At 51.5% G+C, this 142044-nt stretch overlaps 3 protein-coding genes across 3 annotated transcripts in view; 2 read left to right on the forward strand and 1 right to left on the reverse strand.

Annotated features, from left to right (window-relative positions):
• Positions 1-16658: 16658 nt before the first annotated feature.
• Positions 16659-19540, forward strand: EGR4 (early growth response 4). Its single transcript, XM_034772250.1, has 2 exons — positions 16659-16955; positions 17376-19540. The coding sequence occupies exons 1-2, from the start codon at positions 16799-16801 to the stop codon at positions 18710-18712; spliced, it is 1494 nt and encodes a 497-aa protein (XP_034628141.1). The 5' UTR covers positions 16659-16798; the 3' UTR covers positions 18713-19540.
• A 41819-nt stretch (positions 19541-61359) lies between these two features.
• On the forward strand, positions 61360-98991 carry FBXO41 (F-box protein 41). Its single transcript, XM_034772894.1, has 12 exons — positions 61360-62156; positions 70127-70337; positions 71212-71291; positions 73998-74353; positions 76881-77122; positions 77948-78063; positions 79420-79572; positions 90586-90681; positions 91699-91817; positions 92428-92586; positions 93849-93964; positions 95364-98991. The coding sequence occupies exons 1-12, from the start codon at positions 61426-61428 to the stop codon at positions 95424-95426; spliced, it is 2442 nt and encodes an 813-aa protein (XP_034628785.1). The 5' UTR covers positions 61360-61425; the 3' UTR covers positions 95427-98991.
• Positions 98992-126003: 27012 nt separating this feature from the next.
• CCT7 (chaperonin containing TCP1 subunit 7) overlaps positions 126004-142044 on the reverse strand; it is an 18137-nt gene continuing 2096 nt past the window's right edge. Inside the window, exons 2-12 of the mRNA XM_034771162.1 lie at positions 141184-141337; positions 138239-138345; positions 137815-137940; positions 136780-136832; positions 135580-135751; positions 133356-133520; positions 131429-131617; positions 130311-130408; positions 129123-129255; positions 127546-127752; positions 126004-126621 (exon numbers count right to left, since the gene is read on the reverse strand). Of these exons, the coding sequence (XP_034627053.1) occupies positions 126397-126621; positions 127546-127752; positions 129123-129255; positions 130311-130408; positions 131429-131617; positions 133356-133520; positions 135580-135751; positions 136780-136832; positions 137815-137940; positions 138239-138345; positions 141184-141337 (1629 nt within the window). The 3' untranslated portion in view covers positions 126004-126396. The remainder of the gene's footprint in view (positions 126622-127545; positions 127753-129122; positions 129256-130310; positions 130409-131428; positions 131618-133355; positions 133521-135579; positions 135752-136779; positions 136833-137814; positions 137941-138238; positions 138346-141183; positions 141338-142044) is intronic.

The following is a 142044-nucleotide window of genomic DNA, read 5'->3' on the forward strand; positions in this document are numbered from 1 at the left end:
GCTAGAGAACCTCTCAGAGGGCCCTTCAAGCCCTACATGTCTATGGTTTCTGCACATTGGCACTCAGTGGGCCAGCTAGATATGCACTAACCGATGTGTGCACGCCAATCCCCAGTTTACATGCAGATTGCCAGACAGGAGCCTATCTAGCCACGTATGCATGCAGATTAGCTGCACATCTGCAAGCAAACAGCCATTACTGCCTCTTGCAATGTATGCTTTTGCCTGCTGCAAATGACTATTATTAAGAAGACAGAGGCTAAGAGTCAGGGAACTTGGTTCTCTTCATGACTCTGTGGGCTCTTGGGCCTGTAATTATGCCTGTAAGTCCTACCTTTGGAAAGCACTTTGAGATCTTTGGATGAAAAGTGCTATGTAAATGCAAAGTGGGATGATGATCAGGTCTTCAGGTGTCTACTGTCCACACTCACTTCTTCATGTAGCATTCCCAGTGCTGCCTATTGAGACATTTATGGACATGTCCCAATTGACCTGTCATTCCAGTGATTGCACTGTGCGGTAAACATAACCCGCACACTGAAAAATAAAGTACGGAAGCTGACGTTCTGAGACGAGGAATCAAAATGCCCAGAAGAAACAAGAACTACTCAGCACGGATGATCAAGAACTGCATTCCCTACTGTATCTAGTTTTTCTCCAATTAAAAGTGAGTTTGAATCACAGAAGTGTCTTCTGAATATTTAGGCCTGGCAGATCAGAGTAGATGTAGCCACTTTCTTGCATGTGAGAGGGGCTCCTGGAAGATTTTCGCACTCCCGGCAGGGAGTCCTTTCTGAAGAATTTCCCATCACTGGCTGTCTCTTGTGGGAAGGTTTTGATCACCAAGACAGAAGAACGTCTTAGGACGGAATAATCCCATGCACCACTACAGGCTGGGGACCGACTGGCAAAGCAGCAGTTCTGCAGAAAAGGACCTGGAGATTACAGTGGACGAGAAGCTAAATATGAGTCAGCAGTGTGCCCTTGTTGCCAAGAAGGCTAACGGCATATTGGGCTGCATTAGTAGGAGCATTGCCAGCAGATCGAGGGAAGTGATTATTCCCCTCTATTCGGCACTGGTGAGGCCACATCTGGATACTGCCTCCACCTTTGGGGCCCCCCACTACAGAAGGGATGTGGACAAATTGGAGAGATTCCAGTGGAGGGCAACAAAAATGATTAGGGGGCTGGAGCACATGACTTACGAGCAGGGCCGGCTTTAGGCCAATTCCACCAATTCCCCCGAATCGGGCCCCACGCCTAAGAGGGCCCCGCGCCCAGTGGCAGGGCTGCCGGGGGCGGGGAGGGGAGAAAGAAGTGGCCGAGAATCCCTTCCCTGGCTAGAGGCTCCTTTTTAATTTTTACTCACCTGGTGGCGCTCCGGGTCTTCGGCGGCACTTCGGCAGCGGGTCCTTCACTCGCTCCGGGTCTTCGGCAGCAGGTCCTTCAGTGCCGCCGAAGACCCGGAGCGAGTGAAAGACCCACTACCGAAGACTAGGAGCGCCGACTGGTGAGTACAAGCCCCACGTGTTTTTTTACGTGGTTTTTTTTTTAGTCATCCCTGCCGGGGCCCCATCGAAACTGTTCGAATCGGGCCCCGCACTTCCTAAAGCCGGCCCTGCTTACGAGGAGAGGCTGAGGGAACTGGGCTTGTTTAGTCTGCAGAAGAGAAGAGTAAGGGGGGGATTTGATAGCTGCTTTCAACTACCTGAAGGGGGGTTCCAAAAAGAGGATGGAGCTCGGCTGTTCTCAGTGCTGGCTGTTCTCAGTGCTGGCAGATGACAGAACAAGAAGCAATGGTCTCAAATTGCAGTGGGGGAGGTCTAGGTTGGATATTAGGAAACACTATTTCACTAGGAGGGTGGTGAAGCACTGGAATGGGTTAGCTAGGGAGGTGGTGGAATCTCCATCCTTAGAGGTTTTTAAGGCCCAGTTTGACAAAGCCCTGGCTGGGATGATTTAGTTGGTGTTGGTCCTGCTTTGAGCAGGGAGTTGGACTAGATGACCTCCTGAGCTTGGAGGCTCTTGTTAAATTGGAAACTTGGATACAGCAGAGAAGATACAGTTGTGAAGGCAAGTGTGGGTGAAAGTGCTTGCCGGTGTGGAAGTAGAGCAAGGCTTTTTTTTCCTCTGACACCGGGTTTCTTAACAAAACATCTCAGAAGGGATTGGAATTTGGCCTTAGGAGACTGGTTCTAGTCCAGGCTCTGATATGCCTAGCAGCCCTAGTGTGACAATCAGGGTCCAGAACCCCAAGGGGGAAACAAGGGGGCTGAACCCCACAGAATAAGCAATTCAATCAACTGGTTGTACACAATGTGATTATGTATGTAAAAATGTCAATTAAGGTCTTCTATGAAAGCTGGCAATATTATGAATGTGGTGGTCATTAGGAGATACATATACAGGCTGATTAGGAATGTAGGCTTGTATACGTGTGCAAAAAAGTGTAACTGCAGTGTAACTTCAGCATCACAACTTCAGCATCACTTCACAACAGGGCGGTGAGCAGCCAGGTAGGAGGGGCTGCCTCCCCACCCAGATGATACTACCACCAAGTGTGATGGGTTCGGTCACAGAGACCTCCTTGGGACTGTCACCTGATGTGCTGAAATTAGCTCTGAGCCCGTTTTCCCTGCCAGCTTGGGACTCCAGAACCCTGCCTTGTTGAGCCAGGCACACTAGCCTGCTGCAACACAGACCCAGGGTCTGATCCACGCCCCCAAAGCTGCAGATTTAACTGAAAACAGCTTAGCAAGTACTCCTGTCTCCAGCACCCAGACACCCAGCTCCCAATGGGATCCAAACCCCAAATGAAGCCGTTTTACTCTGTACAAAGCTTATAAAGGATAAATTCATAAATTGTCCGTCCTCTATAACACTGATAGAGAGTCCCCAAAACTGTTGGAATGTGGTCTCTAAGGTACCCTGTTCCCAGACAACTGAGGAAGTTCAGCAGACTAGAGACGAAAGGATTATGCCCAAGGTTCAGTATTTATAGCTCTCTAGCAGACTGACAAGCCTCCTCACAGAAATTGTCACAGCAGAGCTTTCCTCTGAGGAAGAATAGACAAGGCAACTAGTTTGTGGACCTTTGCTTTGAAGTTAAACTTTTATTTCCTATGCATACACACAGGGCCGGCTCCAGCTTTTCTGCTGCCCCAAGCGACAAAAAAAAAAAAAAAGGCGGCAGCTCAAAGAGGAAGAGAGGGAATGAGGGACTCGCCGCCGAATTGCCACCGAAAACCCAGTCGTGCCGCCCCTTTAAATTGGTCACAACAAGCACCTGCTTCCTACGCTGGTGCCTGGAGCCGACCCTGCGTATACAGGTAAACTGGAACAGGAGTACTTGTGGCACCTTAGAGACTAACAAATTTATTTCACGAAAGCTTATGCTCAAATACATTTGTTAGTCTCTAAGGTGCCACAAGGAGTCCTGTTCTTTTTGTGGATACAGACTAACACGGCTGCTACTCTGAAACAGGTAAACGAGTTACACTCATTTACATAAAGCAATTAGCTGGTCCTCCATTATAAACAGAGAGAGTGAAGCTGAAGACAATGTAGGTAACTCTATTAGTTTCCTGCAGTGTCTCAAATCTTTGATCTTAAGGGAGCCCAGTCACATACATAATATAAGGCAATTAAGACATAAAAAGGATTTAGCATCTAAAAGCTAATTTGGTTACACTGCTAAAACTTCTAACAGGAGATAGGTAAACATGAACAAATACACTTAGCATTTACCCTTGATTTCTATTACTACAAATGGATGGGTTAATGATTGCTGGTATAGTACAATGCTTCTCAACCAGGGGTACATGTACGCATGTTCCCTGGGGGTACTCAGAGCTCTTCCAGGGGGTTCATCTTATCTAGATATTTGCCTAGTTTTACAACAGGCTACAGAAAAAGCACTAGTGAAGTCAGTACAAACTACAATTTCATAAAATGACTTCTTTTATTCTGCTCTGTATATACTATATGCTGAAATACAAGTACAATATTTATATTCCAATCATTTTATTTGATAACTATATGGTAAAAATGAGAAAGTCAGCAATTGTTCAGTACTAGTGTGCTGGGACACTTTTGTATTTTTATGTCTGATTTTGTAAGCAAGTCGTTTTTAAGTGAGGTGAGACTTGGGATACGCAAGACAAATCAGACTCCTGAAAGGGGTACAGTCGTCTGGAAAGGTTGACAGCCACTGGTCTAGTACATCTCTTTGAAATTCACATGCACGTGAATTGTCCTGATACAATTGTAATGCCTCTTGTTAAGTTGTTATGAGTCAGACCCAGGTTGGCTGGGTTGCCAGTGTCACACCGGGAAATTGGTCAGAGGCAATAGGTAACAGGCATCCGAAAAAGGAATTAAAGCCTGAGGTTGCATCTGTCTGTTTGTTTTCTGTGTAACTTGTCTGTGTTTGCTCTCTCTCACTATTTCATCTCTGAATCTGTGATTTTCCTATTAAATAAACGTTGTATTTATTTTTACCCCAAGTAGTCTCTGGTGCACAAAGTGTGTGTGCCAAAGTGAACTAAGGAGGGGGCTGTTTTCACACCTTCTGGGAGCTAGAGGGGGAAAGTCCGAGTGTCTGGTATTTAAGAACTCGAGGTAGAGGGAATTGGGGAGATGGGACCAGAAGGGCTACTGGGGTCACCCTGCCAGGAGTAACTGGGCTGGTGGAAGCCAAGGTGAGACCTTTATGCTTGTAGGCTGGCTACTGGTGTCAGAGTTCAGAGCCATCACAGTGTAGCTTTAAGTCATCCAAAATTACAAGGCAGGTGGTGACAGAACCTCTTAGTGGACTGGGTGATCCCCAAAACGTCACACCCGGACATGGACCGGGATCCTATTGGGCCAGATGCTGTACAAACACAGAACAAAACAACAGGAGGCACAGTCTGGTCAGCTGTGTGGCCTTGGGCAAATCACTTCCCCGCTCTGTGCCTCAGTTTCTCCATCTGAGAAACAAGGATAACGATACTGGCTTTCTCTTATGAAGTCCTTTGGGATCCACAGGTGAAACTATAACAGAGTATAGTTATGGGTATTGTTATTATTTAGCTCCTATGTCTCTTTTCATATCCCTAAGAGCTTCAGAGCTAAATCATGCCGAGTTAGTGTCTCTCTTTAAGAGGCACAATACTGCAAGGGTGTAGTAATATCCCACTGCTCCATTGCTGGGTGTGGAGAGAAGCCTTCCTGCCCCCCAATCCTCAGACAGTGAAGAGGTTTGTGGGGCCTGGCAATCACTCCTGTCCAGTGACTTGTGCTGCAAGGAGAGGCTAAAAACAGCTGTTTATAGCGGGGCCTACACGGCCAGTAACTGGGCATCACACTGGCTGGGCTAATTTCTTAAATGGCTGTTAGGATTTTGGATGATTGTTTTAAGCAGTGAGGAAGGATGGTCTTGGGGGTCAGGACCTGGGACTCAGGAGGGGTGAAGTTAGCAGTACGGCCTACCCTCAAAGTTCAAAAACCACGAGGCAGACCCCGAACAATCACGATTGGCCCCAAAGCCAGGAGATGTCTTTTTACAATAATTGTACTTGTGGCACCTTAAAGACTAACAAATTTATTTGAGCGTAAGCTTTCGTGGGCTACAGCCCACTTCTTCGGATGCATGTAGTGGAAAATACAGTCAGAAGATATATATATATACACAGAACATGAAACAATGGGTGTTACCATACACACTATAAGGAAAGTGATCAGTTAAGGTGAGCTATTATCAGCAGGAGAGAAAAAGAACCATTTGTAGTGGTAATGAAAATGGCCCATTTCCAGCAATTGACAAGGAGATGTGAGGAACCGTAGGGGGAGCGGAAAATAAGCATGGGGAAATAGTTTTACTTTGTGTAATGGCCCATCCACTCCCAGTCTTTATTCAAGCCTAATTTAATGGTGTCCAATTTGCAAATCAATTCCAATTCAGCAGTCTCTCGTTGGAGTCTGTTTTTGAAGTTTTGTTGTTGTAATATTGCGACTTTTAGGTCTGTAATTGAGTGACCAGGGAGATTCAAGTGTTTTCCAACTGGTTTTTGAATGTTATAATTCTTGACGTCTGATTTGTGTCCATTTATTCTTTTACGTAGCGACTGTCCAGTCTGGCCAATGTACATGGCAGAGGGGCATTGCTGGCACATGATGGCATCTATCACATTGGTAGATGTGCAGGTGAACGAGTCCTTGCTTACAGACAGCCCCCAAACCTGAAGCAAATACTCACCAGCCACCACACACCACACAACAAAAACACTAATCCGGGAACCAATCCTTGCAACAAAGCCTGTTGCCAACTCTGTCCACATATCTATTCAGGGGACACCATCATAGGACCTAATCACATCAGCCGCACCATAAGGGGCTCGTTCACCTGCACATCTACCAATGTGAGATACTGATGCACGGCTTAGGTGAGTGAAGACACACCTGAACCTTTAGGGCATGTACCTAAAAGGCTCTCTATGCACTTAAGCAGTGCCTCCACTGCAACACTGTTTTTAGCAGTGCAGTGTCCTGCTGACAGTGTCTTTCCCTGCCACAGGGAAAGGCTCCAGCAGTGGGAAAAGGCCCCAGCAGCTCCCCGTTCCCAGGGCCTTTCCCCACGGCAGGCTGCTGCCAGAGCCTTTCCACACTGCCTCTCCCGGCCAGAGCCTTTCACTGCTACATACAGCTACACCCCACAGTGTGGTGGTCACAGCCTGGTTTTCACCACGTGTAGCTACACCTACCCTATGCACCACCGCCAGCAGTGGGCAATATAATCATAGCCTAAGTGGGTGAGTCACCTGTCTGTTTCCTAGACTCAGGAGGTCAGACTAAGTGATCACAAAGATCATTTCCGACGTCAACGTCTATGAAATCCCAGGTGCTCACTAGTTTGCAGGATCAGGGCCTGGCACATTAGAAATGCCTAGAGTTTTCCAGGCCATCTCTTAATGTAGATATATTTCCATATTTGGACTTTAAAGGTGACAGACAGTGATACCTGCAGCGTTCTAAAGAGAGTACAAAAAACCCAGGGCAAAATCCTGGGGTTTCATGGTCTAACAGAGGGCAGAATCCAGCCCTGAGTGCAAGTTTCTCTCTTATTTTTTAGGACCTGTTTCTCCCTGGGAAGGATCTCCTAGGCATTAGTAAGCCAAGTGCCCTTGGTGAGAACCTGGGCATGTGTCACTGAGCTGCAGCAGAGCCTGGCTGTGATCAACAGGAAACCTCCTGGCCACATTTTCTTCTGATTACCTCACACACGTTGTTTTAGCCATTGGTAGCAAGGTGACCCACAGGAACCAGAACCCATCCTTTGTCCATGCTCCTGGTAAAGCAGGGGCAACTGTAACAGGGTGGCTATCACCCAAACACCCCCTCAGGGCCGGGGGAGGAATGTTGCAGCACCCCACCCCTATTTTCCCCTTCTTCAGGGCTCCTTACTCAAACCCCACGGCCTTCCTCCTTCAATCACAGCCCTTCTTGGCATCGGCTTGTCTTCATTTACAAAGTTCCAAAGAAGGAACTTCCCCCATCGCTCACCGAGTCCCCAGAAATCAGTCCCAGGGCCCGACTCGTACCTCAGATCCTGGGAAGCAGAAAAAGGTCCCTTCACAGAGCCTCTCTTGGCAGCTTGCAGGTGCCTTCCCCCAAGCTAACTCCCTTACAGCTTCCCAGAACCAGCCCCTTCCCCACCCCCTGGAACTACTTCCGCTCTCTTAGAAGGAACCAGCACCTTTAGGCTCCTTCCCCACATCAGGTGTCTCTGGCTGGCTCATTTAGCAAGTCTGTTCCAGGCTTCCTGTCTGCTGGAGGCTGCTTCCTCCCTCTCACTCCCTTTGCCCTCCCGCAGCAAGCTGTGACAGAGATATCTAGCCAGGCTGGGAGTTCATTGTGTTAATCTGTGCCCAGTCCCTATGACAAGGAAGGGGTCATGATTTCTAAACTGAAACAAGCACAGACCCCCTTATCTGGGTGACTCTCTCATTCAGCCACTGAATAGTCTCTATTCTAAGGCTGTGAAATTAATAACGCTATGGAAACACTGCAAGTGGGTTTGAAAGTGGCAGATTCACAGCATACCTCCTCCTAGGACTTTGTCTGCATGGGAAGGTTTGTCTCCACTCATAAGGTAACTCCCTTCTCTTCATGTGCCAATATATATTTATGCCTGTATCTGTAATTTTCACTCCATGCGTCTGAAGAAGTGGGGTTTTTACCCACGAAAGCTTATGCCCAAATAAATCTGTTAGTCTTTAAGGTGCCACCGGACTCCTCCTTGTTTTTGTGGATACAGACTAACATGGCTGCCCCTCTGATATAGGAAAGTTGTTTCAGTAGAACTTAAGGTGTGAATTTAAAGCAGTCTAGTTACACTAGTATAGTCTTCTGTGTGGGCACTCTTATTCTGGCATAAGAGGGCCTTGCTATAATTTAGGTTGCTTGGGAAGTGGTCCACATGGGAAGGCTATACTGGTATGACTACACCTGTGTAACTATACCTGTATGTCTGGTAAAATTTTCCACGCAGTTAAGGCCTACCTAAAGGCTGGGCTACGCTGAAAAGTTACAGCACCATAGCTATATCTCTCTGGGGTGTGAAAAATCCACACCTCTGAGAGATGTAGTTAAGCCAAACTAACCCCCGGCACCATGTAGACAGTGCTAGCACCATGGAAGAATTCTTCCGTCAACTTAGCTACTGCCTCTCGGGGAGGTGGATTATCTACAGCAACGGGAGAACTCCTCCCTTCACTGAGCAACTCCTCCCTTCACAGCTTTGCCACTGTAATGTTTTAAGTGTAGACATAGCCTCCGTTATGTGTTAGCGTTTCTGCTCCATGACTGGATCACTGATATTTTTAAAACAGGAAAATAGAGGGAGAAAGGAATGCAGCTGTTCAGACTCCAGTCTCTTTGTTTGCATTAGACTATGGGTTATCAGTGGTCTGAATCCAAATCCCACTGAAAATATTTGAAATGTTCCAACTGACTTTTGGAATAGAGCTGTGCAAATAACCAATCTTTCAGTTCACTGGCAGTTCAGGAAAAAAAAACAGACAAAAAATTGTTTGAAGTCAATCTGAAGTGAATTTTTTTGGAATTTTTGGCAAATCAAGAAAGTTGCTACAATGATAAATACCCCTCACAACACACCTTTCAAGATCCATGGGTCCTACACATGCTTATCACACCATGTGATGTACCTCATCAAATGCCCCAATAACAACAAAGTGGGTAAACCAGTTAGTCACTACGATCTTGAATGTCTTAGGGTTAAACTACTCAGTTTCCTCCTAGAACAGTGGTTCTCAAAATAGGGTCTACTGACACCCAGGACGTCCATGCTATTGGTCCACAAGATGATCAAAGATTAGAGAGAGAACACCATAAAGAGATGGGGTGAATGCACAGGGAGGAGATTATTGCAAAGGTTGTATCCTCGCACAGACTCCACAGGCTGGAAAGGTTGGAAGACTTCGGTTTTAGAGGGAAGACACCAAATTTCCCTTATCACAGCTGGGTTTTAGAATGTTCAAGGTTTGGCCCTTAGTTTCTCCAGCCTCCTCCATCCTGAAGGATCCACAAACATTATGCAGATAGAGGTAAGAAACCGTTTTCAGTCTCTCTGCACAGATACTATGGCGGAGAATGGTTTAGATGAGTCATCTGAGGGAAGGGATCAGAAGGAGACCCCATTGACCGGAACGCATGGGATGCCTTGTCCTAGGGATGGGGGTTCCACGAACCCCACTCCCAAGAGGAGGAGACGGGGGGTGGTGGTCGGGGACTCCCTCCTAAGGGGGACGGAGTCATCCATCTGTCGTCCACACTGGGAAACTTGAGAAGTGTGCTGCTTGCCTGGAGCTAGAATCCAGGATGTGCTGGAGTGTCTGCAGAGACTGATCAATCTCTCGGACCGCTACCCCTTCTTACTTCTTCATGTGGGCACCAATGATACTGCCAAGAATGACCTTGAGCGGATCACTGAAGACTATGTGGCTCTGGGAAGAAGGATAAAGGAGTTTGAGGCGCAAGTTGTGTTCTCATCCATCCTCCCTGTTGAAGGGAAAGGCCCAGGGAGACCATCAAATTGTGGAGGTAAATACGTGGTTGCACAGGTGGTGTCAGAGAGAGGGCTTTGGATTCTTCGACCATGGGATGTTGTTCCAGGAAGAAGGATCACTAGGAAGAGATGGGATCCATCTAATGAAGAGAGGGAGGAGTATCTTCGCAGGCAGGCTTGCTAACCTAGTGAGGAGGGCTTTAAACTAGGTTTGCCAGGGGATAGAGACCTAAGCCCTGAAGCACGTGGGGAAGTGGGATACTGGGAGGAAATGCAAGGAGGAGGGTGCAACAGGGGAGGCTTTCTGATTCATACTGAGAAAGTAGGGCAATTGGCTAGTTATCTTAGGTGCCTGTACATGAATGCAAGAAGCCTGGGAAACAAGCAGGAAGAATTGGAAGTCCTGGCACAGTCAAAGAACTATGATGTGATTGGAATAACAGAGACTCGGTGGGGTAACTCACATGACTGGAGCGCTGTCATGGATGGTATAAACTGTTTAGGAAGAACAGGCAGGGGAGAAAAGGTGGAGGAGTTGAACTGTATGTAAGAGAGCAGTATGATCGCTCAGAGCTCCAGTATGAAACTGGAGAAAAGCCAGTTGAGAGTCTTTGGGTTAAGTTTAGACGCGAGAGCAACAGGTGATGTCGTGGTGGGTGTCTGCTATGGACCACCAGACTAGGAGGATGAGGTGGACAAGGCTTTCTTCGGACAACTAACAGAAGTTTCCAGATCACAGGCCCTGATTCTCATGGGGGACTTCAATCACCCTGACATCTACTGGGAGAGCAATACAGCAGTGCACAGACAATCCAGGAAGTTTTGGGGAACAACTTCCTTGTGCAAGTACTGGAGAAACCAACTAGGGGGCGTACTCCTCTTGACCTGCGGCTCACAAACAGGGAAGAATTGGTAGAGGAAGTAAAAGTGGGTGGCAACCTGTACAGCAGTGACCATGAGATGGTCAAGTTCAGGATCTTGACAAAAGGAAGAAAGGAGAGCAGCAGAATAGGGACCCTGGACTTCGGGAAAGCAGACTTCGACTCCCTTAGGGCTCTGATGGGAAGGATCCCCTGGGAAGCTAATCTGAGGGGGAAAGGAGGCCAGGAGAGTTGGCTGTATTTTAAAGAAACCTTATTGAGGGCGCAGGAACAAACCATCCTGATGTGCAGAAAAAATAGCAAATATGGCAGGCGACCAGCTTGGCTTAACAGAGAGATCGTCAGTGAGCTTAAACACAAAAAGGAAGCTTACAAGAAGTGGAAACTTGGACAGATGACTAGGGAGGAGTATAAAAATATTGCTCAAGCATGCAGGAGTGTAATCAAGAAGACCAAAGTACAGTTGGAGTTGCAGCTAGCAAGGGTTGTTAAGAGTAACAAAGAAGGGTTTCTACAGGTAGGTTAGAAGAAAAAGAAGGTCAGGGAAAGTCTGGGCCCCTTACTGAATGGGGGAGGCAACCTAGTAACAGAGGATGTGGAAAAAGCTGAAGTACTCAATGCTTTTTTTTGTCTTGGTCTTCACAGACAAGGTCAGCTCCCAAACTGCTGCACTGGGCAGCACAGTATGGGGAGGAGGTGAGCAGCCCTCAGTGGTGAAAGAACAGGTTAAGGACTATTTAGAAATGCTGGACATACACAAGTTCATGGGGCCGGATGCAATGCATCCGAGGGTGAGGAGGGAGTTGGCTGATGTGATTTCAGAGCCATTGGCCATTACCTTTGAAAACTTGTGGCAATCGGGGAAGGTCCCGGATGATTGGAAAACAGCAAATATAGTGCCGATCTTTAAAAAAAGGGAAGGAGGAGAATCTGGGAAACTACAGGCCAGTCAGCCTCATCTCAGTCCTCAGAAAAATCGTGGAGCAGGTCCTCAAGGAATCAATTTTGAAGCACTTGGACGAGAGGAAGGTGATCAGGAACAGTCAGCATGGATTCACCAAGGGCAAGTCATGCCTGACCAACTGGATTGCCTTCTATGATGCGATAACTGGCTCTGTGGATATGGGGAAAGTGGTGGACGTGATATACCTTGACTTTAGCAAAGCTTTTGATACGGTCTCCCACAGTATTCTTGCCAGCAAGTTAAAGATGTATGGGCTGGATGAATGGACTGTACGGTGGATAGAAAGCTGGCTAGATTGTCGGGCTCAACGGGTAGTGATCAATGGCTCCATGTCTAGTTGGCAGCTGGTATCAAGCAGAGTGCTCCAAGGGTCGGTCCTGGGGCTGGTTTTGTTCAACATCTTCATTAATGATCTGGAGGATGGGATGGATTGCACCCTCAGCAAGTTCGTGGATGATACTGAGCTGTGGGGAGAGGTAGATATGCTGGAGGGTCGGGATAGGGTCCAGAGTGACCTAGACAAAATAAATCTGATGAGGTTCAACAAGGACAAGTGCAGAGTCCTGCACTTAGGCTGGAAGAATCCCAGGCACGGCTACAGACTAGGGACCGACTGGCTAAGCGACAGTTCTGCAGAGAAGGACCTGGGGATTACAGTGGATAAGTGTATGAGTCAGCAGTGTGCCCTTGTGGCCAAGAAGGCCAACGGTATTTTGGGCTCCATTAGTAGGAGCATTGCCACAGATCGAGGGAAGTGATTATTCCCCTCTATTCAGCACGGATGAGGGCACATCTGGAGTATTGTGTCAATTTTTGGGCCCCCAACTACAAGAAGGATGTGGATAAATTGGAGAGAGTCCAGTGGAGGGCAACAAAAATGATTAGGGGGCTGGGGCACATGACTTACGAGGAGAGGCTGAGGGAACTGGGGTTATTTAGTCTGCAGAAGAGAAGAGTGAGGGGGGATTTGATAGCAGCCTTCAACTACCTGAAGGGGGGTTCCAAAGAGGATGGAGCTCAGCTGTTCTCAGTGGTGGCAGATGACAGAACAAGGAGCAATGGTCTCAAGTTGCAGTGGGGGAGGTCTAGGTTGGATATTAGGAAACACTATTTCATTAGAAGGATGGTGAAGCACTGGAATGGGTTACCTAGGGAGGTGGAGGAATCTCCATCCTTAGAGGTTTTTAAGGCCCGGCTTGCCAAAGCCCTGGCTGGGATGATTTAGTTTGGCTTGGTCCTGCTTTGAGCAGGGGGTTGGACTAGATGACCTCCTGAGGACTCTTCCAACCCTGATCTTCTATGATTCTATAGCTTTTGCAGAGCAAGAAGAAATCACTGAACTCACCACCTCTAGGGTGGAAAATGGCAGCTGTCTAACAGTGTGATGTAACACTGATCGGCAGTTTGGTAGAGGAAGTGATGAAGAACGCCATGCCCAGCTGTAAATGCAGTGGGCACAATTAAGAATGCAGAATATTGGCCGCGCCTCTGCAGCTGACAGCCTTACATGTGTGAATAGAAATGGCCACGAGTGGTTGGGACTTTGCTATTACATCTCATTTAAACTATGTTACCTCCTCCAGCATCTCACCCTCTAACACCGGGCTGGAGAACTGATCCAGAACTAGGCCCCAGTGCCTGCTGAATGACCACTCGAACGTCACACTTCTTTGCACTTTTATCGCCGCTTTCAGCCAAAGAGCTCGATGCGCTTTACAAATGTGAACATTGCCAACCTCCCTGCAACGTGGGTAAGCGCGATCAGACACATTTCAAAGTACTCGCCCAAAGGTAACACTGTGAGTCACTGGAAGAGCCAGGAATAGTTTCCAATCGCCCATTCCACAACACTGCTTCACTCTGCAGCTAACGTCAGTGCATACAGTGCATTGCACCAGATATGGCCCAGTCTGAAATGCTGGTTATGGCACGTGCTGCAGACATCAAGCACCGGGAGGGACTTCCTCTCCCGGAGAACGTGCTCTGACATTGGCTTGTCAGGTGTATTCACCTCACCGCTCTGTGCCTCAGTTTTCTCATTTATCAAATGGGGATAACAATACGCACTTTTTTTTTCAAGTGCTTTGAGCTCCACTGATGAAAAGCCAGGGATTATTATGATTGTCATTATGCTATATAAAGATAAATCATTATGCGTTATCATTATGGGGCACCCGGCATTGGCTGCTGTCGGAAGACAGGATACTGGGCTAGATGGACCTTTGGTCTGACCCAGTATGGCCGTTCTTATCTTCTTCTTTTAAAATTTGATCTCTTAAAAAATTCCACTGACATTTTTTTGACCCACTTAGTATGTGGCACATGTGACCAAATGCCCCCACTGCACTGCCCCGTGCGTCTGGCACATCTGCCTGGGAAGTGCACAACAAAACACCAGAACTTGGTGAGAGAATCTCAGCCCTGGCCAGAACCCTGCTGTCACACAACATCTGTGATGGGTGTGAGCAGGGAAGAGGTAGACTTAGGGCTGGATTCTGCACACAACATCTCAGAGGCGCTGGACTTGATCCTGTGCTGGGCAGACGCAGAGCAATGCCAGGTATATGAGCAGGATAGGAAATACAAGGGACCTCCACGTTACTGGCTGCCTAACTCCAAGCAGAATCCTCTCTCACACCCGGTCCCATTTACCTTGGGAGTGAAGGAGACAGCAGGCAGGGAGCCTGTCATATACTAAAGATCAATGCCAGGGATTTAAACCTAATATTTCACCTGATTTGTACCCAGCTGTGCCTATCGTCCAGACTGCCACTGGAGGGCAAAAACCTTGCTCAACCTGCTGCATGCACAAGGATTTGCAGGATCAAGAGGAAAGTAAGTGTTGAGTATTATTATTATGGGTATTATTACTGTATGGGCTCCTTAAATAATCTAACACCACTGTCGGAATAAAACCCCACACCCTGTCTTCTTCTTTCCCTTCTGGTGGAAAACTCATCAGGGTTAGTGGGGATAGTGTTCTGAAGGGAGGACTGATCACTCAGTGGTTACAGGCTTAGGGCATCTGCCCAAGCTGTATTAGCCCTTAGTCCAAGTCCCTGCTCTGCTCTAGGCTGTAGGACCTTGGGCTAGTTGCTCTACTTCCCCATCTGTAAAATGGAGCTAAAGCATTTCCCTGTGTTATGAGGTTAAGGATTGCGAACAGCTCAGGAGGGCCCTACAAGTACCCCAGAGAAGCAGTCGTGCTCTGAGCTGTGCATTGTCTGTGGCTGAGAGGAAGCCAGAGGTGATGGAAATGCGATCAGGCTCTTTGAGTCACTACTAACCCCAGTGATTCAAATTTTAAACTATCCTCCTTCCATTGTATATTCTGACTGTGCATCTGGAGCCAAACCCTCCCTGACCCAAATACACACATACTTCAAACCAGGCAGCGGGGAAGCAATGAACTCTTTGCTGGGCTGGGGAATGTAAGCAAATTAGGGGAAATGAGTGAGATGTTTTTGTTCATTGGGAATCTGCTTGTTAGATGTTAATCACATGACAATACAACCGGCACAATCCCTCCTCCACTAAATCAAAACCAATGCAGAATGCCAGCAGGGGCGTAGCTTAATGAAAAAATCTCCCTCAGGAAGGGCGGAAGGGGATAGCAAACCCAACATCTTTCATGCTTCTAGAAGGAACAAGAGCAACAAAATACATACACACGGCAGGGGGGAAAGAGCATAAGGTGAATAGGAGCCTGGATCTGGAATAACAGCTCCCCACATTGGGAGCAAAGCCAAGGCCTTTAAGGAATTGCATAATGATGCAGTGGAAAGTCTATTCCGTCAGGGCCTGATCCCGAGAGGTGCTGAGCCCTTTACTCAGTGGGCGTTGAGCATCAAACCGTAAGCATGGCACCCCCTTTGTGTGCCTGTAACACTGGGAACACACGTGTTTATGAATGCAGGGCCAGTGTGTACATGGAAGAGGTGGCTGGTTCCATGTGCACGTGTGTCTGAAAGACGCCATTGGAGGTGTGGCAATGATTTAGTTGGGGATTGGTTTGAGCAGGGGGTTGGACTAGATGACCTCCTGAGGTCCCTGCCCACCCTGAGAGTCTATGAAAGCTCCAAGTGTGTGTGTGTGTGTGTGTGTAAATATACAAATACCGCTCTTCCATTAACTGGAGCCATAAATACACCCACTTGGCGGAGCCATGATTCACAGCTGTCGCTGCCTAGCCCACATTTCTCCCTCCCTCCAGCTGAGGGAGCCGAAAGCCAAGCTGGGATCCCCCAGCAGCCTTTGGCGCCGCCTCCATCAGGGAACCCCTGCTCCAGATGTGCCAGCTGGGGAAGAATTCGCCCTGCGCCTCCTGCCACTCACGTGCCCGTCCTCCGGGGGCCTGGGGGAGGCTGCCTCCAGCGTGGGGGGGGTCTCACTTTTCCTGTCCTGGGGGGCGGCATGCCCAGCTCGGCTGAGCAGATTCACAGCCTTTGGGGCGGTTGGCACTCCCGGGCGGCTGCTGGATCACGGTATTGTTATTATGGAAAGGCAGGAAAGGAAAAAACGGGGAGGGGGGGGGAGAAGAGCTGGCAAAACGTCACAAGGAGAGATTTCCTTATTGGGACTCCCTAGCCTACATCCTGAGTCCATCTATGGGCATTTACGTCACAGCCCGCCTCACTGGGGGCTCCAGAAAAGGAAGCGGCGCGGCGCGGCGGAAGATCAGAGGCAGCCCGGCTGCAGGTATAAAAGGCGCCGCGGCGCTGGGAGCCGGGAGTCCCCGCCAAGCCCTGAGCGCACCCGGGCACCGGCCTGGGCAGGAGACCGCCGCGGCGCGCAGGGGCTGGAGCCGCGATCGGGAGCGGGGCCGAGCTGGGGACTTTCCCGGCAGTCCCACCCCCCCCTTCCTCTCCGAGCCTGGGCTCGCCGGAGATGTTGAGCGTGATGGATTTCTCCTGCCAGGACTCGCTGTATTCCAAGTACCAGGAGAGCTGCGAGCTCAAAGCCGGGGAGCACCCGGGATCGGGCCCGCAGGAGCAGCAACTTGGGGCGGGGCAGCAGAGGGAGGCGGCGGCCGATTTCCTCGGAGGTAAGAGACCCCCCCGCTCCCCTTCAACTTGTAGCCAAGCAGGATTGGGGGGGATCCGGCTTCCGAGCAGCTGAGTCCGCAAGTGACCCTGCGGCGTTGAAAGAGGACCAGGGCTCTTGCTTAGCGAGAGTGGCCCTTGGTCATGACCCAAAGCTGAGTAATGCCTGGGTAGGGCCTGCCCCAGAGATCCCGGGCGGGTGGGGATGGGGCCGGGGGCACGCTGCTCTCCTGCGGCTGTGGCACGGTTTGAAAGCCATGCCGCGTGCGTGAGACACCGCGATGCGTTATATAACACGGCTGGGCTGGGAGTTTCTGCATGGACCGCTCTCGCCTCGCTATTTCTACAGCCCGGTCTGTATGCCCCGCCCCCTAGCCAAGCAGTGTCTCTAACCAGCTTTTGTTTCCCCTTTTAATTCCCAGGTGAATTCATGGGGTCCACAATCAACGGGGAAACGGCCGATTACTTCTTCCTAGGCAGCCAGCCAGCCCCCTCGCTCAGCTACACGGGCAGCTTTTTCATCAAGGCGATGCCGGAGCAACCCCAGGACCAGGAATCCCTCTTCAACTTGATGTCGGGCATCCTGGGCCTCTCTCCTTTCCCTGGCTCCGAAGGCCACCAGAGACCACTGGACTCTCTCTACTCGGTTCCAGACGCCCTTCAGAACCACTTGGACCTTTACTCCAGCTGCCAGCCGGAACTGAATCTCTCTGTCCAGCCCCCCTTCGCCGAGCAGGGCTACCCCGCCTTCCCCACCCTGGAGAACGCGCCCCGAGTCCAAACCTCCCCGACCGTAGGAAGCTCCGCGCAGTGTCTCTTTGAGGCAAAACTGTTGGAAAACAAGCAGGACATTAAGATTCCCCCCATGGCTCCAGCCCTGGACAAATTTAAGGTTTCCTGCTCCCAATGGGAGCCCCTCGCTCAACCTCAGAACTACTTGCCAGATGGCTACCAGTCCCCTGAGTCCTTCCAGCCCCCGGAAAGTAGCCAAGCCATGTTCCACCCCCTCGGATCCAAAATCGAAAACGTGTTGTCCGTCAGCTGCCGGTCCGAGCTCAACAGCCTGTCTGAAGCCTCGGGGACCTACAGCAACAGCTTGGGTTTCAGTTGCGAACCGGACAGTTTTCAGAATCTCAACAGCCAGGGGCAGATCCCCGGCGACTTCGGGGAGGCCAAGAGCCATCCCCTCGCACCGCAGTTACTGCAGGACTTCGACTCTTCCTTGGCCCCACCCGAGGTCGTTCCAAGCTTAATGAACCCAACCGAGCTCCTCCACCGCCACCAGTCCCCGTCAGTCCCTACCGCAGACTTCCTGGCCCAACCCTCCACCTCCTCAGCCAACGCTTTCATCTCCACCCACCCCACCCTCCTAAGCGAGCCCAAGAAGAGAACCCGCAGGAACAAATGCTTCTGCCCCAAGCCGCACGAGAAATCCTTCACCTGCCCCGTGGAGAACTGCATCCGGAGTTTCGCCAGGTCGGACGAGCTCAACCGGCACCTCCGGATCCACACGGGCCACAAACCTTTCCAGTGCCGCATCTGCCTGCGGAACTTCAGCCGCAGCGACCACCTCACCACCCACATCCGGACGCACACCGGGGAGAAGCCCTTCTCCTGTGACATCTGTGGCCGCCGGTTTGCCAGGAGCGACGAGAAGAAGCGACACAGCAAGGTCCATTTGAAGCAGAAAGCGAGGACCGAGGAGAAGCTCCGAGGCCTCGGCTTCTATGCGGTGGGGCTGTCCTTTGGCACACTCTAAAGCCCAACTGGGAGCCCTGATGGATGTCGTTTTCTGGGGTGAGCCCGGGCACCTCTTGCTGAAGGGATCAGGCTGGAGAGTCCACCTCCAAATGGCTCCTTCGTGGCAGTGGCAAAGATCACGACAATTGGTGGTGGGCAGGGATCGCTCCATCTAGCGATGCCTTCTGCCCAGGAGAGAAGGCGCTTTAGATGTACATAAGTGAAAGGCACCACACCGGCTCCGATGGGCTCCAGGGGCGATGCACAATCGTCTGTGCCGTGTCACTGCTGGAGTAAGCCAAGAGGTCTCGGAAGTGAAGGAGAGAGAGGAATAATCCGTGCTACAAGCAATCACGCTGTTTCAGCACCACGAGGAGTGGACAGCTCCCGCTAGCGGCGTTGCTGCGCGGGGCAAAGGACCTTTTGCAAACTGCAGTTTTAACTTCAGTTTCAAGAAAGAGAAACGTGCATAAAGAAACCCGCCCGCGTTTTAGACGAAGAACAAGATGCATTTGTTCTGGCTGCATTTGTACTAAACTGAATCCGATTTACCTTGCCAAGCACTTTACACGAACTCCCTGAACAATCCAGTGTAAGAAAGGTTCTCCTGGCGAAACTGCACCAGAAGTGACGGCTGGGGGGCGCGGGGGAGCAAAATGGATGCAATCAACATGACGAACGGACGTGTTAATTATTGAAGACAGGTGTTATTTGACCAACTTTGGTTTATAATGTTTTGTACAGAAGTATGGGTGAGGGGTCCCCCCCTGTAAATATTTCTCTTTGTAAAAAAACAGAACCGAACAGGAATATTACAAAGCTGTGTTTATTTTTGCAATTAAAAAGTTTGTTCTACTCTAGAAATCGTTTTTTGCATTTTTTTTCTTTTGAAACCCTATACTGTTGCGTGTCAATCCTTTTGATCTGTAGATCTCCCATGACCTTACAAAGATGGCTCGATATCCTACAGAGATAGGAACTGAATCCCACAGAGACCGGTTCTGAGAACTGTGCTTCACCAACTCCTCAAATTGGCCCATTGAAATCAGTGAGGACTAAAGTACTAATTAGCATGCTGAAGGCAGCAGTATCTACCCCAGGGGAGTTAAGAACTTGCCCATGGTCACACATCCCATCAGTGGCAGAGTCAGGAATAGAACAGTTTCCCTAGCTCAGAGTTATGCTCTGTCTCCTGTACCTGAAGCAACCTCTAAACAAAATCCTTGTTTTAAAAGGAGACTTGTGTTCTTCCCCTTGGGATTATCTAGAAGGGAATATGAAATGAGCCGTCTGTCAGCTAGTACTGAATACAAAGGGCATGTGTGTACCAGGATCACTCAGCAAGCTGTGGGCATCATTAAAGGTCTGCTTCTGATGGCCACAACGGGCATGCCTCTGCTCCCTGCCAGAGTGGGAGCCAAAGCCCAGTGAAGTCCCTGAGTAGCTTCCCGTAGCGTTTCGTGGGCTTCGGCTCATACCCCCAAAGGAGCCCAGATCTTTGCCAAGTCCCCCCGATAACAGACTTGTTGCTGCATGTAGTGAGGGGGCATGGCCTTCTCCTGAGACTGACTAGGAGGAAGCCCGATCCACCCCCTGGTGGGTGGAGCTGGGCAACCAATGTGTCTGCCCCACCCAAAAGCAGAGAGGCGGGAGAAGAAACTTAAAAGGTGGGCCCTGCAGCTCAACGGGAGGGGAGGTGGTGAAGGAGACAGACATGCCCCGGCCGTTGCTGAGTCCCATGCCTGAGGACAAGCCCAGCACCCCAGAGGACCCTGAAGGACTGCCAGGTCAACCAGACGATGGGAGCAGGAGACGGAGGATGCCTAGTGAGCTGAGATACACGGCAGCGGGGTTGTAGGGAGTAGCCCACAGACACCAGAGGATAGTCCAGATGTGTGGCCAGAACACTGATCAGTGTGTTGTGGTGGGATCCTAGCTGACCCAGTGGGGGAGCCCTCTGCCACTGTCAGGGCCCTGGGCTGGGACCCAGTGGAGTAGGGTGGGCCTGGGTCCCCCTCCTCCCTGTGGCCACCCTGCCCCTAGGGTGGCTGCCTGTCCACCTTAGGCCAAGAGGCCTGCATTTGTCCTCTGAGTGCCTTAGACTGCTTATAGCTGTGCCTTGCCAGAGGCATTGGAGCCCTATAGATGGCTTATAGCTCTACCCTACCAGAGGGGACAGAGCCCTATAGACTGTTGCTCCACCCTGCCTGAGGGTCTGAGCTCTCTAGACTGCTTACTGCCCGGCCCTTTCCAGAGGGCCAGAAACTCAGTCTGCTGGCGGCTTGGCCCTGCCTACAGGCCAAAACCTCATAGCCCGCTTGTTGCTCCACCTCACCTGGGTGGGAGGGAGCAGAGCCCGAAGAGCGCTAATTCCCCTTTAAGCTTTCCTGGACAGCCATGCGCTAGCGTGGGGGTGTGGCCCCTGCTGAGACTGATGGGGTGGGATGACCACTAACCATTTCACCGCAGCAAGGCCACTGGGGGGGGGGTTCTGTTTAGAACACCCCCCTCCCCAGATAACACAGCTTGTTCTGCTTCCAGCCTCTCCAGTTGCTGATCAGAGTGGCCCCAGCATTAGCTAGGATCTGCCTGGCTCCGTTCCTCTTGTTGCCAAGGAGGAACTGGAGCAAATAAGCTGGGAGGGGCTGGTGAGAAATGTCAGGAACTTACGCAATTGACTAAACCCCTATTTACTCATTTAACATGGGGCATTGGTGCCTGCTTTGGTCAGCCCCAGGGTCATCAGTACGGATTTAAAATCACCCCAAGGGAGGAAGGACATGTGACCACTCGCCCTGCCCAGGCCTACTGCAAAGTCCTCAGTGAGCTCCTGCCTGTTGGTGTAAACTGGCATTCTTTGTCTCTAGACCTTCAATGGGGGGAAAACCTGGCAATCTACCCTGGCACCAAAGGCTTTCAATTCTCCAAAGCCAAAGGGGAAGTCCCACCCAGGGCACTGGCATGGTGGTACAGGGCCTTTCCCCTCTGGGCTGGTCGCTCTTTATATAGCACCTGTTACCACTGTAGTTGAGCATCTCCCCAGGAGGGCGGGGCTGTTATCCCCGGCTGGGGAACTGAGGCACTGCCCAAGGTCCCACAGGGAATCAAACTCAGGTCACCTAAACCAAGGCTAGTGGTCTAGCCCCCTGTAGTGGGGCAGTTGCCCCACTTTGGCAGAGGAGGGCTTAAAGCAGGCTGGAGGGAGCCTGTGCAGAACCTGGCCAATCAGAGAAGGGCAGAAAGGCAGCCCATCAGGGCCAGACTGGGCCCTATATAAAGGCCGGAAAGCAGAGGAGATGTCAGTCTCTTCCTGACAAGCGAGGGAGAAGGACTGGCTCCCTGTAGACAAAGCACCTAGGCTAGAGCGGTGCTGAGCAGGCTCAGAGGAGCAGAGAGAGCTCCGGCCTGTTACCTGCCAGGCGGTGGCCCCTGACAAAAAGGGCAAGAAGGTGCACAGGCCAAGGGGAAGTGGCCCAGGGTACACAGGGAGAAGAGGGGATTGAAGGAGGGCAGTGGGAGGCTGCTGCTAGAGGGTCCCTGGGTCGGGACCCAGAGTAGCGGGCGGGCCTGGGTCCTCCCCTCCCCCCCTTACACCACACCTTACTATGGAGGACCATGGCTGATGGACTGTGCCTTGTCCCTGAGGCAAGGGACTAGACTTTGGGGTGGCAGATGGCCACAAAGGCAGGTGTAGACTGAGGACTGCTGCTACCTCCGGAAGGGGGGAGAATAGAGTAGGGGCACACCTGGAGGGCTGTGTCCAGAAGAGGACGCCACAAGCCAGGGAGCAATGCGGAGCCCAGACAACACAGCTGAGCAGGTAACGGATGGGACACCACCCACAGAGGGCGCTCCATGGCTAGAACGGAGCTAATTCCCAGAGTGACCAGCAGGCGACGCCACGGTGGTGAGTCTGTGCTCCGTTACACCCCTCTAAGCCATCTTTCTTCCATCAACCATGTCTTAGCCCAGCACCAGGTGTCGACATCAGACAACCACTACAACTGGCCCTGGCTCAGTGCACAAGGGGTCGAATTCAGCCCCTCCTCCTAGGCAGCAGAACTGGTGTGATTGTACAGCAGAAGGGGAGGGGGGTGCTGGGTAGGGATGGAGCATTGCCTGGGCAGCATAGAGCCCTATGCCCCATCAGCTCCCTCCAGAGATGGAACTGTCCATCCCTAATGGACCGATTAAAGGTGATTACCTTGAACCTGGCCCAACAAAGGGAACTAGCAACAAAGTCCCTGACTCAAAGGTTTACTAGTATTAAGAATTTCCCTGTGCCATTACATTTGTTTTTTGTCTGCTGCTGTCGCTTCGCATGCAGATCTCCAAGCTCAGGGCTATTCTCACTCATCCTAGGAGCCCTCCTTACGAGAAGTTTGTTGGATTTAACATTCTGTTTTATTTCATTCTTGGCGGTATTGAGGGATTATCTTTCCAGGAACAATGCACTGGGCTAGGTCACTGTAGATCTGGGATCAATGCCCTGCTAGTGCCAGTGTGCTTGAGTGAAACAAGGCTGGTCACCCTTCCCCTTTCTCCCCCTGTGGTCTTGCCTTCACGGCTAAACCAGGTATGTTTTTTACCTCAGGGTAACTAACGGTCGTGAGGTATCTGGCGGTAAAAACACAGCTGAGAAAAGATACTTGAGTTTTACCATGAGTAGCTAGACAAGGTCAGTGCTGACCCCGCCCGGGGTTGGCCTCAGGGAATTTACCTTGCGTTAAAACTGACGTGTCTTGTTGTCGATGTTTTCACCTCGCTCAGCGTTGCTCACGTGGGTTAGTTCCTGGTCTTTGTCTGTTTCGATTGCTCCTTGGGGCAGGGACTGAATACTGCTCTATGTTTGTACAGCACCATGCGCGCTCCAGCAGGGCTAGGGACTCTAGGAGCTACTGCAATACGCATAATAAGGACGTCAATGCCATGACTCATCCAAAAGGCAGCACCCATTGGCATTCAACTGGCAGTACCGGCTCACCACACTGGACTGCCCACAGAATCACCGGCACCACGTTGGCTTTCCTTGACGGTGGGCCATAAGGCCAGTGTTGCTTATCTTACGAGATCCACCAAGCTCCCAGCCCCAGGTACAGAGGGTACAGAGGTGCCCAGGCATTGGAGAAGGTAGCTACGTCTCCGATTGAAAATCTGAGCCAGTTGTTCCTTCAAAGAGGTAGCACACAGGTGTCACGGACTCACAGATCGTGCCCACTCTTGGCCCCGTGTGGTCCATGGGGTGGGTGCCCCTTTCAGTGAGACAGCCCTTTTCCCAGGGGTCCACTCTCTCTCGGGGTTAGGCCCCTCCACCTCCAGCCCCAAGCCCCGCCTCTGTTCATTGTCTTCTCTCCAGGTAAACAGGGTCGTAAACTGGGTCGCCTGGGCCTCCTCTCCTCTCTTCTGTCCTCTGGCCCCCTCTGGCTGGAACGGGCTGGTTAGGTTACCGGGGCCCTCTCTTTACAGCCCATTGTCCTCCCACTGGCCAGAACTGGCTGCAACTCCTGAGCTGGGCCTCTGGGTCACCAGGTCATCAGGACATCAGTTGCTGAGGTATCCGTCCTCCAGGCCATTGGCTGTGGTCCCAAGTTCCCTCTCCGGTCCTCTGTAACAAACTCCCTCTCCCCTCACCTCGTTAAACCAGTAACACCTAGGGAAACGGAGTCCCACCCCCTCTGCATGCAAACCATTGGAAAAACAAGGGAAAAATAAGAAAATTCCCCACTGCATCACAACAGGGCAAAAAATATTTAGTGTCTACAGCTCATTTTATTTCCTTCTCTCTAATTTCTCTTCCAATTTTCTTCTTAGCCGATGCAGGGTGAATAGAAATGAGCTCTCTCTTCTCGAATTTCAAATATCCAGCATCAATCCCACTCAATTCATTCATGTCCATGGAGAATAGGAAGGGATGCGGCAGACTTTCTGTGCACACTCAGCCTTCCTTTGAAAGCATCCAAGACGTTATAGAAGCTCTAGCAGTATCCAGGCAGTGGGCCTTGGTTAGAAGCCTCTTCTGAGACACTTTCCAATAGATGCAAAGGAGGTTTCAGATACATTAGGGAAGGATTCCACAACGTGAGTGGGGTTTTAATTTTGCACATGTCAGGCTCACTCCTTTCCACAGAGAACCTCCAATGCCAGGTGCTGCACAGGGAACGAACAGAACAGGCAATCACCAAGTGATCCCCTGTTGCCCATTCCCAGCAAACAGAGCCTAGGAACACCATCCCTGCCCATCCTGGCTAATAGCCATTGATAGATTTATCCTCCATGAACTTACCTAGTTCTTTTTTGAACCCTGTTACAGTCTTGGCCTTCACAACATCCTCTGGCAAGGAGTTCCACAGGTTGACTGTGAGTTGTGTGAAGAAATAGTTCCTTTTTGTTTGTTTTAAACCTGCTGCCCATTAATTTCATTTGGTGACCCCTAGTTCTTGTGTTCTGAGAAGGAGTAAATAACACTTCCTTATTTACTTTCTCCAAACCAGTCATGATTTTATAGACCTCTATCATATCCCCCCACTTAGCCGTCTCTTTTTGAAGCTGAAAAGTCCCAGTCTTATTAAGCTCCCCTCATAGGGAAGCTGTTCCACGCCCCTCATCGTTTTTCTGAACCAACGTGGCCGATACAGGCTGGTGGTGGAACTGAGCCCCAAAGACTCTCACCTCCCCGGAGGCCCAAAACAAATGACCCAAGAAACAGATGCACGTGTAGAACTCAGTCATTCCCGCTGCGCCCCACTAGCTGTTTCTACTAGAGCATAAGTGCACGGGACCCCTGACTGGTCTTACATCCCAGAATGGAGCACTTGAGAGCGGGGAACAAAGGATCGCCTGCCTGGCAAGGGGCTCTGGCTGAGGCATGAATTTATAGGCGAGATTAGGTGAATTCAGCGTCTTTAGCCCCCAAAGGGAAGAAGAGCCAGGAAGTCCCCAAATAGCTTTGCTATTGCCACCCTAACGTGAAAGGCACTCAGCTACTCCAAGGATGGGTGGCAGTACCAAATAAGGTGACCAGATGTCCCAATTTTATAGGAACAGTCCCAATTTTGGGGGTCTGTTTCTTATATAGGCTCCTATTACACCCCGCCCCTGTCCTGATTTTTCACACTTGCTGTCTGGTCATCCTAGTACCAAACCATAGACAGAAGATAGTTTACCAGGCCAGACCCCCTGTCAGTTCTTCACCATTAATGGTATTGTGCATCTGAGGCACATTAGCAACTCGAAAATACAGAAGAAAGTAGATCCGACATCAGGACATATGCAGAGGCTGAGTATTTGGGGCAGAGTCGTGTGGGAGGGACGGTATCTGAAAGGGTTAACTGAAAGTCCCTGTCACAGGTATGGTCGCGCTCCCCCTGCTGGACATTTTCCAGACTGCTGTGAGGGATCCAAACAATGAATCCCACGTGCCCTCAGCTTGCCGGGGCTGGGTGGAGTTGGGCCCTGTCGCTGGCTCTAGGCCCGCACTGGTGTCTGACATCACTCTTGGCCGTGGGGATGCCCATGATCCAATTGCCCAGGCCCTGAAACTGGTACGGGTCTCCCCCAGGCCACCCAGCAGCTCTTGCACGTTCCCCAACATCCCACCGACAGGAGGAGCCTCCTGGCTCACAGCTTGTCTCTTGGGGGCGTGAGAGAACAAAAGCCAGCCAGGGACAGACTTGCCCTAGGATGCCAAAGACCACTGGTCTTTACACAGTAGCACGAGGAATACGCAGATCTATACAAAATCACAAACATGCACGCAAACACAAACACACCTACATGTGTCTCCCTGCCTCCGGTTCCTCACCACTCTGGAGAGTCCTCTGGGCTTGGGCAGAGTCCTCGGAGGTGGCCAGGGTCCTTCCCCTGCAGCTCAGGACTTATCTTCCACATCAGAGTCTTTCCAGCCCAGCTAGCTTTCTCTGACATAGGCTGGTCAGCACTTAAACCAGATCCCCCTACTACGAGAGCAGGCCCAGCTCTTCTCCTGGCCTGCCCCTCTCCCCTTGTATGACGGCTGCTGGAATCCTGCATCCAGTTCTGGTGTCACATTTCAAGAAGGATGTTAATAAATTGGAGAGGGTTCAAAGAAGCGCCACAAGAATGATGAAAGGCTTAGAAAACCTGCCTTATAGTGATACACTCAAGGAGCTCAATCCGTTTAATTTAACCAAGAGAACGTTAAGGGGTGACTTGATCACAGTCCGTAAGCATCTACTTGGGGAACAAATATTTAATAATGGGCTCTTCAATCTAGCAGAGAGAGGTACGACACCTTCCAATGGCTAGAAGTCAAAAGCTAGACAAATTCAGACGGGAAATAAAGCGTACATTTTTAACAGTGAGGGTAATTAACCAAGGATCACGGTGGATTCTCCATCACTGACCATTTTTGAATCAGGATTGGAGGTTTTTCTAAAAGACCTGCTCTAGGAATTATTTTGGTGATGTCCTATAGCCGGTGTTATACAGACTAGATGATCACAAGGGTCCCTTCTGGCCTTGGAAACGATGAATCTTGTTGCTACGGTGAGCTCACATCTGACCAGGGCGGCTCCCTGCAGCAAACGCTCTCCCGCTTGGAGCACACCTGAGTTGTTGGGTCTGTGGGGAGAGGAGGCTGTGCAGTCCCAGATCCGCCCCACGGGACAAAACGGTGAGTCACAGGCAGAGAACAGGAAGGACGGAGGTGCCCCCACTGCCAGAGGCCCCTGCAAAGGTCGGGTGACTGATCAGCCCTGATGATCCCATCAGGCAAGCCATGCCCCATGCTGCAGAAAAAGGCAAAAACCTCCAAGGAGAGCAAACAAAAAAAACCCCTCCAAAATCCATGTGACCAATTATGCATCGGGAGGAAGAAATTCTTTCCTGATGCCAAAGGCGACTGGCTGAAGCCTGAAGCGTGGTGGGTTGGGGCTGGGAGTCAGATGAGCTGGCTTCGGTGCCTGGCCCTGCCCTTGGCTTCCTGGGTGAGTCAGTCCAAGTGTTAGATTTTCCCTCTCAGTGAAATGACACTGACCCAGCCTGGGAAAGTGCTTTGTGATTCCCAGCTGATGTGCTAAGTATTATTATTGTTGTATTATTAAAGCTGTTAACTACAAGATCTCCTCCACCCCCCGCCCCCCATGTGCCCTGCTTGTTTTCTTTTTACATTTTTAGAGCTGTAGTTCCCATAACAACCGAACGTGGCTCATTGTGTGCCGCACACATTCACACAAACCCCAGACATAAAAATAACTTTCAGGAAGAGACTCACACTCAGGAAAGCAGGGAACTTCTGCCAGCTTGGTCCTGGCTTAAATGATCAGCCTAAAGCAGGCTCAGAGCACCTTCCATGCAAGGATCCCAAAAGGGGGAGCTATGATAAAAACCATTTGGGCAAACTGCGGCGGCGAAGTTAATGGACTTGCCCAAGGTCACAGCATCAGTGGCAGAGCTAGAGAGAGAACCCAGATCTGGTGACTCAATTTCTAACCACCGCATCACGTTGTCTCCTATGACTTTTCATCATTCCTCTAAGGACAGGGCATTCCGTAATTGTCTGTTACAAAATTTCTTGGGCCTCCCCCTGAAGCATCTTCATTCACAGTCATGCTGGAAGGGCATAATGAGTGGGGTCCCACAGAGATCGGTTCTGTTCAATATCTTCATCAATGATTTAGATAATGGCATACAGAGTACACTTATAAGTTTGCGGACAATACCAAGCTGGGAGGGGTTGCAAGTGCTTTGGAGAATAGGATTAAAATTTAAAATGAGATGGACAAACTGGAGAAATGGTCTGAAGTAAATAGGATGAAATTTCAATAAGAACAAATGCAAAGTCCTCCACTTAGGAAGGAACAATCAGTTGGACACATACAAAATGGGAAATGACTGCCTAGCAAGGAGTACTGCGGAAAGTGATCTGGGGGTCATAGTGGATCACAAGCTAAATATGAGTCAACAGTGTAACGCAGTAAAAAAAAAAAAAAAAAAAGCAAAAATCATTCTGGGGTGTATTAGCAGGAGTGTTGTAAGCAAGACATGAGAAGTAATTCTTCTGCTCTACTCCATGCTGATTAGGCCTCAAATGGACTATTGTATCCAGTTCTGGGTGCCACATTTCAGGAAAGATGTGGACAAATTGGAGAAAGTCCAAAGAAGAGCAACAAAAATGATTAAAGGTCTAGAAAACATGACCTATGAGGGAAGATTGAACAAATTGGGTTTGTTTAGTCTGGAGAAGAGAAGACTGAGAGGGGACATGACAACAATTTTCAAGTACATAAAAGGTTGTTACAAGGTGGGTAGCGATCGATCTATCGGGGATTGATTTATCGCGTGTAGTGTAGACACGATAAATCGATCCCTGATCGCTCTCCCGTCGACTGCTGAACTCCAGCAGTGCGAAAGACGGAAGCAAAGTCGACGGGGGAGCCGTGGCCGTCGATCCTACGCTGCGAGGGCGCGAAGTAAGTGATTTTAATTCGATCTAAGATACGTCGACGTCAGCTACGCTATTCTCGTAGCTGAAGTTGCGTATCTTAGATCGATCCCCTCCCCCCAGTGTAGACCAGGCGAAGGAGGAGGGAGAAAAATTGTTCTTCTTAACCTCTGAGGATAGGACCAGAAGCAATGGGCTTAAATTGCAGCAAGGGCAGTTTAGGTTGGACATTAGGAAAAACTTCCTAACTGTCAGGGTGGTTAAGCACTGGACTAAATTGCCTAGGGAGGTGGTAGAATCTCCATCATTGGAGATTTTTAAGAGCAGGTTGGACAAACACCTGTCAGGGATGGTCCAATCATACTTAGTCCTGCCCTGAGTCCAGGGGACTGGACTAGATGACCTCTTGAAGTCTCTTCTAGTTCTAGGATTTGCCCCAGACAGGCTGAAGTCACTGGCACTAGAGGTTATGTAGAGCAAGAACCTCTAATGGCTCTGCCCTGAGGAACTTCCAGGGAAGCCTGCATCACAGTGATCAATTGTTCTCTATGTCCACTGGAGGTAAAACAAGAAGCAACGGGCTCCATCTGCAGCAAAAGAGATTTAGGTTAGATACTGCTGAACTCCTGCCAATCCTCAGAAGGGGAGAGCGGTCTGCTTAGTCATCTGGTGGTTGGAGCCACAATGCACAGGTCCTCTGACTCTGAACTCGCTGCCTGCATAGAGCTCCCCCTGCAGGCTGTTCTGTTAAGAAGTCACCTGAGCATGGATCCATTCAGAATAGTCTATATCAAATGTCCTATGTCTGTCATTCTGGCTGATGGGAAGCCGCCGCGACCAAAGAAAAGACCAATCTTTGCGCACGTTTAAGAAGAGCAGTCACCCACCCAGACCCTCCATGCATGACACAACACCAGCCTTAAAAACGAGGGATCAAAACAACACACAGGTACCAGAAGACGGTTAGTGATGTGGTATTAATCCCTTCAACATCATTCTTTACTATGAACACGCTCTAATCCCAGAATTATTCAAATGCTGCTTTGTATCGTATAAGCCCATCAATGCTCCTTGACCCATACATGGAAACTCCACTGTAAAACTCCTTTGCGTAAAAGCAGGATCAAAATCACAGTTCCCCTGCAATAAACTATGCATCCAATCCTGTGCCCAGTGGAGACAGGACACAATGCCATCCCAGTTTATTTCCTTTGCAGGTGCCCTTTAAGAACAGCCAAGTGAACGAACACACCTTAACACATTTGTATGTAATAGGTAAAATCCTGGCCCTATGCAAGCCAACAGCACAATTCCCACTGATTTCAGTTTGCTAGGATTTCACCCAATATTTTTAGGATCCAACCCTGCTAAAAATCTAGGTACTCGCTTTATCCACATGCATAAGTTTTTGTAATATTGGGCCCACATTTATCTGCACAAAGATATTGGACAGATACTTTGCAGTAAGTCTCTAGATAAACAAAATAAAGGAAATTTACAAAATGTACCATGCGAAGCACAAGTGTGTCTTATAATAACAGCCAAGTATCAGCGGGGTAGCCATGTTAGTCTGTATCCACAAACACAATCTGAAGAAGTGGAGTTTTTACCCACGAAAGCTTATGCCCAAATAAATCTGTTAGTCTTTAATGAGAGAGATCACTTATGTTCTTAATGTGCCACCGGACTCCTCGTTGTTTTTATAAACAGCAGCCATTGCTTTGACAAGTTGTAAAATTGCATAATTCCATTAGCGATCTTGTGAAGCGTGAGGTGTTCTACAACGCAAACAAACGGGAAGTCATTCGCCTTTTTGTACTTTTAATTTTTTTAAATTAAACACCAACAATCACAATAGCAATTAATTTTAAACAGTGGAAAATCAAATTAGGAAAAAATTAGACTTTAAAAAAAAAAAAAAAAAAGCAGGGGCAGACGTAGGCAATTTTTGCCTTTGTTCTCTATCCCCTCATCCCATTATTTTGCTATATGTACATGAAATGTGTTCAGATTGTTGGTAAAATTGCTAACTTAATGATCACTGTTTAATTCCATAATATTCAAAATGATTCTTCCCCCCCATCTCCCCCAGTTTGATGGATGAATAATGGTTTGGACTGCTACTTAGCAACATTAAATATACATTAATGATTTTTAATTACCTTTAAATACCAGTTGACTTGTCTGTATATATCTTTAATTGTTGGCTAACTTGTGAGCATATAGTTAAATGCTGGTTTCATATCTTTACACATTAGTTCCCTTGACAGGGATCCATTTAATAACCATGGTTATTTTTGTTTCTCTTTAACTCAGTAGCTTTACAAAGTGACACATGGGCCAGTTGGGGCATTTGAAAGGGAATGGTGCACTGAAAAAAATCAGATGCCAAGAATAAAAAAAAAAGTATGCCCCAGTGCCTCATTAAACTGCTAATTTTTGATGAATCAATGTGAAAGCCAAGCATCCTAGAGTTATGAAATGTGCTGGAAAAATCCTTCCCTGCCCTACATTATGCACCAAAACCTTCTAATAAATCCCATGCTCAGATCAAAAGTCAGGCCCTGATCTTGCAATCTCTGTTCTTGAAAACCTTCAGTTTTGGGGACTCCACAACCTCCCTTGATAACCTATTCCAGTGCTTAATCATAGAAGATTAGGGTTGGAAGAGACCTCAGGAGGTCATCTAGTCCAACCCCCTGCTCAAAGCAGGACCAACCCCAACTAAATCATCCCAGCCAGGGCTTTGCCAAGCCGGGCCTTAAAAACCTCTAAGGAAGGAGATTCCACCACTTCCCTAGGGAACCCATTCCAGTGCTTCACCACCCTCCTAGTGAAATAGTGTTTCCTAATATCCAACCTAAACCTCCCCTCTGCAACTTGAGACCATTGATCCTTGTTCTGTCATCTGCCACCACTGAGAACAGCTTAGCTCCATCCTCTTTGGAACCCCCCTTCAGGTACTTGAAGACTGCTATCAAATCCCCCCTCATTCTTCTCTTCTGGAGACTAAACAATCCCANCACTCTTCTTTTCTGCAGACTAAATAACCCCAGTTCCCTCAGCCTCTCCTCGTAAGTCATGTGCCCCAGCCCCCTAATCATTTTTGTTGCCCTCTGCTGGGCTCTCTCCAATTTGTCCACATCCCTTCTGTAGTCGGGGGACCAAAACTGGATGCAATACAACAGGTGGACGCAATTCACCAGTGCCAAATACTTGTAGTTAAAGATTTTCCTACTATCTAACCAAAGTCTCCCCTGCTGCAAACTAAGCCAATTCCTTCTTGTCCTATCTTTAATGGACATGGAGAACAAGAGAAAGTTATTCTCTTTGTAACAGCCCTTAATATAGTTGAAGGCTGTTATCAGGCTCCACTAATCTTCTCTTCTCAAGACTAAACATGCTCATTTTTAATTAACCTTTTCTTATAGGTCAGGATTTCTGAACCTTTTATCATTTTTGTTGCTCTTCTCTGGACTCTCTCCAATTTGTCCACATCTTTCTTAAAGTGCAATGCCCCAAATCAGACCATACTCCAACTGAGACCACACCTGGGCCAAGTGAAGTGAGGCAGTTATCTCCTTGCCTAGGTGCCGGAGGGGGAACATGCTGCTGCTTCCGGGAGCTGCTTGAGATAAGCGCCACCTGGAGCCTGCACCCCTGAGTCCCTCTTGCGCCCCAACCCCCTGCCCCAGCCCGGAGCCCCCCCCCCCCCCCCGTGACCCCCTCGCCCCCTGCCGGCCTCACCCCCCCTCCCCACACCCCTCAATCCTTGCTCCACCCCAGAGCCTGCACCTCCAGCCGGAGCCCTCACCCCCTCACACACACACACCCCTCAATCCTTGCTCCACCCCAGAGCCCCCTCCCATACCCTGAACTCCTCATTTCTGGCCCCACCCTAGAGCCCACACCCCCAGCCAGAGCACTCACCCCCTCCTGCACCCCAACCCCAATTCTGTGAGCATTCATGGCCCTCCATACAATTTCCATACCCAGATGTGGCCCCGGGTCAAAAAGTTTGCCCACCCCGCTCTAGGTGCTTACAACTGGATAGTGTAATCATTTCTTCCAGTATCTTTCCACATATCAAAGTTAGGCTGTGTGATCTGTAATTCCCCAGGTCCTCTTTGTTCCCCTTTTTAAAGACAGGGAGTATGTTTGCACTTTGCCAGTCCTCTGGGATCTCACCTGTCCTCCAGGAGTTCTCAAAGAAAATCGCTAATGGTTCCAAGATTGTTTCAGCTAGTTCCTTAAGTACCCTAAGATGATTTTCATCGGGCCCTGATGAATTTAATACACCTAACTTTATTTAAATAATCTTTAGCCTCTATCGTCCCTATTCCAGCCTGCATTCCTTTCCCTTTGTTTTTAGTATTAATTGTCCTACGCATCTGGTCACAATTAACCTTTTCAGTGAAGACTACAAAATGGGCATTAATTACCTCAGCCTTCTGGATGCGATCCGTTATTAGCGCTCCCCTGCTGAGTAGAGGGCCTACACTTTCCTTTGTCTTTCTCTTGCTCCTAATGTATTAAAAGGCAATAAGAAGAGGTTCTTTAATGTCTCTTACTTGGTGTAACTCGTTGCAGGACTCAGCCTTTCTGATTTTGTCCCTACATGCTTGTGCTAGGCTTTTGCACTCATCCTTAGCCATTTGTCCATATTTCCACGGCTTGTAGGATTCCTTTCTGAGTTTCACATCATTAAAGAGCTGCTGATGCAGCACTGCTGGCCTCGTTCTAGTCTTCCCGTCTTTTCTTCACGAAACCGCCAACTCTCCTGAACTCATTTGTCCTCCTTAGATTTTCTTCCCATGGAACCTAACCAATCAGATCTGAGTTTAATGGTCTTTATTCTGCTGCTCTCACTTCTTCCTTTCCTTAGGATCATGAAACCTATCATTTCATGATCTTTTTCACGCAAGTGGCCTTCCACCGGTGTGTGGTTTGAGGATCAAGGCTTCAAACGGGAAGTCAAAGAGGCTTAAATTAGAGCTTCCAAGGTAAGCTTAACTATGGAGTCACTACCGTGCCTCCAAAATCTGTTTCTCTTCTATACAATGCAACACCGATGAATCTCTTTCATTGCAAACTCTTTCCCCAACATCAGTCATGCTTTCTAGTGGAAATAAATGAAGAGCTGGAGGAGAAAAGAGTTACTTTCAAATGAGATGGAAGCTCAACAAGAGAGATATTGGGAGGGTGTCCCAGGAACCAAGAGCTGAAGAAAAGGCTATTGCACCAAAAGCCAGGAAAATGTTGTAATGGGTGAAGGAGGCCGGCGCAGAAAAAGAGAGAGAGCATGGAGGGGGGCAGTCAGGGACAAGTGCCAGGAGATAAAATGGAGTAAATGAATTCAGGGATTTACAAAAAAACAAAGAAGAACAATTTTGAGCTGAATCCTGAGCTATACGGGGAGCCAGTGGAGGTGACGGAGATTGGGAGTGATGTCTCCACTCAAGGCAATAACTCAGCCTGCTCTGGGGTGAAAGGTAGCAGCTGGTTAGTACTACACAGCAGTCCCGAACAACGGTTTCGGATGGAAAACGCAGAAGAATGTTGTATCCAGCTGAAATTGCGGGGGGAATTTAAAGAAGCAAAATATAGTTTCCCAGTTTAGCCCATTCACTCTCCTTCAACATGCCCAGGGCCTGTCCCTCCAAGCCCTGAGCTCTTAGTGATAAGTCAGTTACTGCATGGCTGGTACCCTCAGCTGGGATTTCACACCCCGCTATGGATATTTGTGTACGCAAAGTGGCAGGAGCCCTCCATTGCATCTACAGCCTTAACTCATCTGCACTGTTTTCGGGGCTTATATCACTCTGTGAATTAATCATGATCCCAAAAGCTGTCCCAGTGCCAGTGCGGCTAATGAGATTGCCCAGATGCCAATGGTTTATACCTGCTATATGTAGCATCCAAGTAGATGGGATACATCATCATTCTTTCATGCTCAATAGAGTAGCATTTAAGCATTAAAAAGAGATTAGCACTTAAAACAATCACTATGCATCTCTTATTTAATAAGGATACTTCTGTAATGCCCAGAAGCTTGGGTCTAGGACCCCTTTGTGCTGGGTGTTGTACAAGTCACAATCCCCGCCTAGATCAATTTATTACACACACAAAAAACTACATTAAAAGAAGATTAAGGTGGCCAAGTCAAACACCCAAAAGTTAGGAAAAGCCAGAATTAAGGTTGCAACCTTAATTAGCCCCCCCTTGTGGGTCTACGATATGATGCAGTCGCTAATTACATGATCACACACTCCCCACCCCCACTCCCCGGACCTCGGCCTCATTCAGCACACAGGACGAACCCTGAATGAGCTCGCTAGATCTGTTCAAAGAAAAGTTCATCGGAGTTTAACAGGGGCAAGCCATATTTTCCATAGCCTCCTTCTCAGAAATGGCTTAACCGTTTTGGGCAAAGTTTTCCAACAAAGTTTAGCCTGAGGCAGACACACCAGCGTGGAAGATTTCAGCCCAAACAGTTAAAGTTTGGCAAAGTTACAAGCAACTGAAAACGGGGTCTCATAACAGCCAATGTCAGGCAACCTTAATAATAGGCAGTTCTACCAGCCCCGCCTAGAATAACCAAGATGACAAGTGACATACAAAGTGTGAGGGCAGGAGGATATAACCAGATACAACTTTGATTGCCATAGGACAGTTCGTGTTAGGAAGCAACTTTTATATTATGAACTGACCTTTGGATTTCAGCTAATGGGGAGAAAGAGGAGCATGTAGAAGCTAAAGGCTGTCAAGAATTTAGCAGTAAGGTCATACTGCATGGTTATTAACCTTTAACCCTCGTACAGGGCTTGGGCTTTGCAAACAATAACTAAGCAATACTAATGACACCCTGTGATATGTGCAAGTATTATTGGGGGGAAACTGAGGCACGGGATAAACTGACTTATCCACAGCCACACAGGTAACAGACCCTGGGCTAGAACGGAGGAGCTTTTAGATCCCAGTACCATGCATCTGTGGAGGTGGGCCTAAAACTCTGGTCTTTCAACTCCAACTCCTTCCCCCCCCCCCAAAAAAAACGTACTAGTGCTAAAGGAAACCTCTCTTAGCCAACGGCAATAGATGCTGTAGGAGCCCTTAGAAGATGTCAGACACACAAAGCGTAGGCTTGGAAGGATTTTTATTGGTCAATGTTGATTTCACTGTACACACACGAATGGAGGCAAAAAACCATCTCCACTGATGATAATCCAAATGCACAGAGAGGGCAAGTCAGAAACATGGTGCTTGAGAACTTAGACTTTGATTTAAGGCTAGTTACTTTGCATATTTTGACATGTGAGCGTGACCGTTTGTGTTTTAATGGGTTCACTTTTTTAATCTCAACACCTACAGTCATTAAAGGATGACTGCCTGGCCTCCCCACACGCTGATCCCATCATTTCCTGCAACTGTGAAAATAAAAATAGAAAAAAATGCTTAAAAACAAACATGAATATTATCAGTCAAAATGATAAAGCAATCAAAGTCGAATTCTCCCAAGTCTATCCATGTCACGGATCTGGCTGAGTTCTGCCATTGGACACTCATCAGATTGCTGTGTCTGTGTGCTCTGAGCCTCTGGCATCGGAAGAGAGCCCAGACGCTGCCCTTGGCTTGGGATCTCTGGGTGCCCTCTCGGGGTGCGGCTCCTCTGTCTAGCACCCCCTTCTGAGAGCTGAGACTCCACAGTCCAAATGCCTAGCCCCTGGGACCAGCGCTGCCCCTTTAGGGTCCCCATAGCTTACCCACACCTTCTCCCGGCACTCCAGCCACGTGCGGGCTCTGGGCTCACAACGGAACTCTTCCACGTGATGGTGACAGCCAACGGCCACGCACAGAGACGAGGCACCATTGCTGTTTACTTCACAGCTCGAGAGAGACACAGCTCTATACAAAGAACAAACGCACCTACCTGCATTTCCCTGCCTCAGGTTCCTCACCACTCTGGAGAGCCCTCTGGGATGGGCAGGGTCCTTGCCCTGGAGCTCATAACTTCTCTTGCAAACCGTGGAGACTTTCCAGCCCGGCTAGCTTTCCTCTGACAAAGGCGGGTCTGCAGTTAAACCAGACCCCCTGCTTCCACTCGCCTGCCCAAAACTTCCTTTTCCCATCTGGAACAGGGTGCCGGCCAGCAGGTCCTGAGCCAACCCTCTGTTAGCCCTGCTCCAATTAAGAAGCATTAATTGGGGCTGGCTGAGTATGCCACGCCTAATTGATAGAAGGGAAGCACCTGCGGGCCTCATTAGCCAGGTGGCTATATAGGGCTGGCAGGAAGGCAGTGAAAGGGAGGCGCGAAGGGCTGTGCATTCCTGCGTGCTGGAGAAGCTCGCTGTCTCCTACGTTGCTAGTTTGGAGTGATCTGCAAATAGAAGGCGGTGGGAGCTGACACTGGTGATTGCACCCAGAGGAAGTCTCTGGCTGATTTTGTGGGCGCAGGGGTCCCATAGTGCGAGGGCCAAGCAAAGGCCTCGTTACATCATCTTCCCAGTTTATATGTTCCCTCTACCAGCACCTGGTTCCTTTGTTCTGCTGCTGCTGTTTTTCCTCTCTCTACTTCACCATCTCCCTGCAGACAAGCTGAAGGAAGGAGCTTCTTGAGCTCCAGCCAACCTCCTTAGCATACCCGTTGTTTGGTCTAAAGCACAATCATTAACACTAACGACTCTCCATTGACCCTCACTGTTCCGTACATGCTTCAGCCCATGTCAGCAATTGGTGGATTCCATATTCACATAGAGCCATTCCCTGATACAGCAATTTTCATAACAACTTCATCCCCAGACGCTGTCATTGTGTACAGACCGATTTCCCAAATCATTACAACGCGCAAAGCAAATTAGGTTGAAATCTGAGTCCAGCTTGGAAATCTCTGATTTTTCTAGTGGGTTTGAAGTTACGCTGAGCCAGTTGGATTGTCACCCTCTTCACACACACAAGTTTCTCCCTAGACCACAACTAAATTATTTGCATCCCTGTAAACATTTCCACCCCAGGAGGCTGGCCTTCCCTTTGTGGTTGCATTTGCAAGGCCTGTGAGGGGGAATGCAGGGGATGTGCTGGTAGCTTAGTCAAGGAAGGACAGAGCAAAATGGATCCCATTTGTTTAACTGTTTTAAAAACTGACTGTAGTGCCCCCGGCAGCCCTAGAGCCTGTGTTCTTCTGGCTACACACAAAACAGGAACAGCAGCCACGTGCCAATCCTGGTGCTGGAGAGCCCCGTAAAGGAGATAGATCTGGAGCACCCACTTCTGGGGATTGTGACAGTAACCTCTGGAGACTCTGGATAGGCCCAGTCACATGACAGGGGTCAGTAATCGGGGGCGTGGCCTTGGCATGGCGCTCCGGCTAACAACTAAAAGGTCAGTCTCTTCCTGGCCCTCTTGTGCGACATGGGTGTATTACAGCGGCAGATGGACGTGCAAGCAAACGGAACGATGAAAGCCCCCTGAGGCCGTGTCTAGAAGGGAGCCTGGCGGAGAGACTCCAGTGCTTCCTCTTCTCCCTGGAGCCACGTGGTGTTGCAGAAGCATGGAAGAGGGTGAAATCCTCCCCCGCCACAGGGCCCCGAGGTGCTGGGGATCCACCGTCCTTTCCAAAGGGAGCCTGAAGGGGACTGCAAAAAAGCCGTTCTGTCCATGCAAGAATGCCACAATTCAGGCAAGAGAGCCGTTTGCGACGGGCTGTCATGCCCGGGTCGTGGCATTCTTGCCACTGGCAGAACGATGCGTTTTTTGGCAAGGAAATAGCTGCTGGGGAGAGCATTGGCCTTTACAGCCTAAAGCCAAGTCATCTGAATGCGATCAGGTCCCGGATGAATTCATTAGAGGTCACCAGTCTCCTAGAGAGACACATTCATGTATCTCACGTGCACACCCTCTTCCGTTTATTCCAAACCCTATTATCCGAGCGTCGGCATTATCCCAATGCCTTCCCCGGCATAAGAGCGATGCTGCAGAGGGCGCGACTCTTACGTATCTCATGCTGTGGGACAAGGAACGGATGTGGATAATAGAGCCAAGATGCCCGACCAGGACTGCGAGGAGCTCGTGAACAGCTTGGCACAGCTATTCCTGGGCACACTGGTGCCCCAAATGCATCAGGTGACCCATGTACATGGGGGATTTCCCAGTGACACGGGAGCTGGAAAAGCTTCTGTGTATTGCACCTGGTGCATACCAGTGCAGGCCCCGCGCAAGCTTCCCCTGCAGCTGTGCCCAGGCCCCTGGGTCCAGCACCGGGCTCTGTTGTAATCCTCGGACCTGTAAACTGACCCTGATTGGGAGCTCACCTGTGAGGATGGTGAAGTGTCACATTAGCCCGTAACCATCAACGCTGATGGAAAAAGCTGCCAAAGGGAGACAGACGGACAGACTGTCCAGCGATTCTCAAACTGTGGGTCGGGATCCCATTTTAATGGGGTCCCAGGGCTGCCTTAGACTTGCTGGGGCCTGAGGCCAAAGCCGAAGCCCCACCACCCGGGACCGAAGCCTAAGGGTTTCAGCCCTGGGCAGTGGGGCTCAGGCTACAAGCCCCCTGCCTGGGGCTAAAGCCCTTGGGCTTGGGCTTCGGCTTTGGCCCTGCCCCCCATGTCAGCGGGGCTCGGGCGGGCTCAGGCTTCGGTCCCCCGTCGGTCCCCCCCGGGGTCATGTAGTAATATTTGTGGTCAGAAGGGGGTCCAAACAAAGAGGCCTCCTGACAGAACTCAAAGGCTGGGTTAAGATCACGTCTGGTAAACACGAGACATGTGGGACTGGAAATCAACGGACCAAACCTAGTGTCAGAAATGAGGCCTAATTGGTGTACAAAATAACGAGGGGATGGGCTGTTCTGCCCGTCGCTCCCTTTAGGAGTCCTTAAAAGAAAAGGTCTTTGGGGGAGGAGGGAGAAGAAATCAAGAAGAGGAGAAGCTGTCTGCCAACAACGCTGCCCCAGGCTTTACCATCATGGCTGGGATTTACCATGGGCCTTGGACATCCTGATCCTGAGTGACGTCCTGACCAGACCGGGCCAAGAGCGGGACCCGGGTGACATCACCACCCTTATGGGCTAAATCCCAATCACCTGGGATGTGAGACTGTCACACACATCCCTCCCCCAGGCCCCACGTGTCCTTTTCTTTTCCCACTTTAGCTCTTCCCTTTCCCCTCTCTCTCCTTTTGCCTTGTTTAAGAGTTTGCTTAGCCAGCCAAGACTGTCTATTTGACAACACCCCTGTAAGCCCCTGACCAGAGAAGCAGCTAAAAACAATGCCCTGAACAGCCCGACACTGGTACAAGTTTGCCAGGTCCCGGAGTGCCAGGCCTGTTTTTCCAGCAGCGAGGTGGCAAGTGAAAGTCAGCGCCAGAGATGAAAGCGGTGTTTTCTCTCTGCTGTTCGGTTCTTTGCCCTTTAGTGTGGGTTCGTCTTCTAGGAAACAGGATTGGACTAGAACAGCAGCAGCTCCAGCCTCTCTCAACCAGCTTCTTCTCTTTTCTCCCCGAAGTACACTTACTACCATCTTTAATACCACCTCAGAACCGGTCCAGCAGGGGTTAGAAGGGAAAAGGGAAGGGCCCACAGGTTGCTGGTAAAATGAAAGCCTTACTTGGTATTTTACAGTCCAAAGACTTTAACTGTTCACCCTTCTTTAGCTTTATCTTTAATAAAAGATTCTAAAGGACGTTTAACGGTGTGTTTGCCATGTTGCTCAGCAGGCTGGGGTCTCTGTATCCCAACCCCTCAACTTTGTTTAACACGGCTTAATGTTGGACAGTGACAGGGTCACGTTAACACCTTTGACTCGTAAGGCACCTTTAGTCCATCAAAATACATACAACAGCTCCCCCACCACTCTGCCAGGACCCCTCAGTCCTGACTTGCAGCCCCCCTACTATTCTTGTGCTGGGCACCCCCCCAGCTCTGCCAGGACCCCTCAGTCCTGACTTGCAGCCCCCCTACTATTCTTGTGCTGGGCACCCCCCCAGCTCTGCCAGGACCCCTCAGTGCTGACTTGCGGCTGCAGTCCCCCCCTGCTATTCCTGTGCTGGGTACCTCCCTGCCACGACCCTTCAGTGCTGACCTGCAGCCCCCACTGCTGTGCAACATCTTCACATGTGTCCCAGTCACCCCTGGAACCGTCCCCTCAACCCCAGCGCGGTGTGTGAGCTTTACACAATTCTTCTCCTACGGACCACGGGCCCAGCCCGTCCCCTCTCCAGACACAGGGACGTGCCTGACGAAGGCCCAGCCCACCTGCCAAAGGCCCTCCCTGCACCATGCTCGGATACCAAGGGGAGCATAAAACCCAGAACAGAAGAGAACCAACCCCCTTCCCTTGACAAACCTCACGAAGCTGCCTCAGTTTCCCCTCCTATATGCTGGTCACCCTCCAGCCACAGGTTAAACCCAGGAGTGAAGAATCCTGCATCCTGTTCAACCAGCCGGGGGAATGGAGGCGGTGGAACGGAATTCAGCCAGGACCCCAGTGAACCCCTCTGGTCTTGCAGAAAGAGCCATGGCACCAGTGGTCAGGATCTTAGTTGTAATATCTCACCTGCAAGGTGTGCCTCCAGCAGCACAGCGCCCCCTAGCATCACAGGGGGGAAGTACTTCAGCACTGACAAGGAGAAGAGCGCCACCTGCTCGGTCACTCGCGGCAGCAGCTGGTTTTTCTTTCCCGGTCTCCCATTCAGGTGCAGATCGGGCCCATCCGTGCTTAACATAAGTGAGGTGACAAGATCCCAGCCGCAGGTGAGACAGGTCTGGCTGCGCTGTTAACACCACCACCACCCTGGCAGAATACAGGCCGCCCGTCTCTTTCATAGCAGTAAACAATCATCACTCTTTCCCTGCGAAGTTTGTCATGCATGATGCATGAGCCCTTATTAATACCCCTCAGGAAACCCATCCATTATTGATGCCAAACCTGAAAAGCTCTGCAAAACCACCAACCCGTCGTACAGCGCGTGACGCGTCTCTGTATCACACAGGAGCATTGCATGCCCCTCTCCCATCCAAGCATCCTCTGTCCCCTGTTAGCTGCCCCCTCTGTGCCAAGAATGCTGCCTTCCTCTCTTTGTCCATTGGCCAGAAACTTCACGTTGCAATGCGACATCATGATAATTGCCAATCGCCCCCTCTATTTCTACAGCGCTTTTCACTGGGGCTGGCCAGGTGTAACTGAAGGTAGAATTTGGTTCTGTGTCATTGCGTGTGCAGGGAACACCTCAAGCACTGCTGAAATGCACCCACTTCTGGGGTGGGATGCGGCAGCTACTTAACAGTGGCACAGCACGATTTTGAGGCGTTGGTAGCAAGGCCACCCTGCCTGAGGTATCCTCACGTAGCAGGCTGCAGCACGACTGGTTCTTCTGCCTCGGTTTCCCTCCTTCAGAGTCCCCAGTTACACAACATAAGCTTTGTTGTCTCAGCCCTACCCATCCTGGGGGCCGATGTATTGCAACATGGCCCAAGTAGTCCATAGCCGAAGTTCCAAAGCACAGCCCATCTAGCACGCCAGCACATGTAGTCCTTGAAGTCCTACGCTAGCTAGTCAGTCAACATGGCACATACCATGCTCTGGTGTCTTCCAGGCGCTTCTTCAGTCCTTTCCTGGTAGGACAGCCATCCCCCAGCCCTTCCAACTGGGGTACCACCCTGCGCTTCCCAGCAGAAACCCCCACAGCCTCCTTGCTGGGGGATCAGCCTCACCGGGGGAGCGTCTCTCGCTCCCCCAGGCCCTCTCACGGTTCTTCTGGGAGCAGGTCTCCAGCATGGAGAAGTCAGCAGCTGAGCCCCTCTCTCTGTTACACTGCTTCTCCAACTTCAGCCTTGGCTCTCCAGCTTGGAGGTCAGCCAGCAAACCCTTCTCCAGCCTCTGGCAGGTCTCCCCTTTCCCTGACAGGGGCCAGTTCTGATTTACCAAGTCTCCCTCCCCACTGTGGCCCAGGTGCCCCCTGTTAAACCTAATTGGTTGATGCTGATCAGTCATATTTACACTGGACCTTGTTCCCTCTTAAAGGGCCAGTGTCACCCTGTGACGGGGGGGGGGGGGGGGGGAAGGGTAGTGAATTATAAGTTCTCCAGACTAAGACCAGAGTGGGACTTCTTGCAGGTGGAATGCCATTACCGCGGCTGGAAATGCTGCAAAACTCGCCAGAGGTCTTTTAACAACCACAATTGATCAGAGCCTTGGTTTTCATTAAAATCTCTACCTAAAAACTCCCTCCTACTGTTTCAAATGGAGGAGTTCTCCTTCACAGCCCCCCCTAAACAATCAACTTCTTGTGCAGTGCTGCTGGCTCAGAATAACCACCCCAGAAGTGGCTGCATTGGGACAACTTGATCCATCCCCACAGCAGAGCATTTTGGGATAGTGCCTTGTGTGATAGGAGGCACTATAGAGATGTAAGATAATTATTACCCTTCCTGGACACATGACATCTCTTCATTTCCACTGGGCAGTTAGGTAAAGCATCACGCACCACTTCCTGGACGGTTAGACTCGGCAGGAGGTACCGCCTGAAAAGGCCAGAGTGACAGACACCTGCAGCTGCCCGATTGGTCCACACCAATTATTTAAACCAGGAAGTTGGCCCCAGAGAATTGGTTGAGTGACAGTGCAGGTTCTGGCTTGCTACTCCTACAGAGGTAGTCTGTCGCCTCACCTTGCTCCTGGTGCCTGGCTGGGTGCCCCTCTCCTGCCTGGGATCCTGGCCCAGCAGACCACACTGGCTTGGCCACCATCATGAGGTGGGCTCCTGATACCAGGCCACATCTCCTAGCCCTACATCAGGCTGCACTCTAATGCCTTAGCAAAGGCTGTAGGAATGGGGCTGATATCCCTTAGAAGATTTGGAGAGGTGTCGGGGCTTCACACATGCCCGTTACTGGCATGTTGCACCATCCCGAACTGGTGGTGACAGACTAACAAGGAAATCGATTCTGCTTCATCCCTCCGGGGAGCAGGAGAGAAGAAATCCGTCACTGGATTAGAAAGAACATAGACCCCGACTGCCGAGTCAGACACAGCTGGGTCACTAGTGGTTTGTGCTGCTGGGGGCGGGATTGAGATTGTGCTTTGATTTAAGGGGGAACAAGACAGGCCGGGCATCCTTTGGACCCCAAGACCATGCTCCTTTGCGGATATGTTGGCATAAGTTGGGGCAAGGGGGAGGCAGAGAGGCCACACACACACACACACCCCACCCAGTGTGTGGGTTCACACAGGTTTGGCCTGGCCAAAAAGCGGTTGGGCCAGGGCCCAGGTAAACCCGCCTCACCTCCAGCTTTGCACCTTATGATGGGCAGCCCTGGAAGCCAAAGGCCACTGTTTATGCCCAGAACAGGCACAACACGGCCCTGGCCGTGCAAGCTTCCCACAATGCACCCTGCTTCTGCCTTGAACCGTAGGGGCCGTGTCTAGGGATGAGGAGGGTTCTGTGCAGGTCTCTCTCCAGGGCTGGCTGCTGGGTCTGTCTTTGGCCTCACTGTGAAAGCTATCCACAATATGCTGCATGAAGCCAGCAGTCAGGGCAGCTGGAAAATATTGAAGCCAGTAGGAGCTTGGCCACCGCTTCTGTTGGGAACCCTGAGGCCGGGCAGTGATTTGGTCTGACGCTCTTGCAAAGAGGGAGAGGGCTTCACATTGAGAAAGAGAGGTGGGGTGGGGGTTTTCCCCCATTCAAATGGGCTTTTTTGTCATTTCTTTCTGAAGAGCCTCATGCATCGGGAGCAGACCCCTGGTTCTCTGGCTGCCAGGCGCATGGGGAACAGACCGGGGTTTGCTTATTGGCTAAATCCCAGGAAAAGAGCGGAGCCACCCAAAGGTCTTGAGGCAATCAAGCGGAGCAAGCGGTTTAGCGATTGACGCGGCAGACCTGGGAGATGCAGAGCTGGAGAAAGCCACATGGCCCCAGTGGGGAAGTTATATGCCACTTAGATGGAAGGCACGGACTGTGTAAAGGGGTTGACGATCCCCCCCTCTATATAAACCCCCATGTCAATTACATCACAAGTGAGCTTCAGCTCAAGAAGAGGCCTCTGAAAATCGAGAGCAGACCTGATGTAGGACGCCCCTTGGTGGGGGTGAAGCAGCTGTTTGTGGTCTCAGTTCCCTATGGCTGCTGGAACAGCTCCTATACGGCTGCTTTCTCATGCAGGCTGCTCAAGCCACACTCCCTGTGTGGGTTTGTGGTGTTGATTATTTGCATTACAATTACATCTGAAAGCCCCAGCCGAGATCAGGACCCCCTTGTGCTCGCTGCTGGACTGACACAGTCCGAGACAGACCTAGCCCCACAGAGCTCACAGTCTGAATAGACACAGGCAGGACGGGGACACCAAAGCAGAGACAGGAGAAGTGACTTGCCCACAGGGCCGGTTCCAGCTTTTCTGCCGCCCCAAGCGGCAACAACAACAAAAAAAAGTGGCAGCTCAAAGAGGAAGAGAGGGAATGAGGGACCCACCGCCGAAGAACCGGTCGTGCCGCCCCTTTAAATTGGCCACCCCAAGCACCTGCTTCCTATGCTGATGCCTGGAGCCAGCCCTGCTTGACCAAAGTCACAGCGGCAGAACCAGGATGAGGTCCCGTGTCGTAGGTGTGCGCCGTGCTTTACACCGAAATAGAAAAGACCTGGTACTTGCCCAGAGGGGTTTATAATGCTGATCACACGTTGCAGGGTGGGTGAGAGTGAATGAGCTAGTGGTGGTAAAACCCTTCTGTGGGTCAAAAGCACCAGAGAGAAATGAATGTCTGTGACGTGCTTTGGAGAGGGAAGGCCAATATAAGTGCTAAATAGTGTCACTGTAGTGACCTGTGTTTGTCTCGCTGCCATCTACTAGAGGGAACCAGATCAGTGTGCCATAGCCCCCTACACTATTAAGAGTAAGGAAGATTCTCCTCAGCAGGGTCCCTGTGCTTGCGTACAGGGCGATCTGAGCCCTGGCTACTGCGTGACATGCAGCAGATGACAACTGTCATTTGAGAATCTCCACTAAGTTAGAGCAATATGGGCCCTATGACACACACTCCATCCAACAGAGGGCACCCGCATGCTACCCACTGCAGTGCCACAATGCCACTTAACTCTTCCCTGGCACTTTCCTTCCCCGGGCAGACGTTCCCTGAGTTGGGAGATGCAACGTGTTGCATTATTGATACCTTCATTATGACCTAACCACCCAGTGGTTTACTCAGGTCAGGCTTCGCTTAGATCAGGCAAAGCCGCCCATGGCCAAGGGAGTCAGACACACGGGAAACAAACAAGAACCAGACCTTTAAAGCAGGGTGATTGGCAGCTAGACCCAGTACAAAATAACCCGGCAGGTGCTGTTCCAAGCTGCAGGGGATCCCAGCCGGGCACCTTGGGTGTCACCTCCTCACCCCTGTACCCATCCCCCGCCGCCAGGGACCTCCGCAGCCCCACAGCCAAGGGACCTTGCAAAGGGGGGGAGGGGATTTCACCTTCCCCGAGCATGGCCTGGCGAGTTTGCAGACGCTCCCTCGCGTGGGGCCCCATGTGGCGCTCGGCTCCCCGGCTTCTCGAGGCGGAGGGCGGGGAGGACGATCAGGGGGCGGTGGGAGCGCGCTGCAGCGGGCGGAGGCAGAGCTCGGAGAGGCAGGCCGGGGGGGAGAGAGGCGCACACGAGGCGGAGAGTCCGGCTGCAGAACCGGCAGGGATGCGGCGGCGGCGGCTGCATCCTCCCCGCTCCCCGGGCCACAAGCCCAGTCCAGCGGGGGAGCCGCTGGGAGTCAGGTGCAATCACTGATCTCCTGCTTCCCCGGCCCTGGGGTCGCCCCGGCCCCGGCTCCTGTCGGTCGGCTGCTGCTGCTCGCCTGGGAATGGAGGTTTCTCTGCAGCGAGCTGGGCGCTGCTGAATTCATCACACGCCTCCTCCTCCTCCGGGTGTGTGTGTGCGTGTGTCTGGCCCCGCAGCCCCTCGGATGCGGCCAGGCTTCCAGCGCCCACCAACAAAGGCTCGGGTCGGGACAGCCCTAGCCAGCGGTCCCCTCCCTCCGGCTGGCCCCAGTCCCACCCTCTCTCGGTTCCGGCGATTGCCGCCCTCTCTGGAGGAGCCGGGGACAGGTATGGATTGAGCATCATCCGCCGCCGCGCGCCAGGAGCTCCCCGGGGAGCATTCGGGGGGCCCCTCTCCGCATCCCCCCCTCGGAGCGGAGCGTGGCCGGAGGCGGGGGGCAGCGCACCCGCTAGCAGGTAAGGAACGCACCGCTCCCGAGTTGGTTTAAAATGTCTTGGCGGAGGGGGTGGGAAATCGGCACGTTTCATGTGCAGGAGAAATGCAGAGGATCGAGGATTTCATTTTCAGACTAGATCAGCACACACGTCTCTCTCTCTCTCTCTCTCACACACACACACACACACACACACACACACACACACACACACACACACACACACACACACAATGTGTGCTGACACAGAGGTGGGTTACACTGGGTTGGAATGAAACACTAAGATGCTGCTGATTGTTGCAAGAGCCTCCAGAAGGTGGGAAGAAATGGAGGTAAACAGAGGCTGGGGTAACCAGCCGCAATTGCATGCTGGATGTATGAAGCAAGATCTTTTCTTCCTTCCCCTCCACCCCCATTCTGCCTGAAAAAAAAAAAATAACCAGGCAGTCCGTTCTAGATGGATGGTTTGCATGATTCTCTGCTTCACTGGTTGTTAATTTACAAACATAACAGATTTTAAGGCCGAATCGGTGGTGAAACTCGGGTGTAACTGATAGAATAATACTGGTGTCAATTTCATTTTCAAACCAGTTTATAGTGAGCTCAATCCGTCAGTCTGCATGCACACACAGTAATGCATTTTCGATGATGTTAATGGGAGGAATGACTCCGGTCATGATTCTATTAAATCCGGAGCATTGTTCATGTTATGAAGAGACAGATTTTATGGTCAAGATGTAAATCTCACTTGCTGATGACCATCTATGCATGGCACCCATAGGAGGATAGCACACACATCTTGTTGTCTCTGGAGATACAGGAAAAGGGCCAGATTCTGCTCCCAGTTACACCAGCATAAACCAATAAAAACTCCCGTGGTGCTGATGGAGCTACACTAATGTAGGAGGAGATTAAAAACTGGGCCATAAAATGTTCATAGCCTCAGGCAGAATTCTGTAACTGTTATTAAAGCCGAAAAGCATCCGGAAGTATGAAAGTCTGTATTAAAATAAAGTTATAGGCAGTGTATTGTGTGTCACATCAGCAGACTGTAGCAAGCGGTAACTCATATGATAGTAATATATTAAAATGCAGAATAGCTGATTTGTGTAACTCCCGCAAAATCTAAAATCAGGCTGGTGAAGGACCAGAATGTAAGTGTCCAACTTGGACAATTACAAATATCGGGGGGCGTGCTATACATTCTTCCAGCATAAATGATAGGGGTATTTCTTTCCCTGGATGGTTTTCACTAAAAATGGATCTCCCAAGCCTCATGACTTCAGTGGGAGATCCGATCCCATTTTCCCAAAGCATTCACCGAGCCGAAGTAAAATCACTTAGTGCAGTATCCCCAGAATCCGCGCTGAACGGGGCTGTGCTACATATTTCTCAAAATTAACGATGGAACTCAGGTTGTCACATGGAAACTTACGCGGCCTTGGTATCTATCCATCGCCATGGGCAACTGTTTGGGAGACAGACATGTCCACAGCACAGGAGAGAGAGCCCGTAAATAAGACGAGACTGAGATTAATGGAGTTCTCAAACAATTGCTTTAATGAAATGGGGGGGTCGAGAGAGAGAGCAGCTCACATCAGTGGAACGGCTTTTCGGTGAAAGGTTCTTATGGCGATTTAACAAGCTAGAATTCCCAGGGCATCCTTTGGTTAAACAAGTGCAGCGCAGATGAAGGCAGGAGAAAGCAGTGAAAACTGATGAATGGGAGCCTTGGGCTTCGAGTCTGTGTAGATCCAGAATGGCATTTGGTGCCTTGGGTGTTTTCATCCCACCCCTCGCTCTCTGGCCGGCTGGAAGTTGTGAGCTGGGAGCAGAGCCCAGGTGGAAGTGCTGGCATGTTTGGAAAGACATGGCCCCAGCTGCACCTTCCCATCGTACCTGCTCACTGGACTGACACGGGCAAGTTTGTCACTCCGGTCAACCCTGCTCAAACAAAGCCAGCACAATGGCTGGCCCATTTCCAGTTGCAAAAGCTTCCTTGCTGGCACTGGTGTGGGCCCTGGAGAGGGCTCGGTGGGATGGATGGTGCTGGCGCCAGCAGTTGGAACGATCCTTTTCTGGCTTAGAAAGGGAGCACATCTGATCTGGAGTCACCAAGAGGGAATAAACATGGAGCCGGGTGTTTTTCCAGAACCTCAGGGACTTTCTTAGCAATAGTGAGTTGTCAGCAGTGTCTGGGAGGAACTTTACAGGCTCTTGGGAAATACATCTAAGGCAGGGGTAGGCAATTATTTTTTGTCAAGGTCCAAAGTCCTTGGTCAAGGTGTAATCGAGGTCCAGGTTCCAGAGAAAATAATTCAAAAATAATAACAATAATGATGATGATAATAATAAGGAAATAAAAAAGATGTCGGGGTCCGTTCAGAAGCGTCTGGTGGGTCTGATTTGGCCTGCAGTCTGTCTATTGACTGCCCCTCATGTAAGGAAACTTCAACTGGATAAGTTGCCCTGGCTAAACTCCTGAAGTCCTGGCCTCTGGGTAACACCTGGGGTGGATTGTCTGAGGCTTTGGTTGTCTCAAAATCCTGGTCAGGAGTATGGAGGGGACTTCCCAGGATAGGGATCAAGGACAAACCTTCATTGACAATGTGTCCTGAGTGCCTCCGACTAACGGCACAGTTGTAAAACCCTCTCCACCCTTGCATCCACCATGGAGCTAATGTGGTTCCGTGGGCCGGGGAAGCAGAGGCTGGCTGCTGGCATCCCGTCCTTGGGCTCTGCAAATCCTGAATACCCTGGAACCGGAGGTCGGGGGGGTGGTCATGCTGGAGGAAGGCCAGGCTGGGGCAAAGCTGTTGCTCTGTGGCCACAGTGCCAGTTCTAGCATCCCACCAGGTTCCTCAGCCTGGGTGCCGGGGCCAGGATTGGGAGCTTGCAGTGGAACGGGGCAGCACGCTAAAGACTTGCATGGAGGAATTGTCTGGCCACCCTTTGTCCCTGTGGGTACAGCTTGTGCCCCCCTGCCCTATACTCACAGAGGCAGGTGTACCTGAGCAAGGCTTTGCCACAGGAGAGATACCACTGACTTCCATCCGTCTTCCCTGGGTACCATAGTCCATGGGAACAACAAGGAGTCTGGTGGCACCTTAAAGACTAACAGATTTATTTGGGCATAAGCTTTCGTGAGTAAAAACCTCACTTCTTCGGATGCATCTATAGACTAGATGTCCATGGGGTCCCACATCCCTGGCTGTGGATATCTCCGCTCTAGAATGGGTACCTCTTCCACCACTCAGCCATCTGGGTTCTGCCTGCTGAGGTTGTCCTTCATGCACCGGGTGGTGCGTCTGGCCCAGTGCCTCAAGGCGACAGACGTTGCATTGAAGAAGCAAATCTCTTGTGACTCCGTGTAAGATGGGAAGGGCGCTGTTTATGTGACGAGGTGAGCCTGGGGGTTAGTTTACATAGGGGTCATCTTCCCATCTGGGGGAGGGCTGAGGAAGGGAATCTTGGCGGCTGTTTGGGTCTAGCTCCAGAGTATTATTGTCTATAATAAACAATGGAGCCAATGCTGTTAACACCCTATAAAGTCTCCAAAATGGGTTAGGATGAAAACCTGGTTCCTTGTAATTTTTTCCTTTATTGTGAATCGTAAAATACAGCTCATCAGGCTGGGTGTTCGGAGGGGGAGTTTTCCCCCCTTAATGGTGGTGTTACGTTGAGAGGTGCTTAAGCCACAGAATCTGGGTGTGGATCTGGGACTCTCTGAAATCTGGGGGAATTTGAATCTGGGGGATAGTCTAGGCCTGTGTCTTTGCTGTTGTCTGTGGCTTGTTTGTCTGCCTGTGTTTTGTTTCTAATATTGGAGACGTTCCCTAACTGCTGGTTGGGTTTACATTAGGTGCTGTACAGTGGGTGTCTCTGGAGGATATTCATTAGGCTCTGGGTAGGAAGGATGGGTCTGTGGTTAAGGCACCAGACTGGGACACAGAAGGTCTGGGTCCAAATCCTGGCTTTGCCAGATGAATGTCCTGACTTGATCAGAGCCCCAAGTCCATCTAGTCCACTATCCTGCCCCTGATAGGGGCCAGAACCAGATGCCTCAGAGGAAGGTGTAAGAACCCCACAGTGGCAGATGTGGGGTAATCTGCTCCCCACAAAAGGCCTCACCCTGATCTCGAATAGCTAGAGATTGGCTTAAATCCGGAAGCATTAGGTCTAATATCCCTTCCAAAATGGTTAATGTTAATTATAAGCAGAATATCCAGAGTTGTTATCCATATAAATGTCCCGGCCCTTTGTGAATCTGGTTAAATTCTTGACCACCGTTACACCTTGTGGCAGTGAGTTCCACAATCTAATTACACATTGTGTTTGATCGGTTTTGAATGTGACCACCTTTTATTGTATTGTATTTGACTGTTCCCTTGTTCATGTCAGACAGGGAGAACAGAAGCTCCTGATCTCCCTTCCCTGGACTATTGTATAGACTCTTCTCATGTCTCCATCTTATTTGTTTTTAAGTAACAAACCCCAGTGTTCTCGATCTCTCCTCACACGAGGGTTTCCTCAAGCCCTTGATTCTTCTTGTCACCCCTCTCTGAATGGCCTCTAGTTCTCCAAAACCCTGCTGTGACCGTGGCCAGTTCGTTGAATCTCTTTGTGCCTCAGTTCCCCCATCTGTAAAGTGGGGATCATGATGCTTCTTTTCTCCCACCTTTTTCCAGTCTGATCTGTTTAGGTTGTGAAGCCCTCGGGGCACGATGGGGCCCTGATCTCACTGGGGGCTCTAGATACTACAGTTGATGAGAGGGTTACCCTTCCTGAGCTGAGCGGCTAACCAAAACTGTGAGGTCTAGTAGGTGGTTGCAGCTGGAAGTAGAAATGGATGGTATTTTCTCTGATGCAGTCTTGGTTATTTACAAGGAATGGCCAAAGTCCTGCTTCTCCAAATGCAGGAGGACCCCAAAAAACCCAGGGGACAGCTTCTTTGCTGATGGCCTCAAGCCTCGTTAGCCAGCACCAGACCTAGAACTTTCCCCCGGTCACACCATGCCTACCTATTGCTACTTGGCTTTCTTCCTGCCGCTGTCTCTCTCTCGGGCCAGGCCTATGGTACAGGGACTATAGCAGCATAACTAGGACATCACCCCATAGCTTAGACACAACCTACTGTGATGGGCGGGTAGGAGCTCCCCCGCACCACGGGAGAGTAGCTAGGTGGATGGCAGCATCTACACCGGCACACGTCTAGGTTGAATAGCTGCAGCACTCAAGGGTGTGGATTGTTCACCCCCCTGAGCACCTACATTTAAGTATAGACCAGGCCTCAGTTTTGTGTGTTCTGCTTTCCCATATGCGGGCACACAACATTCGACAAAACCCCTCCTGGGTGGGTTCACGACCCCTTTTGTCATAGGCAGGGGGCTGGTGATTGACGTACCCCGGCAGTGCTGTTAACTGGGTGTCACCAGAGCTTTGTGAGCCATGCGATCACCAGTACCTCTCGGCACAATGAGCCCCGGCAGAGATGGGGCGCGTGGCGCTGGGTCCCCGCTCGTTGCTCTGTGGATGATATTTGGGATGGGGAACAAGGCAAAGCCACGTGCCTGAGGGATAGCAGCTGGGAGTGCAACTTCCGAAGACCTGGCCTCTGGCACAAGGCAGAAAGCCTGGAGTTATGCTGCGGCAGCTTTGTTGGCGTCAGTGGTGAGATGCCAATGTGCCCAGGCATTCCCCCAATATTTGCCACGCTGCGGGGACCCTCGGCCCAGTTTTCAACCCCATCCCAGAGCTCTTTTCCTGGGCGGGCCAATCCGCTCAGTCTGTGGCTGAGGTGGGGCAAGGCCAGGCACCCACACTGTAGTCCCCCCTTCGCCCCTGCCATGTTGCATCCGTTTGGCACACTCCTCCAGCGGAGCTGGGCTGTTGGGAAGACATAAGCAGGGGCTCCCAGGAGCCAGCCACTGCTATCTGGCAGATCCCCCTGGAGCCATGTGGATTGTGGGGGATCAGTGGCTTCTGGGGGAGGAGAACCCAGGCCTGTTCCAAGGGCGACAAATCCAGCTTCCCCCCCTTCCTCCCTGGAATGATTTGGATGCCGCTGAAACTCCCAACCCTCAGGTATTTTCGCCGTTGGTTTTGACCACCACATCACCCAAGAGTCATGCCTGGGATAGAGATGGGTTCAATCCCTTCGTTCAACACTCCCCCCACACACTTAGATACCAGGGTGATGGGCACCTGAGAAAACCCTTAAAATAAGAGGGGGCAGCACTAAGGGGGAGCCTGCCACTTTCACCATGGCGTTTCCTGACTTTGAATGCTCCCCCATGCAGCCTTAGCATTCTCTTAATGGAGTTTTTTCATGGAATTTCCTAGTGTAGTCAGATGCTGCGTGTGTGTGTTCTCTCTTTGTGCCATTCCAGCTCTGTGCAGGTAGCAGACCTTGATTGAACTGCCCAATGACCACAAGATCCGTTAAGGGACGAAGGCAAATGGCCAGGTTTATTGTCGATTGAGCATGGTGCTAGTAACTTGCAAATTCTGCAGGACCACTAATACATGGATGCCCCTAACAATGGACCAGTTCAGTGAACGGTGGGACTTTCCGTTCCCCCACAGGCCAGGCAAAGACACTCCCTCTGAGATACCTCTTTATACATCGATACAAACAAGTTACGTATTGCCCCTCTGACGTTGCTAACCACCACCCATTACCTTGTACGTGTTGGTTTGATCAAAACATCTCCATCCATCAGGCTGTCATCCTGACCTTATCTTTAAGATAGGTCAGCGTGTTCCTGTTCTCTTTGGGGAATGTGTTGGTATCGAGATGTTCTGGGACCACCCTTCTGGAATGTGTTTGCCGAAGTGCTCTGTGCCTAGCACTACTTAGGAATGTGTATTTCTGCAAGATCAGCCCCGTTCTTGCCAGATTCTGTGAGCAGGGCCTGCCTCTTGCTCACAACCTGACTTGGCTTTATATCAGCAAAGCTTTGACCACTACGTTAGTTCAGGCCTCAAGCCTCTGACACAAGGGTTTATGTTTCAGGCTCTCTTCCTACTACACCTAGGTTTACAACAACAGAAACCAAAACCAACTCCACATTCTGCAATTTCATGCTCTCTGGCTGGACACCATTTTCACATCCGGCAAGCTCTGTAGTAGGGAGCCCCTCTTCTTGTAATCCTTACCAGCTGCCCTGCTCCTAATCTCACAGTATTGCACAGCCTGAGCAGGTGAGTATGCTCAGAGTCGCTTTACTTAGGAGCACGTTTTATGGGCCTGGTGAACAGACTCTGTCCAGAAACACACTGGTCATAACTCCCGTCCAATCAAACCCAGCGCTCACCGGGGTGCTTAGCCAGTTCACAGGGATGGTGATTTCCTGACAAAATTTCTATCTTGAACCCTGTCCCGTAGGTTTGACAGCATTACAGCCGGTCAAAAAATTCAGCTTGAAAGGTAAAATTTTCCAAAATTTAGGCCTGGGCATAAGTAACACCTGGTCATAAGGAATCCCAAAGGTTAAGATGGAAATGCTTGTGCAACCTTAACTCTAGCAGTCGCTGTCACACCCTCTGTGATTAACCTCTGAAACTCCCTGCTGCAGAATAGTATTGGAGGAAATAGCTTAGGCAGAGAGGCAGTTGTGTCCACTCCCAGGTTGTGTCCACTGTGTAGGGTCTGACATCTTCTGTTAGGGAAGAGCAAGCACAAAAGAGAGACCCACGTGGATCTTAGTACCAGAAAATCACCTAAAGGCATCCCCATTAGGCAGAGTCACCGTCCCTACTAAGCAGCTGTCAGAGCAATCGAATATCGTAGCTTCCCCGAGAGATGACTCAATGAGATGGATTTCCCTAGTTAAGCCTGTGCCAGCCAAACTGAGTAGCACGTAATCCAGCAACGTTATATGGACACAGAAACAAACTAGCGCTCTGCCTTGCTTCCTTTTATAGCGTACCTGCACCTGTTGTACCCACGTTGCTCCTGGGGCTGGTTAGAGAATCTGTAGCCAACTCCCTGCTTCGCTGGAGCAGAGACTCTGGCCGTTTCTCCTTCACACCCTGTCCGAAACCCTTATGGACCACAGAGGCTGTGCTCCACCCCAGAGGAGGTTTCATTTCCTTGGAGGGCAGAGTGATTTCTGGTCAGTTGGCAAAGTGCTTTGGCTTTTCTTTTCGAGAAGCAAGGGGCTCTGGAAATATACATCGATGGATAATGCTTCGTCGTAAGAGGCCGGTTGCTTCTTGAAGGTGTGAGACCTTCCAGGTGGCTCAGTGTCAACAACAACATCGGTGGCTATGCAAGCTGAGCGTAATCAGCCTGTGTCAAGCCTCTGATGATCATGGCAGGGGCCAAGAAGGAATCCCCATTGTACAAGCGGGTAGAACGTGAAACTCGCGCTTCGCAACGAAGGATAGAAGGAGCCATTGTGATCCTCTACGCTGAGCTCGTGCCTAGGACAGGCCAGAAAATCCCAGAGCAGGATTCTCCACCTCCTCAAACCCACTCGAGTTCAAAGTGGGGCTGAGAGAGCGTAGGCGCTGACTTTGTGCTTGCTACGGGGCTGGAGCAAACGCAGGGAAAAAAATAGTGGGTGCACAGCACCCACCAGCCACCCTCCCCTGTTCGGCAGCAGGTGGGAACTGCTGAGGAGAGGGGGCGGAGTGAGGACAGGAAGAGGTGGAGCGTGGGTGGGGCCTTGGGGGAAGGGGCGGGGCCTCGCACGGAGCACCCACCCGGAAAGAAGAAAGTGGGCGCCTATACGAGAGAGCAGACTGGGAATTTTTCGATGAACCGTATTGTGCCGAAAATGCCAATTCGTCAAAACCGACACTCTCCGTGACACATGGTCGCTGTTAACGAATCTCCCGACTCACAAAGATGGGGGGGGGGGAGTTTCTAAAGCAGTGAAACACGCCCCTGCTTTAACGTTTTTGAAGCAAAAAGTTGTGGGGGTTTTGAGTCAAACTGGCTTTTCGTTTTGAGATGTTCGTGAATTTAGAGTGGGGAAAAAAGGTTTGAAATATAAAAAAGGTCAAAATCAAAATGAAACATTTCCATAGGAGCTGACTCAGTGGGTGCTCCGGGGCTCAAGAACCCCCTGAAAAAAATAGAGGGTGCTCAGCACTTACAGGTCTGGATTAATCTTTTGTGGGCCCCGGTGCCTGGACGTGACCCCGCTCCGCCCGCGCTCTGCCCTGAGGCCCTGCCCCTGCTCGGCCTCTTCCCCCTAAGGCATCGCCCACCGCTCACACGGGGGGAGGGGGTGCAGAGGATCACCCCCCCCCCCGGCAAAAACAAAAGTCGGTGCCTCTGCCATTGACCCTGAATCCAATTTTTTGTTGGTTTGCAAAAAAAATGGAGATTTTTACTTTTTGTCCCAATTCAAGGTGGGAAAATTTGTCAATATCATGGACTATCTCAACGTTTTTTGTGAGATGAGTAAATTGTGTCCTGCCCAGTTCTGCGAATGGACTTGTGCATTGGCCTTCTGCAAGGGATGAGTTCCAACAGGCAAGCATACTAGTCGGAGAAGGAGAAAATCTCCTTCTTCTGAAGCATCAGATATGGGCCGCTGCTGGAAGCCGGCTAACAGACATGAGGGCGCCATGGTCTAATGCAAAACCGGCATGAGGAGAACTGTTCTTTCTGGCATGGAAACCTAATCTGCAGCCTGATCCCGCTTCCATTTTAGTCAATGGGAGTTTTGCCGCTGACTCGGGTTGGAGTGGGGATTACCCTGTAAGAGTCAGTTCTAAAGAGTTCAACCTGGAATGAGATCACAGGGACATTTCTTGGATTCTAATGGGGTTACATGACTAGAAAGGTACTTCTCAAAAGGCCAACGTAGATTGGGCAACCCTCAATGGCAGGCGGCCCCAATGACTTCAGTGGATAACTCCCTAGAGCCGCTAGGTAGCTGAGGGCAACGTGCTCCAGTCCTTGAATCTGAACAATACCCAAGGCCTGAGAATTTGAGTCCTGTCCTTAGCAAGTTCCTGAGAACATCGGCTGCGTACATCTGTGTAGTGAGCCTGAGTGGCCCCCCTCTGACCGGAAGAGTGAGGGAGCCTTACACACCCCTGAGGGGGCGGAGCCTAGATCACCATGCCCCCCTCGCTGGAAGGACCGGGGCGGGGCTGGAAGTATAAGAGGCCGGCCCTGCAGCTCAGTGGGGAGAGAGCCGGCAACAGAGGAGGATGCTCGGCCTGTTCTCCAGAGGCCCCGAGAGGAACCAGCGCCCGACTGTTCCCAATCCCCAGGCGTGGACGAGGACTGGCCCAGAGTACCCGCGGCCGTTTACCCCGAAGAGCCGGAAGAGGCCTGGAGGCCGCAGGTACCAAACCCCGGGATGGTAGGAAGTAGTCCAGGGGCAGCCACGGAGCAGCCGGCTGCAGAACCCGGCGTGGCTCAGTCAGCGTGTTGCGGCTGGATCCCCGCCGACACAGGGGCAGCCAATCCTGCCCTTGCCAGGGCCCTGGGCTGGGACGCGGTGGAGTAGGGTGGGCCCGTGTCCCCCTGCCACCCCACCCTGGGTGGCTGACCCTATATTCGGTGCAAGGAGACCCTAGCCCAGTATAGGAGCTCCTTCACCACTCACCTTTGAGACTGTGTGCTTGCTGGCTGCGTGAGCTCCACGCAGGCTAAAGCCAGCCCTGAAAGACTGTGTGTTGGCTAGTTGCCTGAGTTCTGCCCAGGCCCCAGACAACCCTGATAGACTGTAGCTAAGGGCTGATTACCTGGGCTACCCCAGTCCAGGTTAAAGCCCAGTACTGACTATTTGCCTGTCTTACAGACTCTGGTCCTGACCCCATAGGACTAGCCTGAGTGGCCCCCCTCCGACCGGGAGAGTGAGGGAGCCTTACAGTCACTATACCCCTGACTGTGCGTGAGTTATGGGCTTCTTTTAATGCCTGGCCTAGGGGTCTGGCTCCTGCTTGTGGTGCCAGAGGTCCTGGGTTTGAGTCCTGGAGAACGCCCTAGCAGCAGAAACGATGGTGATTCTAGCTCAGACAGGAATGTCTGGGGGAGGTTCTGAGGCCTGCGTTATGCAGACGGTCAGACTAGATGATGTCAATGGTCTTTTCAGACCTTTGTGCAGCCCCTGACTCCCAGATTCCCTCCAGCCTAGTGGGTGGACGATGAAGCGCACAGAGAGGAGAGACGCGAGCTGTATGTTAGATGCACAACGAGAGCGGCCCTCTGTTTGTGCTGGCTCCCTGTCAGGGCCTATCCGCTGTCCCCTGAGATTTCCACGTCATGCCCATGCACATTGTTTTCTGCTAGTCAGAATGGTTTAACGCTTTCCATGGCCCTGCAGGGCGAGTGCTGCTTGGGCAAATCGACCTGCTTCTTCTGTGTGTTTCAGCCCTCACCTCTAATAACAAGCCTGCCCGCAGATGCAGCCGCTACAGTTGCTGGCTGTTTTCTGGGGCCGAAGGTGATGTGGGAGCATATAAGAGATAGCCGGCTCGTGCTCACGTCAAACTGGGGTGTGGCGCTGACCCTTGCAGCAGAGGACTCAAAGACCCATGGAGACCAAGTTCTCCAGACTCCTAGAGGTGTTCCCACCACGTCAGGGTGAGGGGCTAGGTGTGTGCACACAGGGAGTTGGCATTGTCACTGCCCATGTTGTACCAGAAATGGAGGATTCTGGTCTCCAGGGCTATCACTCCAGGACTTTTCAGGAGTGCTACCATTCATTCCAGCATATTAGATTCTTCCCCATTATACTATAATGCCCATGTGCACAAATACAGCCTCTTTGTGTGTCGGGGGGTTAGCCACTGAAGGAGAAGACTACGGTACAGGTGAAGTGACGTACAGCATGGGCTAAATAAGTAACCAAGGGTCCCCCATTTCTAAAGAGGCAAATGTAACAACTACTACTAGGCAGTGTTTGCCTCACTTACCTTGTCAGTTGGGGCCTGTGGCTGATGCAAGGATGGACTGAGACAGACGAGCAAACAGCAGGAATAAATGGTCAGTGTTCACCACGGGCGTTGGGTTTTTTTTTTTTATCGTACACTTAGCTAAAGGATCAGACGACTCAAAAGAATAAATCTGGCTTGTGTGCACCCAACGGAAGGGGAAAGGGAGACAGGTAATTGCAAAGTGCCATGTGGGGAAATCAAGCACAGGGAAATTTCACACTTGATTAAATTCCTTTCAGCTGCCTAAAAGTGGTGAAAGTCCCATTTGTTTGGGACACTTGTAGGGTGACCAGATGTCCCGATTTTATAGGGACAGTCTTGATATTTGGGTTTTTTTCTTATATAGGCTCCTATTACCCCTCACCCCCTGTCCCGATTTTTCACACTTGCTGTCTGGTCACTCTAGACACTTGCAACTGGACTGGGTGAAGTTGCACAGGAGAAGGTACCACAGAGTAGAATTGCAGGGGACGGTCCTGCTGAAGGGGATAGACTAGGTGATCCAATAGGTCATTCCCATCATTAATTTCAAGGCTGCCGTCACAAAGAAAATCCCTCCGGTGCCCAGAATAAGAAGCCGAACAGGAGAAGCCAAGCTGAATAACGAATGCATTTTCCAGTGCCGGCGCATGATCAGTTCTGACTGGTTTCGGATAGCTCTCTACACTGAGGCTTCCCTACCGTTAGTTAACAAGGATCAAGGGGGGTCTGGTATGTTTGCCCAAGGCAGATGTCAATTTCACACTTGATTAAATTCCCTTCCTTTCCTCCCTCCTCTGAAAGGGAAGAAGCTTTTAGTTTGGTAAATAATGTTTTCCTTGCAGATCCTCAGCAGGGGTGGTAACAGTTGCCTCGTTATCCTCAGGAAATCGTGTATTTCCCACACACACAGCTCTGCCAATGCCCCTCAATCCAAACCCGCAGCCCCTTGCTATCCCAGCCCTGGGCTTCCCACCCAAGACTCTGCCAATGCCCCTCCTGGGGGCCCCACACAGCTCTTCCAATGTCCCTCGCTCCTGACTCTCAGCCTGTTGTTATTCGAGCCCCTATGTTCCCCTACTCTACCTACTCTATCAATACATCTCAGTCTTGGCCCACAACAGCTGTACCACCTTGTGTGCGGGTTTTGTGCTGAGGGACAGAGATTACTTTATGAAAGCCCTTCTCTTGGGCCCTCCATTGCAGATCTCCGGAGATTTCGATTTGTTGGTGCCTGGTGGTCGTCCCTGGATCACCTTCGGTCAAATTCATCCTTGGCGTTGAATCTGATGGAGGCAGAGACCACCCTGAGACAGCACACACACACACACCCCGGGCACTGTTGTCACAGGCATTCAATCTTTCTCTTCTCCACCATTTGTTCCTCTTCTGAGTCTCACGTGCATGGGAGCGGGATGTTGGCCTCATGGGTTCTAGCGACTACATCTGAACCTGCTGTCTTTGCCTTCTGTAAGTGGCATCGCAGCCACCCAATGGGGTCGGCGCAAGGGAGGGGTTTGATGCCCAGGGACGGGGAGCAAACGTTTGGCTGGCTGAACTCGAGGGCAGAAGGGGCTATTGCGGTCAGCTAGTCTGACCTCCTGCAGGCCAGAGAACAATTCCCGGTTTGACTAGAGCAAATCTTCTCGAAAAGCATCTCAAGCAAACATTCACAGACAGAGCGGGGCTTTAAAACCTCCAGCCTGGCGGGGACGGGGCTGTCTCTTTACACATTGTGGGCAAAGCCACCCAGGAGAGGAGCTGGGGAAGGAGAGAGATCCCGAGGCAAGGGAATAGGAAGGACAGGTGTTTGCCGGGGAGAGGACAGGGGAGGGGAGAGCTAAGGGGTCCTGGGGGAAGGGAGGGGAACAAGAAGTGGTAGCTGTGGTGGTGAAGGAGAAGGGTTGTGGGGGGAGTGATTGGGGGAAGGGATGGGGAAAGCACTGCCCATGAACCGCTGATGTTGTTTTTCTCTTTCAGTGCCTGGTGCCGGCGTCGCCCAATGGTGCAGGGACTTCCCTCAGGCTCACCACCTGCCCGCTCGCCACATCTGCCTCTTGGCCCTTAACTGGAAATGCCCTTAAGGAGCCAGCACCCCGCCCCACGGTGCCCTCTTCCCCCCAGCGCCGGCACCCCTCCCTGTGCCCCCGCCGCCCCCTGGCCTGCACCATGACAGGGGCCCTGCTTGCTTCCTGCGGAGGGGTGCGCAGCAGGTTGAGTGGCTCTGGCTGAGGGATGGCCTCTCTGGACCTGCCCTACCGCTGTCCACGCTGCGGGGAACACAAGCGTTTCCGGAGCCTCTCCTCGCTGCGGGCCCACCTGGAGTACAACCACACCTATGAGACCCTCTACATCCTCTCCAAGACCAACAGCATCTGTGATGCCACCGTCTTCCCCTTGGCGTCCGATGCCACCCTGCTGACCCCGGCCGCCCGCCGGGACATCTTCGAGAGCACCTCCTTCCAGGGCAAGGAGCAGCGCTTTGCCTGCGACCTCATCTCGGCCGACGAGCTGGAGCCCGTCTCCTCCTCTGCGTCCCGCTACGTGCACGAGATCGAGATCCCGCTGACCGAGATCTTCACCCGCAAGGCCATGAGCTCGGCCACCACCCCTCCCGCTGCCGCCGCCGCTGCCGCTGCAGTGGACGCCGCCTATGAGGAAGGCCTGACCCGCCTGAAGATCCGGGCCTTCGAGAAGCTGGAGGTGGACAAGCGGCTGGAGAAGCTGACGGAAGAGGTGGAGCAGAAGATCGCCTCGCAGGTGGGCCGGTTGCAGGTGGAGCTGGACCGGAAAAGCTCAGAGCTGGAGAAGGCCAAGCAGGAGAGTGTGAGGCTGAGCCGGGAGAAGCAGGAGCTGGAGGACCGGGCGACGGAGCTCTCCCGCCAGGTCGACGTCAGCGTGGAGATGCTGGCTTCCCTCAAGCAGGACCTGGTGCAGAAGGAGCAGGAGCTGACCCGCAAACAACAGTGAGTTTCTGCCCCATCTTCCTTGCAGGGGGAGGTATGCGTGTGCTCCCTTGCACACACTAACGTGCTTCCGTGTGTTCTCATGTTTCCGCAGCAGTGAACATGTCTCTGTGCTCCTGTGTGATTCTGTGTGTGCATGTTTCCACTTTCAGGGTGCGTGTGTGTGTGTGTGTGTGTGTGTGTGTGTGTGATTGTCACAGAAATACAGGCCAGCTCCTCGGCTGCTGTCCATCAGCACTGCCCTATTGACAATAAGCGGTGCCATCGAGGAATGTAGGACTTGCCATACTAGACCTTCTGGATCTAGATTGGCTTTACCAAGCTTAATGCTTTTGTACCCCTTCCAGACTGTTACCATTAACTGTTATAACTGGGGCTACTTTGTCAGCCATGTAAATGTCCATTCCTCGTTTTAAGCCCGCTGAGGCTCTGACGCTCGGACATGAGAGATGCAAAGGACCGAAGAGATCGTCCAACCCATACCTCACAGCCAATGCAGGGTTAGTCCATTACAGGAGCTTGTCTAGTGTTCAGTCCACTCTAGTTTTAAAATGTCCCAAGCGATGTGGCTTCCGCTCTTTTGAGGCTATTTGACAGCTTGATCCATCTCCCTGCCAAGCAGGACTTCCTTGATTGAAGCCTTCCTATTTTCCTCCCATAACTCCAGTCATTAGCCCTCACATCTTCTTCCCCTTCTGGGTGTTTCAAGCCTTGCAAGTCCTGGGCTATCTGGTCATTGCTTAGCCACACTAGATCTGTTTCCTCTCTTCCCTTTAGTCAGTCCTTCCAGCCTCATGATGGTTTTTGTTGCACTTCTCTGAACTCCCCCCCCCGGTTTGGGCACCATGATGCCCACCATGCAATACAATGTTCCAGAGGTGGTCACAGCGCCCCCTGCAGCGAAGAAGTATTCCCTCTGCTAGGTGGGAAATGTGTTTTATTTCTTGTGAATAATGTAGAAGAAAATTAAATGTGGAGGGATACATACCAGGGAGGGAGAAGAGCCATTTCAGCTAAAGGAGAGTGGTGGGCACAAGACCAAATGGGAATTAATTAGCCACGAGTAGGTCAAGGCTGGAAATCAGAAAAGTGTTTCTAGCCATCAGAGGAGGGCGGTTCTGGAACAGACCCCCAATAGGAGCAGGCAGTGGGGGGAACCTAAGGAGGGTTAAGACGGAGCTTGGTAAGTTCCTGAATGGGATGATGTGACGGCGTTGCCTGGAAAAACATGGACTGGACTTGATGGCCCAGGAGACCCCGTCCAGTCCTACATTTTTCTGAAACATATTTGGTGGCACCGAAACGTCGGTGGAAAAACAGTGGGCATTTCAGAGAAAAAGGGATTCGCTTTTGCTTTTCAGTTGTCAGAATCTGAAAGGTTTGCCGTGAAAACCTGAAAAAACATTGCCGACGCTAGACGTTTTCCTGCGCTATGTCCAGTTCTTCCGAAAGGCAGTTTTCATTGAATGCTGGCAAAAGATTTCCAACTAGCTGTCATGACATCCCTGTGCTGAAACGAGATGTCTCTGTGCATAGAGCCAAGGGAGTCCACCATTTGGGTTGGTGTTGCTGTACTGCATCACAAACTCAGGTCTGTTCTGCATAGTTGCTTTCCAGATTTCACCCTCCTAACAAAGATCTGCCCTTGGGATTATTTCCCCCCAGATGTCTTCCCTTGTATTTTCGGTCCATGTCTCCAGCTTCTCCAGGGGCCAGATCTCAGCTTGTGTAAATCAAAGTAACTTAATTGACTTGAGAGGAGCTACCGTGATTTACACGAGCTGAGGACTTAACCTGGTAGGTCCTTTTGTGTTCATTCTTGGTCCTTACGGATGTCACAATGCCTCTCATTTAGGATCCTCTGTGGATTTAACTAATGTGACATCTACTCTCTCTTCCATATCATGAATGGAGATGTCAAATAAGATGGGACATCAGCCACGACTCCTACCCTACTCTCACATCCCGCCCTTCATCTGCTACACTGCCATGTATCATTACCCTTTGTTTATGGCCTTCTGGCCAATTTTCCATCCATGCAACAGTGTTCAGATCCCTGCCAGCTTAAATTAATTTCTCAAGTAAGATTTCACAAGCCAAGGTATAAAATGTTTGACTAAAATCCCAGTACGTTACATCGGCTGCATTCCCATCCTCTGATAAATTTGTAATCCTATAAAAAAAAAAAAGCCAATCAAGGTTGTTGGACTTGATTTATTCCTTGTAACTTCTCAATGCTGCTTATGGCTCACCGTCTGTTTATCCTGCGTACTTGGGATCTGTTTTTACTGTGGTTATTTGTCAATCATTTCACCAGGGACGGCTCCAGGCACCAGCTTGTCAAGCAGGTGCTTGAGGCGGCCTCTCCGGAGAGGGGCGGCACGTCCAGCTATTCGGTGACAATTCGGCGGACAGTCCCTCACTCCGTCTCGGAGCAAAGGACCTCCCACCGAATTGCCGCCGCAGATCGTGATCGTGGCTTTTTTTTTTTTTTTTTGGCTGCTTAGGGCGGCCAAAACCCTGGAGCCGGCCCTGCGTTTCACTAAGGATAAATGTGGATAGATGAGGCAGTAATCGTTAAGGTCTCTCTTCTTCCACTGTTTGAATATCAACGCTGCATTTGATTTTCCCGTCTTCTGGTCCCAGTCACCCAGGATTCCCCCCCAGTACTTGTCAGCAGTGTAGTGAGCTCCTCAGTTAATTCCCCAAGATGCATGGCAGCTGGGCCAGAAGTTACTGTATGGGCCCATTTTCCAAATATTTCCTGACCTGATTAATATCAATGTTCTTCCCAATTGCTCCTACTTCGTTTTTGGGAACGACGCATTTACAAAAAGGGTTCAACATCTTAGCCAGTTTCAGGTCATTCATTTCAACCTCCTCCTCATTTATCAGTGGCTCCGGGTTCTCCCTAGCCCTTGTTTCTCCCTGACATGGTTGTGAATGGCCTTGAGACTCCCATTAACCCCTTTGGCTAGACTTAACCTATTTCACTATTTTCTCTGCCAACTGCTCTGTGTGTGCTTGCCAGCCGTGGCCCCCCCCCCCCCCCCACACACACACTTTTGTTCCACTTACACTGCGGGCGCACTGTGAATGCATTTTTAACCTCAGATCTTCAATCCATTCCCACATGAAGAGTTCATTGGTTCTTTGCCTAGTTCTTTTTCGGAGACTCTGCAGGCTCTTTGGGCCAGGGAACCTCTTTCTCTGATGTTTGTACCGCACCTGGCACAAAGGGGTCCTGTTCTTTGATTTGGTGGGAAGAAAAATAATACTAATTAATAATCACCTGATGCATCTTAATTATGACAGCCCTGCTCCCTCTTCCTCCCATCCCCTTTGACTCTCCCCTATTCCACCCCATCAACCCCCAAATACAAACCTGTGGGACTCTGGCCTTATCCTTAGACTGTAAGTTTTTGGGGACAGAGACCATCTTTTTGGTCTGTGTTTGTACAGCACCTCACACCATTGGGTCCCATTACTGGGGCTCATAGGCACTACCGTAATACACCTGCCTAATAGCAATAAAATATACAGCACCTAGCACAATGAACCAGGACCCCATTACTAGGGCGCCTAGGCACTACCGTAATACACCTGCCGAATAGCAATAAAAATGTACAGCACCTAGCACAATGAACCAGGACCCCATTACTAGGGCTCCTAGGCACTACCGTGATACACCTGCCGAATAGCAATAAAAACGTACAGCACCTAGCACAATGAACCAGGACCCCATTACTGGGGCTCCTAGGTGCTATTGCAGAGTAAACGATAAATAACACCACTAATAATCCTGGCGCGTGTGGCCAGCCCTCACTGCTCACCGTGGCCCTGTTTCTGCACATCTAAGGAGTCCCATTAAGTCCAGGGGGGTTACTCACCTGTGTAGCGTCACTCCAATGCATCCAGTCAAGCTCCAGTCTGAGCTTCAGGCTCCTCTCCAGAGTCCCTCGGATGTTGTAGCGGGATGACTCCAGGCAGGTATTTATTCGGAGGGGAACAAAAACCAGTTTTGCTAAAGGGGGTGCGAGTGTCTTTACATGCTGTATTTCTGCCGGTGCATTTCCTATGACAAAAAGCTCCCGTCACAGGCGAGTTTTTCCAGGGTTCTGCAGTGCGGCGGGTGGGTGGCAGGTGTGTGTATTACAGTGATCTATGCACACAGCGGTAATTGTGTTGGATACTGAGATGAAGCTGGTCTGTTTCTGGGCTTTGGGATTTTATTGTAAATTTCCGTTCAAACGCCGAGGCTGATTCCCAGTCTCCCTCCCGGGGGCCGTCCTCTGGAGCACGTCCATCCGGCCGTGAGACGCAGTCGTGGCGAGACGCTATTAGCGGCGCGACGCAATGATGTGCCGCTGCTTGGGTTGCGGCATGCGTCACAATACACTTGCGTGGGGCTGTGTGACGAGCTGCACGTCGGGGCAGGGAGCACTTTGCTGCTAGCAGAGAGAGACGGAGCTGCCCTCCGCGGGTGGAGGCTTCTTCCTGGCTGATGTCCTGGAGCAGGCGTCACCGTGTGGCCACTCAACACTGAGTCCCCAAACCCTATAACGATCCATGATCGTAGCGCGTAGGAGCTAGGCACCGGACAAGCACCGAACTAAGAGCCAGCCTCTGCCCCAGCACTCGCGTTTTGCCAGGCGCACCCTGCCTTAAGCCAAACACCCCCCAGCCTGGCATCTGGCTCGGAGAGACCCCGTCGGGCAGGCACTGAGCCTCTGTGCTCCCTTTGCAGCAGGGCTGCTGCTGGGTGTGGAAGATTCGGAGGCTGTCCCAGAGCTGCGGCGCAGCTCAAAGGAACAAGCCCCAAAGGGAGGTGACGTGGATACTAAAGGGCACGGGGAGGCTGGTGGGGCTATGAGAACATATACCATTGCTCAGTTCCCGTCTGTGCTTAGTTAATTTAAAAGGGCATTTGCAAAGAGATGGGCTCTCCGCCCTCCTTTAATATAAATACACGGGATAGTCAGAGCCCCAGACACGACAGCTTCCCAGCAGTACCAAGGGATAGTGCTGTGGGTACAACACAGCCAGGCTGGCCCCACTCTGGGGTAGAGAGCGTGGCTTGGCTCCCCTCGGAACCGGACTGAGACTGACTCAATTCAGAGGCCACCCGCGATTGTTGGGCACTGCTGATCTAGGCCGGATTTGACCCAGTGACCCAGCCTGGAAATGCCCTGTCGCTTTTCACAAACCCTCTGACCCGTCCAGCCCTAATGTGCAAACAGCGCTGCGGTCTTCTTCCAGTCATAACCCCAAAGCCTGGTCATGACTCCAGTGGTCGCTGTAGTGTGCGAGGGGCTGTTGCTGCAGGAGATCGCACTGGGTGGGTGGGTGTGGATGCAATAAGTGACTCCGACGGTAGCATTTTTATAAACTGGCATCTCCAGAGTTCCTCTGCTCCAGCTGCTGTTTTCATCCTCTACCTGACGCCAGAATTTCCTGCCAGGGCTAGCGCGGTGGGTGTCGGAGACGGGCTTGGCTCCCGCAGGGTTGTGACGTTAGTGGTGGCACCATGCTGCCGGAGTAGCTGAGGCCCAGACGATCCAAGCCCCGACTCTGTTTATTGGCGAGTGAGGGACGCCGCTAGCCAGGGTCCGAAGTGCAGGGGGGGCAGGATCAGGCCCGTAGGGGGGTCTTAGGCAGAATCTGTGCACTGCTTTCCCCATTGCCCTGGCCTCACCTGCGAGGGGTGAAGTGACCCCCATGATTCCTGTGGCTCTGCTATTAAACGGAGCGGGAGCCAGAGTTGCTTCAGTGAGAAGTAGCAGGTCTTGTTTTCCGAGCCCTCTGTTCCAGCCAAGTGCCTCTGGTGGACAGAAGTGACCGATCTGATGCTGAATGTCCTCCATGTCAGCTCCTTCCCAACACAGCCGATCTGGCTAGAGAAGTCTCCTGGCTCTGCCCCCTTCCGGTTGAGGCCCCGTCCCGCCCCGCTCAGGACCCCGGCCCTGCATACCAGTAAATCCTTTACGTTATTTTCACCCCTGGCTGAGATGATCCCGCCCGAGAAATCCAGTCTGCCAGGAGCTCTGTATCCCAGCTCCGTTACAGATCTCCTGAGTGAGCTAGCGGCTACCAGGATACCTGCATCTAACTGAGACTTGGTGGGCAAGTAATTTCACCACTTTGTACCTTGGTCTTCCCTTCCCTAAAGCAGGGCTTGTAATATTTCATCTAAATGCATCAGAAGGTAAATAGCCTGACGGCACCTCTTCCCTCAGTGATAAACCCTGCAGAGGGATGGTTACGGTCACTGGCAGGGCAGAGTTGGTCCCAGGTTAAGATTCCGGGGTTCACGTGCACCTCGTGTTCCCTGCCTGTCGGAACCTGGCACAGAAGATAAAGCTGGCCAGTATCTTCCTGGTGCCCCGGGCCCGGCAGGGCCAGCCTGTGGGAGGATGAATGGGTCTGTGGATGAGGGGAAAGCAGTGGATGTGTTATTCCTTGACTTTAGCAAAGCTTTTGATACTGTCTCCCACAGTATTCTTGCCGCCAAGTTTAAAAAGTATGGGCTGGATGAATGAACTATAAGGTGGATAGAAAACTGGCTAGATCATTGGGCTCAACGGGTAGTGATCAATGGCTCCATGTCTAGTTGGCAGCCGGTTTCAAGTGGAGTGCCCTAAGGGTCGGTCCTGGGGCCGGTTTTGTTCAATATCTTCATTAATGATCTGGAGGATGGCGTGGACTGCACTCTCAGCAAGTTTGCAGATGACACTAAACTAGGAGGAGTGGTAGATATGCTGGAAGGTAGGGACAGGATACAGAGGGACCTAGACAAATTAGAGGATTGGGCTAAAAGAAGCCTGATGAGGTTCAACAAGGACAAGTGCAGAGTCCTGCACTTAGGACGGAAGAATCCCATGCACTGTTACAGACTAGGGACCGAGTGGCTAGGAAGCAGTTCTGCAGAAAAGGACCTAGGGGTTACGGTGGACGAGAAGCTGGATATGAGTCAACAGTGTGCCCTTGTTGCCAAGAAGGCTAATGGCATTTTGGGCTGTATAAGTAGGGGCATTGCCAGCAGATCGAGGGACATGATAGTTCCCCTCTATTCGACATTGGTGAGGCCTCACCTGGAGTACTGTGTCCAGTTTTGGGCCTCACACTACAAGAAGGATGTGGAAAAATTGGAAAGAGTCCAGCGGAGGGCAACAAATGATTAGGGGGCTGGAGCACATGAGTTATGAGGAGAGGCTGAGGGAACTGGGATTATTTAGTCTGCAGAAGAGAAGAATGAGGGGGGATTTGATAGCTGCTTTCAACTACCTGAAAGGGGGTTCCAAAGAGGATGGATCTAGACTGTTCTCAGTGGTACCAGATGACAGAACAAGGAGTAATGGTCTCAAGTTACAGTGGGGGAGGTTTAGATTGGATATTAGGAAAAACTTTTTCACTAGGAGCGTGGTGAAGCACTGGAATGGGTTACCTAGGGAGGTGGTGGAATCTCCTTCCTTAGAGGTTTTTAAGGTCAGGCTTGACAAAGCCCTGGCTGGGATGATTTAGTTGGGATGATTTAGTTGGGATTAGGTCCTGCTTTGAGCAGGGGGTTGGACTAGATGACCTCCTGAGGTCCCTTCCAACCCTGATATTCTATGATTCTATGAACTGGTGCAGGGCATGTGGGGCAAAGCTTGAAGGGGATCAGGGTGGGAGGAGGTTGGGTGGGGTGGGTTATATGATGCGGTGGGCCAAGGGACAGGGTTGGGGTGGGGTTATGGGTAATGGGATGAGGCTGATGGAGGGTGGGAGGCAGCAGGGGCTTGGCATCTCTGGAAATCAGACCACTAACCTTTGTGCCTCAGTTTCCTGGTCGTTCCAACAGGGCTGGTGATACTCCCCTGGTTCCCAGAGCTTTGCGAGCTGCCGTGTGGCGGAGGGCGGCGGGATCCACCGGGGGAAGGACGGCCTGACTACGTTTTCACCTCTGCCTCTCGCTGTCTCCCCTGCACCAGGGAGGTCGTCCAGATAGACCAGTTCCTCAAGGAGACGGCGGCCCGCGAGGCCAACGCCAAGGTGCGTCTGCAGCAGTTCATCGAGGAGCTCCTGGACCGGGCCGACCGGGCGGAGAAGCAGCTCCAGATTATAAGCAGCAGTTGCAGCACCACCCCCAACGGCAGCCTGGGACGGTGCAGCGTGCCCGGCTCCAAGGGCGCCAGCAGACCGGTATCTCCCCTTAGCGTCGGGCCGATTGTGTCTGTTGCTTGCCATGCTCTATGGGAAGCCACCTTCCTCCCTGGGTGCTTTTGCCAGCCTTATCGCTCCCATCTGTGCGATTGTGTAGTAAGGGCTGCTTGTATTGCAAGCTAAGCAACATTGAGTGGGATTGATGGTTGGATGGGAGACCACCGTGGAAAATGTTGTTCTGGGACTGGCGGGTGGTGGTGGTTCATGAGAGGCCACTGATTCAGTACTGAGCCACTGTCCCATCGCTACTTGAGGAGACTGGCGCAGTGGACTAGTTGACCTCTTGAGGTCCCTTCCATCCCAACGTATCTACTATTAAAAGCTCCCCTAGTGCTCTTGCTAGAGCAGGGCTGTTAGCCCCAGGCTCTGCCCACAATTTCTAACCTAGGGGAACAATCTTCAATGTTAAGAAAAAAAAAAAGTGGATTTTGGGGAGGGGCCAATTTGCTCGTCAATCCCCCTTTCTGTGTAGTGCTCTTGGGGCACAATAGCATGCACAGTCCACCCCAGAAGTGGCCACATTTCAAGGGCAAGTTAAGCCCAGCCTGTAAAGTGCAAGGCGCTGTATAAATGGGAGGTTTTGTTGGTCTCATCCTGCATCTTTGGACTGGGGAGCAGAGTCCAAGGTGGGTGGGGAGTTGTGCCGGGGCTGGAACCGACCCTGTTGGCCCATATGGCACAGCTGGCCAAGGAGCTATTACACCAGTGTCAGCTCTCAGTGCCTGGCATGTCCACACGCAGTCAGTCAGGTTATCCCCTGGGGGAGGCTTTAGCCAACTGGCTTTTCCCTCATTGAATGAGTCTGAAAGGCTTTCAGTGTCTGGTCTCCTTTTCTTCCTTCCTTTCGTCCCAGAGGGACAGGCACGCCGGCCCCGGGGCAGCTGCCCACAGCTCCTATGTGGAGTCCAATCAGAGATCGTCCTCTAGCACTGGGTAAGCAATCTCCATACACCTTGGCCTTGTCTTTTGCCCAGCGTCCTTTTCCCATAGGGGAGCCTTTCCCAGCATGAAACAGGGCTGGGCCTGGATCAGTGCCTATGTCGTCCATGTACGTGCGCCCACACAGCATGGGCAACTCCTGGCTCATATCCTCTCCACAGACGGGGGCTGGCTGAGTGGGTTTTGCTGGTGGTCCCTAGGGCGTGGAAGAAGCCTGTGGTTCCTTTCCAGTGGAATTCTCTGCCGGCGGCTGGCAAATGCCCACCCAGAAACTGTCTTCTGCGACAGCCTGAAATTCTGCTTCTTTGCATGTGCTGAGCCTTCCCAGGTTCACAGCCAGTCGGAGTAGCATGAAGGATGGCGTTTTTTTTCCTTTTGATCTGCCTTTCCTTTTCTTTCAAACTTGGACCTGGGTGGCTGCAGGTCTGCCCGGTCCTTTGGAGGGTGGGGGGGAATGTCACAGCTGGACGTGTCTGTATAACTGATCTCAAGCTGTTTGCCATGTTGAGTTGTAGAAATGCTTTGAAGTCAGAGATCTGAAGGAACCGGGATAGGTGGGTGGGTTGATTCTTCTCCTCTCTCCCTGTGATCTTGTGGGAAGCACCAAGGTGTAAGAATGGGCTGCAGAAATCTTTACTAGAACAGGACAGGGACGTTTTGACATCCGGCCTCCTTTGATAGTGTGTTTCCAAGCAGTTAAGGTGCATTTGACCCAGACGTGAGGCTGAAGTTGCATCTGAATCACGGTGGTGTCTCTGAAAGGTTTAATGGAACGGTATAGCTGGAAGAACGGACTTTTCCGCCCAAGCCCCAGCTGGGGCTGGTCTCTGAGATCTGCGCTTTCAGCTCTATTAAGCGGGTGACCCCAGGTACCAGCAGGAGAGGCGGTTCCCATTGTCTCGGGTGTCGGGAATGAGAGAGAGACAACAGGACACTCAGTTCACTGGCTCTCGCTCTAGGACTGACTGTCCGCTCAGATCTTTTTAAATGCAGTGGATTCCGCTCATTACCGATCCCTCGGTTGCCAGCAGAAAGTTGCCGTTATCTGACGGCTGCCAATGAGTGAAGGCAGATTTATGAGGCTGCAGCCAGGGAGGGAAGTGCTGGGCTGTGCCATCCCTGGCTGCTGCCCTGCCAACCTGTATCCAGGCAGGGCAGCAATGGGGGCTGCAGCCCAGAGGCCTGGGCTTTCTAGAGGAAGCAGGGGAGCTCGGGACCCCACAGAGCTGTCCGGGAACCCCTCCCTGGGGGTCACGGCTCAGCACGTCCCAGCATTTCCTTCCCTGGGTGCAGCCTCGTGGCAGAGTGCAGGGAGAGATATGCAGCTCTAGCACCCAGGCTGCAGCAGCCTCTCTCCCCGCTACTGCCTTGCCCACAGCCTCCCCTCACAGCCCCTTAACTCCTGTGCAGTCCTGTGCGCAGGCAGGTTTGCGGGGCTGCAGCCCCGGAGGAAGCTCCAGGACATGCTGAGCACCGGCCGCAGGCAAGTAAGGCACATCCCAGCACTCCTTTCACCGGCTGCAGCCTTGCAAGCCTGCCTGCCGGTGGGACCTTTCTTCCACAAAGTGCTGCTAGTAAGTGCATGCCGCTAGCCGAATCCCAGGAACTTTAAAGTCACTGGGATGGGACTGGTTCCCTGCAGAATGTTGTTGTTAACCGGGAGTTGTCCATATTCGGGTTGCTATTAAGCAGAACCTAATGTATATTAAAATAGCTGGCAGTGCATCTTTTTGCCATACGGAGGTAGATTCCTCCCTAACGTAACTCTCTTGATTTAGTGGCATTACCCCAGAGATGGGTTTGGCCCACTCACTCTTTGTAAGCATGGGAGCGTTAAGGGGAGTTGAGCCCTTTATCCTAGACTAGGTATCCCCCTCAAATTCCCTGGAGCTACAGTATGGACTGGCCAGGTGCTCGCTTTCTCCTCGTTGCCTGTCCTGCAAATGGCTGATTTCTGGGAAGTGCTGTCTAGAGCCCACCGCCGCCCTCTCTGGCTCTGTCTGCACTGTGACCACAGGGCGTGACAGCCGTTTGTGTAGATGGAGCCTGGCTAGTCCAGCTACTGGCCGCAGCCTTTAGCACGGGTGAGTCCCACCAGGAACTACCCAGGGTTCCAGGTGGCCCATGCTGAAGCGCGGGTTGCCCTGGCTTCCCTGCTCCAGGAGCCAGGCTAGGGAGATGAAAACTGAGCCGCACTCACGCCCTGTGATCACAGTGTAGACATGCCCTATGGGGCAGGGAACTAGAGGAACCAAATGCAGCACAACCTCTGTTTTAATGAAGTCCCAGTTAAACCAGGTTCATGCCTCCCAGGCTGGCCCCGAGCCTGACTTCTCTCCAGCTAATCGGCTGGCCTCTTCACCACCTGCTGCAAAGGGCCGGCTGCCTTGTAGGCCTGGGGGCCCCCCAGTGCCAGGTGGGGGAATGTCAGGCGGCTTTAGGCAAACTGTCCTAGAAACTCAGGGAAGTTGCAGGCTGGGAGCATCTGATGGGACACTGCTAGCCCTGCCCGCTCCAGATGAGCTATCCCCTAGCCACGTCTTCGCCAGCGAGATACAGAGACCCCTCCAGGTGCCTGAAATAAACGGGGCTCTTCTGTAAGCAGGACTTTGGGGTTTGGGGTGCGCGGCCACCCCACCATCCCTGGAGCTCTGGATCCAGTTCCCCACCGCACCCCCTCATGGCTGCATATCCCCGCAGGGCCTCCAGCCGGGTGAAGGCCGTCTCCCAGAGCTCGGGCTGCTACGAGAGCGATGGCGCCGAGCTGTACCAGCCGGAGGAGAACGCCGACGGGCACCCCTACCACGGCGGGCAGAGCCGGGGCGTGGACGGCGGCTTCGAGCGGCCTGCGGCGGCCCGCAGCTCGGGCCTCCGGAGGCAGGCCATCCAGAACTGGCACCGCAGGCCGTACCGCAACAGCACCGAGGGGGAGGAGGGGGACGTCTCGGACGTGGGCTCCAGGACGACCGAGTCGGAGGCCGAGGTGTGGGAACAGGACCCCCGGATCCCACCGGAGGCGAACCTGGCGAGGCCCCTCAACAGCTGCAGGCTGATGGGTGAGTCTCCATCCCGGTGGTGAGGGGAACCCCATTGCCCGGACATAGGGGCGACCCTGACCCACAGTTGGCTGGGAAACCCCGGCAGTGGTGGTGACAGTTCAGTAAGTGGTGCTCTTCCCTCTGAACCCTGCACCTCCAGCCTGATGAAGGATTGGGGGTACTGGTGCCTGGGGGAGATGGAAAACCGAGCTCCGAAGTAATGCACATTAAGCTACTCAATGGATTGTACCTGCTCTTGTAACGGACCTGAGCACCATTGCGGGCAGCTCAGTGAAAACCTCTGCTTGACGTGCCGCTGCAGCCAAAAATCACAACCAAGACCATGGGATGAAGCAGGAGTGGGGTGGAGAATAACACGGAAAATATTCCAATGCCTTTCTCCAAATCAATGGGGCGGCCTCATCTGGAGACTGGGTGCAGGGCTGGGCGCTCCACTTCACACCAGAGATTGCAGAATTGGAGGGGGTCAGAGAAGGGTGACCAGAACGATCAAGGGCCTGGAAAAATATGGGACTGTTACTTGAGAAAGATGACGAATAGGAGGAGACTGGATAAAAGTCTATAAAATGATCCCTGCCCTCGAGAAGGGAGATTGGGCTGTACATGGTCTCCGGCTGAGGCCGCCCCATGGATTGATAGAAAGTCAAGAATTTAGCAAATTGCAAAGAGGGATATGGCTAGTGGGAATGTCCAGACCTTGCATAACTAATGATAAAAACACTGGAAGAGATATTAGACCTCCTGCTTCAGGGCTATTAGAGACCAGGACAAGACCTTTCTTGGGGCAGATTATCTCACATCTGCTACGTTGGGTTCTTACGCCTTCCTCTAAAGCAGCTGGAGGCGGTGACTGTTGGAGACCGTGATCTAGATGGACCCTGGGCTGGATCCAGGCCAGCAATGCCAATATTCCTACCCCTTTGTGGTTGTTAAAGGTCCCCTGGCGCTTTCCATAAAAACGACACGAATCCCCATAATTACGTTCTGCCTCCTTCCGTTCCCCCTGCAGCTTCCGCAAGACACAGCGCTCTTCTTCACCTCTTCACAGACCAGAAGGGTCCGTCCCCATCATCTAGTCTGACCTCCTGCCTAACACAGGATGTCCCAGACTATAGTGGCATGCCGCTAAGCAGCTGCTGTGCTCCGCCCCAGAACTAGCTGCACGTCGGGGCTGAGTGACGTGATTTAGAGAGCGTGGGCAGGAGTCTCCCGGATGAGAGAGGCCCTCTCAGGGAATGTGAGGTGTTAGCATTGTAAATCAGAGCCCTGGCTTTTTCAACCCCATTCTGCCAGGGAGGTGAACTCGGTTACCATGGCGATGGAGCAGCTAAAACACTACAAGCCGGGGCATCAGGAATGTTTTTTCTTGCACATCCAAAGTGTGTTAGGGGACGATTGAGGGGGGTCCAGGCCATCAGAGCTAACGCTGGGACACGAGGCCGGATTCAGAGCCCGTGTAAGCAGTTGCCACTCCGTTTAGGCCACTGGAGTTGCGATTGATTACACCAGGTCTACGAAATGGCCCGGGGTCTCCCCTCAGTGGGAGATGTGCTTGGCACAGTACCCGCACTAGCCAGGCCCTCTCTGCCAGGGACGAGGAGGATGGGCCGGGGGGTCGATAAAAGCAGAGGACGCATTTCATGGCTTCACCCCAGATCTAAACCCCAGCCCGGTTCGCTCGCGGCTTGAGTGAGATGAGTTGCGGGGGGAAGGGGTCATACTTCGGCTCCGGGTCTGCGCTGCAAGAACTGCCCGCACCTTTGCCCCCCCGGCACGTTGGTTGCAACCCGGGGTGAGCCTGGAAAACGAACTAGCCTCTCGCTGTGGGAGGAGCCGCCCCTGGCTGAGGTTGAGGCCCATGGTGGGGCAGGGTGGGGGCCAGCTGGCATACCCTACTGCTTTCATGGAGGGACAGAAGTGGACTCCTGGTTCCATTCCTTGGGCAGGATAGGGCCGACTGGAATTCCGGACTCCTGGGTTCCTTTCCTGGGGGGGTGGGGAGCTGACTGGGATTCAGGACTCCTGGTTCCATTTGTGGGGAGGTTGCTGAGGTTCAGGACTCCTGGGTTCTATTCCTGAGAAGGGGGTGGGGCTGGCACTCAGGACTCCTTGATTCCATTCATGGTGGGGAGGGGACAGACTGGGATTCAGGACTCCTGGGTTCCATTCCCAGGGTGGTGGGAGGCTGGGATTCAGGACTCCTGGGTTCCGTTGTTCTCTTTGACCTTCGGCAAGTCACTGCACCACTCCGTGCCTCAGTTTCCCCCTTGTTCAAATGGGGATAGCGATACAGACCAAACTGCCAGGACATCTGTTGTTGTTTATAAAATATTCCGGGATCCCCAGAGGGAAGGTGCTAGAAGAGGGTGAAGGGATATTATTTTGAACGCACGCTGAGGCACAGGGAGCTGTTAAACACCTGGGAAAACTTTATCCACAAACTCCACCCCTGCCCTGCAGCCGCTCTCCTGTATTGTCCCCCACTCCCCACACAATGCCCCCGCTGATGGTGTTTGTCACACAGCCAGGTCTGAGGGGGGCGGCGGGAAGGCCATCCGGCCCGAGAGAGGCAGCCCGTCCCGCTCCAACGAGGTGATCAGCCCGGAGATCCTCAAGATGCGAGCTGCTCTCTTCTGCATCTTCACCTACCTCGACACCAAGACCCTGCTGAAGGCTGCCGAGGTCTGCAAGGACTGGAAATTCGTGGCGCGCCACCCTGCCGTGTGGACCCGGGTGCTGCTGGAGAACGCCAGGGTGTCATCGAAGGTAAAGGGCCAGCCAGCCATGGGGCTCCAGCCAGCCATGGGGCTCCAGCCAGGCCCCACAGGGAACTTTCCGGGGCAGAGCCGGGCCCACAGAAACATCAGAGAGGGCAGCAGTGCAGGGCCCATTTCTTAGGGGCTAACGCAGCCCCGCCCTTCCTTTCTGAGCCCCGGTTTTCTGTCGAAATCGGGATGGATATTTTTTAATACATGAAAACCGGGTTTTTCCCATAGCTGAAACGTTTTCATTTACCAAACAAACCCTTTGGTTGGTGTGTGTGCAGCGATGTAGCTGTACATGTGTGTTTTCCTCTGGGCCTGTCTCCAAGGTCTGTGATGGCAGCTGTGTGTGTGTGTTGGTGCATGTTGTTTGGGGCTGCTATCTCCAAGGTCTTCAGTGACAGCTGAGAGCATGTGCACCTCTCCCTCTATGGATACGGCCACGCTGCAAAGAAAAACCCACAGCACCGAGTCTCAGAGCCTGGGGCTGCGGGGTTAAAAACAGCAGGGTAGACGTTCCGGCTTGGGCTGAATCTTCCCCCTTCGACAGGTTTCAGAGCCCAGGCTCCGGCCCGACCGGGAATGTCTACGCTGCTATTTTTAGCCTTGCAACCGGAACGTTGGGACTTGGTGCCACAGGGGACCAGGTGTTTGTTTGCAGCGTAGACACACCCTGTGCATGAGCGCGTGTGTGCGAGTGGTGCTCTGGCCCCACCATCCCCACCCAGGGGCAGGGGGAGAGGCTGGTGCTGTCTCTCCTGGTTGCAGGTTCTCCTGTCCCGGTGCGTGTCTCTTTCTCACCGGGGGTGGGTCTGGCTTCCCCCTGCAGTTCCTGGGCATGCTGTCGCAATGGTGCACCCAGACGCACTCCCTCACACTGCAGAACCTCAAGCCACGGCTGAGAGGGAAGAAGGAGAGCAAGGAGGAGTACATGAAAAGCACCCGGTGAGTCCCCACGAGACGCTCCCCTTTCCACCTCCGTAGCCAATCCATCCGTTTCCATAAGGAGCTCATTTGCCAACACGGGCAGCGTCGCTGACCTTTTAATCCCCGGGTCTCTGTTGTCCCATAGAGACATCACTGCTGCGGTAGCTCTGGCTTGTCCATTTAATGCTCCACTGGAAGAATGTTAATAAGCTTCCAAGCTACAAGGGCTCCTGCCCTGAAGAGACCCCCAGTTATCAGTGCTTTGATTCCTGTCCCTGGGATTGCTTAGTGCTGGTGGATCTCAGCCTCTTCCATACCAGAGCCCCCATTCCCATCCCAGTACCTCTGCGGAACCCTTGGGAACCCCTTCTCATTGACTGGTACAGAACAGGCAGGGTGGCCCCCAGCCACGGTTGAGAACCCCTCCTTTAGTGCTTTGGTCGCTATCAGAAATGCAGTCCCTACTCATCCAAAATACTAGTGTCCCCCCACTGTTAATACTCCATTGCCGGGCAGGACTGAAACTCCTGCTGGCAGGAGCTGGGGATGTTTGCTATGGTATTTGTCTGAACAAAGCTGGGCTTGAAGGGCACAGAGCCGGCCGGGGATGGGCTGGGATGGTGGAGGCAGGACTGGGGGACAGGTTTGATGGAGGGTCGGTAAAGGCCAGTCTTAGATCCGTGTAGCGGAGGTCAATGAGACCTCGGTGGTGTTTGTCTGCAGCCTGGGTGAGGGTGCTAGTGACCTGCCTCCAGGACGTCTTGGGATGGGAGAAGAGGAGTGGGAAAGGCGAGGATGGAGGAGAAACAGCCTGCAATGAGGCAGGGGAAGGAAGAAGGAGCAAATCTATCACCCATACTAATCCAGGGTGCTTGAGACCCTTCCTGTGGGGTCTGGATCTGCCTTTGGTATTGCACGAGTCTGGGTCAGGCAGACAGGGCGAGGGAGGGGGAACACCCGCGTACGTTGCCTGGCCTGGGCCCCCGCCACCCGAACCAAATGTGACGAGCAAGGCTGAGAAAGAGGAGGTGGCCTTCATCGCAGCATGGCTGCACTGACGGGTGGGAGCGAACTATGTCGTCTAGGCCTGGATCCTCAAAGGTACTTCAGCAGCTAATTTCCATTGAAATCCCTGGTCTCTAGTCCATGCCCCTGGCCAGGGCAGGGCTGCTCCTTGTGGCTTTTTCTCAGTCCCGGGTGAAGTGTCCCAAGGAACGGGGCTCCACCTTTCCTCCCAGCAGCTGCTCTCTGGCCTGGCCACTGGACTTTCCGGGCTACGTTTCCCACGTTGCCCTTTGAGAGCAGGGGTAGCAGTGAGCGCTGCCGCTGCTGAGTTCTCTCTCTCCCCCTTCCCCGCTGGTTCCGTCTCCTCAGGGGCTGCCTCGAAGCTGGGCTGGAGTCCTTGCTGAAGGCCACGGGCGGGAACTTGCTCATCCTGCGGATTTCACACTGCCCCAACATCCTGACAGATCGCTCCCTCTGGCTGGCCAGCTGCTACTGCCGGGCGCTTCAAGCCGTCACCTATCGGTACGTGCACGAGTCCTGGGCCCGCCGGACCTCGCCGTGGGGCACGCGCTGGAGGGAGGCGGGCTGCCTGCTGCTCAGAGCATCTCGCTGAGCCGTGGCTTGGGACTCGGCGGCTTAGTCCTCAGGCTTCTGCTTGGTGTCTGCCCTGCTGCTCTTATGCAGAAGGGGGTTGAGGTAGCCAGGAGCTGGGAAGAGCTGAGCCTGCCCAGACCCACGTGGAATCCAGTCGGTGCTCCTGAGGCGTCCAGAATCCCCAGCACTAGGCCCAATCTGTGGGACCTTCTCCTGGGTGACTGGGTCAGACTGGGCCCCCTGCCCTGATACACAGACCCCCAGCCCTAGACATCTGGGGATGCAAACTACCCTACCCTGTGCTGGTCAGTGGCAGGCGGCTCTAGTGCCCTGGATTAGCTGGCACTCGCCCCCTTTGCAGCCCCACCTCTCCAAGCTGGGCCGTCTGTTAGTTGCCCTCCAAATCTTGTTCCTCTCTCAAGTGCCGGGTGCTTCCTGGTGCAGCAGACAATGAGCTTCTGAAGAGACTCTGCGGGGGAGTTGTGAGCTGAGGGTTTCGTGGTATCGGGGATGTCTGGCTCTGGCCAGTATGAGAGACAGGGATGGCATTCTAGGTCCTTCCTACTGTAGGCGTGCTGTCTAGTGCCAGACCGACAGACCGAGGCTTCCCGGCCTCTTTATCCGCAGTGTGGACAATTGCAGGACACTGCCCTACCCATGTACGCATTGTCGCTGACCTGGGGAGAGCCCTGGGAGGGTGGACATGGTGTCACCCAGGCCTGCTTGATATGGTGCTCTGTTCCCCCTCTAGTGGCACCTAGACCATCTAGAGATTCATAGAATCATAGAATATCAGGGTTGGAAGGGACCTCAGGAGGTCATCTAGTCCAACCCCCTGCTCAAAGCAGGACCAATCCCCAACTAAATCATCCCAGCCAGGGCTTTGTCAAGCCTGACCTTAAAAACCTCTAAGGAAGGAGATTCCACCACCTCCCTAGGTAACCCATTCCAGTGCTTCACCACCCTCCTAGTGAAAAAGTTTTTCCTAATATCCAACCTAAACCTCCCCCATTGCAACTTGAGACCATTGCTCCTTGTTCTGTCATCTGCCACCACTGAGAACAGTCTAGATCCATCCTCTTTGGAACCCCCTTTCAGATAGTTTAAAGCTGCTATCAAATCCCCCCTCACTCTTCTCTTCTACAGACTAAACAATCCCAGTTCCCTCAGCCTCTCCTTGTAAGTCATGTGCTCCAGACCCCTGATCATTTTTGTTGTCCTCCGCTGGACTCTTTCCAATTTTTCCACATCCTTCTTGTAGTGTGGGACCCAAAACTGGACACACTACTCCAGATGAGGCCTCACCAATGTCGAATAAAGGGGAATGATCACATCCCTCGTTCTGCTGGCAATGCTCCTACTTACACAGCCCAAAATGTGGCTAGCCCTCTTTGCAACAAGGGCACACTGTTGACTCATATCTAGCTTCTCATCCACTGTAACCCCTGGGTCCTTTTCTGCAGAACTGCTGCCTTTCAGGGCTACTAGCCACTTGGTCCCTAGTCTGTAGCAGTGCATTAATGAGTCTGCTATAGCCTTAGCTAAGAGCCATCTGGCTTTTAGCTCATGCAGTAGAGGCTCATACACTAAGCTTCAGAGGTCCCGGGTTCGATCCCACCCACTGCCGAGCGGGGTCTGTTGGCATTACACTAGCCCAGGGGTCAGCAACCTACGGCACGTGTGCCAAACACGGCACACGAGCCGATTTTGAATGGCACGTGGCTGCCTGCCACGGTTCCGACCCCCAGCTGCACCCACCCCCCTGCCCACCACTCTCCCCTGCTAGGGCAGGAGGCAGAAGCTTCGTCCTGCAGCAGCCAAGCTCCCCACTTCCCCCAGCCATGGTGCAGCCTGCTTTCCTGCCCCTCCTCCTCTCCTTCCCTGCGCCGGCCCTTGCAAAGGGAGGGGGAGGAGTGGCAGCGTGTTCGCTGCTCCGCAAAAGCCCCACGCCCCCGCTTTCCCGGCCGGAGCTCCAGCTGGCGCGCCGCAGTCCCACGGCCCCTTGCTAAAGCCGGCCCTGGGTAAAGGAGGCAGAGAAGAGGTAGGGACGGGGCCTTGGGGAAGGGGGTGCAACAGGACATATTCCTTCCAGCCCTCTGCCATGAGCCGCTCAGGGCAGGGGGCTGGGAGCACGCCCACGAGCCGAGCACCCCAGCCTTCTTCCCTGAACCCCCCACACACCCAGCCCTCTGCCCTGACCTCTGAAGCCCCCCACACCCACCCTTCTAGGAGTGTGGGGGGCTTCAGAGGTCAGGCCTCACTCAGCCCCCTGCCAGCCTAGGTGAACAGAATGCCAGGCTGGCAGCGAGCTGAGCAGGCTGGTGGCGTAAGATCAGCATTTTAATTTAATTTTAAATGAAGCTTCTTAAATATTTGGAAAACCTTGTTTACTTTACATACAACAATCGTTTAGTTATATAATATAGACTTATAGAGAGAGACCTTCTAAAAAACGTTAAAATGTATTACCGGCACGCGAAACCTTAAATGAAAGTAAATAAATGAAGACTCGGCACACTGCTTCTGAAAGGTTGCCTACCCCTGCACTAGCCAATCCCCTGGCCTTGGTGCTAACACGGTACCTAGCAGGGCCAGCTGTGGCTGGGAGCGCTGGTGGTGTGGATGGGGATCAATTGTTCTCCATGTCCACTGAAGGCAGGACAAGATGCAATGGACTTACTGAGCAGCAAGGAAGATTTAGGTTGGATCTGAGGGGAAAACTTCCTGACTCTAAGCGGAGTTCAGGTCTGGAACAGGTGGTGGAATCCCCATCACTGGAGGCTTTTTAAGAACAACCCCCTGTCAGGGATATGGCCTTGGCTTATCTTGTCCTGCCGCAGCGCTGGGGGCTGGACTAGGTGACTTCTCAAGGCCCCTTCCAGCCCGACATCACCTATAACACGTGTTTACTGAGACCGGCACTTCCTGGGTGCAGTGCATTCACTGGCAGCGTGCAGAGAGCAGAGGGGAGCAGAGGTGCTCCAAATCCTACCAGTGGGTATGGTGAGGTTAGCACCCGCGGCTGCCTGGGGGGGTCTGTCTGTGTAGCACCAGCATTTGTTACAGGGCCAGCCCCAGGGGGTCTAGAGGAGGAGGATGTAGGTTGTTGGTTTCCCCAGTGCTATAAGGTTGCTTAGCGGACAAATTGATAAAACAACAGCAGGCTCCTGTCCTCTCAACTGGCACAAACCTCGCCAGGGAAGATCGGGCTGGAAAGGGCAGGGCAAGGCTCTAGCAGCAGGAGATGGAGAAATGTGTAGCTACCTGCCCCTCGGGAAGGAGTGTTTGTTCTTACAGCAGGGGAGGAGTCTGCTCTGATACGAGGGCACGGAGCCGACACAATGCCCTCCTCCGGACCCCGTGGCCAGGGAGGAGGTTGCATGGAGATGGGGGGTGGGGAAGGTGGAGCGGCTTGGGGGGGGGAGGAGGCCAAGGGGAGGGACAAGCTGCACTGAGCTGGCAGGACATGGGGCAGCACGTGCAGGATGGATGGGCCATCATTGCTGCCCCAGTCACAATCCAAGGGAGAAGCCCCCAATGCCGTCACCAGCCAGCCCCTCTGCTGCTCTCCCCTCCTGGCACGGCAGCACAGCCCGTATTAATGCTGGTTCCTGGCTCTACCCGCCGAGGGCAAGGCTGGAGAAGTGACAAGCTGAGAAGGAGCTTTCTGGGCAAGTTGGCACGGGCCTTCCTCTTTGGCAGGGTCACCAGGGGAGCGGTTGGGAGCGTGGCTCTGTTTACTAGATGGGGCATTGCAGGATTGTCCCCACGTTGGGGCCGCCATGATAAACCTCACTGAAGCAGGTTGGAGTCAGCCCAGGGGTTTGCCTTTGAGAGGAGCTATTCACTGCTCTTCACAAGCAGGCTGCATTCTTTGCTTCCCACCCGGCTGGGGGAAGGGGTGTGTGGGGAGGATCAGTTGGGGGCAAGTTAAGGATCTTCTAAATTGACCCTACATGGCCCTGATGATCAGAAATCTGCAGCTCTTACTGAAATCAGGGACCATTCCTGGAAAACCAGGGCCTTTGGTGTTACCTTTTTCTGCCCCAGCATTAAAAGGAATTGGGTTCGGGGTCCAGTGGCCAGGGCTTGGGGTTGGCTTGTTCCCAAGAAACAAGGAATTAGTTTAAATATTAAACTGCGGGAGGGATAGCTCAGTAGTTTGAGCATTGGCCTGCTAAATCAGGGTTGTGAGCTCAATCCTTGAGGGGGCTATTTAGGGATCTGGGGCAAAAATCTGTCAGGGACAATACTTGGTCCTGCTAGTGAAGGCAGGGGACTGGACTCGATGACCTTTCAAGGTCCCTTCCAGCTCTATGAGATAGGTATATCTCCATATTATAAAACCTATTGAACCTGCACAAAAATAAGGGGAGAATTTTAAAAGACAGTCATTCATTAGGAACTGGGGAAACTTTTGGGATGGGGGGAGCTTATACAGGAGAGATGGGCTCCACCTAAACCAAAGTGGAACCAGACTGCTGGCACTAAACATTAAAAAGGTTGTAGAGCAGTTTTTAAACTAGGAGATGGGGGAAAGCTGACTGCTGCAGAGGAGCATGTGGATCGGACAGAGACTTCTCTTAGAGGAGAGTCTCCAGGTTATAGTCAGGAGCAGAGGATGGAAGAGGATAAAGTAGGGGCCAGATCAGATGATAAACATTCACATAAAAAAGAATCTAACACATCAGAAAAGGGCAGACAAATAAACAGTGACAAGTTTTTAAAGTGCTTGTACACAAATGCTAGAAGTCTAAATAATAAGATGGGTGAACCTGAGTGCCTCGTGATAAAGGAGGATATTGATATAATAGGCTTCACAGAAACCTGGTGGACTGAGAGCAATCAATGGGACACAATCATTTCGGGGTACAAAATATATCGGAAGGACAGAACAGGTCGTGCGGGGGGGGGAGGGAATGGCACTATATGTGAAATAAAATGTACAATCAAATGAAGTAAAAATCTTAAGTGAATCTACATGTTCCATAGAATCTCTATGGATAGAAATTTCATGCTCTAATAAGAATATAACATTAGGGATCTATTATAGACCACCTGACCAGGACAGTGATAGTGATGATGAAATGCTAAGGGAAATTAGAGAGGCTATCACAATTAAGAACCCAATAATAGTGGGGGATTTCAATTATCCCCATATTGACTGGGAACATTTCACTTCAGGACGAAATGCAGAGATAAAATTTCTCGATACCTTAAATGACTGCTTCATGGAGCAGCTGGTACGGGAACCCACAAGGGGAGAGGCAACTCTAGATTTAGTCCTGAGTGGAGCGCAGGAGCTGGTCCAAGAGGTAACTAGAACAGGACCGCTTGGAAATAGTGACCATAATACAATAGCGTTCAACATCCCTGTGGTGGGAAGAACATCTCAACAGCCCAATACTGTGGCATTTAATTTCAAAAGGGGGAACTATGCAAAAATGAGGGGGTTAGTTAAACAGAAGTTAAAAGGTACAGTGACTAAAGTGAAATCCCTGCAAGCTGCATGGGTGCTTTTTAAAAACACCATAATAAAGGCCCAACTTCAATGTATACCCCAAATTAAGAAACACAATAAAAGAACTAAAAAAGAGCCACCATGGCTTAACAACCATGTAAAAGAAGCAGTGAGAGATAAAAAGACTTCCTTTAAAAAGTGGAAGTCAAATCCTAGTGAGGCAAATAGAAAGGAGCATAAACGCTGCCAAATTAAGTGCAAGAATGTAATAAGGAAAGCCAAAGAGGAGCTTGAAGAATGGCTAGACAAAAACTCCAAAGGGTAATAACAAAATGTTTTTTAAGTACATCAGAAGCAGGAAGCCTGCTAAACAACCACTGGGGCCCCTTGATGATCGAGATACAAAAGGAGCGCTTAAAGACGATAAAGTCATTGCGGAGAAACTAAATGGATTCTTTGCTTCAGTCTTCATGGCTGAGGATGTTAGGGAGATTCCCAAACCTGAGCCGGCTTTTGTAGGTGACAAATCTGAGGAACTGTCACAGATTGAAGTGTCACTAGAGGAGGTTTTGGAGTTAATTGATAAACTGAACATTAACACGTCACCGGGACCAGATGGCATTCACCCAAGAGTTCTGAAAGAACTCAAATGTGAAGTTGCAGAACTATTAACTAAGATTTGTAACCTGTCCTTTAAATCGGCTTCTGTACCCTATGACTGGAAGTTAGCTAATGTAACGCCAATATTTAAAAAGGGCTCTAGAGGTGATCCCGGCAATTACAGACCGGTAAGTCTAACGTTGGTACCAGGCAAATTAGTCGAAACAATAGTTAAGAATAAAATTGTCAAACACATAGAAAAACATAAACTGTTGAGCAATAGTCAACATGGCTTCTGTAAAGGGAAATCGTGTCTTACTAATCTATTAGAGTTCTTTGAAGAGGTCAACAAACATGTGGACAAGGGGGATCCAGTGGACATAGTGTACTTAGATTTCCAGAAGGCCTTTGACAAGGTCCCTCACCAAAGGCTCTTAAGTAAAGTAAGTGGTCATGGGATAAAAGGGAAGATCCTTTCATGGATTGAGAACTGGTTAAAAGACCGGGAACAAAGGGTAGGAATTAATGGTAAATTCTCAGAATGGAGAGGGGTAATCGGACCAATCCTAGTCAACTTATTTATAAATGATCTGGAGAAAGGGGTAAACAGTGAGGTGGCAAAGTTTGCAGATGATACTAAACTGCTCAAGATAGTTAAGATCAAAGCAGACTGTGATGAACTTCAAAAAGATCTCACAAAACTAAGTGATTGGGCAACAAAATGGCAAATGAAATTTAATGTGGATAAATGTAAAGTAATGCACATTGGAAAAAATAACCCCAATTATACATATAATATGATGGGGGCTAATTTAGCTACAACAAGTCAGGAAAAAGATCTTGGAGTCATCGTGGATAGTTCTCTGAAGATGTCCGCGCAGTGTGCAGAGGCGGTCAAAAAAGCAAACAGGATGTTACAGATCATTAAAAAGGGGATAGAGAATAAGACTGAGAATATATTATTGGCCTTATATAAATCGATGGTACGCCCACATTTCGAATACTGCATACAGATGTGGTCTCCTCATCTAAAAAAAGATATACTGGCACTAGAAAAGGTTCAGAAAAGGGCAACTAAAATGATTAGGGGTTTGGAATGGGTCCCATATGAGGAGAGATTAAAGAGGCTAGGACTCTTCAGCTTGGGAAAGAGGAGACTAAGGGGGGATATGATAGAGGTATATAAAATCATGAGTGATGTGGAGAAAGTGGATAAGGAAAAGTTATTTACTTATTCCCATAGTACAAGAACTAGGGGTCACCAAATGAAATTAATAGGCAGCAGGTTTAAAACAAATAAAAGGAAGTTCTTCTTCACGCAGCGCACAGTCAACTTGTGGAACTCCTTACCTGAGGAGGTTGTGAAGGCTAGGACTATAACAGCGTTTAAAAGAGAACTGGATAAATTCATAGTGGTGAAGTCCATTAATGGCTATTAGCCAGGCTGTGTAAGGAATGGTGTCCCTAGACTCTGTTTGTCAGAGGATGGAGATGGATGGCAGGAGAGAGATCACTTGATTATTGCCTGTTGGTCCACTCCCTCTGGGGCACCTGGCATTGGCCACTGTCGGTAGACAGGACACTGGGCTAGATGGACCTTTGGTCTGACCCGGTACAGCCGTTCTTATGTTCTTATGGTTATATGAAAAGGGAAGACAGAAAAGGCAGCTACTTTCTCTGGGTTGCAGTTCAGTGGCTGGCAGGCAAAGCGCACCACAGAGCACACGGTCCTGGACACTGGCTTTGGAATATACCTGGCAGGTTCCTTTCCTTTTGTCTGCCCAGTCTGTAGGGTGCTTTCTTTACCAGGACCCGGCTGCTCAGGGGTCTGCCACGCTGGTCGCAGCAAATTATTGTGAGGTTAGATCTGCCCTGGCTGGCTTAGCTGGGCTCTGATTAGACAGAAGGCAAAGAGAGAACAAAAGGTAGGAGGAGTAAGATGAGAAAGGAAATTAACACAGCACGGAGCAGGAACCTTGGCTTCCCAGCTCAGGATGTAGCCATGGAGATGGGGATCTCATCTCGTTCCTGCCTCGTCTGGTCTAGGTGACAGCATCTCTCTGGATCAGGAAGATGGAGGAGATGGCCGCGTGATGGAGATGGCCACGTGTGTTTTGTGGGGTAATCCTCCTTACTATGCGCTATCTCACTGCCAGCTACAAGCAGAGCCAAGAACCTCTGGGTTTTCAGCCCTCTAGCCTCACCACCAGACCACGCTGCCTCTCGATCACAAGACACAAACTGCTGTGGCTAGGAGTGAAAGGCTGTGTCACCCATTACCAATCCCTGATCTATCTACTCTCCCCATTGTCCTCGAGTGCCGTTATAATCTCTGTGTATTATGGGAGCCCCTAGAGGGCCCCAGTGAAATGGGTGCCCCATTGTGCTCGGCGCTGCACATACAAGTAGCAAGCGGCGGCTCTCGCTCCGAAGCGCTTACAAGTATTTCCAGCGTTAAAATGCAGCTGTCGAGGGAGATATGTTACATCCAACCCGCTGGGATGGCAGTGCTGGCTGCATTCCCTCCGGATCCTCTTCCAGCACCGCTCCCATTGTGCAAAACACATTAGACCCTGATTCAGAGCCTGGGCCCGCAAATGAATGCGAGTGGGATGCGAGATGACGGTCTGTCGCTTAATTTATCTGCTGCTGCGTCCTTCCTCGCTTTTAATGGCTCCAGCAGCCCCGAATATTCATGTGCACTCGAGGCGCTTGGCAGCTTGTTCACCTGTCACCATGACTCATATGTTTTAATTAAGGACGAGCCGAACTCGTAAAGGAATCTTGGCAGGCGGCTTTGTGGGAGACGTACGAGCGCTCAAGATAACACCATTGGCTTATTTTTAGGTTTGCTTGAAGTTTAGAACTGGGTCACTCAAAATTAGAAGGTTGGGCTCGCTCCTCAGGGGTTCCCATTGCTCTGTGGGACTGGGTAGCACAGGGGTTTGGAAACACCATGGGAGGCTGCTGGTTTGAATTGGGTCTGGGCTGCTAGTCCGGCTTCACTCTGGACAGTCCTTTTTCAGAGACGTTTATCCCCTGTGGGATGTAGTTTTGACCAGTATTAGACCATAGGATGCCATTTTGAATAGCACACTGCTCCACCCCCTCCGGCATGACCTTACACACAGGCTGTATACGAGGTCGTTCAGGCAGGGGCAGGTCCCCAATGTTCCCGCAGGTGCCAGAATGTCCCGTAGTCCAGGAACGTGAAAGTGGTCACTCTAGAGTACGCTCTAGAGGACTAATTAACCATTAGGACTAATTAACACCCTTGCTGGCAGGCTCAAAGAGCCAAGGATTGCATGGGGATTTGGGGAATCAGAATTCATAAATTATACATGTGAGATTATGAACTCTCTATACATCTTTACCAAACTGCCAACTTCATTTTGAATGTGGGAGCTAGTTACCTTCTCTGTTGCCTTTTTACCTCCATATTGGACTGAAATGCCAGTGGGCAGTGGTACAGGGCTGACAATGGAGAGTTGTCATGAGCACACAATAGTTATGCCAAAGAGGATGCCTGAGTTGAGAGACCAGTTTAGGCAAGTTGGTCTTCAGGCTGGGGGTTTAGACAGTGGAAATTCCCTACGCAGGACAAAGTGAAGGTGGTGAAAGCAGGAGATTGTAAAAGGAGTCACAGAGGGGGAGACTGTCTCAGAGAGAGATACAGGCAGTTGGAAAGGAACTGATCTATTCAGGATCTTCGTCTTTGGCCATTTTCACCAGCTCAAGCTGAGGGGAGTCAGGGGAACTCTGCCTACCTGGATACAGACAGTCTCTCAAAGGACAGGTGAGCTAGAGAGAGGCCGCTACATGCAGGATGTGTGTTGTGTTCTACATGATCTGGATTCTCTCCATATTTCTCAAGCTTAAGTAAAGAGCAAGAGTGTTTTGGGATCTTGTGCCTGCACATTGCATGGCACACGCCCCTTGACTTTGGCTGGAGTTCTGGCTGAGGGGGTGTTTAAGCTCATGTGTGGGGACGGGGGGGTGTCTGAGGAGTTAACATTGATTCTAGGGGCTGGGCAAGGGGACAACGAGGTCTAAACTCCCAGGAGCGGGTGGTGGAGAGAGGAACTGCACACAGAGTGTATGCCCAGGGACCCCAAGCCTGGGGCATTGACTGGACTCTGTTCAGATCCTGAAGGCTTAAAACACACATGATCCAGCAGCTACAGTCTGGTGAGTGAGTAGCCACGAAGGGGCACTTGGCTAGACCTGTGACAGTTCGTACGACTCGGAGGGCGAGACAAACAGGAATGAGATGCCCGACTCCTATTGGCTCCCAATGAGAGCTGGGCGCCCCCTTGTGCCTTTGGATATACTCTCCCCCCCCCCAACCCCACCCTCCAGTTCCCCTCTCGCTCACAAGAGCGGTCGGGATTGAAGCCCATTGCTAGGACGGGGAGAGAAAATTTGCACAGTGGCTGCCCACGCTGTCCCAGCTCAGTGCCTGGATGTGGGATCTCAGTCTATGAAACACTCGAGTCAGGGCTAAATTCCTCTTCTTTCCTTCTGGTGGTGCCACGTGTGCACGGGCCAAATGTAAGGTGGAACTTACTTTGGTCACCCTGATGGTCCCATCTTCTTCCATTAAAAGATAAGAACCTGGTTCCTGCAAATGGCTTGAAGAATAAGAGGTGATGGTGGTGTTTTTTTTTTCCCCAGAAAGAATGTGGAGCATTAATAATAACCTTCTGCTGTTCTCCCGGCCTGAATTTCCAGACACAAGCCCCTCCCAGATGCAAGGGCTATGGAGATTAGCCAGCGCTACGTTAGGCAATTCCACCCTTTGGCACCGTAAGATTTCAAAGAACCTCTTGGGCTGCATCTCTGCTGGGGACTATTAAAGCAGGTTCTTTGTCTTGTTCCAGGAGCTGTACAGACCCTGTGGGCCATGAAGTCATCTGGGCATTGGGAGCAGGCTGCAGGGACATCATCTCGCTACAGGTGGCGCCGCTGCACCCTTGGTAAGAGTAACACCGAATCACCCGCTCTGCGGAGGGACTCCTAAGGCACCACCCCCACCCCACCTCTTCCCATCCCTGCTCTACCCCTGGACTTGGAAGAAGTTGGGTTCCAGGTCCAAATGTCATAGCTGGGCCCTCTGGGCTGAACCAAAATCCTGGAGCCAAACTCTGAGGACGTTGGGATGGGGAGCTCAACCCCGTCTCTAGATATAAAGGCTAAAAAGTCTTAGGCATCTGCAGCTGCATCTAACGGTGATGCAAACGTTGCAAAGGGTCCCGATGCGTCCGAGATGAAAGGCATGGGAATCCTGAACATCAGACCGCTGCCAGAGCTCGTTGCTGCTTATGTAATAGCAGCCCCGAAGGGCTTGTGTGTTTATAGAAGGGTGTTGAGTCTCGCTGTTTAATAGATGACTGTCATTTCTCTCACTTTTAAAGCCTGTGATCTTCTGGCATTAAGATTCTGGAGGTCTCCCCACTCTCCAAAGTACAGAAAAAATCTCTAAGTGCTAATAGGTGCATGACTTAGATAACAGCACAGTTCAGGGGAGGTAGAAATCAGGTCAGGTTATTCACCTCCTCTCTTCCGTACATTGAGAATCTTCCCTTTCGTTTGCCCTCGTAGATGTTAGGCAATACCATTACGTACCCTAACTCTACCTGACTTATGGCACACCCAGGTCAAGATATGTGGAAATGACTTTTTTCAGTGGCTGGGCAGGTGGACAAGAACTTTAGAAATGGGTCACTGAAGTACCCAGTACATCTGCTGGAAGGAACACCAGGCCCTCTGAACATGCATTGCCTTCTAGTGTGACAAACACACACAGGGTATAAGACCTATTACTAGAGGCTGTGACTAGTGTTACTTCCTTACCTCTAAGGGTAGCAACCTGCATTTTGAAGCAGAAGGTCATGAGTTCTCTTCCCAATGCTGGAGGACTGTGTTTCAGTGACATTATGGTAACTGGGATAATTTATCAATTTCTCATTTCCCCCCCACACCTTCCTCTGCAGCCAGCAACCAACACGTTTCAGCAACCGCTGCCTTCAGATGATCGGCCGATGCTGGCCGCATTTAAGAGCGCTGGGCGTCGGCGGCGCAGGCTGCGGAATTCAGGGACTGGCTTCTTTAGGTAAATGCAAATCGACGCTCTCTTGCTGCGAAGTGGAGGTAGAACGTGATACGGGCACAGGACGCCTTCCGCTGGGGGTGTGGCCCCATGCTGGGAATGTTGATATGTATGTCGTGTGATGTGTCCATATTGGGGGAGTTCTCTGATATTCCCCTGGGCACCACAAAATTTCCACTCGCTGCATTCAGCTCGGGGACGGGGCGAGTCTCAAACATTTCATAGTGTGGACCATGTCTTAAGAGAGAGTGTTACATAGGCCCCGCCTCCTCGCCACACAGGTCCCGCCTAGGGTGACCAGATGTCCCGATTTTATAGGGACAGTCCCGATTTTTGGGTCTTTTTCTTATATAGGCTCCTATTACCCCCCACCCCCGTCCCGATTTTTCACATTGCTGTCTGGTCACCCTAGTCCCACCTCCGGTCCCCATTCGCCAACACACAGGCCCCGCCTCCCTTCCCATCATATCCTTCATGTTCCCAACATCAAAATGTTCAGGCAGCTTCAGGCCAGACCCCCCCACCCACACACCCCCAGGCTGCTTCTCCCCACTAAGTGCTGCCACTCCCGGGAGCGCTGACCGAGCCGACCCTGTATTCTTCGTCTGGCCAGCTCGGAATTGCATGCGGCTGCAAGTGCTGGAACTCGACCACGTGACGGAAATTAACCAGGAGGTGGCGGCAGAGGTGTGTCGGGAGGGCCTGAAGGGCCTGGAGATGCTGGTGCTGACCTCCACGCCTGTCACCCCCAAAGCCCTGCTGCACTTCAACAGTGAGTAGCGACCGCCGGCGCTGCAGAGCCTCGCTTTAACTCCCCGCCACAGCCCCCCCGCAGGACTGTTGTCGGAGCAGCTAACGGGCAAAACAACCCATCCTGTTTAAATAGTCACTGAGGACAGTCTCAGCCCCTTGCTGGTGTCCTAGACTACGGGCCAGATTCTGCTTCCGTTTACACCAGTAGAAATCTGGAGTCGTTCTACTAATTTGTCCGTGGATTTACCCTGTTGTAATGGAGGTCACACTCTGGTCCTCAGCACATGCATGAGGACCAGAGATCTTCATTGCTACAGATCCCCAGCAGTGTTAAGCAGGTGGGGTGTGTCACTTCTAGCCTTGGCCGGCTCAGTGCGGTGGGGAGTATGGTTGAGGCGGTTTCGCCAGGCATCCTGGGATGAAATTGTAGGTGGAATATCCAGAAACGCTTCCCACTGGTGAGAGGTGTAAAAGTCTGCTGGGGTCGTGGTGGGTGCCACCATTTTTGGAGTCATTGCAAACTGGAGTGGACAGCAGGAGAAAACCTTCTGGGGGGCAGGATGAGGCCTGGGATAAACAGGTCAATAGAGGGCCTTTTCTGCCTCCAGGGTGGAGTTTTCAAACGCCTCTGAATCAGTTAGAGGCAGGTAACACCGTGACCACCCCCTCATGGCCAGCGGTTGCTCAACAGGTGCCCTGCCTCAGTTTACCCTCTCCAGAGCTTCTTAAATAAACTCCACCAGTGCAGAGTCTTTAAAACGTTCTCCTCCTGGGTCTAATATTTTTATATATAATTCACAACAATACTCAGTGCTGGGGCTTCTCCCAGAAAGGGAGCCTCGTCTCCCCTCGACCCGTCCCCAGCCTTCCCACCCGGAGTGTTTTGCCTGGGAGAGGATCCCAGCCTTCCTGCTTCAACCTGGTTCTTCCCTGCTTTTGCCAAGCCACTTCCAGCCCTCCCTGGACTTGAAGTCCCAGACTCACCTGTGGTTTCACCCTGCCACAGCTTCTTCCCGTTTCTCTCTGGCTCTTCATAGAGCCCAGCAGCCCTCTATCGGGCCTTATCCAGAGGCTGTTATTGAGACACAGATGGGCTGGGCCATTCCTTCTTAAAAGGCTCGGTCCCCCTTGTGACACAGCACGAGTGCCACTGACTGTGAATAGGGCCTGTGCTCCGGAAGTCCCTGTGGCCCTACTGACCGTCGCAGCCTGCGATCAGCACGGCACCTGGGCACTGCTCCCCACATGTCACGCACCCCAACTGTCTCTCTGTCGCCCCAGGTGTCTGCCGGAACCTCAAGTCCATTGTGGTGCAGGTGGGCATTGTGGACTACTTCAAGGAGCCAAACAGCCCCGAAGCCAGGAAGATGTTTGAGGAGATGGTGAACAAACTCCAGGTAAAGGGAGCCAGGCGTGGTCCCTGGGCAGCTCTGAGCATGGACTCCTGTGCTCAGACAAAGTTGATAGACTGAAGACATTGACAGAGGCCTCAGGGCTGCTCCGATTCCCAAGGCCCCCACCCGGCAGTGGGAAGCACAGAATGGCCCCAACTTGCTGGCCACAGTGCACCAGGGACTGGGCATGCGGCCAGCAGAGAGCCCTTTTGACAGCTGTACACCAGTTGGGGAGACTCCTGCACAGGGCGATACTCAGGGGGCATTTCCACCCCCTCTGCTCTGCCTTAGGAGCATACGGGGAAGCAAATATAACTGAGAGCCGGGCTGTTTACTTCCTGAGTGATTTCAGCGGCAGCGATCTAAGGCCTTATTAGCAACAAGGTTAAGAAATGTGTAATGGACGGGCCCCGTTCTTCCCTCTGCACTTGCTAGTGCTTGTGGATCTGAGCATGCAGAACATAGAAGTGAGTCACTCTGGGCCCGTTCTTGGCTTGGCTTATTGCACGTGAGGGGCAGGTAATGTTCTGCTGGGCCAGGCTTGTTCCCCGGCCTTTGTGCTTGCCCCGAGATGAGATCCAACGCAAAGGCTGGTGAGGAGGGCTAGTGAGGTGGATTTCCTTCCACCTTTCAGCCCCTGGCTGATCTTTGGGAAGATTATTTGATTGCAGGGCAGGGCTTGAGGGTCGCTCCTGTGCAAGCCACCAGAGCTCGATAGGATCTTCCCCTGGTAGGATTTATTTGGAGGTGCAGGTGTTTCACCTTTCAGCTCTGGTACCGCAGGGATCTGTGTAAATCAAGGGGAATTATTCATACCCTGCGGTGAAAGAGGTGGGCTCCCGCACTGTGTTCTTCGGGGAAGTTTTCTCTTTGTCTTTCTCTCTCTAGGTTCTTTTTTCATTCTCTCTTTCTCCTTGGGGAGTCTGGAGATTTACATTCTAGTGCTAATGAGCTACAAAGGCAAATACCAAAGAGTAACAATTCCAAACAAATGGTCACGCTGAACATTCCATCGGGGAAGTCAACGGAGATGCTACAACTTGGGTCCAGTCCTTATCAGTGCCACCCAGGGCCCAGTGCAATGGAAGAGGTTGTGGGTAGGATGAGGTTCCTTCACGCTGCAGAGGGAAAATTGGGTCTAAGTTCATTCTCTTTCCATTGAAAATCTATTTCTTACATAGTAAAGTCCATGGGGCCAAATTCTGAGCTGGTATCGGCTGCATTGGGGTGAGTGGAGTTACCCCCGCTCTGAATTTGGACCGATACTCCCCTTCCTTTGTAGTGCTTTGAGAGCTACAGGTGAAAAGCACCATACAATTAATTGGATCTGCATTAGTATTAGCCAAATGCATGCCTACGCTTTGCTGTCCGTGCATTTAACCCTCCCGCCCTTCTCTTCCAGGCCCTGAGGAAAAGACCCGGCTTCTCAAAGATTTTACACATTAAGGTGGAAGGAGGCTGTTAGCCCTGCAGGGATCAACGACACGTGTCCTCCTCCGTCCACCTGAGCAACAGAGACAGTGAAACCAAACCCACCGTCCGCCCTTTGTTTGAAACCCGGAGCCACAGAAGAGCCAGCCAACGCACACAACTCGTGTAGGCCTTAGTGACTGGAAGTGACCCGTTCCCTCACTGGGGCAGGGTATGTAACATATCGCGGACGTGACGGTGCTACAAAGATAGCTTCTCGGCCTGCCGGAGAGGGCCCGGCCACTCTCTTTCTGCCTGAGGAACTAGGCCGGACACCCTGTTGCCAAGGAGCTTTGCGTTGGGGACATTTCTTTCTTTGAGCCCCGCTTTCGTTTAGCGGGAGCTGGGGATCTCAGTGACTCGGCACGTGACCCAACCAAGCACAGCTTCCCCCTCCTTGCCACCTGAGTGGATGAGGTAAAGCCAGGCCCCGAGCCGGCCATACGTTGACGGTCTCGCCGTTGGGATCGGTAAACAGCGCTGGGGAGGTCGGCGCTCCCTGCACAGCCGTTCTTGATGTGTGGCTCGACTGAATCCCAGCTCCCATCCGAGCTCCATTTTAGGGGGGCGGGGGCAGTGCCACCAGGTGAACCAAGGCCCAGCATTACTGTATATTTTACACTCTTTTTTTAATTTACCCAACGTGGGTAAGTGCCTCCCTCAAGCCAGCAACCGCAACAGCACAACCACCGCAGCCACAAAATACAAAGCTCCTCCTTCTCGTGACCCTTGGGGCGCTTTGGGAAACTAGCTGGCGACACGGAGCTAACTCCTCCGCCTAGGACACCAATCCAGCCTCGTCTCCTCTTCACCCAGTGAGGAAGCCAAATTCCCTTCCTGCAAAGGCAATAAACCATCTCATCAGGGGAATCCTGTGGCATCAGCTGTGCCGTCACAAGCACCACAAGCATTCCCTGGCTCGTCCCCAGGGGAAGGCCTCCATCTTCCACAAGGCAGCTCATTCTGGGGTAAATTGCCCGCAGTTGGCACAGAGATGGACTAGTGCCTGGGAGAAGAGTCAACGTTGCTGTTCGGAATACAGACAGACGTCTGGCATGGCGCGTCTCTCCCCAACCAGCTTTAAGTGGCTGAAATTCCGATCTCCAAAGATCTACAGTTCTGTAGGTAACAAAGCCCCCTGCCTTGATCAGTGATGGCAACCCATGATGTAGTCGTTACACATGGGCACCAGTTTATACCAAACTTGTTCTTTTTGCAAAAGTTGATCTTATTACCGGACAGGAGAACTCGCTCCTTCCAAAGGAAATGGCTTCTTGAGGGTCTATGTCTCTTTACCCTCCACCTCCAGAGAGAAGCAGCCAACAGGTTTCCATGCTTCAGGGTGACGCCTGTAGGAGCGCTGCCATCACCGGGGCGATGCAACAGCTCTGATCTTTAAAAAGCAACAACCCCCCCTCAACTGCAATCAACGCTTGAGCAGTGATCGAGAAGCCTGCTTCCTTGCCCCAGCGAGAGAGGGTGTGCTAGCCAGTGATGAAAGCACTGTGCCGTGCCCCCGGTGCTCTTCTCCTGTCCTGCCTGCCAGAGGCAGAGAAACCTAGCTGATCTGGGTGGTGGAGGTGGCACTCGTCGTCCACTCTGGGCTGCCAGTATCAAGAAGCCATCAGCCACACAGTGTGACTCGCCTGAAGTTGGGTCTCTTTCAGGATGACGGGGGTGCGGTGGTGGTTCCAAACATCAGAGGCACCTTCCTCCTCCATCTGCCCTTCGTCAGGTGACCAATAGGTGTGGCACCTTCTCTGGTTCCCCTTCATAGGAACGAAGCGATGGTCGGAGGCCTTCTGAACCAGCAGAACAAGCTGGCCCTCTTGCAGTGGGTGGGATCCAGGACAGCGTCCTACACGCTGATGTGTCATGAGAGCGCCAATCTCAGAAGTTCCCAAGTCTGAAGAAAATTGTGTGGGGAGGGAGGAATGTAGGAGTTAATCCAAGACCAACCCAAACCACCTCGCCCGTGGTAACTCCGACACAAACGCCCTGCGCTTCAGGGGCAGGCTTTCAAAATCCAGCTCTGAATTTTGCAAAGAGGCTCTCCCTTCGTCACGGGCTGAACCGAACTCCCCGATCGAAGCGCCCATTAACTAAGGGTGTTTGAAATCCAGATCCCGTCGTTAGGGGGCTCAAGTCCACTGCTGGATTTAATTTGTCTCCTCTGAAAGCAGGGTGAGTTAGTTAGGGTTTGCTTTTGTAACACGCAACTCTAGATCAGGGACACCCAAACTTCGCAAGCTGATGGTAGCTTTCCAGGTATATGGGAGTTGCACATAATGTGCATAAAATGGAGCCAGAGAGGCGATAAGAGGAGATTACCAGTCCCAGCATGCCGTGCACCATCCTGCCCCTTAGCCGCATCAAGTGGGAACCATTGCATGCTGGGATTTGTAGTCACCTTGGACCTCTTGAAAAATAACAATTGACCCTATTGTTGAATTCTGTAGTTTTACTGCCCTCGCTGCATGGGAAGGAATATGGGGAAATGAGCGAGGACTTTTAAGCAAATCCACAGACAGAGGGGGGGGAAAGGATGCCACAACCAGCAAAAAGAGAGACGCTACAATACAGGGGAAAGGAAAACAACACAGCCTCCGAAAAGCCACATTTTGCTACCTTTTAACATAAGTCAGACTAGTGGCCACAAGTCCTGTAAACTGAGATGTCACCTTCTGACATTGTGCAGAGACTATGGAATGATCTTAAAAGAAGCAAAGTAAGTATTTATTTCTGTAAACGAAACAAAAAAGACTTTAAAGGAAAATTATATACTCGGCATGTTTATACTCTATGCTTAAAGACGATCATATCTGAGAGTCACGTCTGAAGACTGAAGATTCTTGCTGCTAGCACAATTATTTTTCTGCCTCCAATACTATTCAAGCTGTTTCCAATAGCACATGGGAAGCCTGCCCATCTGACATCGGGAGAGTTAGGTATGTTCTGTGGCAAATTTCTTTCCTGGGTTGGGTGGAGTGGGGGGAGGAGGGGAGCCGAAAATTCTTTGAAAATGTTATTTACTGGTTTTGAAAAGCCAGACTTTTTTTATAGTATTTTCTGCTTGTGGATCACGGTGCAGTGGCGTGTGGTTCATCTGTGTGTGACACACATCCCTTCCACCCCTCACTTGGCTTTTGTGAATCATGGCCGTGTAATGTGGTTTGAATTTGTTACTTCGCTGTGCCATCTTCCCCCACCTAGAAAACGAACAGGTCATGGGCTCGAGTCCTTCTTCGGACTTGTGCCTTCGTGTTCCGTGGCAATCCTTTAATAAAAAAACCACATGTGTGCACGCACACACCCCAAAACGAGCCAATCTTTTGGGCATAGAAAATGAAACGTAAGCCACACCGTTTATATAACTTCTGCTCAGCTCCAGTAATGCCTGCAGTGCTTTGAAGTCGAAAAGCATTTTAGCCAGTAGCTAAGGAACATTACTGATCATGGGCTGAGTTGCATGGTACAAATACTTCAAAGAGAGACCACTTTTTTTTCCTAACGGTTTGTGTAGTTAGCCTGAGGGACTCCCTGCTGCAGAGGCAGAGAATGGGACATGGCAGGACGACTCTGCCGTTCCATTGTTAGAGGGGGGCCTAGTTTGGAACCCCGAAGCTGAGTGCCCTAAACCTGCGAAGAGATCCCATTGCAGTTTGGATGTGAACTGCTGAACTGAATTTGCAAGGGCAGGGAAAACAAGCGCTGACGAGCTGTTCCTTGGCTCTCAACATTTAGGCCAAAAATAGGATACCTAAGGTCTAGGCTGCTAAATCCAGAGTTAGGCCCTGATCTTACAAAGACTCAGGGTACGTCTACACTCCCCGCCGGATCGGCGGGTAGCAATCGATCTATCGGGGATCGATTTATCGCGTGTAGTGCAGACGCAATCAATCGATCCCCGATTGCTCTCTTGTCGACTGCTGAACTCCAGCTCGGGGAGCGGCGGAAGCAAAGTCGACGGGGGAGCTGCGGCCGTCGATCCCGCGCCGCGAGGACGCGAAGTAAGTGATTCTAAGTCGATCTAAGGGCAGGTATTCAGTATGGGGGGGTCAATTTAAGATACGCAAATTCAGCTATGCGAATAGCGTAGCTGAATTCGACGTATTGGAGCCAACTGTGAGGACGGCGGCAAAATCGACCTTCGTGGCTCCCTGTCGACGGCGCTTACTCCCACCTCCGCTGGTGGAGTAAGAGCGTCGATTCGAGGATCGATTGTCGTGTCCCGACGAGACGCGATAGTTCGATCCCCGAGAGATCGATTTCTACCCACCGATTCAGGCAGGTAGTGTAGACCTAGCCTAAGATACGTTGACTTCAGCAATGCTATTCTCATAGCTGAAGTTGCGTAGCTTAGATCGATCCCCCACCCCTAGTATAGACCAGGCCTTACATGCAGACTTAGCTTTACTCACGGCTTTAGGCAGCTGCGTCAGTGGCCTGATACTCAGAGGGGAAAGCAACTCCAGGTTTAACCGTATTCCCTTCCTCGTCTGGGAAGGCCTTTTTCTTTACCTCTCTTTTTCCCATGGTTTACAGGATCATTTGCTAACCACCTCATGGCATGCCCTTCGCCATGCACTCTGCAGCTCTGAGAGCTTTGGACGGCTCCGCCATGGGGATCTTCACAAACAAAGGGCTACTTTGGGAAATAAGCCGACTCCCCCGCTGGGGTCTGGAAGAAATCCACTTCCTCCCTGCCCTAGGGTGGCATTGCACAAGCGGACAGGGGTGTTTGGGGCAGGCCAAGGGCTGGGAAGTCCCCTCCTCCTCGGAAGTGTTAGGTGTAGGTTTATTAATGTCAGAAACAGGGTATTGGGCTAGGCAGAGCAGCGTTCTGTGCCCACATGGCAGTCCGTGTGTTTAATGGCATGCTAACGACATAGGGTGTAGTGAAGTCCTGGGGTGTGCCTGGTCTTCATTGGCAGGGTTGGTAAAGTCAATGGTCACAGTCACTGATCAGTTTTTCCCCATTTCAGATATCCCGTTGCTCACCCATCTGCTGGCTCAACAGTGAGACAGTAAAGGGGCTCCTCTCCTGTGCCTTTCCTTGGCAATTGTGCCTCCCGGCACGTAGCCGGCATAATGACATGCCAGTGTGGCAGCTACTGTGCCTCTGCCATGCAGAAGTAATTTGTGGACCGTTGCATCCCGAGACGTTGATGGATAATGTGGAACCGTTCTCTGTACGGTGCGATTGGAAGCAACTGGTAAATCAGCTCTGTGTCTTTAGTGTTGGCTAGTGCTTGTCCCAGAAGCGTCATTCCCCAGCAACTTGCACTTGGGTGTCTGAGCCCCTACCCTGCAGTCCTTCCTCAGGCCAAAGCCCCATTGGCTACAAGGACTAAGGGCTGCTGGATTGTAAAGATGTGGGCACCACATTGGGCCTGGCACTGTAAATTCCCTTGTGGCTGAAGGGACTTTTCTGGGAAAGTCCAGTTCTCGGGCCCGTTGCTCCACAGGATACATGTGTAGCGTGAAAAGGGCCAGGGAACCCTGGACTTGTGTGCAGCGGAACTGTCACTGTCCACCCCAGATCTTGTGGGCTGATGCAAATGGACTGAATTCACACCCCAGCTTCCCTGTGTAGACAAGCCCACGGGTGGGAGCAGAGGGGGCAGAGAGTGGTACATAGTTGCTGGATTGAGCAACAAGAGGAGAGGTGTGCTGAGGGCTGTGACTCTCCAGACCGACTCCATGTGCTCGGGGTTAGACGCGCCGCGAGGGAAGAGTAACTGGGCACTCCCCTCCCCACCTGCAGTGCACAGGGGTCTAGTTCTGGGATTGGGCTCCAGGCCAGCCAGACCCCTTTGTGTGAACGCTCTCGATTCCCGCTAGTAGTTGTTTATGGTCAGTCAGGGCTTTTTGCCCACCGTCATTTCCCAGAGCAGCCATTGTACCAGGTCCCAACTGCAAAATCCTCCCCTCCTGTGACTGGGGGAGGAGGTGGCGCTTTGCCCCCAGCCTGCCAGCTGGTGCCACAGACTCTGAGGAACGTGGGAAAGGCGCCCGGTGAGGGCAGGGGAGACCTGCTCTATGATGCTAAAACTAAACAACCCCCCCTTGATTGTGGGGCAGGCACCTTCTTTGCCTCTCGGGCTTTGCAGGGCCAGGAGTGGAGGCCTAGACACTCGTGAGACGAGGTAGCTTTAAGCCACGTGGTGCGACATTATTCCTGAGCTGTCAACAATCCTGCTGCAGGGGGTCTCTTCTGGCTGCATAGTCCCAGGGAGGATTTGTGTTTGTCTGGGATCCCTGTGGTTCCTCACTCAATGGACTATTTGTAATGAGGGGCGGGGTCTTATTTACAGGGTGGGGCCTATTTCACAGGTGGCAGGACCTGCTTCTTACATCAAGTCTTCACTTACAGGAAGGCAGGAAACATACAAGACCGGTTGTCTCCTGCTACTCCAGCTCGTTATGTTTTTCTCCCTAAACATGTGGCCACCCTGCTCCCTCAATGGAGGGGACACAGTTGGGATGAAAGGTGGAGAAGCAGGGGGAACCTGCAAGGAACGTGGTTTTCAGTGCCTGCAGATGTGGTCGCCCCATCTCAAAAAAGATATATTGGAATTGGAAAAGGTTCAGAGAAGGGCAACAAAAACGATCAGGGGTATGGAACAGCTTCCATGTGAAGAGAGATTAATAAGACTGGGTCTTTTCAGCTTAGAAAAGAGATGACAAAGGGGGGATATGATAGAGGTCTATAAAATCATGAGTGGTGTGGAGAAAGTAAATAAGGAAGTGCTATTTACTCCTTCTCAGAACACAAGAACTAGGGGTCGCCCAGTAAAATTAATAGGCAGCAGGTTTAAAACAAACAAAAGGAAGTATTTCTTCAAACAACGCACAGTCAATCTGTGGAACTCTTTGCCAGAGGATGTTGTGAAGGCCAAGACTATAACAGGGTTCAAAAAAGAACTAGATAAGTTCATGGAGGATAGGTCCATCAATGGCTATCAGCCAGGATGGGCAGGGATGGTGTCCCTAGCCTCTGTTTGCCAGAAGCTGGGAATGGGCGACAGGGGGTGTATCACTTGATGATTACCTGTTCTGTTCGTTCCCTCTGGGGCACCTGGCATTGGCCACTGTCAGAAGACAGGAGACTGGGCTAGATGGACCTTGGGTCTGACCCAGTATGGCCGTTCTTACAGTGGCGCAGCTGCATCTGTACAGCCCTGCCACTGGGAAGCTCGCTAGTGTAGACATGGCCTAACTCTGTGGGTCTGAGTCCTAGCCAAGCTTGTGTAGCAAAGTGCTCGGACTGCCAGGTGGGTCAGAGTGAGAGAGAGAGAGAGAGAGAGAGAGAGTGTGTGTGTGTGTGTGTGTGTGTGTGTGTGTGTGTGTGTGTGTGTGAAAAATGTGTCACGGACCATGAAATCTGGTCTCCCCCATGAAATCTGGTCTTTTGTGTACTTTTACCCTATACTATACAGATTTCACAGAGGAGAGCAGCGTTTCTCAAGCTGGGGGTCCTGATCCAAAAGGAAGTCACCGGCAGGGGGTTGTGGTATTGCCACCCTTACTTCTGCACTGCCTTCAGATCTGGGTGGCCGGAGAGCGGTGGCTGCTGGCACCAGCAGTGGCGCAATACCATCCCATGCCACCCTTACTTCTGCGCTGCTGCTGGTGGCGGCGCTGCCTTCAGAGCTGGACTCCTGGCCAGCAGCCGCCGCTCTGCGGCCGCCCAGTTCTGAGGGCAGCACCACCACCACCACCAGCAGAAGTAAGAGTGGCAATACCATGACGCCCCTACAATAATTTTGCAACCCCCCCCCCCCACCACCACCACTACTTCCTTTTGGGTCAGACCCCCTACAGTTCCAACACTGGGACATTACAGATTTAAATAACTGAAATCATGAAATTTATGATTTTTGGCAATCCAGCCCTAAAAAACGCCCCTGCAGAAAGCCCCCTTTGAGACTGGGAGATACAAGGAGGCTAAGGACTAGGAACAATGAAGCGAGCAGGCCAATCCGCTAAAGGACTGGGGCAGGCAGACTTGTTTTGTGCAGTACACAGACCCTTGTCAATTGCCCTAAACTGGAACAATGAAACTCAGATTTGCAGCTGCCTTCCTCTCTTCTCCCTGCCCCCCAAACACTGCAAGGGACGGGGGGACGGAAGGCAGCACCGGGAAGCCTGCAGGTTTCTCTCATTTCTGGATTCTTGCTGGAGCGCTCCCCCCCAGGTACCCTGGAGGAGTATGTCTCTCTCACTGTTGCTGTTCTCTTATCCGGAAGCGATGGCTGTTTACGGCCAACTCAGACCTGAGTCACGAGATGATTTCAGTGCCTGAAAGACTCCAAATTAGGCGAATTTGATTGATTCAGAGGCCTGCTAATTTTCTATTTCTTTTATTCCCACCCTGGTTTCTCTTTAGCTCTTGGCAATATCTCTCTTAAATGTCATGCTCTTCTCTTAGTCCCTTGCTAATAACTGATTCCGAACAACTTCTGTTGCAAAATCTGACTCCTTTCCCCTTTGATCTCCTAGCCATCTCTTTGCCTTTCTGTTGTTTGCTGCTGCCTTGTGGTCAAATTTCAGAGCCTTTTCCCCCCAGAACTCTGCTTCATCTCTTCCTCTCCATCTGTAATTCCAGATACACCCACCAAATAGAACAATGTCGCAGGGAAAGCCATACATTAAATAAAAACAATCATAGACGTTAAGGTCAGAAGGGACCATTATGATCATCTAGTCTGACCTCCTGCACAACGTAGGCCACAGAATCTCACCCACCCACTCCTGTATCAAACCTATGTCTGAGCCATTGAAGCCCTCAAATCATGGTTTAAAGACTTCAAGGTGCAGAGAATCTTCCAGCAAGTGACCCGTGCCCCACGCTGCAGAGGAAGGCGAAAACCCCCCAGGGCCTCTGGCAATCTGCCCTTGTGGAAAATTTCTTCCCGACCCCAAATCTGGCGATCAGCTAAACCCTGGGCATGTGGGGAAGACTCACCAGCCAGACACCCAGGAAAGAATTCTCTGTAGTAACTCAGATTGTTATCTGTTAGTCTTTAAGGTGCCACCAGACTCCTCGTTGTTTTTGTGGATACAGACTAACACGGCTACCCCTCTGATGATGAAATAAAAACTGAGCAGTAAATCTCCAGCCACAGGAGGGCTGTTGCGGGGAAAGCCGAGGGAAACGGGTCGCTTTTGCTAACGGGTGGGGTAGATGCGCTCTTTTTTCTGGGGGAAGCAGGCTGGATTTTCGGAGTAATGCTGAGACCCGGGATGCTCTCATGGAAACATGTAGCGTTTGAGATCTCATCAGCAAGAAGATCAGCGATTGCACGTTGTCAGATCTGCTGTGGGCTTAGAGCAACAGTCAGGTTTCCACCTTCGTTAAGAGGACGAGCTGGTCAGTTCCTTACGGGGCAGTTCATGAGAGGTGGTAAGACGGGAGAGAAGGTAAATCTCTCCTCAGATCCCTGCTGCAGGTGAGGAGGCCACAGAAACTGAGCATCCCAGTGAGCGCAGGTGCATTCAGAGTCTGGCTGCCGTGGGAACGGACGGCTCTGGGAGTCAGGGGGCCGCCAGTGCCTAATGAGGGGTCAGTGGTGCGAGGGACCCTGTTGGTTGCTTGTGTGTGGAGCTGGGCCTGACCAAAATGCCAGATGCAAACACACCCGAACGCTGGCGCGGGCCAACACAAGCACCCACATCTAGATTGAGCTAGGACACCCGATCCAAACCGCCTGCACGTTTGAGGAGTTCCTATCTGAGCTCAAAGGGCAGCTTGGGCCCGGCTCTGTATCTGTTTCATATTTCTCATGGAAAGGATTGGCCATTCAGGCCGTGCAACTGCTCTCCATGCAGTCTGGTCTATTCCAGAATGGAACGGGTGCTTGAGTGAGCATCTGAACTCAGCCCTATCATTCCTCCCCTCCTGGGCTCTGCACCCACCTCCTGCCTTGGGGGAATGTCCCCAGGAGATCCGCACAATACGCCGAGGCAGGTGGCTCGCTTATACTCACGGGCTCAGCGCCTGGCTGCAGAGAGAACCGTCAGCACCCCACGGATCACGCCGAAACGTGTCGCTGCTTCGTCAGAGATTTCGTCTCCTGTTTTGATCTGGGCCTGTTTATAGAGCTCAACAGCTGGGAGGCTGAGTCCTGTTAATGCCGCAAGCAAACCCGCCATGACATTCTCCAAAGAGGGAGCGACCTTTTCTTCAGCAAGACGCATGCTGTCTGCTAACCCTTGTATCTCTAAGCTGTGCAGTGCGGGGATCCAGGAAGGGTTCCAGGTACAGGTAGCGAAGGGGAGTTGGGATTTGCTCAAGGAGGCAATGCTGCCCCGTGGGCACGCAGGACCAGGAATCCCAGGGCAGTGGTTCTAGTCCCCTGCTCTGCTGTGGACTTTGGACAAGTCGCAGACCTGTTCTGAGCTTCAGTTTCATCATCAAGGTGGATCCCAAAGGAAGGTCATCTCTGTGCAGATCCAAGCATCAATCTCTGGCTAAGTCCTCAAGGTGGTCTGGGTGGATATTCAGTCTGTGTCCATCACTGGCAATCTTATCGTGCCATTGAAGCTTTTGGGGTCCTCCACATGGCCACCAGACAGGAAGCAACATTCCTTGGTACGCACATTTCGTAATTCATTGGTCTTCCTTCCTAATAGTATGTCTGTACCAAGAAAGCCGCTGAACCTGACCCAGTGCTGATGGAGGCAGTTGCTGGGTTGCTGATCTTGTCGATTTGACATGGAGCAGCTGATGAGAATTGCCAATCTGCCAATCTTCAGCTTTCCTCAGTGCCCACATTTCACTGCCATACAAGAAACCGTGCCTCAGTTTCCCCATTCGTAAATGGAGGATAATGACGCTTTGAGATCTACGGATGAAAAGTGCTATATAGCTGCAAATTATTGTTACAATGATTAGGTTACAACCTTGAGCTATCCCCTATCCTAACTGCCAGAAACCCTCCCCATCCTCTGCCATAGCGCTCCCTTGAAATCTCCCCCCCCCCCCCCCAAAAAACCAACCAGTTCTGCAAAGGGGTTAAACAGCTTCTTGAAGTTCCCAATTCTGCTGCCAGTAGCTAGCTCTGTGTCTTCTGTTTTGTGTAATGTTATGTAACATCAAACTCGGGCACTGCTTTGTATTGCTCAAACGCTGGCGTTAGACCGGCAGTGCTCCCTAATTATGTTAGACAATAGAAAAGCAATCAGATTTTTTTTCCCTTGATGAGTAAATGAGTTTGGGGAATAACTTCAATTGCACAGACATCTTAATGTACAAGAGCCTGCAAATAGGGGGGGCGGGAATGAAAGCGAAAAGCACATCATATGCTAAAGGGCCCTTCAGTCTAGCCAAGAAAGGCATAACACGAACCGTGGCTGGAAATAAAACCAGATAAATCAAATTAGCTACAAGGCACACGTTCTGAACAGGGAGGGGCTTAGGAACTGGGAGGCTGGAGCACATGACTTATGAGGAGAGGCTGAGGGAACTGGGATTGTTTAGTCTGCAGAAGAGAAGAATGAGGGGGGATTTGATAGCAGCCTTCAACTACCTGAAGGGGTTCCAAAGAGGATGGAGCTCGGCTGTTCTCAGTGGTGGCAGATGACAGAACAAGGAGTAATGGTCTCAAGTTGCAGTTGGGGAGGTCTAGGTTGGATAGTAGGAAACACTATTTCACTAGGAGGGTGGTGAAGCACTGGAATGGGTTCCCTAGGGAGGTGGTGGAATCTCCTTCCTTAGAGGTTTTTAAGGTCAGGCTTGACAAAGCCCTGGCTGGGATGATTTAGTTGGGGTTGGTCCTACTTTGAGCAGGGGGTTGGACTAGATGACCTCCTGAGGTCCCTTCCAACCCTGATATTCTATGATTCTATGAAAAGCAACAGAGGGTCCTGTGGCACCTTTGAGACTAACACAAGTATTGGGAGCATAAGCTTTCGTGGGTTTCGTGACCCACGAAAGCTTATGCTCCCAATACTTCTGTTAGTCTCAACGGTGCCACAGGACCCTCTGTTGCTTTTTACAGATTCAGACTAACACGGCTACCCCTCTGATATATGATTCTATGATAAACCTCAGCCTAACGTTTCCCGTAGGGTTTTCCTGCTGGGCCACTGCATCTTCGTTCCCTAGTTCCAGTTCCCTGCTGCTGCTGTTTTATTTACGATTTGTATTAACCTAGTGCCTAGGAGTTTTGGACATGACCCAGGACCCCACTGCGCTAGGCATGGTACAAACTCTAGGTGGGGAAAAGACCGCCCCTGCCCACAGAGCCATTGCCCGCTCTAGGTTGATGTTACGGAGCAATCTCAGCAGACGTTCGGGGTGAGTCAGCAGCGGAAACCAACCAGCCTCTTCCAGGGCCCCAGATCAGGTTGATTTGGGTCCAAACTTTCCCATCAATAGCCATGTTTGTGTGATATTGATTATTTTTATCAATGTCACTGAAAACAGGCTTTTGTTGGGATTTGAGCATCCCTGCCCCTCTTCCATTGCATTTGCAGCCCAACGCTGGCAGCGCTGTGCCAGGGGGCGAAAGAACCAGGGAGTGGAACTGATTGAAACAGACCAACCTGGTTTTCAACTGAGCGAACAAACAGGGCAAAAGGTAAAAAGCAAATGCACTTGAAAGCTTTCTCGCTTGTAATGATCGTGGTTGGTGTCAGTAATAGAGGCAAGAACTTGTTTTTAAAAGATTATTTTCATGCTACTAATGTCCCAATTTAACTAGGTAAAAAAAAAACATAAAATGGTTTATTGGTGTCAGATTTGATCAAAGTTTAATAAAAACTTTTTTGTATCTTAAACTTCTAACCTGCTTGCCCATGAAATTGGGAGAGCCTGAGCCCTAGTCATGGAACAAGATGCATGGTGCTCGGTGCTGTACAAATAGCAAAAAGATGGCTTCTGTTCCAAAGAACTTGTAGCTGTATTTCCTTGTTTTTCTCAGTGTCATGCAGGTACTCGCCCTTCACTTCAAGAACTGGGGGGGTATTTTGTTTATTATTCATTCCTAAAGCTAAGATTTTGTCACAGATATTTTTAGTAAAAGGTCATGGGCAAAAGAGAAAAATTCACGGAAGCCGTGACCTGTCCGTGACGTTTACTAAAAATATCCTGACAAAATGGGGATCTGCGAGTCCCCACACCGCCTGAAGCGGGGAAGTGGGGCAGGGGCTAGGAGTCGCCTGCAGCAGCAGCTGGGAGCTGCGGGGTACCCCTGCTGCCTGCAGCTCTGGGGGTGCCCCCGCTGTCCATGGGGGCTGGGAACTGTGGGGTGCTCCCGCAGCTCCAGGGTCTCTGGGAACTGTGGAGGTTGCCCGTGTTGGCTGGGAACTGTGGGGATTCCCCCGCCACTGGCAGCTCCAGGGACCCCACTGCCCACGGGAATTGGGAGCTGCGGGGCACTCTGCCACCTGTGGCAGCTTGGAGCTCCGGGGAATGCCAGAATCAGCGGGGGTACCCCGCAACTCCCTGCCCCCGTGGGTGGCGGGGGACCCTGCAGCTCCCGACCGTCCCGGGCTGAAGTCATGGAGGTTTCTGGAAGTCATGGATTCCGTCACTTCCGCGATCTCCGTGACTAAATCTAGCTTTATTCATCCCTTGTAGGTTCCCTCCTATCTCATTGCAGGGCATTTTAGACATGAGCATAATAGCCTGAACCATCTGCCAAAACCCAGACTGATTCTGAGGTTCAAAACAAATGGGCAGTTGGTTCCTTTGGGCTGAAGAAGAGAAGTTATTTGTGGCCAGGAATCTAGGGCCTGATACAGCTGCCATTGAAGACCATGGTAAGATTCTCCTTGAAGAATCAAGCCCCTGCTGACGGATCCTCTCGCAGGAACATCGGTCTGGTTTCCAAGCTGGAGGGGAGGCTCTGGTGAAAGCTGTGGGGTGGGTTTGGTTTGCAGTTGATTGTGGGACCTTGTCTCACGTCACAGCTCCTGAAGTTAGTGTTTGAGCAAACTGAGAAGGTGGCCAGCTCCTTATGAATGCACTTACTCGCAGACGGTTTCCACCCAAAACTGTAACCCAGAGCACCACAGCCCCTCTCGTTCACTGAGTCGTGGGCAGTCTTGCCTAATGGTTGGTGCAAGAGACTGGCTGACTGAGTAGAGCTGAACTCAGCCGGGGCGAGGCCTGAGGCTGAGCCAGGCGTCAGAAGCCAAAGGATAAGCTACAGTCCCAGGCACGAGGGGTAGTCAAGGAAGGGTTGGAGGCAAGAGTCTGAATGCAGGACAGGACTGGGGCTGGAGCAGGCGCCGCTGTTGTTGCTGGGCTTATAAACCAGGCCTATTAGTTGCCCAGCTGTGAAGTTAGCAGGGAAGCAGGCCAGGAGCTGGACCTAGCCGGCCGGACCCTGGACAGCCCCAGCCCTTGAGCCATCGAAAAAGAAATCTGGGTGGACTCTTCAGTTAACCTGGCTGAATTCTAGATTTGTGACAGAACCCAAAGCAGGCAAGTGCCCTCTGCTTTGGAGGTTTCCTGAGCAGTTTTCCCCCAGTGCCGGCCCAGCCGTGCATTGGCCAAGCCTCTAAACTTTGCTTCCCTTATTGGAACTGCCTCGGATGATGTTGGGATCATCTAACGGGGCAGGTCACTAGATGGTCACCTCTCAGTACAGCGCTCTTCTTCCCTCAGTGGGTCCTGGGCAGCCACGTATCTTGTGGGGGTTGGTACGCACCAGGCAACCCTCTAAAGAGGGAATGCCCAGAGGGTTACCTAGAAGGGGGGTGGGGGAGCGGCTTTAAAGGGAGCGGGACGAATTCTGTTCCGGTTTAAAGTGCATGAAGTCGGTGGGGGCGGGTTTCTGACCCCATCTGGTGTTCTGCTCAGCTTGTGAGTGAAGATTCCTGGGCCAAATTCAGAACCATGCAAGGGGGTAGGATGGGGGCCCAGGTTTGCTGCTGCTGCTGTACAATCACGTGTAACCTTGGGTGGAAATGCTAGTGGGGCGGAGGGAGAGTCTTCTGAAATAAAGCCAACTCCGTGTGCTCAGGGGGAGTAAGGAATGAGAGAGGGGCCCTGGCCCAGGCCCAGGCCCAGGTGACCATGGGAGTGGGCAGCGTGGTTTTGGCCGCAATGCTGGGCAGGTGTTGACACAGCTGCCTGCCCCTCTGGGAACTGGAGAATGGTTCAGAGAAAATCAAAGCCCATTTGAAAACAATAGGTCAGAACTTTCTGATCCAGAAACCATTGGCAGTATGGGAGGTGGTGGAGCCAAGATCAGCTGGGCAAGGAGGGAGGAGAGGATGGTGTAGCCATGTCCAGGCAGGCTGGCATTTCCTTCAGCAAATGGTTTTCCCAGCCCTATGTAGAAGCCAGGCTCCCATCCAGGAAAGGGAGGTGCCCTGATGGGCACCGGCTTTGAGATAATCAGAAGGCATGTATCCCCCCAAATATATACAGTGTAATCAGTTCTCTCAAGCACTTGATTCTTTACAGTGCTTCTGTGGGGAAAAAAAATATCAATCATTGTAAATGATTTAAAACACAGCTTGTGTGTCCATGTGCCCCCAAAATGTAGAAGTTCAACTTTGAAGCTATTTTTTTAACTATATAAATATATGTATATTTTCGTCATTAGCGGAGATGTGCCAGTGTTCAGAAAACCAAATGTCCCTTCCTCGTGTCCTGAAACTGATCCCAAAAAAACTAAAGAAAGCAAGCACATGGTTTGGGGAGGAGGGGAAGAGGGAAATGAAATGAAATGAACTGGCAGTCAGCAGGTTAAGAGATGAATGGCAGGCGGTTCTCCCACTGTGGTCGGGGGAGACTTCCCTTTGATGCTCTGCAGAATGCTTCAGGGTCTAAACCAGCCTCTGAGTAATGGGGGTCAGGAAGAAACTGCCCTATGGACAGGTCACCCCACGCTGGCCTATAGCAGGGTCTCTGAAGCATCTGGTGCTGGTCACTGTTGGAGATAGGGTACTGGGCAAGATGGACCTTGGGTCTGATCCAGTCTGGGAATGCCTGCGTTCCTGTCAAAGATTTTGGAGAACCAACAGAGCACGGAGTACAGGGTTAGGTCCGCAGGAGGATCTGTGTTATGGAGTATTCTCCAGCAGGTAAAAGTTTGAGACCCACAGGGTTAGAGGGCAGGCACTTGCAAAGGGGGTGAGAAGGGAATCCCGCCTAGAGCGTGTGTCCAGTCTGGATTTCCTTTCCCCAGCTGCAAGCCTGGGTGAAGTGGAAAAGGTGAAAGGTGGCGAGAGAGCTGAGAACATCTCATCTTTCCGTTAGCCCGGCCGCTGTCTCAGCACGGCCGGCGACCTTCATTTTTAGCACTTTGGTCTGTACTATCACCTGTAGATGCACTTTGATGTTGTTGCTTTTAAACTTTGCCGAATGTAAACAATGTGTCTTCGAGAATGACAATGTGTGTAAAAGAGCTATTTTATCATTCAGTGTTGAATAAAGGTTCTTCAAAGGGAGCTGTCTTTTTCTTCTCCGGCCAGCAATCTCCCTGCTAGACTGTTAACAGACTTCCGTTGATGATCCAGGAAGGCAGCTTACTGCGTGGCTATTTGACAGGGCACCTTTCGGCCCTCCAAGCGCTTTACACACCGCAAAGAGATCGCTTTCCCTGCCATGGGAATGCGGCCACCTCTAGGGTGGAGCGCAAAAGCCACTGTGTGATGGCCACCCTCTTGACTAACGCAGCAGGGATTGAACTGGGGAACCTCCAGAGTTAAAACCATGAGTGGCTACAGCTTGAACTAACCTGCCAAGCGTCTGCAGCGGGGGGCTGTCACAGACTCATCTCGGCTGTAGCTCAGGTACCGAGCAGACCCTGGAACACCCTCAGCACTGGGTCACAGCTGGTTAGGGCAGGCAGTGAAAAAGGAAGGTGTAGGGGGTGGATTTTAGGCAGGCAAAATGTAATTACCCAAAGAGGATTCTGATGAGGACACCTGGCTCCCAGCCTAACATGTCTCTGTGTTAAGCAGCCCTGGGCCAATAGCTCTGAGTCCAGCAGCCTGCCTGTTACCCCACAGCCTCTCTGGTCTCCACCAGCCTGGGTTACTACTAGCCAAGGGACCCCAACACACCCCCAGTCCCGAATTTCCCCCAAGCCGTCTGCCCTGAAATGCCCAGCCCTCTCCTGGGCCAGTCACAGGAGTCATAAGGTCCATTGCTCCTTTGAAGAGAGCTTTTTAAGACAAAGAGGCAAGATTTGATGTCCGTTCCAGTGTCAGGGAAAAAGGTTACGAACAAATACATGTGACAAATGGATTGTAGCGACTACAGCCTTGGTTCATGGTATGACTCTTACAGCACGGCCATTCGGCAAGATTTTTGCCGCCCCCTCCTCAGGATCTCCCACAAAGGCCAGAGTGCTCGGTTCCCTTGTTGTCATAGGTGAAGGGTAACTTGGGGTTCTTTGCCCTTCTCTTTTATAGTCCAGGGAACTTTTGAAATGTATCCTTCTTAGGGTGACCATATGTCCCAGTTTGGCCAGGACAGTCCCTTTTTTTGGTCCACTCCAGGCCGACCTGACTTTTTTGACAAAACTGGGCATTTGTCCCGGTTGCTCTTGACAACCGATGATCAGTTGGCAAGAGCAAACGGGGCAAAGGCCCAGTTTTGTCAAAAAAGTGGGGTGGGACCCTGATCGGGGTACGGGGGCGGGGCGAGTGGCAACGCCAGCACTATGCTGGAGGAAGGGCTAGGGAGAGTGGCTCAGGCCAGCCGGCCTTCCCCGCATGCAGGGGTGAGAGAGGGGCCTTGGGTGACCCCACCCACTGGCGTTCGGCAGGGGGGCTCAGACCACCAGCCCTGTACACTGGCAGGCAGGACTCGGACCACCAGCCCTGCGGGCAGGGGGCGAAGGGTGCTGCAGGGGATGGTCACGGGTGGATGGTGGTGGGCTCAGATGACCAGCCCTACTCATGGGTGGGCAGTGAGGGGGAGGGGGCTCTGAGGAACAATCCCATGCACCAGGGGGGAGGAAGACGAGCCTCAAACCAGCCCCATTCATAGGGGGCAAGGGGACCACAGGGGAACAGGGGGGCCATGGGTGGGTGGCAGGGTGGCTCAGACCAGCCCCGCACGCAGGTGGGAGGGGGGTTGTGGGCAGGGGGAGGGGCTCGGGCCAGCCCCGGGTGCCAGTTGCGAGGGGGACCTCAGGCTGGCCCCATGCGGGCAGGAAGGCTCAGGTGGTGCCATGCGTGGGTGGGCGGCGAAAGGGCTTGGGTGGGGCCCCACCCGTGGGGGGAGGACTGATGCCAGCCCTGGTGGGAGGGGGACCTGAGACCAGTCCTGTGCTGGTGGGAGGCAGGGAGGGCTTGGGCCTCCCCACGTGGGGGCTGGGAGGGCTTGGGCCGGGCCGTGGGTGTCCCATTTTCTCTTTGGGAAAATATGGTCACCATAGTCCTTCTGCAAGTCCAGTGCCCCCACTGTGGGGGAAGAGGCCATAGAAAGATGATGGAAAAGATTCCATGCTGGTTTCTTCCCCACCGGTGCCTTCTACAATGCCTCACACGCTGGCCCTGCAGCCTCTGATGTGTCAGTGACTGGCCATGGGCTGGTGCGTGCCAACTGCTGTGATTACCTTTCCGTTGTCTGTTTACCCACACCCCAGATCTGTCTGGTGCAAACACGTTTTAGGCCCATAACTTCTTCCCATTTGTACAGTCTTTTGGGCATTTACCGTACACACATCCTGCAAGACTAGTTCTGCTCAGTGTGTTACTGGTTTCCCATAGATACCTTACACGACACCTGTTAGACACAGATTATGACATACGTGGCTTGGGGCATGCTGAATTGGTCAGGCCAGCTGATATTCACTCCTCGTTACCAGTAAGCTCCTTGCCGCTGGCATGGGGACGCTCTTACGGTCACATGCCCCCCTCTCCCCAACGTACAGCCCCTTTCACACCCGTACACAAAACTGCCGGAGCGTTCCAAGCAGTCCCAGATCACAGCATTAATACGGGGTGCTTGGCGTGGCTTTGGGGCCCTGCTGCACATCAGGTGTCTGACTGGTGATCGAGGGGGGCCTCAAAAGCATGCGCCGCTGTGAAGTAAGTGACTGTGGGCCCTGCTGCTCTTGGGCCTGGCAAATCAGCCTACCTGGCTTTAAGTAGCATTAAGATCCTTAAAATGGTGGCGGTGAGGAGAGGGCTTGGTTGGCACTGGGGAGGAAGGCGGGCCTTGCAGTTAAGATGCAGGACTGGGATGCGGTGGTGATGTGTGTTGGTCTTGCTACCTCTACAGCCAGGTCTCGCTGGGTGATCTTGGCCAGTCACTGCAGCCTGGACCCTCAAAGGTATTTAGGCACCTACTGCCCATTGAAATCAAGAGGAGTTTGGCACCTAATTACCTTTGAGGCTCTGGGCCTTCACTCCTCTGTGGGTCACGTCTGCACCCGCAGACTGGGGGGGTGTTGGGACCCACCTCTCAGGATCAGTCAATAGAGTTTGCAGACCTGTGGATGGAAGATGCTTGTAGAAGAGAACAGACATGTTATGCCACAAAAGGAAAACGAGCCATGAAACGAGGCCACGGGATTCAAGGCGGGGGTCTGGCGAGCAGAACTAGCCGAGTAAGCGACGGAGTGTTGGCCAGCGGCAAGAGATGCGAGCTGAGCTCAAGTTGCCCTCACCGCTACGTGTCATTGAGAATTATGATAAAGACTTGAGCCCTGGATGTAGGTCAGCAGTCGCATATGCATAAAGCATGGTTTCCAAGAGCAACCAGGACCCGGAACCAAGAAAATTCCAGCGCCTTGAAGCCACGTGACCTTGAATCGTCCAGCCCAAGAAGGACAACGTAGAATAAGAAATCTGGTTAAACAACAAAACATGACAAATGGGGGAGGTGGGCTAGATTATATGGATCGTTTGAAATGACCAATAGCAAGCAAGTGACAAGATGCTAGAGGTAGAAAAAAACAACAACATTCTGGGGGGAGCTGAGGCTGGTGTAGGGAGATGCCAAATTCTATGGTGATAGGGCCGTAGAGAGAGCGAAACCTGAGATAGTAACAGACTAACTAGCTATACTTTAGTGACTCAAAGGACCACCCGGGGAGGAGGACTGTTTGGTGGGGGCGATACTTTTCGTTATTGTGAGTATTTGGGTGACCTCAGGAAAATGCTCATGAATCTCGTTACTCTTCATGAATTTGAACCCGTGTCATTATTCAGCCACAAAGCCGCACCCCGAGAGCGTGCTGTATGCTCATCTCCTGGCCAGGCAGAGAGCCAGGTGCCTTAAGTGACCAGTCGTGTGCCACGAAGAATGAAGAGTCAAACCAAAGCGTTGGCAAACGCCCCAAAGCGATTCATCCGAACAGTGCAGCCGCTCCGTTCAAATACCGAACGTTTGAAGCCAGTCGGGGCTGAGTCACGAGCGAGCTCCTGGCAGGCAAAGGGGTTAAATTCACAACAACAGGTCTGAGCAGCTGGTCTGATTGAAGCCCGCGCAGGTTCTCAATGACCCCGATGAGGCACCATGCATAGAACAGAGGGCTGCACTTGGTCTCCTGATTGCCGGGGGCCGCCCTTCAACACTGAGGCTGAGGCATGTGGGTGAGGTGGGATGGAGAAGCTTATTTTGCTGCGGCCCATGATAAACCTGCTCTGTGGATCTATAGAGGACTTCAGCCATCCTGAATGCTCCATGCATCACCAGGCAAGAGAACTAGACTCACTTAAAACAACACCCAGGGAAGGGGCATGAAGGAGGGAAAGGAAAGGAAAGGGTGGGGCTGAGGCAAGTGACAGTGGCAGAGTGATCAGGTTTCCTCTAAGAAAGGACCATGAGTGGTTTAAACAAAGAGAGCTCTGAGCAGCTGCGTCTGCTCCGTCCGTCCAAGGCCAGGCAGGGTTTTGTGGCAGGGAGGGTTGATTTCCACCCTGTGGGTCAAAAAGTGGCAGCGCCGTGCAGCAATGACAGCCCATGGTATGTTTCTAGGAAATTAGCATATGCTCTCGTCTTTAACAGCCCAGGCTAATTCCCTTGGGAGACAGACTCTCCGCTGGGCACCTAGAGGGCAACGAGCCAGCTAGCCAATGAAACGGCCGCTGCGTGGTGATGATTATACTGTCGGATCGATCCGGCGGCCTGTTCCTGCTTGAAATGGCTGTTGTCAGTCGCTACCGGTGTGGCGCTCTGCTCTTGTTCGATGATGATAACAGTCGGCTGCGTGCGTGTTCCCTCTGCGTGCTGCCCCAGCGCTGCACAGATCGCTGACACAGCAGACCCCGAGAGAACCCCCAATGACCACAGACTCTAGTAAGGTACGAAGGAACCCGGGCCACATTTATTGTCCAACAAAGCGCAGTAATAGTTTCCTATAGACTCTACAGGACATACTACGAATTTGTGCCCCCTGGCAATGGACCAGCTCAGTCAGTGGTGGGACACTCCACTGCCCCCTAGGCTGGCCAAAGAAACGCACTCCGGGACCTACTTTTATACAGTTACAGGACAGATTACTCATCCCTACGGACTTATTGAGGTACAGCCTCTTGGCTCATTAGGGTGCTGTCTCCCCTTTGATCATGTTGGTCCAGACAAACAGATCTATCAATCATGCTGTCCTGTCTTTAAGATGCACCTGCCTGTTCCTTGTTATGTCTATGGAGTGTCCTTGTATCGGGCTGTCCAGGTGCCATCTTGGCCCAAGTTCCTCTTATTAGTGCTTATGTGTGAATGCACCTACTTCTAACAACCCTCTTCTCGCCAACTTCTGTGAGTGAGGCCTGCCTCTGGCTCACAGCCCAGCTTTTGCTTAGCAGTGCCTGGAAGTACTTTGGTTCAGGCTTCAGGCCTCAGACTAGGCCTCTGACACAAGAGTTTATATTTCAGGGCCTCATCTTACTACAGTGACCAAGAGAAAGATGATCCAAAAACCGGTGTTTGCCTAGAGGAGAATTTCGGTGGGAGTGTCAAGGGGAATCAGACAGGCTGCTTTGGAGATATGAAACTGGGATAAAAGAGGAGTGTGACTATTATGTATATATTTGTATTGTGGTAGGATCTACGAGCCCTGGTCATGCCCCGTTGCGCCAGGCGCTGTACAAACAGGGAGCAAAAAGATGGGCCCTGCCCCCAAGAGCTGACAAGCACTTTTTGCTCATGTCATATCTTAAAATTGACTTGGACTCAGCCTTTGTTTTATCCTAGAGCCCTTGATGCACGCCAGAGCACACAGCCCAGATCCTCAAAGGCATTTAGGCTCCTAACTTCCATTGACTTGAGGGAGACTTAGATCAGCCCCAAAGGAATCATGGGAGATCAGTACTGACAATGCCCCAAAGGTTGGGACCATGTTATGTGAGAATCAACAGACCAGAAGCGTCTCCCTCCCCGCCTCTGTGCAGCCTACATATGAGTTTAGCCCCTCGGTAGGTAAGTGTCACATACACACACCCACACCCTGGGTTTAGCTGGTTTACGGGACTACCTACAGGGATTTAGAAACAGGAAAAGGGAAACTGAGACAGGCTCGAAAAACAAGCAGCAGCAGCAGCAAAAATGAGTACAGGAGTAATCTAATGCTCCAGCCAGGAACCTTTCCTAACCCTGGGCTGGCGCTTGGCAGATGCTGCCCCTTGGTAGTTCACCCAGCCCCGCCCACGGCTGTTCACTCACTGGGAGGGACGCCGGAGCCCGACCAGGCTTGGCACTCAGCTTCTCACCGCACTCCCCGGGGAGCTTGGGACGATGCTTCTGCTCTCAGCGTTCATGCTCCCAGCCTGACAACCTTTCCCGTCTCCTCCAGGGAGCGTCAGGCCACCCTGCCTCGGTAACAGCCTGTGATCAGCATAACGTATCATGGCGCCCAACCATTCAGCTTAACCATGCTGCACCGACAGCTTTTGTTGGGGGGTCTCTTTACCTCACCCTGCCCCCAGGGCTTATTCTGCCAGACCAGACCAGACCTGCACTAACCCTTGAGTTGCAACTAAATGCCTCCTTGAGTAGCAATGTGCTGTCTGCCTGAATTCTCCCTGCCGCATCACTGTTCTTTGCTCCTTGTGCTTGTTTAGTGTCCCTGTGTGCTGGTAAACTGCTGTTACGTTCCACCCCAGAAAGGGCTGCATTTCAGAGGGACACAGTGATTGCTATCTAGAGGTCACACCTCAGTGTGTCCAGCACCTCAGGATCCTGCCCAGAGTTGGCTGCATTTCAGGGAGGGCACAAAGGGATTGCTAGCTAGAGGTCACACCTCAGTGTGTCCAGCACCTAGGGAATCCTGCATGACAGGTGCAAGCAATTAATAGGAATGATCACCCTGAAAGGCCCGATTAGAGAGTCTCTCCAAGGGTTTGCTTGAACCACATCATCAACACTGCAGCTACACCTGAGAGCAGGCACACGCAGCAAGAGCAGTGGCTCCATGCAAGGCCCACTCTGCTAGCAAAGCCAGCCCGGGGAGGACTGAAAGGCAAACGCTCCACCTCTGCTCAGTTGTGTCAGAGGCTGGCAGTGAATCATCATTACCTCTGATTGGTTCCTTTTGGGTTCCAGGCTTCGCTCCTTCCTGCTACCAGAGCCAGCCCAGATGATAGGGGCTAATGATGGATAACGCAATCAGCCTCCAGTTAGCAGAGGCTTGGTTCTAGCCCCCAGTCTCACCCCAGATTCCTTTGGGTCAGAGAAGCAGAGGGTGATAAACAGCCAGCCTGCCTATCTAATGTCTGTGTGCGCACCGGTGGCTCTGTGACAGGTCTATAAAGAACTGCCAATCACAAGCCACACGCCGATTCACCTGACTGCGCTGAAGGAGCTCAGATGCCAGCTGTAGCTCCCTGAGAAACGGAGTAAAGGGGTCACAGGGCCAGCCTCCTCCTAGCCAGGAACCAGCACAGCAGTGAAAAAACAGCTGCTGCATCTGACCTGAAGCTGCTGGGCAAATAACAGGCTAGTTAGGGACTAGGTACAGCCTGAGCAAGGAATGATGCCCCCGGAGACACTGGCCCCTACAAGTCTCACTCAGTTCATCCCATTTTCTCTTTGTTCCTGGGTGCAGAAACTAACTGCTGGCCTCGGCCAGGTCCAAGTTACTAATCCTGCCCCCACCCCACCCCTGCTGACTCCACTGCGCTGGCTGGCATGCGGGGGGACGCCCAGTACAGGATAGAAACACCCCTTGTGGGGATGGTATGCTCTCCCCTGGTAGGTACAGCCCAGAACAGGGTATCTACTACACCCTGCTCAGCAGAGAGGCCAAGGCCGGAAGGAGCCATGGAGTGTGAATTCCTAGAGGTGGTCCCTGCAGCTCAGCATGGAGGTCTATTGGTGGGGCAACAAGGTTAGGTCAGCTGAACTCCATGGCTCAGGGGTGTGGGTTTTTCACAGCCCTGGGCTACGTAATGCAGACCAGCTGATGGGACTCCAGTCAGGCCCCCCAGGTGAGAATTCAGCGACCGGCACAGCTGTCTCTCACTAGCTGAGGTCAGTTTCCTTGGTTACGCTAACCCCTGGTGAGAATCTCCCTCAGCTTCCTGAGCTAACACAGACTGACCACATGATGCGGCTTCTTGTACAGGGCTCGGGCCTGCTCCTTCTTCAAGGGCCATGGGGTCAGGGACGACTCGATCATGTTTTGCTGTAAATGGTCATTTCAAAACCAGGGCACTTTTAGTGCTGCCCAAGTGCCCACCTGGCAGTAAGGGGGGGCTAGACACCCATCTGTGGGGCAGATTGGCCCCGTGCCCCCCAAGCTGCATTCCTCAGCTAGGGTTGCCAACCTGCCCGGATTGATCGGGAGTCGACCCCAATCGGCATCGATCTCTCGGTGGCTATTGAAAGCAATCTGGGTTATTTTAATAGACTGCTAAAAGACCAGGCGGTGGCGCAGCGGGGCTAAGGCAGGCTCCCTGCCTGACCTGGCTTTGTGCGGCTCCCGGAAGTGGCCGGTGTGTACGGCTCCCAGGTGCAAGGGCGGTCACAGGGACTCCGCGCACCGCCCCCACCGCAAGCGCCTACTCCGCAGCTCCCATTGGCCGGGAACCACCTGGCCATCCCTGCACCTAGGAGCCAGACACGCCGGTCACTTCCGGGAGCCGCCCGAGGTAAGCGCCGCTCGGCTGGAGCCCGCACCCCTCTCCCATCCCATACCCCAACCCCCTGTCCCAGCCCTAAGCCCCCTCCTGCACCCAAACCCCCTCCTGCAGCCCAACCCCCTGCCCCAGCCCCCTCCTGCACTCCAAACCCCTTGGCCCCAGCCCAGAATCCTGGCCCCCTCCCGCACCCCCACCCCCTGCCCCAGCCCGGTGAAAGTAAGGGTGGGGGAAAGCGAGCGATGGAGGGAAGGGGGATGGAGTAAGCAGGGGTGAGGCCTTGGAGAAGGGGCAGGGCAGGGGTGAGGCCTAAGAGAAGGGGCGTGGCACGGATGTTCAGGTTTGTGCGATTAGAAAGTTGGCAACGCTAGCCTCAGCCCTGAGCTGCAGAGATTGTGTGTAAAAGGGCGCACTCAGCATCCAGGCCCGAGTGGCCACTCGCTCCCTGTGAGCCTGCCCGAGGCCAGGCAGACATCGCCAGCTGCAGGGACGGGTGTGTGAGGGAGGCACACATAAGAGCTGAATTCGGCCCTGACATAGCAGCCGCTGCTTCACCAACCTTGAGGGATCCACAACAGTCCTGCGAGGTGGGCAAGTATTACCCCTGCCACCATTTCAGGGGTAACTGCACCTTCCCTCCCCACGTCTTCCTCGAGGACACCCACTTAAGGTCTCTGGCTTCCTTCCTTCCTGGTCTCCTTTCTCGGGCAGAGTCCCACATCTCTCTCACTCCAGACCAGCGTTTAAGCTTGCAGTCCTTCTGCTCCTCGCTGCAATTTCCTCAGAACCTCTGCCTGGGGTCCAGCCCCTGTGGTTCTCCTTTCCCGGGTGTGACACCGTGGGACAGCAGTTACCAGCCAGCCGTCACAAAGCAAAATACATTTTTTAGTAGGGCAAAAGCATTACGGAGAAAACCTGAAAACACAAGAACCTGCCCGCGCTTGCTAATTACACCAGGACTCACCCATCAGTCTTGGGGGGCTCACGCATGCCAAATTATTTCCAACTTTTCAGCAAGGGTTGGGGTTCCCCTAGGACCCAAGATCCCGTTTGTTGAGTCAAAAAGAAGACCCCCTCAACCCTCCCCAAACTCTGCCTTGATATACCACAAGCCCTTTCTTTGTTTCCTAGCCGCCGCAAAACCCAGCCTGACCCAGTGTATGCAAACCATCCTAGGGAGCGGTTAACCATCTCATGGACTCTAGTAATCACCCTGCCCCTTGTTTTGGCTCTTGGGGACCCTCCCCCATGGAGTTGCATACAATCCCTGGCCCACAATGACACACACAAAGCCACTCAAACTTCATACAAGATAGTCCCCAAAGATACAGCGTGTGGTTGGGACATTGGCCGCAACCACCATTTTGTAGCTGGAGAAAATGAGGCAGAGCTGTTAAAGGACCTGCCTATGGTTATATAGCCCAGCGTTTACCAGTCCAGGGCAGAACCAGACACCTCACGTATCTGACCGGGCTGCCGCACCCATTTGACTTAGAATCATAGAATATCAGAGTTGGAAAGGACCTCAAGAGGTCATCTAGTCCATCCCCCTGCTCAAAGCAGGACCAATTCCCAGCTAAATCATCCCAGCCAGGGCTTTGTCAAGCCGGGCCTTAAAAACCTCCAAGGAAGGAGACTCCACCACCTCCCTAGGTAACGCATTCCAGTGTTTCACCACCCTCCTAGTGAAATAGTTTTTCCTGATATCCAACCTGGACCTCCCCCACTGCAACTTGAGACCATTGCTCCTTGTTCTGTCATCTGCCACCACTGAGAACAGCCGAGCTCCATCCTCTTTGGAACTCCCCTTCAGGTAGTTGAAGGCTGCTATCAAATCCCCCCTCATTCTTCTCTTCTGGAGACTAAACAATCCCAGTTCCCTCAGCCTCTCCTCATAAGTCATGTGCTCCAGACCCCTAACCATTTTTGTTGCCCTCCGCTGGACTCTTTCCAATTTTTCCACATCCTTCTTGTAGTGTGGAGCCCAAAACTGGACACAGTATTCCAGATGAGGCCTCACCAATGTCGAATAAAGGGGAACGATCACGTTCCTCGATCTGCTGGCAATGACCCTACTTATACAGCCCAAAATGCCGTTAGCCTTCTTGGCAACAAGAGCACACCGTTGACTCATATCCAGCTTTTCGTCCACTGTGACCCCTAGGTCCTTTTCTGCAGAACTGCTACCTAGCCATTCGGTCCCTAGTCTGTAGCAGTGCATGGGATTCTTCCGTCCTAAGTGCAGGACTCTGCACTTGTCCTTGTTGAACCTCATCAGGTTTTTTTCGGCCCAATCCTCTAATTTGTCTAGGATGCTTTGACTTTGGAATCAGGAGGCCCCACCTGGCTTTAGCCCTGTTAAGTCTCTCCCCTATTTCAGGATTCCTCTTCTAGGTTTTTTTAAAGTCAGACGTGACAGTGGCCTCTCTGAGCCAGTGCGAAGAACACAGGACTTGCCGTGTGTCTCAGACCCGACGCCCACCTCGCCTAGCTATGGATCTCTGGCAGGGACCAGCAGCAGATGCTTCGGAGAAAGGTGTCAGAAGGCAGGTGGGGGATAATCTGACCCCAACATTAGATCTCATCCTGATCTCTAGAAGCTAGAGATTGGCTTGAACCCTGAAGCATGAGGTTTAATACCCCTTCCAAGCGGCTTGTTAACAATAATTATTATAAAATGGATAGTTTTATTATCCATAGAAATGGCCAGTCGCTTTTTGAATCTTTGAAGTTCTTGGCCCCAGCGACATCCTGTGGCAAAGAGTTCCACAGTCTAATTATGCATTGTACATAAACAGTATTTCCCTTTATCAGTTCCGGATTTGCCACCTTTACATTTTGTCAAATGTCCCCTTGTTCTTGTGTTGAGTTGCACTCACCCACTGCAGGAAGCCAGTCACAAGCTGGCCTTGCTTGGCCCCGCTTCTTTCTTCCCTGGGGCAGACCAGTCTTAGTCACACCCACAGCTGCGTTCCAGTGCTCTGGGTTGTAGAAGTAATGACGGAGCGCCTGAGACCTCTGGGTACATTTACATCAGTTGGTAGGTGTGGATTTGTCTTCCATTTTGGATAGCTTTACACCAGTAGCTGCAGCTTGATGTCCAAAGGACACCTGACTCTGTAAGCCGCTTTGCAGAAGCATGCTAACAGGAGAGGGAATGCTTTAAACTCTCCTTTGCCGTGACAGCTACTGCAAAACGCCACTTCCATCATGGATGAGTAACATCTCGTTTCCTTGTGCCCCCCTCCGCCAAGTGTAAGCTCTTAGGGGCAGGGACCACTGCTGTGTAGTTTGTACTGTGCCTTGCATGATGGGCCCCGGTGGATGACTAGGGCTCTTGGGTCACATCATAACAGTGGGCGGAAAAGCGGGAGTAGGTCCAGGCTTGTGAGGTTGGCTCACCAACTTCTTGTTCCTTCCACTTCCTGCTGATGAAGCCAAAGCACATAGGAAGGGCCAACGCTTGTGACACCCAGTGACAAAGGTGTGACCGAGGTTTCACAGACGTGGTCTTTGTCACCCCTTTTCGATGGCTAAAGAGGCACAGCAGAGCTGTCAAATCATGCTACGTGCAGCAGGCTTTATCTCAACAAGACATGCTAGGCCATGGTCAATACGCGTTCATGGGCACTTGGGGAGACTGTCAGAGCAGCCAGGGGATGGACACATCTTCCCTGGAAGTTATTTAGAACTATTTCGATGTAAATGATAAAAAGACAGCCCATCAGTGTGACAACATAATCCCAGCAGTGTTCAAATCATCCCACAGAGTGGCGCTCTGCCAGAAAGACACCTACAAAAACTCATTCCTTCATGGCTCCAGGAAGCAGGCCCCAGCTGTCCTAAGTCCCTATGGAACAGGTGTCTTGCGCTGTACAGCCAGGTCACCAAATTCACGCTATTTCGGAGCTGGGGGAAAGTAAGGTCAAGAGTCAGACCCCTCATAGAGAATACCCTGCCAGCTGCTGCCTGATAACCAGGAGGGCGAACTCCAGCAGCTCTGCTGGCCTCAGCTGTAGTACGGCCAGGGGAGAGGTGATCCCTCAGGTAGGCCACTCCCAGGCCATATAGGGGCTTTATAGGGAATAGCCAGCACCTTAAACAACTTGGCAACCAAAGGGAAACCAGTCCAGGCCCCAGAGCAGCGTGTATATTCCCAGCAAGATGCTCTGCTGAATAAACAGCTGCATTCTGCACCAGCTTCCCTCTACAACTGGCTTTAAGATGTAGCTGCATCTAGAGTTCATCGCAGTAACCTAATCTGGAGCCAACTACGGATCACAGCAGCATAGTCAGCAGGCCCAAGGAACGGCTGTTAATGGAAGATGTGAACTGCTTTGAAAATCCAAACCAGAATGAATTTTGCTATCTTTAGATGTGTAAAGCCTCCTATCCCTGTAGCATAAGCACCTCAGTCTTTCATGGATTTCTCCTCACAACACCCCTTGTGAGGTGGGACAGTGCTGCTATGCCCATTGTACAGATGGGCAACTGAGGCTCAGAGGCTATGTGACTTGCCCAAGGTGTGTCAGTCTGTGGCAGAGCAGGAAATCAAACCCAAGTCTCTTATGTCAGGGCCCTAAACCACCAGTCCATCCTTCCTCTCTCTCTCTGTCTTCTAAACTTGTAAGTCACTTACAGTTTATTTCCTGCTAGAAAAGAGTTAAGTTAATTAGTGTTGCCAGACCTTTCCCCCCCCTTCTTCAAATTTGTTTTGCAGCGTCAAAACTATGATTTTCCCCATTCTTGGACACTGCTGGCTTGTGACCGGTTAACACGTTCCTGGTGAGATGAAGGTTACATCCAGGAAGCATTTGCTTTTCTGTTTGTAATAATTAGCACTTCCTTAGGTCCTTCCAAGCAAGGATTTCACATGCTACTTGTTTGCAGATAGCCTGCAATAAGTAATCATGGGATTTGTGGTGCAACCAAGTCTAAACTTGCCTGTTGAAATGAGAGCTCAATGGATTGATACCAGATCAATACAATTCTTTCAGCTCTCTTCCCACACCTGTCCATCCCAGCCCCACCGTCGTCTGACCTCAGCAGTAGCAGCTAACCAGCAGCCTGGAAACCCGCCCCCCACCACCCCACCTTGTTTATCAGTTTGACAAGTCATCCAGGTTTGCCAGGCGCAGGAAGGCAAGTCTTTAGCCTGCATGAGAAGGGCCATGCTCATAATATACTGTGATCTAGTACGTAACTGCCCTGGTCCCCAGCCTCTCCAGCCCCATTATTCCTCGATGGAAACCCAAGTACCCACAATTATCATGCAGCGAAGAGATGAGAGGGACGGCGTCATCCACACGTTACAGCTTTCCAGTGGCAATCAGACAGGCTTCCAGGACATATCAGCTGTGCTGCAATAGCATTTACCCTAAATGGGGTTTCATTGAAACAGAGGATTTCATGGGTTACTAAACTCAGGCAAATCGAGATCCTGCCAACTAAAGCACAGGGCTGCCAGCGTTTCACAGAAACAGAGGATGTTTGAAGAATCCTACAAGCACCCTGGGTGTTTCCCCATCGAAGCAGATTCTAATCAGAGAAAAACAAGACAATCCACAGCTAGCCACAAGGTGCTTGTAACTATTTATTGTGTTTGTGTCTCGGTTCAAAACTCCAATAGGAAAACCAATAAATACAATCACGAACTGCCCCATGCCAACACTGCATCGAGTTCCATACAGCGCGGCTTCCTAATGGAAGGACAAGAGCCTAGAGTGGGACCAGTGCTGTCTAGAAGACGTGGGGACCAGGGTTCCGCAAGAGGCTGCTGCTATCGACCCCGATTTGGTTTCTCTCGGTTGGCTGTAAACCCATCAAGTAGCCAGGTGGTAAATGGTTTGTAAATTAGGAGAAGCTCGGCATCAATTCTTCTTTAAACGGGGATATTTTAGGAGATAGTAGCCACCAGTGTCGTCCCTGGGCCCCACGTCATACGACACTGACTAAAAGACATGTTCTCAGTGGTTGTGTGGCCTGCCCCTTCCTCTGCCCCGCCCACCAGCAGGGGCGTCTACTGTAGAACGGGGATTCTTGATGGTTTCATCTACAGACACGATCAGGCAAGCAGCCTCAGATGCCGCCGTCAGAGCGTTGATGCGCACAACGGCCGGCTCCCACACGTAGGCTTCAAAATTATCGGCGATATCTTCGTTGTTGATGTCCACGCCGTACCACATACCTCCCTGCGGAAGACAGCAGGAGGAAGGGTCAGTTACACAGCAAAATGTAGACAAGAGGACAGGGAGACGGGAGATGACTCCTATGTGCCAACGTACAGCAGGGGACAGCAATTCTCCTCCTCATTAACCTCACTTGCAATCAGAAAGAGTCTTGCTTGAGGGAAGTTTTAGCTCTTAGCACTTTCCATCTGCCAATTGCATTACAAACCATTAACTATGCCCCACACCGTCTCTGGCATTCACACCACTTAATGTACAGAGAAGCTAATGGAGAGAGATCAAAGTGTCCCCCACACCAGATCTCAGAAATTGCCAGCTCCTAGCACTGGGCACAGACTGCATGTTTCCTAACCAAAAGGTGCAATCACTTACCTTTTATATAGCATTTTACAAACTCTCCCCCACTATCAACCTCATGGCTAACACTGCTTAGATGCAGTCATCTCTGGGGTGGGACATGGCAAAGATCACAAACACTGCCCAACCGTTTGCTAGGAAGGGAAGAGCAATACTGCAGTCAAGTGAAAGTTCCAGGGGCACTTAAGGAGGCAACATATAATTGTCTGAACTGGAATCTGGCCAGGTTTGCATTTCATTGGAAAAGCACTATCAACTTTTATAACCCATCACTTTAAGGTTTGAAATAGAAGACTCTCTCCTGACAAGGGATGCCTTTTCAAAAAGCAAATCAAAACCCCAGCAGCAGCTCTAAAAATGTCACCCCAACACTGCGATCAAAAGGAAAATAGTTTCTCTTTATGACCAGCAGCAGATGTCTCATTGCATGTGAAAAAATACCACAGGACTTAATCAAAGAGGCGGCAACTGAAACAGTTACAATTGTATTATTGCTCTGTTCTGCATGCTTCAGAAATGCAGTGTTCTCCGTTCTCCCGGAAACGGGTTCGTTCAAGGGGGCGAGCCCACCTGTGCATGTTTGGCTCTCAGTTTGTTCAGAATGTTGGTGGCATCAAAGCCGGCATTGTCACAGAGCTGGCGTGGAATGATCTCAAGGGCTTTAGCGTAAGCGCCTATCAGCAACTGCTGTTTGCCTGGAATGGTCCTGGAGTAGTCCCGGAGGTATTTCGAAAGTTCCATCTCTATAGCCCCACCGCCAGCAACAACGGAGTCGTTCTGAAACGGAGCAAGAGTAAAACGTTCCATTACCTTTCTCCAAATACAACAATTATACTGAAACCGTTACTGAATAGAGGAGAGAGCCCAGGACACGAAATTAACCTGTTACAGATCTGGTTGATGGCATTTCTGGATCTGGAGTGTCCACATCTCGCAAGCCACCACTACCGTCAGGACAACCTGCCAGCTTTGCGGGTAGTTTCTGCAGAGGGCCAGAGGCTCCTCCAGGCTTGGGAGGAGATGCTCTGGAAGGGGAGCTTACCCTGCCACTGACACACATGGGTGCCTTTTCTCCAGCTCCACGTTCTCTCAGGCCAGACACAGACCTGACTAGTAGTGAATGAAGTTACTTTCACTTCCATCAAGTGGTCAAAGAGGTGGCACAAGCCTGAAGTGCTGCTTTTGCTAAGCAATCGCTTCGCTGCCGAGTGCGGCTACCAGCTATTTCTCCTGCATTTCCTTCGGTAAATCACAGATTGAGGAGTCTTTGCTAGAAGCAAATGGTTCAAAATCCTCAACTGTTTCCTCTTATGCCCCACAAGGCGCCTGTGCTCTGAGAACGCCTTACCTCAACGTATACTAACACAGCGGTAGCTAGACGCGTGACGTGCTATCCAGAAATGCCCACAAGCTATCAAAGATGACAAGCACGTGAAGGGGGGGAGAGGGATAACAGACACGCAGATACAGATAAATATCACTGTCCCAGTGACCCTAGCCCTGACTCATATCAGTTGGCTAGCTGCTCGGAGAGTCACCAGGAGGCGTTTCAAGGAGGGGGCCGATGGCTTACGTCCAGTGTGGGGCAGGGCGGGAGTGAAAAAAGCCTTGAAGGAAGATGAGAGAGAAGCAGGCAAGTGTGTCAGGGATACTCTGCTAAGGCACCATCCGAACCAAATGGAAGAGCCATTCTTTACCGCAGCGGATTCCTCATCACTCAGCTGACTGGGGTTAGTGCACACACGCCCCGTTTGGGCAGAGGGCAGTTCTAGCCTCCAAGGCTGTGCTAGAGGAGAACGCCAGACAGTGGTCAAGGGTGGCTGGCTTCCAGGGGCCTGTGTTACTTTGGGAACTGTCCCTTTGACACTGGCCAGCTTTCCGTTCACTGCACTATGGGAGTGGAGACCCACAGTATTGCTTCTCCTGAGATGGCAGGATCCTTCCGCCCCTGAACAAACACGTTCACGTTTTCCTTGTCCCACACACTTTCCCAAAACGTCCTTCCGCCCCAGGTGCTGCACGGGATTTACCTCCTTGCTAAGGAAGGTAAGTTTCGGGTCCTAGACAGGCTGCGAGGGCCTTTCAAACAAAACCCCCAGCCTATGGCAAATGTAAACAGCTGGGCACCGTCTCCAGCTCCTCCATACCTTGATTGCTCTCCTGACTATCATGATGGCATCATGCAGGGACCGCTCAGTCTCTTCCATAAACTGCTCTGCACCTCCTCGCAACAGGAGCGTGCAAGTCTTGGCCTTTGGACAGCCTGTGAAGAAGTTGTACCTGCCGAGAGCAGAGCATGTCAAGGGTTAGCACTGCCAGGATAACCAGCACCTGGGGCTCACCTACACAAACACGTGGTTTGCAGCAAGCCGGGGTGTAAGTGTGCCACACGCTGACTGACTGCAGACCCTGCCGTCACATGCTAACAGTTCTGTAATGTGTTCTGACATAGCGTGCGTGGAAATGGGAGCAATCAAAACACACTAGAGAACTGTTAATGCATGGCCAAACGACGTGCATCAGGCTAGCGCGCGGCAGACTTACCCCCCCAACTTTCTGCGAACAAAGTGTTCATCTAGACAAGTCCTTAGACAGCTTTGAAAGGTGCTTTGTGGGTGACCTGGCAAGAGAGAGATTCCTTTCCAAAGCTAAACACATCTGCAGCCCTTCTACCTTGTACTGTGACCCTGTTGAATCTCCAGCGAAACAGGGGAGGGCCAGATTAGTCTATGAATGGGACGTAAATTCTCCCGCAAATACCCAGTACTCCCCCCAACCCGAGTCTGTGCTGAAGCAGTTATCTGGAAAGACTTTCCTGGGGCCCCACAGGACAAAGTGGGGAGAAACAAACAGCCAGAGGGGGTTAGGCTATTGGGAGTTGGTCCCCATTGGCTCTCTCCCTCGAGATGGGCCACAGGATGAAAACGCTAAAAACCCACTGAGGTATGGTATTAAGCTTTTGTACTAGCTGATGTACAATGTTGCTGTGGGGTGTTAACACAGCTCCCCCACTCAACCCCAGAAGGGGCTGCATTTCGGTGCCGGGTGAAGGGATGCCTATATACTGTTTGCACATCGCTGCAGGAGCCTTTGGGATGAAAGTCACTATGTACATACAAGACACTACATTAAGTCCACTGGCCCTCAAGAAGCGTGAGGAGGTGTGATACGCTTGGCCAGACATCAAGCCAAAACATGGAGAAATACTCAAACATGCTGAGATTTCACCAGGTTAGCACTTTACCTGTCAGAAATCTTACTGTTACAGCAGTAACCTTCCAACACAAATTAAAGTGCCACATTACAATGAACAGTTCAAGCTACGGTATATTTACCTCTCTCCTCCAATCTGGGTCTCCTCGAAGAGTTCACACCGTCCCAGAACATCATCTGTCAGGGCACCAACGCTTGTCTGAATAGACCCACCACAGGCCTGCAACGTACAGAAGAGACAAGGTGGCTTTAGTGTAACAGCAGAGGGACAAGTTACTGTTCTGCACTGACAGCATAGTCGCAGAGCCTTGTAACCGGCTGCCGTGACTGTGACCTCCTACTCCCAGGCCCGGAGCAGCCTGGGCTGTAGCCACCCCCAGGAGAAGGCTTAAGAAGCGACCAGCAAAAGAGACCAGACGTGCCAGGGGCAGCACAGCCCCTAAATGAAGGGCTCGGAAAACCTGACTTACACCAGCGTAACTGAATCAGTTAAACCCCCCTCCTCACAAACGACAGGGTTCTACTGGTACAAACACTGGGTGCAGAGCAGGCCGAAGCAGTAGACAGATCACATTGCACTGACAGAGATCCTTTCGCTTGTGTTTACCAGACACCCGTCCAGTGACAGAGGTTAAATATCCCACCCACTTACAGATGGATAAACTGAGGTACAGGTAAAGAACGTGTAAGAAGGGCACTGAACTCCCAATCTCCCACTGGGATGTCATCCCTCAGGCTCCTTTGAAAATCCCAGCCTGAGTGACTTGCTCAAAGCCACCAAATGACAGTAGTAAAGTCAGCAAAAAGACGGCAGGAGTCCTATTCCAACCACTACGGCACAATCCCCCGTACAGTACAGCTTTTAATATGCTCCTCCGTGTATTAGCAAAGCATCAAATGGTTTAAAAGGTATTTTTAAATCTTCACTCGTAACGTCCCTTTCCTCATGCCATCTGCATTGTTAGTGCCGTGCTTTACGAGTGATCTGGCCAGCAGACAGGCAACTCCAGGCATTTCCCCCGCTTGCAACCTCCCCAAACCTGTCCCATGACCCCTCTTGGGGCTGCAACCCCAGGTTGAGAAACACTGATCTAAATGAGTTGAGTACCCCCAGGGGTACTCACACACCCTGGGTTGAGAACCACTGGCTCACAGTTCAGTACAGGGTAGGGAGGGAGTGGAAAAAGCCTTGAAGGATTAATAGCAAATCTAAACCCTTTATTACAAAAATCGAAGTTACCATCATAGTCCTTTTGAGATCTTCTTCCGGAACTCGACCAGCACAAAACATGTCCCTGTCTGCAAAGTACTGAGTAGCTACGTCACCAATCGGAAGTTTGGACAAGACGACTTTGGCTCCCGACTTGTGGATTTTGTCTAACTTGTCATACAAGATGCTCCACTCTGCATCCACAATGGCCTGGTAATCCTAGCGGAAAAGAATCAGAGACAGTTTCATTACAAAGGATTGCAGATGCCATTGTAGGTTACCTGCACAGGGAGATCCCTTGTGAGACAAAAGGCAGGGATAATGCTGCTTTATGCAGCCTTGGAAAGATGTTCGCTTTACACGCTCACAGGCAATTTTAGGTCACTCATTTTTATAAGGAGACAGAGAATGTTACAAAGCTCAAAGCAGCATGACTAACAGATAAAGGGATTGGAGGAACTAACAGGAAGACAGTGACAGCTCAATGTATCTTGATAACAGGTGATTAATGGGGAGGAGAAAGGAAGGGTTGTACAAATATCTGAGTGTTATTTATAGAAAGGACAGGAGACTGTCTAATGCAGTTAGCACAAGGAACTAATATAGAATACACTACCACAGAGAAGAATGCAAATAGCGACTGATATTATCTTGTGCTTTTCCATAGGGCTCACACTTTACCAACCAGACACAAAAGAGTCACTCCAGCCATCACTAAAATGCAGCCACTGCTAGGTGGCAAGGGTTTAAACCGGGCACAGCAACGCTATAGAACCATTCCGGACAGAAAGTAAAGAAAACCATTATTTGCTGGGACGGCCTGGAGAATTTATGGGGAACTGAGTAATTACCCAGACTGTAACATGGCCAAGACACCAAGATTAACCCCTCTATTCCCACATAAAATGCAAGGCGACCTCGAGTGACCCCAATTGCTGTGGGAACCAAAAATTAGGAACTCAGCCCTAAATTAAATTCTCAGCCCTAACACTGTCTCCCGGTGGTTTTGCCTTGAGCTTCCTCCCATGTGATGAGGGGGCCAAAGTGTACGGCGTCTGTATTTATCAGAAGCTATACATGCCCAGTGGGTAAAAGCATCACCTTGTTTCAATGAACTATGTGACGCTCTAGTGATTTCCACACATGTATGAAAATCAGCACACAGGACATTGCTCCGTTCCAGTTTATCGAGAGGGCCGGTCACTGGAATAGATGCAGCATGAGCCATGGGCTAGAGGCAGCGTTTCCCAAACTGTGGGTCATGACCCCGCCCCCCCCCGGAGCACAGGGGGTGTCACAAGATGTGGCTACCGCTGCCTCGCTGTACTGTGGGCGCTGTGCGGGGACAGCGCTGGCTCTGCAGCGCACACAGGACAGTGCAGCAAGGTGACATCGACTAGCAGGAATGGGGCTCTCAGCTGCTGCTGCACCAATCCCAGGGGCAGCAGGGGGAGAGCTGAGCCGAGCCCAAGGGAGGTCGGCTGTTTTCTGGCCTGACCTTGTACAGGTTGTTGTCAGGTCCCGCTGGGTTTGGGTCATGGCTCTATCTCAGACCACTGGGGTCACATTAACAGAGGTGAGTCCAAAGGGGACGTGGCATGAACAAGTTTGGGAATTACTAGGGTAGAGAAAAACAGAGTGGTACTGCCCTTTTCAGACTGGGCAGGGACAACTCAGCCGGGGGATGGCACGCTGGGTTTCAGGTGGAACAGCCTGCCCAGGTACATGGACCTTAAATAAAGCCAATGATGCATATCAATCCGAGCTGGTAAGACAAGGATACAGAGTGCAGTAATAGTTACGTGTGGAAGGGCAACAGGCCAACCCCATCCAGGAGGGAACAGCAGCTCTCCTCCACCAGAAGGTTTAGAAGAGGCTCCGAAATAATCAGAGAAGCCTCATTCTGCATTGGAAATGCACGTTCGTTTCGGTCCCGATCTTTCCCTTCAGCTCTTACCTTCACGTTGTTGACTCTCACTTCAGCATTGTCTTTCTCTGCTTTGAGCTCTAGCTCGATGTTCAGCAGAGCGATCTTGGGGGACTTGTACTTTTTCGGCTGCATCTCAAACCCGGCATAAGAGAACGTTTTCTTAAAGGCAACTCCGGCCACCAGCTGGGACTCCTGAAAGAAGGGGGTTGATGTTGGGGGTTAGCCAGGCAGGGTTAACGAGCTCTTGCAGGAGGACTCCCTGCTTCAGAATCAGTGTACAAGTCAAAGCGCCATTTACCCTCCGCCAGCTGTTTCTTTTGGTTAACCCACCCTTACAGAACCCAAGTGGCAGACATTTCTCTCCTCTGCCCAGGAAACCACCCTCTCCCAACAGATCCTTCCCAGCACACAAGATACCATCGCAAAAGGCACTATACAAAAACTCAGGCTTAACAGACAGCGCTCTCCAGTCTCTCTCTGATGCCGTTGCCGTTTGTACCCTTTGAAGATGCCTACCCCTGCTCAACCACCTCCCTAAACTTGATCTTTTCTTGCCTTATTCTAGATTACAGCAATCTCGGGATGGGAGCTGCTAGGCACATGAGACTGGCTTGCCCAATGCTGCCCCCTAGGGTGGAATCTTTTTAACACTCCATGTTGGAAAAAAGTCATATGTCACATTCTTTCCCTTACTACATCTTTCTAACAATCCACTAGCTACCATGGGGACTTCTCCCAGGCAGGCTTTCCTGCAGGGTCAACTACCCCAGGAAAGTATAGTCTCAAGGTTATTAGACCGGGGCTTGCACCAGGCCTTCAGAAAAATGCCAGTTTCCTTTTACAGCACTCCCTTCTCCTGCCCTCTGGGAGGAGTCAGGGCACAGCTCCAGCCCTTGAGTTACAACAACCTCCTGTCTCTCCCCAAACTCAGCAAACACGCCGGCAGCTCCTATCCTGAGCATTCAGAACCCAGACACAGCACGTCCATTGTGACCAGGAGGGGCTGCCACAAAAGCCTTCCCTAGGGTACATGAGCATGGCCCCCAAGGTGACCCAAAACCTCCACACAGCCTGGATGAGGAGTAACCTCAAGAGTTCAGCCGACACCCTGGAAAGCAGGATGCTGCACTATCCTCAGGCTCAAAGACCTGCCCTGCTAAACCCATCAAAACGGCCATCGGGGGGGAAAACTATCCTCAAAACTTCAAAACCAAATCAATGGCAAACAGCATCTGATAAAACTAGCTTCCATTCTCTGTAGCTCCTGCCAGAAACAGCTGAACTGATTTTCCTTAGAAAGTAAGGAAACAGGATGGTCTCTCCCATCTGAAATCAGCTGAGGACTCTCTGAAATGCTAGCAGACCCTCAGTTATGACTAGGTGCATGCAGAACCAATCTGTCTGGGTAAGATAATGGCGTAGTGATCGTCTCTTTCCTCCATGGAAATGTTTGTGTGAAGTATTTACAGGCAGAAACAACCACAGAATAACAATTCACTAGTACAGGCTCCAATTTTCAGTGGAGATATGCCACCTAACCCACCATCTACACGGGATTAAGATATAAAAGAGACTGAGACAGCACCAACCACCTCTTACCCCAGGAACTGTATTCTATCGAGGTACGTAGGTTTAATACTATGTACCACAGGTGGTCAGATACCATGGTGACGGGCACCGTATAAGAACCTAGGCAAACAAATGGAAATGGACAACCCTTCGCAGCTCATATAGTCCATTCCCCCTGGCCAATTCAGGATGAGTCCCCTTGCAGTATGTAAGCAAGGATGTTAGTTACTTCTGGAACCAAAGAAATGTAAGAACTACCACCTGGATAATGGCTGAAGACCCAACTTCTCCACTGCCTTGTGGAGTCCTTCATCCCCGCATGAAGCGGGTATAGTGAAAACTAGAAACACAGAAGTCACCACTACCATCACTGGTAGCACTGCACACCCGCTTTGTAAAAAGGCAGTGCTGTAGAGATCTGGACAGTAGGTGTACAAAGAAACACAACCCTACCCACTCCTGCCTGTTTGCGAACTGAAGTGGGGAATTACAGAGAGAAGGCAAAACAAGGAACCATTGGCCAGTGTGGGGGATGTCTGTGCCAGGGTTTTCATACCCAAGAGTAGGAGCAAATGATTAGGGCTCTAAGGGATGTGCACAGGCCAGCCATGGGGTTTTCTTTGCTGTGTAGACAAACCCTAAGAACTCCTCTGTGCTAACAGGAGACTCAGATAGAACTTACTTCCAGGGCACCTCCCTGCACCTTCTTTATTCCAATCATTTTGAGCTGCAACAACTCATCAAGCATCATGACGGCATCTACCACCATCCGGGAGAAGAAGTCCTTCTGCTGGGAGATCAGCTTGGAGTTGAGGGCTGTGGCTGCACATTTCTCCAGCAGACGTCTTTGCTCGCTGCAAGAGAAAAGACAAGTCACATCTTGCACGTCTTAGTGCCCTTTGCCAGATCGCAAAGAATTTCATATGCATTTCTTAAGCCTCACTCCCCCCTCCAGCCCAAATGAGGAAGCATTAACCCCCTTTTACAGAGAGGGAAACGGAGGCACACAGTGTTTAAGGCCCAATTTTTCAAAAAGGGCCTCTCTAGTTTACAGAGCTCCGCCTCAGAGACCATGGGTCCACATGTCAGAAGTGTTCAGCACCCACAACTCCAACCAAAGTCCACGGAAGCCACCAGCGTTCAGCTGTTCTGAAACACAGACCCCGAGGATCTCACATGGGGCACCCAAACTAGGGGCCATTTTGAAACCTTTGGCTTACGCTACTTGTTAGAGGTTGTAAGAGGGCAGGAAACAGAACTCAGGAGGGACCTGAACTCACTGCTATGTTTACTAACGGTTACCAGAATGACTGTATTTTGCATCCACTGACGGATGTGCAAGGGCTTCCCCCACAGTCAGTAGGAATGATAAAAACCATTCAGTGTGCAACATTCCCTCCTCGTTAGAGCAGCTCAGTTCATTAGGGACAACGGCTGCCCACAGGGGTACATAGAGCGAGGCACATAATAAGTGGCCTGATTTTCAGAGACATGCTGAGCATCTAAGACTCTTGCTGATTTCAGCGGGAGCTGGAGGTGGTTCAGTACCCAGTGTGAAAAAGCAGGCCATTTATTTAGGCGCCTAGCATTATGCACCCAAGCTGGCGAACAACGGCCTAGATACTTTTCTGAAGTAGCAGCCTTGGAGAGAGAGCACAGCATCTTCTTCGGCAGACCTACAGATTCCAAATTCAGAGCAAAATCTAGTTGTGGCTGCAGCTGCTGATCCCAGATCTGAATTTGGCCTGGAATCTTCAACCCAGGATCACATAAAGTTCAGCAAAAAACAACTTTAAAATGCCTCTGAATCAACAGGCACTTACTGGGGCGGAGATACCACCTAGTCACAATACAGGCTTCTCAAACTCAAATGGGGACTTACGCTTTATCCTCCTTCTTCACCGTCACTGCAATCTCTTTGATTTTCTTTACAGCCTGTCAAAACAAAAGCCAGTCGCTGAAATTAGTGACTCACATTTAAGAATGTGATCAGCCCTGCGGCAGATTCTTGTATTTGTATATCAACCTTCATTGCTACTTTTGATGCAGTTGAAATTTTAAGTACAGAAGAATGGCCCTAGTGGGACAGACCAATGGTCCATCTAGCTCAGTAGCCTATCCCTGACAGGGGCCACAGCCAGATGCTTCAGAGGGAACGAACAGAACAGGGCAATTCTGAGCGATCCATCCTGTCGTCCAGTTCCAGCTTGTGGCAGTTGGAGAGTTAGAGACACCCAGAGCATGGGGTTGCGTCACTAACCATCTTGGCTAAGAATACTGCTATCCAAGTATTTCAGCTACTCTACTGCTTCCACCAGTAATCAAGAACTATCTCCTTAAACATCGCTGCTCGGCAAGAAACCCAGGATCTAGACTATCACTGGAACTGCTCAAGCAGTGATAGGAAGCCAGCTCTAGATGCAGATGAGATATGCTGAAGCCATGTGTGTAACTCAAGCGCACTTTTAAGTGCAAGCAAAATTCCTATGGACGCAGAGGATGGGGGAGTAAACTATTTTCACTTCCTTTTTAAAAGGACTACATTCCCCCATGCTCCCTCCAAAACACTGTTCTGACAATGTTGGGACAGGACCCTGAAGTGAGTCTTTGGGCATTTTAAGTCAGATCTCCCACATTCGGCGAGGCTAAGAAAGAAGCCATTATAAAGTCCCTAGTAGTAACAACTGAGATGAGATCTAAAGTCATAAAGGCTTACTGGCTGCTGTTGTGTTTTAAAGAATCCAGCTGATATTTTGCAGTGGGGTGGAAGGGATTGTTACTGCTCATGCTACTCTCCCCAGCCCCCAATCCACTTTAGAGATGATTTTTTGCCAGAATCACCGTCCAAGATGTTCTAGACAACTATGCAATTTTGTGGTAACAAACAGACTCCCCACTAGCCCATGCATTTCCCTACCAGCTCGGTTGCAGTGCGGAAGGCCCGGATGATGATCTGAGGATGAACACCTTCCTCCACGTAGGGCTTCACTTGTTTCAGGAATTCTGCAGCTAACATAGTCACAGAGGTCGTGCCATCGCCAACCTGCAACACCACAACGCAGTTTGTTCACATCACTATCACATCTTAAAGGTTCTACATTAGCACAAGATCATCAAACCCAAAAAGCACAGCAGTTTCAGAAAGACATCCCATCCTTAAGCATGAGGTGTACATACTCTGAACGCAAACATGGACATGTGACTTAGACACTTATGCTGCCAGCGCCTTCCAGAGACCTGAGCAACACACAAGGCCCCACTTGGTATCCCAGCATTTCATAGTACGCTTCCTCTGTCCTCATGGGTTTATGCTTCAGAAGCACAGCTGATCACATTCATACCTCTGCATCCTGAGATTTGGCAATGTCCACTAATGTCTTAGCAGCAGGGTGGACGACATCAAGAAGTTTCAGGATTGTGGCGCCATCATTTGAGATAGTTGCTTTCCCTATGGTTTTAGAAAAAGAGTTAAGTCCAAAGTTCCTGACTGAAGACACCTGCATTCACGCTCCAAAGGTAGGTGTTAACTCCAGCATCTGAGGGAGTTATTTAGAACTCAAGGCCAGTTAGATTAATATGTTGATTAGTTTAACACACCAGGAAGCCTCACTCTGCTTCACTCTATTTTCCTTTTCAGGAAAAATTGGGCCCCTGGCTTTTACTGGGATAGAAAGGTTTCCAAAATTCTCTAAATGCCTGATTCCTGCACCATGAGCTTTGCCATTAACTTCAATGAGCAGAGAATGAAGCCCTAAATCTTCATTGAAGACAGCTTTTCTTCAGACAAATGACTGTCCCTCAACAGCATTGGGAACATGATCTCTGCTGTATTTCCACACATTCCCACAAGTTGAAAGCGACTGACTACTGCCTACAAATCAGATGAAAAGGACAGGAAATTGCCACAGTGCGTTAATGCAATAACTTTTCATAGAAGGAAATGTTGTTAAGTGTTGAAGGCTGCCTCAGTACTATGGTTTTTTAAATTAATGGAGATATCCTATCTCCTAGAACTGGAAGGGACCTTGAAAGGTCATTAAATCCAGCCCCCTGCCTTCACTAGCAGGACCAAGTACTATGTTTTTTAAATTAATGGAGATATCCTATCTCCTAGAACTGGAAAGGACCTGAGCGCTTCTGTCCTTGGAGCTCCAATGTTCTCACTACTAACAGCAGATAATGCAGTCTGCTCATTCAGATGTTACTCAAAGAAAGACCACAGACTTGGTTCAGTGGAGAAGGTGCTCGGCCAAGTTTATTGTCAACGAAGCACAGTACTAGCTCCCTGAATCTATGTCTCAGGTACACAAACACATGCATGCTCATTACAATGGACTCAGCTCAGTCAGCAGTGGGACTTTCTGCGGCCCTCTCGGTTGGACAAAGGGTTAAGGCGAGGTAGCCCAACATTTACAGACTGAGATTAACAAGTTGCATACCACCTTACGTATTTCATAACATCTATTTTTTACCTCCCCTTGTTCCTGATATTTTGGACAAAACATTCGTATTCATTATTTTGTCAAGCCATCTTATCTTGTACTAGATTGGGATGTAGCTGTACTAGCTGGAATATATTTACGTAAATATCCAGTGCCTAGTACACTAGCAGCAACTTTGCCAAGTTCATGTACTAGACAGTGAACTTGTAAGCATCTGCTTTAATACATGGCCTGACTTTGGTTCACAGCCTCTGGTTCAGGCCTCAGATCTCGCATCAGGCTCTCTCTCTCTACCACAGACACCTGGGCTTAGTTGTGAAACAAAAGAAAATAAGTTCAGCAATGTCAGTTCACTCCCTGCTCAGGCACAGCACATCCATAAAGAGCCAAACAACTCGGCACTGCAGGCCATCTCTGGCTGAAGACAGGTTCATAACAAGAGAGGCAAATATCTCCAACAGCCAGTGATGAGGCACTAGATGGGGAGGGCTCTGTGTTACTAAAAAGAATTCTTTCCCAGATGTCTGGCTGGTGGGTCTTGCCCACATGCTCAGGGTTTAACTGCTCGCCATATTTGGGGTCAGGAAGGTATTTCGCCCCGGGTTAGGCTGGCAGACACCCTGGAGGTTTTGTGCCTTCCTCTGCAGCCTGGGGCACGGGTCACTTGCAGGTTTAAACTAGTGTAAATGGTGGATTCTCTGTAACTTGAAGTCTTTAGACCAGGGGTGGGCAAACTACGGCACGCGGGACCGTCCTGCCCAGCTCCTGAGCCTCCGGCCCTTCCCCTGCTGTCCCCCCTCCCCTGCAGCCTCAGCTCACCGTGCCGGCAGCACGGCTGGCTCCACCCGGGCGGCGCGGCTCAGGGGTGAAGATAGGGTGCCCTGGCATGCCCCCCCGCAACAGGGGGCCCCAGGGCCAGGCACTTGGGCAGCTCAGCATTGGCACACACCCCCGCACAGGGGGAGGCTGCACTGCGGGGGGAGGGGAGCAGGCAGGCGGTGCGGGTGGCAGGAGCACGGGGAACGCGACCGGAGGACTCAGGAGGAGTATCGGGCGGCTGCACAGCCGGTCGGAGAGAAGTGGCACTTTGAAGGGGGAAGCACCGCTTCTCTCTGGCCGCGCGGCTGCCCCTGCTCCTCCAGAGTGCTCCGCCCATGTTCTCAGGGCTGCATTCCGAAAGGGGCTGGGGGGAGGTCCCAGGGAGGCGGTTAGGGGACAGGCAGGGGGGGTTGGATGGGGGTGGGGTCCCGGGGGCGGTCAGGGGCAGGGGGTAGTCAGGGGACAAGGAGCAGGGGGGGTTGGATGGGTCGGTGGTTCTGAGAGAGGCAGTCAGGGGGTGAGAAGTGGGAGGGGGCAGGGCAGGCTGTTTGGGGAGGCACAGCCTTCCCTACCCAGCCCTCCATACCGTTTTGCAACCCCAATGTGGCCCTCGGGCCAAAAAGTTTGCCCACCCGCTTTAGACCACGATTTGAGGACTTCAGTAACTCAGCCAGAGGTTACGGGTCTATTACAGGAGTGGGTGGATGAGATTCAGTGGCCTGCGATGTGCCGGATGATCATGATGGTCCCTTCTGACTTGAGAATGGGGGCAAGGTAAGCGTGATGAGGTCTATAAATGCTGGGTTTAACTTGTGGTTTGATGGGGGGGGCGGGGGGGCACAAGGGTGCACTATCAACTTTAGCTCTAAATTAGCCAATCTTTAGTTTGGGTTTTTCCCCCCTTCTCGAACACAGAAGTACCATATCGTGCAGGGACGTTATTTGTTAGTCAGTCAAAAGCCACTGCCTTATATGTGGTAACACTGAAGCGTTAAGAGGCAGCACTAGGAAGTCATGATACGTACCTCTGTCATCCACAATAAGTTTGTCCATGCCCCGGGGGCCAAGGGTGGTGCGAACAGCTTCTGCGATAACCTGGCAAGCACTGATGTTACTGAGAAGCTGGGGAATTCCTTGGGAGGTATCTGTGCCTTCCTTCAACAAGATAACTGGTGTGGGCTGAAAAGACAACATACGTTAGCCAATGCCTTGCTCAGATTTTAATAGGCCAACTAGTCGCCCTAAAAATAACTGTGCATATCAATATTTTAACCTTTCTAGGTCAGCTAATTAGTATTATTCAATAAATCATTTTTCCTGATGGGAACAATTTAGGAAATCATTTCATTGTATTTGAGTGTCACTGTTTATAATTAACAATTATAAAAAATAAATTAATTAATTAATGGAGATATCCCATCTCCTAGCACTGGAAGGGACCGTGAAAGGTCATTGAGTCCAGCCCCCTGCCTTCACTAGCAGGACCAAGTACTGATTTTGCCCCAGATCCCTAAGTGGCCCCCTCAAGGACTGAACTCACAATGCTGGATTTAGCAGGCCAATGCTCAAACCACTGAGCTATCCCTTCCCCCCTTCCATATCTAAGGCTGAAACCAAAGTCTACCCCTGCCTTAGGCTCTATAAATCTGAAGATTGGATGTCTTAGAACTAAGGATTTCCATATTTTTCAGCTGTTTGGGGGTTTTCTTCTGAATTTAATCTTGACCTTGAATTTCTTGAGTTTCTAATGCATGTAGTTCACTACGCTTGTAAGCAGTTTTTGTTTTTTTAACCTTTACATTACTAAGCTGGATTCAACCTTAATTTAGATTTGTCTGAAAACTACAACTAACATGAAGGATAACCAAGACTCAGGGAGGATCCAT

The sequence above is a fragment of the Trachemys scripta genome, chromosome 5, assembly GCF_013100865.1.
Source record: "Trachemys scripta elegans isolate TJP31775 chromosome 5, CAS_Tse_1.0, whole genome shotgun sequence".
Classification (NCBI taxonomy): domain Eukaryota; kingdom Metazoa; phylum Chordata; order Testudines; family Emydidae; genus Trachemys; species Trachemys scripta.

Coding starts and splice junctions, on each gene's coding strand:
- EGR4 (XM_034772250.1), top strand. CDS start 16,799: ATGTTGAGCGTGATGGATTTCTCCTGCCAGGACTCGCTGTATTCCAAG. Junction 16,956..17,375: donor GGCGGCCGATTTCCTCGGAG/GTAAGAGACCCC, acceptor TTTAATTCCCAG/GTGAATTCATGGGGTCCACA.
- FBXO41 (XM_034772894.1), top strand. CDS start 61,426: ATGGCCTCTCTGGACCTGCCCTACCGCTGTCCACGCTGCGGGGAACAC. Junction 62,157..70,126: donor GAGCTGACCCGCAAACAACA/GTGAGTTTCTGC, acceptor CCCCTGCACCAG/GGAGGTCGTCCAGATAGACC. Junction 71,292..73,997: donor AGATCGTCCTCTAGCACTGG/GTAAGCAATCTC, acceptor ATATCCCCGCAG/GGCCTCCAGCCGGGTGAAGG.